The sequence below is a fragment of the Rhinolophus hipposideros genome, assembly GCF_964194185.1.
Source record: "Rhinolophus hipposideros genome assembly, chromosome: 20".
Classification (NCBI taxonomy): domain Eukaryota; kingdom Metazoa; phylum Chordata; class Mammalia; order Chiroptera; family Rhinolophidae; genus Rhinolophus; species Rhinolophus hipposideros.
Genome location: NC_138066.1, coordinates 23,417,686 through 23,561,864, shown reverse-complemented (window position 1 = coordinate 23,561,864; position 144,179 = coordinate 23,417,686). Strand labels below are relative to the sequence as shown.

The 144,179-nt window shown below is 36.9% G+C and overlaps 2 protein-coding genes and 1 pseudogene across 3 annotated transcripts in view; 2 read left to right on the top strand and 1 right to left on the bottom strand.

Annotated features, from left to right (window-relative positions):
• Positions 1 to 43,720, bottom strand: part of PPM1D (protein phosphatase, Mg2+/Mn2+ dependent 1D) — a 44,166-nt gene extending 446 nt beyond the window's left edge. Inside the window, exons 1-9 of the mRNA XM_081027098.1 lie at positions 43,595 to 43,720; positions 43,126 to 43,206; positions 42,426 to 42,546; positions 41,453 to 42,108; positions 27,194 to 27,422; positions 21,936 to 22,060; positions 10,027 to 10,217; positions 6,245 to 6,487; positions 1 to 1,818 (exon numbers count right to left, since the gene is read on the bottom strand). The exon at positions 1 to 1,818 is cut by the window's left edge and continues 446 nt beyond it. Of these exons, the coding sequence (XP_080883224.1) occupies positions 1,264 to 1,818; positions 6,245 to 6,487; positions 10,027 to 10,217; positions 21,936 to 22,060; positions 27,194 to 27,422; positions 41,453 to 42,108; positions 42,426 to 42,544 (2,118 nt within the window). The 5' untranslated portion in view covers positions 42,545 to 42,546; positions 43,126 to 43,206; positions 43,595 to 43,720 and the 3' untranslated portion in view covers positions 1 to 1,263. The remainder of the gene's footprint in view (positions 1,819 to 6,244; positions 6,488 to 10,026; positions 10,218 to 21,935; positions 22,061 to 27,193; positions 27,423 to 41,452; positions 42,109 to 42,425; positions 42,547 to 43,125; positions 43,207 to 43,594) is intronic.
• Positions 43,721 to 78,129: 34,409 nt separating this feature from the next.
• LOC308487991 (large ribosomal subunit protein eL33-like) lies at positions 78,130 to 78,488 on the top strand (annotated as a pseudogene). The gene has a single exon. The product of its transcript is annotated as a large ribosomal subunit protein eL33-like (transcript).
• A 12,991-nt stretch (positions 78,489 to 91,479) lies between these two features.
• APPBP2 (amyloid beta precursor protein binding protein 2) lies at positions 91,480 to 143,751 on the top strand. The gene is made up of 13 exons (XM_081029967.1): positions 91,480 to 91,912; positions 109,687 to 109,775; positions 111,798 to 111,949; positions 114,985 to 115,108; positions 125,729 to 125,897; positions 128,734 to 128,823; positions 130,093 to 130,160; positions 130,241 to 130,346; positions 131,030 to 131,154; positions 134,031 to 134,116; positions 135,765 to 135,955; positions 136,894 to 137,059; positions 139,169 to 143,751. The coding sequence occupies exons 1-13, from the start codon at positions 91,775 to 91,777 to the stop codon at positions 139,420 to 139,422; spliced, it is 1,758 nt and encodes a 585-aa protein (XP_080886093.1). The 5' UTR covers positions 91,480 to 91,774; the 3' UTR covers positions 139,423 to 143,751.
• The last annotated feature ends 428 nt before the right edge of the window (positions 143,752 to 144,179 follow it).

Below are 144,179 nucleotides of genomic sequence, written 5' to 3'. Positions count from 1 at the left end.
AAATTTAAAAAATTTCTCATTGTAGAACAATTCACTACACCAAAATGATATACTCTTATGTTTTACTATTAGTTCTTTTTAGTTTTTTCTATATTACCAAAGTACAATTTTATTCATTTTTAATTGCTCATACATATTTCATCAAATGCTGATAAGTCCTAACTGACTTAAACGTATGCTTACTGTTAGATATTTAGCCATTTCGATGTATTCTAAATTAAAGTCAAGAGTGCAAAAATGAAGATTACATGTTTTTTAAACTGTTACTCTAAAAACATGATCATGGCACAATAGAAAGATAATATATATCATTAAAACCAACAACAAAATTCCAGCATCATCATGAACAGTTCACTGATTTATTAGATGAACAAACATATCCATATAATCAATGAAAACTGTACGAAATATAAAATAATTTAAGAAAAGTTGGGAATTTAGCAGCACCATTTGTTATTGAATAGCAAGGAAAACTTCACATATTTTATGCAACCACTAACTACCTAATAATGCCACTGAATGTCCGGGATGGTTGAGAAAAGCATCTCCGGGATGGAGATGTGTTAGAAAAACACATCTCTTTTTACTCCAAAGATCTGGTGAACATATCTGATGATTAATGTTTTACAAAAATGCTACTGAAATAAGATACTGCATAGTATTTTAATTAGGACAAGAAGACTAATACCCAGCTACTTGAGCATGGCTCAACACTTCTGCTTCTATGAAAAATTTAGTTTTGAATTATGAAATTAGAAATAAAAAATAATTTTTAAAAGACACTAGTTGTCTCTAAGAAACATTAAGCAGAACACAAGTCACTATGAAAATACATCACTTTTCCAGTTTGCTTAATAATTTACTTTAAAAAGTTGTGTAGTTTTCATCACAAGTGACTTATACAAACTTATTAATAAGCATTTTTAAAAGTTTAAATGTATTTCTAAAATCTAATAAGAGTCTTGATTTTTGTTTAACCCTTAGCCCTATTGTTACATTTACTGCGTAACAGAGTAAGAGATTGAGTTTGTGTGAAGGATACAAATTTACACACATTTTACAGCAACTTATACTCTAACATCTACAAAATTCACATTTATAATACAAGCAAGTACAAGGTCAGGGTAAAATCGCTGAATTTCAAAAAGTCAAACTGTATGCTATTTTTATTTTGTCCCTTTACAAAATTTCAACTTCGGCATCAACTTCAAAAAGCCTTCTGGTATCTTAAATTTGGGGAAAAAATCATTTTCCAGATACAGTTCAGCAAACACAAACAGTTTTTCTGTGCTGGTGAAGTAATGGATTTCCAATTTTCTTCTGGCCCCTAAGTCTGCGTCGCATGGTAAGTTTAACAGAGTTCTTTCGCTGCGAGGTTGTGGGGAGGCTTGCAGGCTGAGCACTACTACGACTTAAGCCATTTCGTTTATGCTTCTTCACAAGAGGGCCAGAGTTGGATTCTTCTAATGTCCTTTTAAAGTTTGCTGGAGGGGTTCTTTCAACTTCTTGGGCTTTCATCTGACCTGGAGTTGACATCTTTAAATTTTTTTGGTCCATGATGGTGTTTGTTGAGTTAGTAGGCACAAGGCCAACTGACAGGCTGTTATTCAAAGAATCATGTATCCTTAAAGTCAGGGCTTTTGTGCAATTTTCTTCAAGTGGCTCTGGATCTTTTGAGGGTATGACGGCAGCCTGGACATTCCCTCGAGCTATCTCAGTGGGGACGTCTAAATAATTCTCTGAGAAGGCATTACTACGAACGAGGGCAGGTATATGGTCCTTAGAGTTCAGCCTTGGCCACGGGTCCTCCTCCAGTGACTGAAAAACAAAAAGGTAAACCAAATAAGATATAATTTGTCCCGGAATTCAGCATAACTGCTGGGGAGATGGAGTTTCATTAGGCTAAATGACAAATTTGGTGGGGATTGTTTTTGGTTTATTTCCTACTTTCTATAGTTTAATTTCTGAATATTGATAGTATGAAATATGTGAAGTGCAACATTAAAGCAACTATGTCATAAGGAAACTCTGATTGGTTCTCTACACCCATCTCCCCAACACTAGACACTGCTCTGTGATTTGAGAAAAGCAGAATATATGGGAACCTACTGAGCATGGCTGGGACAAAACTCAAAGAAGTAAATGAAAATCATATGGAAACTTTCAAGTACTGTTTTTTTAAAAGCTTCACAGGGGTTTCAGATATGTACCACTCCCTTAGCTGTAGTGCTCCAGATCTGCATATACTCAGAAGATCCTCCCATCTCTAGACAGGTAAGAACATTCTTAGCAAACGCAATGTTCCACTATAATACTACTTTATAAAATAATTGCCTTAATAGTTTCTCAAGAACAGTTTAAGCATAAATACTATCTCTTCCCAAGGTAACATTTCCCTCAATCATTTCCTCTCTTAATCAAATAAAAGCTGTCAAAATATTAATATATTCTGAAAAGGCCAAGTAAACCCTTTTGTAGAATGGTGAGGACATATTATCTGGTCTTCCTCTGATATGAAATCTCCTAGGAGTAAACACCTTTCCAAACAGTGCTATGTAAAAGCATATTTATAAGAGTGTTTCCTTTAATGTTTCTAGAATTTAAAAGGGAAATTGAAGCCATCAAAAAGCATTTCAATCTAACCATAAACATGAACTTGCTTTACTGAAAAAAATATAATGACTTTAGGTCCAATGGAGACAGGAGATAAGAAACCCTAGTTCCTAATTCAGTACTGCCCCAAATAGATTACTTCTTTTTTTAAAAAAAATAAGAATGTATTCTTTCTTTCTGGAGTCATTGGTTTATTTATTTTACACTGCATAGCTTATTGAAATCCCAATTCTTTGGATCTGTTTTAACACTGACTAGATGGTGGGCAGCAACCTTATTTCAAAGTACCAGTGTTGACAATGGTTAACATGACAGTCTCTGTTACAGAAAATTTACATATGGCTTTCAATAATATCAACACCAAGAGTTGTGAGTTTACCCCTCTGCATTAGGTTGATTAGAATGCCTACCCTGGTCACAAGCATGTTTTGGCTGATCACAGAAAACTATATCTAGTCATATGTAACTGTTGACCAAGGGTTTATCCTGCTTAAATATAGAAAAAGAATTTGCAACAAGACCAGGTAGCAGATAAGTTCTGTAGATAGAAGGCTTCCTTCTACCAAATAATCATGCCACTATTTAGTCACAAGAAAAATGTTATTAATCAAGCCATTTATAGAAATAGAATATATTGCTCTAGTTTGTATAGCAAAGTTAGATGTTAGATGGAATTCTTTTATAAAAGAAAAACAATAGGACGACTTCAGAGTTAACACAATTTATTGTAATTTCTGTTGTGCTGTGTCTTTTTAAATTCACAGATTATTATTCTGACACTACAGGTGCGCTGGCTTTTCTTCCCCCACTTTCTCCTTGAACTTTTCCTTTTCCTTCTCTTTTTATTGGCATTCTGTGGGAATACATTGCATGTGTTAGCACAGGCAATTGTTTGGACTTCTTAGACTCACCTCATTAATTACTTGTATTGCTAATCCTTCTTACATATTCATAAAGCACTTGTGATACTGGGAGATTACCTCCTATAAATACGTACTTTAAAAGTTTCACTACTTCAGAGATCAACTTTTCGCTCCACCCATCAACCCAACATCAAACAACTAATTACAAATTGTGCCTAGATAACAACTGAAAGAAGTCTGAAAGAACTCTCTTCTTCATTCCTTCTTCCTATAGCTCTTGGGTTGTAAAAATCAGTAAATTTAGTCTTGCCCTGAAGAAAGGATGGAGAAATGTGTGCCACAGTAATATATCACTTAAACAGAGGTATTTCTACTAACCCATCTCAAAACAAAGATCTGACTGCTGATTTACCTTAGGATTCACCAGAAGTTGACATGTCTATAGATAGATAAACCTAGTCTCAAATGCCGACTCTAAATGTGAGTAAGTCTTAAAAACCATTCAAAATCAACCAAAATGCCATTATATTTAGCTGATATTACCAAACATGGGATTACAGTGGTACCTCGGTTTTCAAACGTCAATAACATTGTTGACGTTGACAAACGTTGAACATTGTTGACAAATATTGACGAACATTTCAGTTTACGAATGCCGTAAATTTTATGGATCTACAGTATTAGATAGCAAAATTCATGCTGAATTTGCAGTTTTAGGAGTTGATTTTAAAAGTCTGGAACAGATTAATCCATTTTGCATTACTTTCTATGGGGAAACTGTGCCTCAGGTTTCGAACGTTTCAGAATTTAAACGGTCTTCTGGAACGGATTACGTTAAAAAACCGAGGTACCACTGTACAATAATAATAATAAAATAAATCAGAGATACTTGTGGGTACTCTTGGTTAAGTTAATTATGATTAAAAACAAAACAAAACACAATTACTTAAGGAAAACAATAGGACGACTTCAGAGTTAACACAAGTTATTGTAATTTCTGTTGTGCTGTGTCTTTTTAAATTCACAGAAATTTAAAATAGCCTTTATTTACTTAAGTCAGAGCCAACAATACTAATTATTCTGAATGGCTCTAAATGTTTTCCCGTATTTGGGTGGGGCCAATTGGTTAACAAATAATCTTATCTATGTATAAGTTGGTGCATATGTAAATCTCCTTATGTTTACTTTAATATGATTATTAGATCATTATTTCTCAGGACTTTAGAAATAAATTTAAAACATATTTTATGTGCAATCTATGTACAATTTTAGTAATGCCAATCAGCAGAATGCAATAATTTTTATTTGAGATTGATATTAAGAATATTTATTCCTATCAAAATATTCTCTGTCCCCTCTCCTTTCCACCACCCTAACGCCTCCTTCTCTATTCTGCCTAAAAGTCAGTCATTCAAATACAAATACATTAGGGAACAGGAAAGTAATGAATACATTTAAATTCATAAATAGGCAAATTCTCAAATGAATAAGAGCTCTTTCACAACTCAGAATGAAGAGACTTTAAAAGGTTTTAATCTGCATTATTATTCAAGGGTTTTCAAAGTCAAAAAAGCTTTGACAAGAAATTCTTTTAAGAAAATAAATATAAAATATTAATTTTTCAATTTCTAAATAAAAAGTTCATGTGACAGAAAAATATATATATATACACACATATACTGGGGGTGCCAAAAAAATGTATTCAAGTGGACACTTTGGTCAGTGTTGCTCAAGCAATAAGAAATTTGCCATAATCAGAAGTGTCTGGACATTGATGGTAACCACTTTGAGTACCTCTTGTAATTGCAGAAGTCAAACGTGACTTGTATTCATCTTTTGTTACCAGTATATATTGAGTATTAAAATTTTAATAGTTTTTTATTTCTTAAAATGTGTATACACATGTGTATATATGAAGTATTTTTAAAAAGCAGTAACAGTAAATTTCCAAGTACTGAAAATAGGATCACAATACCCAAAATTAATTAAATTCTCTGTACTGTGTAGCTTTGAAAACCTTAAAAGACTGCCTGAGTACATGACATAGAATACAATTTCACTGTATTTCCCATTTTAATGGTCAGTCTTATGAAAGCACATTGAGAAGGCCAGGTATATCAAAGCAGTTAAAAGTAGTATTGATTTTTAGTAGGAAAAAAATGGGATAAAATCAGAGAAATGAAAACATAGTACCATTTTATTTCACAGCATATTTTAAACTCATTCAATATTAATATGAACAAGAAATAGGAATGATGATTCTTATCCATCATTCTTATCCATCATTAAGAGACAACCAGTTCTAAGATTTGATATTCTAAGGTCCAGTTCAATTTTTATTCTGTATTATCCTATTCAAACTGTTTAATCTCTGTATCTTATTATCTATAAAATGGAATAAGATCTGTACTATTTACTTTTCTGGATTATGAAATACAAATGAAATATATATGAAAGTGCTTCACAAACTTAAATGATTACAAATGTTCATAGTGTCAGAAGAGGATCAATAAGTTCCAAATGTTATTAATATTCTTCAAGGGCCACATCTAATCACTTTTCTATTAGATGCTGTACACATAGTTGGCATTCAAATTAGTATGCACCGATGTGAAAATGGCTCGCACAATGAGTTACATGACAAGGACCCATCACTTTCTTGAACCTAGTTCAAATCCAAAATTCTATTATATAAGGAATCTGAAAACTGTTTTCAGGCAACACTAACCAAAGAAATTATATTAAAACAATACTATAGAACTCTATACCTTGACTGGTGGTGTAGAACTTGGGGAAGCAGTCATCAAGCAGGCTTCTTGACTATTATAGGAAGGGCTATCAGTCAGGTTCAGATAGAGCTCATCCTCATCGGTGAAATTTCCCTGACTGCCCACTCCTGGAGAGATGCAGATTACTATGGCACTAGTATTATCTGCACGAAGCATTCGCTGCCTCCAGCGGCCTAGTGCTCGATTCACAAGCATTTTGGCACAAGATTGTCCATGCTCACCCTATATTTGAAACAAGGAGAAGGAAGGTAACAACTCAAATTTAGCCACCACTATACCTGTATCAAATTAAAAATTAGGTGTTCCATATGGCCTAAATCAATTAATTACATTTCAAATATTATCCACAGAGCCCAAAACTATGTTAAAATAGTATTACTACTCTAAATTTTAAAATAAAAGAAGGCCTTATATCCTGTGGTTAAAATTCACCTGTATGTTTATCTTTCTGGTTGCAAGAAACTTGGTCTTCAGTGTAACAACCTTAATTAGTTATTAAGGAAAAGTTATGTAGCAGTTATATAAAAAGGGAAGTAAATATCAAGTTATTACAGATAAACTTAACAAATGAGATAATCGGGCATGGTAAAAAAAAATTCATGGGGGGCAGGAGATGAGGGTAAGGGGGATCAAATATATGGTGATGGAAGGAGAACTGACTCTGGGTGGTGAACACACAATGGGATTTATAGATGATGTAATACAGAATTGTACACCTGAAATTATGTAATTTCATTAACAATTGTCACCCCAATAAATTTTTTTAAAACATTCATTGCAAAGGGTCAATTTGCTCCTAAAATAAGAGATTCTGCACATCACAAAAATGACCCAAAATAAAAATTGTCAAAGGACATGAACAGAATTCAGAGGCAAGGAACTATAAATGACTCTTTTATACTTTTTTAAACTTTATTTTTTTTATTTCTTATTGAGCGCGCAGCTCACAGTGTACCATGCAGGGGTCGAACCGGCAACCTGGTATTATCAGCACCATGCTCTAACCAACTGAGCTAACCAGCCACCCCAAATGACTCTTATACATACATACAAAAATCGTCAATGTCACTTATATGAAGAAAAAAGCAACATAGTAAGTGTTTATGGTGTAGAGATCAAATACATACCAATAGAAAAGAGTTAAAAAAATAAACTTGAATGACCTTGTTATACAAATAAATGGGACGTCAAAGAAAACTTTCAGCACCACACATGGAGTCAATAATTGCTAAGTTTCAGAAAACAGAAATGAAAATGATGCACTCCAGAAAATAGGGCTACCTGTCTTTAAAAGTACCTTTAGAAATAAGTGAATAATGAGTGAGTGGAAATGGTTGAAAAAGAAATGTACCATGAACTACATATGGAAATAGCATATAATAATATACTCTTAAGTACAAACAATGTACTGTACTATATGTATACTATACAATAAATAATGTACTATATGGTACCATAAGCATTTTACATATATATAAAATATAATATAATATAATATAATATAATATAATATAATATAATATAATATAATATAATGTAAGTCCTTTGGCTGTTATCTATGTCCCTGAAGTGTATATATTCAAACTGGATAAAGAACTGGGGTTCTTCATCCTTTCCTTAAAGAAACAGGCAACCTTTACTTGGGCTTGTCTGATCTTGAGCATGCTACAGTATTTCAACACATCAATGATGCTGAATTGCAATAACTCCTCTCAGCTGCTTTGTTTAAAACTTTCACATTAAGTCATCCTTGCATTCCCAACACAAGCACCACTTTGTAATGATTTTTTTAAACACTGGCACTCTTCCCCCTTGCTCATACAAATAAACATGCACTTCACAATTGATGAAAGGCAGCATTAATTTCTAATTCATGAATCTATCAAATTCTCCAGGGCACATGTTTCATCGCTCTTCAAACAGTGGCTCACTGAGAACTCACTGAAGGACTCTTACCTTTCGCTTTTTAGTGTGCCTGCTTCCCTTTCCAGCAAAGCTCCATAAAAAAGAAATCTATATAAGCCATTTCCACTCTTTACTTGAACCTTTCCCTCAGCTCACTGTTTCCGCTGATGTGAACCCCCCAATATCATGTCCTTTTCTTCCACCGGTCTCACTAGGTGATCTCAAATTGTCACAGCTTCACCTAACTCCTATTAGTACTCCAATTAGTATTTCCAGGCTTCTCTCTAAAATATTTCTAACCGCCTCCTGAAAATATCTAGATGAACCACAGGTACCTCCAATTCAGCATGCCTCCATCTGAACTAATTATCTCCCCTTTCCTCCAAAATACCGTGTTTCTTCTTGATAATAACTACCAGTCACCAGTCAGAAATTTGAGTGTCATATTCTCCCTTCTTAAAAACCCATGTTCTGTCAATTCTACCATTCATGTATTTATTTTGTATATATTGTTTTGTGTGTTTTTTTTTTTAAATCATTGCTGCCTCAAATCAAGCTTGCAAAATGTCTGATTTGGAACATAACAGCAGCCTCCAAAGATGAAGTGTAAGAGATTCATTAATACAAAAATTTACACTGGCAATAAGAATCAACACGTGACGAGAGGCAGAGACAGACCTTACAACTAAGACTCCCCTCATCAAAACTCACCCTCTCTTGAGGGATTCATAATCATTGCTCCCCCCCATTCTCTTTCATAGCCAATGCTGTATCAATTTCATTTTAAGAGGCTAGATGGTTTTCCTATACCTCCAAATAAATAGAATCCTCACATCCAATATCTACCCTCTATTTTATATTTCACACTGCAAATGAGTAAGCTTTCTAACATGCAGCTTTTCAGTAACTACTACCTGACTAGAAGACCTAACTTCGTAACAGACCATTTAAAACCTTTGTGCCTCCTACAATCCAGTCACATCAAGCTATTGGTGAAACTTGAGTATGTCATACTTGTCTCTCCTCTTTGATTTTACACATCCTATTCCTTTACCTGGAAAGCTAGCTCCTCTTCTGATCTATTACCAGGTAATTTCAACCCTACCTTTAAGACTTGCTCAAGTATCACTCTCATCCATTAACCTTCCTTACAGTCTTCCCTAGGTTCCTATCTTCTCCCTCTCAGTTCTCGTAACTCTTGTTCTAAATATTGTTATATGGACGCCTCCTTCAATACTCATTCCAAAAACACTTTGGCATTTATAAATAGGTTCTCCCAATTCACTACAAATTGGCTTTTCGTCTCACCATGCCACTGAAATGTTTATGTTTTTCTCTCTCTTGTCCATATGATACATTTATAAGAAATATCCAAAACAGGCAAATAAGAGACAGAAAGATTAGAGGTTGCCAGGGGGTGGAGGTAGCAGAAGACAGTGAGCAATTGCTAATGGTTATGGGGTTTGTTGGGGGGGGGGGGCGGCGGACAGTGATGAAAATGTTCTGGGATTAGACAGTAGTGATAGTTACACAACTTTGAGAATATATTATGAACCACTGAATTATATGCTTTAAAAGGGTAAAGTTTATGGTAAGTGAATTACAAAAGGATTGGCGAGGTTTCATGGGCCAGCAGTCAAGGGATGTTCATAATGAAGCCAGTGGTGATATGTTTTGTTTATTTATTTCCTGTCTCATTCTCCTAATGAGCTGCAAGATCTATGTTTTACTTCTAGAAACAGGCAAATGCAAAAATCTACTTAAGGTGAACATCCTTAGTTCATATTCAAGACCTCTGACAAAAGTACCAGAACAACAAGCACACAATAATATCAAATTATTGAGTCACTTCTCACCATCAAGTATTTTTTCTCCTCTTGGTCCTGGCACATTGAGATGGCATCTTGAGGTGGAATCATATTCCAAAGTCCATCACTCCCCAAGATAATATACTTGTGCTTCTGGGGATCAAGAGTGTGGACACTTGTGTCTGGTTCAGGTGACACCACAAACTCTCCACTGAAGAAATCATAGCTCCACAAATCACCTAGGGGGCAGGGAGCAGAAGAAGCAAGAAGTATTATTTCCAAGCTAACAGTATCACATCAACAGACTAAAGGAGAAAATCATTATGTTCATCTCAATAGGTGCAGAGAAGTGTTTGATAACATTCAAAATCCACTGATACTAAAAGTGGGGGAAAAAAATTTCCTAGCAAACTAGAGGTAAAAGTAACTCCTTAACCTGATAAAAGTATGCCTTCTATACTACTTCCCTTCCCCTACTACACTTCCCAACACAGTAAGATAATACAAATAAATCAGTTATATGAATTGGAAAGGAGATAATAAAACCAACATTATTTGCAGATATTTTTATTTCTACATGGGTAACAAAAAATAAATAAAATATCAGATTAGGAACACCTAGCAAGGTTGTTAAACACAAACCCAACATATAAAAGTCAACTGTATTTCTACATATAGCAAGAAATAGAAAATACAAAATTTTAAACAATTCCATTTGTAGTGAATCAACTGTAAGGTACTTAGAAATAAATTGAATAAAAGGTACCTAAGTCTTTCATGAACAAGATTATACAATTAGATTCCAAAACATTAAAAAAGACTATCTGAATAAATGGGAGAAATAAACTATATTCATAGATAGTTAGACTTATTACCATAAAATGTTAATTCTTCCAAAAATAATCTATAAAGTCAATGTAATTCAAGCCAAAATCCCAAAAGGATTTTTGTAGAATTTGACTAGCAGATATGTACCAGAGCAAAGGGCCAAGATTAAACAAGATAATTATGAAGATAAGATGGGAGAACACGCTCTACGGAATCCTACTGGCTATTTGAAATCCTCCTGTTAACCCCTAGACCAAAAAAGTACCAACATCAAAACTTAACCTACCATATGTAGGTCTTTGGAGATAAGAGTTCACCCTTCAGTGAGCCAGAAAAAAAGGTTATCCTCCTTTGTTAGCTCCACATAAAACAAGGCCTAACCTCTACCCTTTAGACCTATTAGATATAAACCTCAAAATATTCAACAGAAAAGAACTTTTTGTTGACTCAAACTATCAAAAAGATCAATAAAACTTCAATTGAAAAATTTTTTATGGAAACCATCTACTCTCCTGTGATACACAAGACAAAGTAAGTAGAACAATATAAACCTTTTTTTTGCTCCCAAAAACTGGGGAAGGGGGAGACAGGAAAATATATAAATTTTTGCCCTTTTATTTGTTGTGAAGTACTTTGGGGGAAAGACCTAAATTAAAAGCAAAAAGTTTTTGCACAAAAGGGTAAATACGTAGTTTTTCACTCCTTTCAGCAGGTCTGAGTTTTTGTTAAGCAAGAGGAAGCTCTTTGTCCTTCCCCTTATTTAAACTTCTTTATTACCTCCCATCAGAAATACTGGCCAATTCAAACATGCTTAGAGTCCAAGGAAAGAATAATTCAAATCAATTACTCCAGTCTAAAATAGCAAAATTTACTGCAAAACCAGCCTCTTGAAAGGGGCAGTTCATCCTTCAGAGTAGGGAAAGAGAACACATGCTACAATTAAAAGCCAATTATAGCCCAGGTCAGCTCATACAGACACATTTACCTCTTTATACCAGTAAAACAAAGCTCCCTGGCTGATGCAATTATAAAAGGAAACATGGAAATAGTTAAGATAAATACTAAGGCAGCAATTACAGAGTTCATAAATGTTGATTCTAACTTTCAAGAGCAGTTTCTTCCTATTATTTGGAATTAATATTGCCACGCCAAGTAAGAATATAAGTTTATATAAAGCAGAATCCCTAATATGTCTAAACTTAACATCTAGGTGAAAAAAGAAATTCCAACTTTCAATCTAATGCAGATTATATGACCTTGAAGAAGGATCACAATATCTCATGCATAAACATTAATATCTTTATAAATCTGAAAATATTTTAAAATAAGTTGTTAAATCGGTAACGTATTCACATAGTACAAAACCCAAAAGATACAAAAGGGTATACAATGAAAAAAATCTCTCTTCCCACCCCGTACTTCCCAGTTCTCCACTCCGAGTACTGATCTTTCTATAGATACCTACATCTATAGATATATATACGAGCATACTCGCATCTGTACACCCCCCTTTGGAAAATCACCCTCAAGCTTACAATTATTCTTTTACTGACAACTCCAAAAATCACTAGTTCCCAGGATCTTGTCAATCTCATTCTTTCTCACTAACCTTCAATACACTTCAAGAAAGGCTCATTTCACCTAGCTTAAATTTCTGAATCTGGGTTTTGACTAGAATTGCACTGAACCTACAGATCCATTTGGAAATAAATATTAAATTACACCTAAGTGTTTTATGTTTTTGCTAGTTATAAATGACGCTTTTATTAAATTTCCATTTTGAATTGTTCATTTCTAGTACATAAAAGCATAATTGATTGTGTGTGTTGAATTTGGATCCTGTGACCTTGCTGAATTCATTTACTAATTCTAGCAGCTTTCTGGAAGATTCTTTGAGATATTCTATGTTACTATTTGTGGATAGAGGAGGTTTTATTTATTTGCTGAACCATTTGAGCAAGATTATGCTGTGGACATCAAGACACTTCATCTCCAAGTATTAAAATTTCCGCATTTATCTCCTAAGTATAAGGATGTTCCATCTATATAACCACAAAGGAAATTTCATATTGATTCAATATTGTGTAATATAAAATCCTTGTTCAAATTTCCCCAGTTGTCCCAATAATGCTTTTTCAATATCGAGGATTCCACTCAAGGATCATTCATTTATTTAGTTGTCATATTTTTTTTAAAGTTGCTTTTAACCCAGAACAATTCTCTAGGTTATTTGGTTTGTTTTTGTCATTCGACATTGACAATTGTGAAGAGTCCAGGCCAGATGTTTTGCAGAGTGATCCTTAATTTAGATTTGTTTCCTCATGGTCTCATGCTAGATATAAGGGTTTGTGTTCAGGTTAAACTTTTTTGGGGCCAGAACACTACATTGCTGAAGCTGTGTCCTCCTCGGTTTATCATATTATAAAGCACAATGTGTCGGTCTGCCCCATTATTGGCTATGCGAAGCTTGATCATTTAGTTAAAGTGCTGTTTACCAGCACGTAAAGGTGAACTTTTCTTTTTGTAATTGATAAGTAATCTGTATGGTGAGTTTGAGACTGTGTGAAATACCCCGTACTCCTCCAAAATACACCACATTATAGCATCCATTAATGATTTTTGCATGAATCAATTGTTACTGTGATGGTTAAACTGATGATAGAATTAGAACACTTGAACTATATTTATTAGTTGTCTTTTCTTAAAAAGAGCTTTCCATTCCTCTCTGTACTTCTTTATAATCTTTTTACTATCAGCATGGACTCATGAATTCTTTTTTCCCCTCAATGTTGTAACTTTTTCCTGTTATTGTTTTGATGCTCAAATTGCTTTAAATTTGCCAGTAGTAGTTCCCAGAACTTGAACTTGTAACAAACTCTCCAGATGAGTCAGAACCATAGCCAGATTTAGGAACATGATATATAGCAAGTTCCCTTATTCTACCAGCTCAGGGAATCTACATGGCATTACCTAAAATCAAATTAACAAGGATCAGAATTAGGCCTTGCACTGTTTTATTATTGACCTAGTGTTTGTACACCAAAATAGGCCCACAGAATGCCATTCCTATACATACTAAAGGAAGGGGCCCTCAGAAAGTGTGACAGGCGTTGTTGGTGGTCTGTTCAATGGCCACTTCCCTTTTGTTTTCAGTGGGGGCACTGGAAGAACACCAGAGGAGAAAGAGGCCTTTCTTCTGATTTCAGTATGTTCTCTGCTTGCTCCTGTGGCACATGGCAGCCAGCCAGTGCACAGGACCCCAGTGGTGAATTACCTGTAGTGAATTTTAGCACCCACCCCACTCTGTGGCTGGCTCTCATGGACAGCATCCCAGCAACTGTTGCCTCACTAATCCATCTCAAAACTGCAACCAAAATAATCTCTTTAAAGCACAAATTTAAGATGGATGGTGGTGACGGCTACACAACAATGCAATATACTAAATGCCACTGAACTGTACACTCAAAATGGTTAAGATGGTAAATTTTATGTTAGATGTGTTTTGCTATAACTTAAAAAACACACAAATCTAGTTAATATGTTTCCCAATCCAACTCTGCAATAGTTTACTCTTGTTCTTAAGATAAAGACACAACTCTTATCCAGATTATAAGAATGTACATTTTGTCATTTTATCCACGTCCCTTATTCCTATTATCTCTGTTCCAGCCACACTGGCCTTCATCAAAGTACCTTATATTCACCATGCTTCCTCCGATCACCAAGCGGTTCACAAATGCAGTTCCTATGCCTAGAACACAATCTTCCTCTCCTTCTAGTAATTCTTCAGCCCTCAGCTTAAACCCTATTCTTCTGGCATGCCCAGCTAGGTAAAATACCCCTATTTCAAGTTCTCTTTGGCACATACAGAAATACATAAAAGTTGTAATTTTTAAGTTCTTTTGTGCTCGTTTTATTAATGTCTCTCCCCTTCTCTAACCTATAAGCTTCTATGTGCACTCAATAAGGATCTGTTCAAAGAATGATTTGCAAGAATCACATGCAATTCCATCCAACAGCCACTAGACTGCACCTTTGCTACATTTGTATTCAAGTAATAATGATCACCAGCGCCTCGATGATATCAATTTTTATAAGCAAACTCCTTTCTTTCACCAAAAACTAGAAGAAAAATGGCTATAAACCATAATAATGGTATTAAATACTATCATTTAATTTACCATGGGCCAATTTAAGTATTATCTTTCAAAAGTTAAACTTAAAAAAGAAAACTAGAACCATTATTGCTTTAAAAAAATTTTCCCCTAAATGCCAGAATAAAGACTGAAAAAATAATGTGATAAAACATTTTTTAGGGGCCAGCCCGGTGGCTCAGGCGGTTAGAGCTCCATGCTCCTAACTCCGAAGGCTGCTGGTTCGATTCCGACATGGGCCAGTGGGCTCTCAACCACAAGGTTGCCAGTTCAATTCCTAGAGTCCCACAAGGGATGGTGGGCTGCACCCCCTGCAACTAAGATTGAACATAGCACCTTGAGCTGAGCTGCCTCCCAGATGGCTCAGTTGGTTGGAGCGTGTCCTCTCAACAACAAGGTTGACGGTTCGACTCCCGCAAGGGATGGTGGGCTGTGCCCCCTGCAACTAGCAAGGGCAACTGGACCTGAAGCTGAGCTGCGCTCTCCACAACTAAGATTGAAAGGACAAAAACGTCCTGGAAGTACACACTGTTCCCCAATAAAAGTCCTGTTCCCCTGCCCCCCCCCAAAAAAACTAAAAAGACATTTTTTAGCTTAAATGTTCAAATCTGAAAGGTATTATTATTTTTGAGGAGAAAATGTGAAAAATGAGAAAAAACAAGCTATTTTTTTCATTATTAAATTTCATCTCTCCCACATAAATCTTTTTATATCAAAATTCATTCATTTTCATATATTTGTTTACAAAATTATGTCACAATGTTGTAGGACATTACTACAGCAATTACCTCTTATCTCCTACATGGAGTTTTCACTGTTCTAGTGGCTCCTTCCCATCACCTACTATTATTTCTTCCCTTTTTAAAGTAATAGCAGCAAATCCTCTCTTGACCCTAGACTTCTGCTCCCGCTAAAGCCCCATGTCTGTCCTATGATGTGTAATAAAACACCTAGGAAGAGAGTCCAACTTACTGTATCCAATTTTCCTCCTCTTGCTCTTTCTTAAGCCATCTCCAATAATGACTGCGGTTTCACAATCCCACTAAAAGAAACTCTGTCAAAGTCACCAATGACCTCCACATTGCTAAACCCGATGGTCACTTCTCAGTCTTCCCTTACCTGAACTATCAACAGTGTTTTAAATACTCACCTTTTAAAAGAAAATTGAGTTATAATTGACATGTACTTACCTTCTTGAGATCTCACCTACAGTCAATGCCATAACCAGAAACCAACCGACATCACCACTTAGCTAACGTCTGATAAGCATCTCCAAAGTAACTTACCCAAAACTGAATTCCTGACCTCCCCTTAAAAATAATGTACCAGTCTTTGCTATATCAGTTAGTGGCAACTCCCACCTTTCAAGCTGCTCAGTTAAAACAAACAAACATAATAAAACAAAAACAAAACAAAAACCATAAGTAATAAGGTCAGTTGCATTTGTTGTTCCTTCTGCCTAAATTCTCTTGCCCCAGACTTCCACAGGTCTCAATGGCTCAGCTCCACTCAAATATCATCTTTTCAGACCTCTTCTGACCATCCCATTTAAAATTATACCCCATCCACAACATTCCCTGCTTTTTTTTCATGGTAACACTTTTCACTACATAATAAAATATATATTCTACTTATTTATTTTAATTTATCATCTGTTTCCCCCTACTAGAAAGAGAAAGTTCCATTGGTCTGGGAATTTTTTACTGTTTTGCTTATTGCAGAATCTCCAGAACCTAGAACAGTATCTGGCACATTAACAGGCATTTAATCAATATTTGCTGGATGAATGAACAATCATAAAGAAGTGGTAACTCTGTGTGTGGTTTTAAAATATGTGCACAAATTCTTATATGCTCTTTTTTTAAGAGGTAGAGCTTAATTCCCCTCTACTTAAAGAGGGCCAAGCTTAGTGACTCAGTGCTAACAAATAAAATATGTTATGTGTTAGGAAGTGATGATGTATGACTATGACACTAGATGATAAAAACACATTGGTTACCACCTCGCTCTCCCTTGGAGCAATCATTCTGGGAGGCAATCTTCATGTGTCTCATGAAGAAGACACATCAAACAGCCCAACCAAGAGGCCCACAGGGCAAGGAAGTGAGGCCTCCTGCCAAAAGCCATGTGAGTAATCCATCCTAAAAGTAAATATCCAACCCCATTCAAGCTTTCAGATGATCACAGCCATAGCTGACAGCTTTCTTGCAACCATGTGACAGACCCTGGGCCAGAAGCACCTAGGTAAGCCATTCAAGGGTTCCTGAGCCACAGAAACCATGTGAGATAACAAATGTTTTAAAATGCTAAGTTTGAGAGTATTCTGTTAGACAGCAATAGACAACTAATATAGTGGGATTTTAATCACCTGTCATGATCACTTTGGGGAGAAATTTAGCAGTATCTAATAATGGTAAAGATGTATGTATCTATGAACTCCTGAGTTTTCCAAATGGTATGTCCTCGATGGGTTGAGTGTGACCTTGGTTCAGGAGGGCGGGATCTGGGTAGCTACTTACCATCTTTAGGCCACTTACCACCAACCTCAAGTAACCTGCTCTGTTTACTGTAGAAATATTATCGTTTTATATGTGTGTCATGGTATTTTAACAGTTAGTGAGTAATGTATTATGACACAGCAATTCCACTTCTAGTTATGTACCTTAAAGACATCTCATACACGTATACAATGATATATTTATTTCAGCGTTTTTCATAATAACAAATGCATGGATATAAGCTAATGTCCACCAATCCCTAGTTCTTTTTCATATCAAATGCTATCAAAGAAGATGTCTCCGAAATAATGTTCAAAGCAGATGTTTCCCAAATAATGCTCCCTAGTACATTACTCCTATTAAATTTCACATTATTGCTGTCAGCCTATTTTAAAAAACATTTTATTTGGAGATCATTTCAAATTACAAAGTTACTAAAATAAAAATAGGACAAAGAACACCCATATACTCTTTACCCAGATTCACCTACTATTAAAAAAAAAGGACCCCATTTACTTTGTTTTCTAGCTATATATATATATATAAACATTGTATATATGTGCATGTGTGTAAAAAATATTTTAAATCATGGCCCTTTACTCCCAAATACTTCCACGTGCATCCTCTAAGACAAAGTATATTCTTTTATGTGAGCACAGCACAGTTACCAGCTTCATAAATTTACACTAATACCTACCTAAGCTACCATCTACCATCCATATTCCAAATTATCAGATGGCCTAATGTCCTTTGCAGGATCCAGACTAGTATCAAGAATAGCCATTTACTTGTAACATTTCTTCAGCCTCCTGTAATACTGATTGAGGTTATGCATTCTTGGCCAGAGTACTACATAGGGGACATTGTGTCCCCTTAGCATATCACATAACTGGAAGCACACAATGTCCAACTATCCCTCCTTAGTGCTAGTAATTCTGATCATCCAATCAAGGTGTTGCCTGATTTCTCTACTTTCTAATTACCATTTTTACTCTCTTACAACGAAAAGCAATATGTGGGGAGACACGTGAAAATAATGCTAACATCCTGCTACCTAAGCACTTTTGAATATTTGTGTTATACACAAAATTGAAGACTATAAATTATATCTCTTTCTCCAGGTAGTTAATGAATGTTGAAACAAGCTAAGGAAAAAATACAATATCACATCAATCAAGATCTCTCTTCAACTACCCACCAATCTATTAATCAATATCTTTATATTGATTAATACATTCTGCAAAAAACTCATCTAATGCTGTTATCATTCACTCTCATCTCCCTACCCTCATACCATCCCAACAGAAACTAACAGGATTTGTGACAGAGAAACTTGACCTGGTACCAGTTCATAGAAAAAAATATCTAGAGATCTGGGCTTAATAAGCTAACAAATGTGGTATGACTACTAAAAGCCAGATTCTAGGACTCCAATATTAGAAGTACAATGTTCAAGCAACAGGTACTAAATATTTCCATTGTACTTCAAATTGGTCAGACCACATGTTGCAAAATATCAATTCTGGAACCACAATTATTGAAGGACACATCCAGAGGAATCTGACAAGAATACTGAATGGTCTAAAATCAGCCTTGGCACAGAAGCAAAAGGAAAAATAAGTATACTGTGCCCAGTTTTTTTTTCAGCACACAAAACTAGAATCAATGTCTGAAATATTCATAAAGGCAGATTATAACTCACAATTAGAGTTGTATAATAATGCAAGGGTTTGTACTTTGAAACATTAAGTAAAAATTAATGACGATATTCAAGCAGGGGCTGAATTACTTCTTGTATGAATTACTCTAGAGGTTATCTTTGAACTGAGGAGGAATGTCTGAAACAGAAAAACCAGTTGGTTTTCCTGCCCTTTCTGCCAGTCCTTCACCTTTTCCTTCTCTTCCTCTATACAATAATCACTTAAGGGTTTCAAGGACTACTTGAAATGCTTGGCGCACACACTTCATGTAAACAAAATAAATTGGCATCCACTTTTTTAAATTGAAGGTTCACCTTCTTTTTGAACCTGAAGTAAGACCTTGCCCTCAGTCCAATGAGTTGAATTCCTCATTAAAAACCCCTCTACTCTTTAATAGTAATTCCTTGCCTCGAATGCCATCCTTCAAAGTTCCCTAATGTTACAAATGGCAGTAGTCAACTCAAAATTTGCATCTACTTGAAATGTAAACTGCAGCCAACTGTTACCTTCCCCCTCTTTTCCTTGCTAACAATTGGAGGATCAATTGTATTTCATGCTTATACGTACTGAGTAAATGACCTGGGTAACTCAGACAGCCTTCTGGTTCTGCAAAAACCTCTAAAATACATAAAGTGCCTAAAATACTGGTACAGGCCCCTAAATGGTATCCTTGCCTCCAATTTTATTACCCTATAATTTTAGCCATTATAGTAGCCAAAACAATCCTTTAAAAACACACTGGATAATGTCACTACCTTACTTCAATAAACAATAACAGCTAACACTTATAGCACTTATTATGTGCGAGGCACTATTTTAAGCATTTTACATGTACTAAGTCATCCAATACTCACAACAGTATGAGGCAGGTACCATTATTAGCCTCCCTTTACAGATGAAAAAAACTGTCATAATATATTAAGCAATTTGCTCAAGTTTTTACAGTAAGTTATAGCATTGGGATTGAAACCTAGAAATTTTGGCTCCAGTCTATCTCTTAACCACGATGGTATACTTCCCTTCAATCCCTCCCCAAAAGCACTTAAAATAAAATTCCTTACCATGATCTAAAAAGCCGTGTAGGATTTAGTTCTTGCCTACCACCCATAACGTCTTCACCAAACTCCTTACCTTAGCCTGTATGGCCCTTCTTCATCAGGCCTCATCTCCACCTTCATTTTATACCTCAATCTCCTCTCTCACACTGGCTCCAGGTCCTTAAAGACATCAAGCTCTTTCCTCCCTGAGTCTTTGCTTGTAAATGACAATTTCCAGCTCAGGTGAATAATAGACCAAAAAGGTGATTCAGAAGAAAATCAAGTAGCTCACAGATAGACAAGAAGCTGGAGAACCAGGAATGGAAACAGGGCATTTCCAAGCAATTAGGTGCAAATCCAACCATAGCTATGGACACTGCTGAAGGAGGTCAATACCACTAGGTTGAATTCATTCCAATCATTTTTTGGGGGGTTTTGTTTTTAAATTTTGTCCTTACTAAGTAAATTCACAATTCAAAGTCCAGAATAGAGAATCTGACCCATCTAGCTGGGGTCATATGCCTGACATTTTATGTTTTACAAAAGGACCCTGAATAGGAATGTCTAAACTAAAACTGTTTATAGTAGGAAAAGAGAATACATGCTGTACAATCCGTAATTCCTTCCCCCCAATAATTGTCTACTAACTGCTTACTGGCCTTTACAAATGCTATGGCTCTGCTTTGACTGTTATTTTCTTTGCCTCTTCTTTTTTAGGTCTTACTGAAATCACCATCCTCTCTAAAGTAGCCCTCCCCTGCTACCCACTATCCCACCTGCCAATTACTGGCACATCATATTGTTTAATTTCTTTATGACACTTTTTAGAATAACTTTCTCATTTGTTTGCTCATTACCTATTCCCCCCACTAGATTACAGGCTCCATGACGATTGGGAGTATGCGCATTTGATAACCAAAGATAAATAAGAGATAGTAAAAATAGCCATTAAATCGCGCTACAATAAAACTTCCCAAAAGAGCATTTCCATCATACTGTCTAAAACAGTTTTTCCCCTTCTAAATTATTCTTCATCACAGGACCCTGTTTCTTTCTTTCATGGTATTTCCCAATCTGTGATTATTTCCTTTACAAGCTTACTTCCTTATTGCCTGTATCCCCAACTACAGTCTTGCCCCATGAGGACAGACAGAGTATATCTGTATTATCTCACGAAAGCCTAACGCACCAAGTCAGTACTTAGGTTTCTGTTCAAGGAGAGTCGGAAAAAATTGGTGAATTCTAAGAGAAATTTTCTTTAGAAGAAAATTTAGCATATCCAAGGTAAGATATTTCAACAGATATAATCCTCCAGTCTTCCTTCCAAAACCAAGTATACCAGGAAATACTCTGATTTTGTCATGGACGATTTCCTTTGCTACCTAAAGAAAAAGAGAGCTTTGGAGACTCTTAAAAGAAATATAAAGGGCTAAAGTACGAAAGAACATTTAGAAATAGTTTTAAGGGTAACATCAAACCTAAGCATATGAATACTTCCCTAAGTATAGATGGGGATTAGCAAAACATTGACCATGACGCATGATCAAAGAGCAATTAGCATGGAAATCCATACTTCAACCTTCCCCTCAATTAGGTTTTACAGCATTTAATATAATATCACCATATTTCTATCCCCATTACGTACCAAATAAGGGTTTAGTTCTCAATTTCCTCTTTTATTTTACCACCGTATGTCGTAGAAAATCCAATATGATTTCACCAAATGTAAGTCATACTTACCAAGTGCTCTTGCAACTGCCAGAAAAGGAATCTGGTCAATAACTGTGCTCCTTCTAACAGGTCCATTATGAGTGAGCCGAGGTCGTTTCCAAACTACACGATTCACCCCCGACTTGTTCATCACGCTAAAAAATAGAGTTCACATAAATACTCTAAATGATTAAAACATGACAAGTAAGGTAGCTCAATGTGTTAAATAACTAATAAAATTAGATATATCATCACAAAATATTGACTTGTTTCAGATATAAAGATGCATAAGCCAAAATTCCTGCTCAGAAAAAAAAGACTATAAAATAGGGCAGATTAAGATGAGAATTTGGAGATTACTGAGGTAGGCTAGACAGAATGCAATGGAAGTAATGGGAAGAAAAATGAGTAGATATGTCAGAAAAGAAAACTAAAAAAATTAAGGGGAGTAAGAAGAGATTATAAATGGAGATGGATTAAACAATAATAAAAGAAATTGAAACGGAAAGTTCATATAGTTTTTGAGAGATCTGAGGGTACTCAAAACAGAACTTCAATTTTAATAGTTTTGATTTGAGGAATTAATAGGAAATACTTCAATAGAAATATCTATGATTTCGATATTTCTATTATTAGAAGTGTGAGATTATACTTTGGAAACAATTGTCGAGATGTAGATTTAAGAGTTACAGAATAAGAAAATCGTCCCAGAAATCTGGCATAGGAGCAGCAAAAATCTGTAATTAGTACACAGAGGACCCAGTACATTCTAGTTTGCCTAAAACATGGAATAATGGTGACGTTTTAGAGCAAAAAAGGTAATCATAAAAAACATTAGAGACAGTCTCTTAACTTGTGCCTGGTATGAATGAAATAGGTTGCTGACCCTTAAATCAATTTACTCATAATCTTCCTGAATGTTTAGAAAAAAAATCAGTAGAAGAAAAATCGTCTTCTGGATGGCTAGAAAAGTTGAGGTTGAAGAGTGGCAAACAACATTTCCAAGAAACAATATTAGCCTTCCTGATATTAGGCCCACCTGAGAGATGCATACATAAGACAGAAGTTAATTCCAAAGACTCTCAAAGATAGATGACATTAAGATATTTTAATTACATCTTCTCACTTAGGTCCCATGTGTACCCAGAAACCCTTTGACTGTAATCTGGAATTTTATTTCCTCTACATCAGGTGAGTGGACAATAATATTCGGCACTGTCCAATACACTAGCTGTTTATGGGTACTAAGCATTATAAATGCGACTAGCACAAATGAGAAGCCAAATTTTCAATTTTAATTAATTTATACTTAAATTGCCAGATACGGCTAGTGGCAACTATGCTGGAGAGCACAAGGGAGAATGAAGTACAGAAAGATCAGAAAACATTATCAATGTTAACATAGAAGAGAAATTCAAGAGAGTTGCTCATTTACTATCCCTTTTGAGAGCCACTTTAATTCACAATTCTGAAATCAACATTGTTCTAGGTCTTAAGAATAGAAGTAAGAATATCAAAGGTGATCATTTTGTTATTTTATGTTTTCTTCAAAGTTGAAAGCAAACCAGAGAGTAAAGACTAACTCTACCACTGACAAGAATCTATGAAACATGAGTCAGGAAGACTCCAACATTCTGCCTTCCTAACACCTTAAGCCCTAGTGTCCTTTCATAAACCTGCTTCCTAAATAAGACTTAATACTGAAGTAATTATAGTAGCTACCCAAATTTTTTCCAATATATTTTTCCAATATTTTTTCTACTAGAAGCCTCTCTTGATATTTAATAATCAAAAATATTATGGTCTCTGTGTCTTTGAGAAACAAAAGACAAAATAATGATACTAGTTAAAACAAAGTATTAAATCCAGAATCCAAACAGCATAGCAATGGTATAAAAAAATGCTGCTTTTATTGGACTCCTCACTGTTATCCCTTATGATTAAAAGGAATACACAAAAGGAACAGCCTGATACGCAGAGCGCTGACTGAGCAGCAACAGAAGGCTGGAAAAACAGTACTGGCCAATTGCCTAGGGTGAGACAGAGGGAAAGGAGGAAGTAACTTATAATAAAACAGCTCAATTTGTGCAAAAAGACACCTGCTCCCAAATGGTAAAGAGCATTTGTCCAACTATCCAGATGGTATTTTAAGAGATAAGACAAAAAATATAAACTAAAAAAGTTATTAAAATAAAAGAAAATATAATTTAAAATTTTATACAGAAAAATAAAGAATAGCCAAGAAAAATGAATTTTAAAAAATTAATGAGAAGGGATCAGGCCTACTAATATTAAAAATTATAATAGAGCCTCGATTAAAAAGTATGGTACTCGATTAACTCGATTAAAAAGTATGAACATACAGTATAAAAAAATAGAAAGTCCAGATAAAGATCTAGATACTACTAAATACAGGGATTCAGTTTATAATTACAAAGTCCCCTTTGCATGACTGCCAGCAGTGGGCTCAGATACAGACTGACATTCACACTTAATAGAATCAAACACACTATAGCATGAAAACCAGGCTCAGTTAACATTGTGGAGTACAGGACCAGGAATCACAGCATGCCAGCAGGCAGCTTTCAGTCATGTGGTCTTCAGCAGTGCCTCTTACAGAAACCCAGGAGCTATTTTGTAGTTCCTCACACCATCCCCACCCAACTAGTGAGCATCATATGCCTCAGGAATCAGTGTCTTGTAATAACCCAGGATTTCCTGGTCCCTGCACAAATCCAACTGCATGTACACAGGGCAGCTAAGGTCTGTGCTTCCCAACAGAAATTTATAGTGCACTCAAAATCTTCCCTATCCAAATACAGTTCCATTCAAGGGTCATTCTACAATAAGCAATGATGCCTCATAATAGAGCTGACATCCCGTATTTATCTTAACCAGAGAAACAGTATTAGAAGAGGGTAAACTCGAGGTCATCTTCCCACTGAAGGATTTTATGCCTGGTAAAGGAAAAGATGTGTAACTGTTCAAGTGGCTGCCAGTGGCCATCGAGAAAAAAAAACATAAAATCTGTATCTCTACTACACAGCTTAGATTTTAAAATCCAGGAGAGATTAATTAAAATGTAGCAGATGAAACCATACAAGTACTAGAAAAGTGGTTCTCAAAATATGGTTCAGGAGCCGCGGGGAGTCCCCCAGACCTTTTCAGGGGTTCTGCAAGGTCAAAATTATTTTCATAATAGTACGAAGACCATGTTTATACACGGTACAGTTTTGGAGAGGTTGCATGACTTGATATGCTAGTGTATTATAAAATGTGTCAGTATTTGGATGATCTACGTAACTCAGCAAACCAATATTTTAAAAATAACCAATGCCTATGTTACAAAATCATGCATGGGCTATACATTATATGATGCCAACTCTGGAATCGTATGACATTCTGGAAAGGGCAAAACTAAGGACAGTAACAAGAACGGTAGTTGCCAGAAGTAAGGGGTGGCAAGAAGGGATAAATAGGCAGAGCACAAAGGATGTTTAGGACAGTGAAACTATTATATATGATGCTATAATGGTACATACATGTCATTATACATTTGACAAAACCCTAGAATGTACAAAACCAAGAGCAATCCTAAAAAAAACTATGGACTTTGGGTGATAATGATGTGTCAATGTACACACAGTCACCAACTGTAACAAATGTACCATCAGGTGCAGGATGTTGACAATGGGAGAGGCTGTGCACTGCACGTGGTACTAGGACCAGGCAGGGCGTACACCGGAACTCCATGTTGTATACCTTGAAAAGGATTTGTACATAACCTCTTCATTGGTTTCTGCATCTGTTAATTGCAAATGACTTGTAGAGACTGAACACAAAAAAACCTTCCACAGAGCGGTCACTCCGCGGCCTGCGTATGCGCGGTTCGAGGACTCTACAAATATAATTTTATATCCTACTTATTCTTTGACCAATAGGCCTTCTCCTGTTATTAAAAATTTCCCATAATATGGGAGTTCGTTACAATACTTACCTTTACATATGTTTGAAGATTTTTGTAACACCATGATTTTTTTAAAAATTTATGTATAAACATTATTCTAATGGTTATTTTATATTCAACGTTATGAATATGTATTATAATATATATAACCATTCTCCAGCTATTGGGTCTTCTAGTTATTTCCAGCCTTTAATAGTCATTAAACATTGCTACATTCAACAACTCTGTTCAGATATTTTGGTCCACATTTCAGATTTCTTCTTTAGAGTCCAGAAATTACTAAGTCTATAACATTTAAAGCTACTGGTATGTATTAATATATTACATATAGTCGTACCAATTTATAATCCTACCAATAGACTACCTCTTTCAACAAAAATAGTTAAGAAGTACCTCTTTGGTTTTTTAATCTTTGCTAATCAAATAGAAAGAGTTTCATTTCAACGTTAAAATTTTTTCAAGTGTTTATTACTCTTCTGTATTTTTGTTGTTTAAATTTCCTCTCCTCGATCCATCTGGGGATGACAATGTTTTACTTACTGATTTTTTGAATTCCTTATAGTTTAAGGATATCCATTCTTTTCCCCAGTATATTATTTTTCTGAAAACGACCATTTTGATTTAATAAAAAAAAGAAAGAGAGGCAAGTAATATTACGGTAAGGCTTTAGTTAGAATGATTATTTAGAAAATAGTAGATTCTATTTAACTTGCCTCAGACTCAATTTTTACAAATTAATATTGGGAGAATGTAAAATTTTCTCATGTTATTCATTTCTCTGGTTTTTTGGAATAAGCTTACATTTTAGTTTGTATAATAAAAATATGCTGAAGTCGATTTCAGTTCATAGTTTATAAACTATCTATACATCGAAACAATAAGGTGAAACAGAGAAAAGAAGAAAGGTTTGTAGCACATATGACTAGAAATCAAAGAAAAAGAGCTGAAGGTTAATTCTAACAAAATTTATTCCCAAACCCAGATTCACACCATTCTACTCTGAAACTCAAAGGACTGCTCTGCTCAGATTCTGAAGATCTTGCTGATCAGTATGTAAAAGGTTTTCATAAATCTTTGTATGTGTTGTTCCTTGAGTCCCACTAAAATATTATTTCCCTTTGGAGTCATTACCAGAAACAAAACTCAATTCAAAATAAAGAGAGAAATATGAATACAGACGGTACTTCATCAGGCAAACTAAAACTCTGCAATACCAAGCAAGTCACTTCATTAAAAGAGAGAAGTAGATCAATCTGGTTAATAAAGCACAAAAGGACTAAATAGAAAAAAGAGAGGAAAGACAAAACAGCACAATGATTACCTCCCACCAAGTCCTTCGATTCGTTCTCTTTCCTTGGGAAGTTCTGGCTTATGATCTTGTGTTACTTCCACAGCTCTAATGAAATCATCCTTCGGATCATCCTGAATTCCAAGAACCACCCCTGAGTCACCAACGTGAGCTACATACATCTTCATGCCCCGTATGATGACCACACTGGCAGTTGTCCCTGAGGTGCTGGGAAGACCTGTCATAGTCTTTGGCCATTCTGCTGTAATAAGAAATAAAATATTTTACTCTTCCAGGTATAAACATCAACACTGTATCAGAATATAAAAGGCAATAACATATGCTGAATTAGCATGTTAAAATTTGAACTAACATTGGAAAAAATTTCAGAAAAATATTTTGAAAGCTTTTAAAGGACTTGTGTTAATCCCTTCATCAATACATTAATAAATTAATTTTATAAATAATGTAATAACATTACAACCATCACACTAATCCTAGGAGAAAAACATTACAGGATAGATTTACTAGTTCAACCTGAGTCTTAGTCCTAACTACATTTAGTGCCAAGAATGTTTAGTTTTGATACTTTTATTTAGTAAAGGAGTGAGAGCCAGTAGCTTAGCACCTGTTTATTAATCTCTCTTTGAAAAGATTTTCAGGAAAAGCTACGTGATTTGTTTTTGAATAAACTATTTTGAATACTCAACCTAATAAACAGCATTTATTGAGTACTTACTGTGCATCAAGTTCTGTGCTAAGAGCTTTACGTGTATTATCTAAAATAATACTTGGAACAAACCTATGAGATAGGTAAGATCATTCCCATTATTTTCATTTTACTTCCTTCACTTTAATGAGGAAATCAATACTTTGAATCGTTAAGGAACTTGTTCAAGATAATTCAAATATTAAGTGGAAAAGACTCCCATATTTAATTCTAAAACATACAGTAATTAAATTCTGTCATTTAAAAATTCTGAAATACTCTGTAATACTAAACTATAACTTATAGCTCAAGATAGCAGACTGCATCCAAACACTAACATATTCTCCCCTCAAAATCCCATTGAAAGGGCAAAATACAAATATTAGAAAAGGTCCATAACAATCACGAAACACAGAGAAGGGTCATAAGCAAATCTGAGGAATTTCTGGATTTTAAACAAATGGAATTATATTGAGGGGAAAATCAGAACGCAAAACTTATAATCTAACATAAGTTAAAAGCACAGTCAGTAAAGAAGGCAGTATATCAGTTTTCCCTGTTAACAGAGCCCCAGAAAAGCTCAAACTCAGAGGCAGTGGCAAAGCCTGAAGGCAGGAAAGGATGGTAGAAGCTTGGCAGAGTCATTAAAAACTACAGGAACTAGGTCACGGGCCTACATTCTCTGCATGTAAAGATGAGACATTTTAGTTCCTAAGCTGCCAGTAACTATAATACCTCATTTTGAAGGAAAGTAATGCATCTGCTAGGGTCATCAGGGTCTCAAAGGGAATGAGGGAACGAGAAGAAATGTGGCCTAAAAAGCTGGACATGCCATACAACTTTCATAGCCACAAGTCTTCACTAATATATTCAGATTAACTAGTTCCTTTCTTTTTCAATATTATATACGCTGAAAAGACATCTCTTGAACCCTACAGTGCCATCTCTCCATCCCATGCTACAGATGGAATCCACCCAACAGAGGGCCCTGTTACTCATAACAGAGGGTTGCTCGCAGTATATTAAATAATGGCCTTCACAATTGCTGAGGGAACCGAGAACAGCTACCGATATTGATGAAAGTAGAAATGTATACACATACACATATGTATATATGTAAAACCACCTGAAATAAACATGACATATAGTAAATGTTCAATAAATGTTAGTTTTTGTTGTTAAAACCATTTTTTAAGAAAAGCAAATAGCCTGAGAGGCACCAAGAGGAGTATGTGAAAATGCCCCCCCCCCAAAAAAAAATATTTGTGGGAAAATCAAAAGAATCTATAGGAAGATTATTGGCATTGATAAAATTCAGTAAGTTACTGGATATAAATATTTTTATATAAAGTATCAATTCTATTTCTGTAAATCAGCAATTAAAAATTACAAAATGTAACTTTTAAAAAATCAAGTCCAGGTACATTAAAAACCTAACATGAAAAACAAAGCTAAAATATTAGAAGATATATAGGAAGGTACATTCATGATCTTCAGGGTAGGGAAGAACTCCCTAAAGACAAAAAATGGGCTAGCCATACAAAGAAAGTAATTGCGGAGTTGTACTACCATCAAAATTAAGAGTTCCTGTTCATCAGAAGATAGCATTACTAGAGTGAAAAGACAAGGCACAGGATAGAAGAGGATATATTTGTAATATATATACAGCCAAAGGAATGGTATCCAGAATACATAAAACACTCCTCCAAATAAAATCAATCAGAGTACCCAATAGAAAAATGGATGAAAAGCTTGAACACTGAACAGGTCTTTCACAAAAGAGAAAACCCAAACAGCCAAAAAATATGCAAAGGTGTTCAGCTTCTTCCATTAACAAGAAAATACAAATGAAAAACCACAATGAGACATCACTGCATAATTATCAGATTGCATAAATTAAAGTCTGACAATAATAGTATGTGTGGTTAAGAATGTGGAGCAACATGTTCTATCATCAACCACTGGTGGGAATATAAACTGGTACAACAACTTTAGAAAACATCTAGGTATTATCTATTAAAGGTGAAGACTGTATGCTCTTTGACTAACTCTAGACATATACCATAAAGTAATGTACATGTGTATACAATATATATGAATGTTCATAGCAGCACTGTTCACGTGGGCTAAAAATGAGCTACAACCCAAATGCCCTTCAACATGACAACAGACTACACTACATGTAGCACTCTCACTAGAAGTGAGATGAGATAAAAGACTACATACAGCATAATTTTCTTCAAAAAAAAACTATCGTGCTTATAGACAAGTGGTAAAACTATTAAGAAAAATAAATAAAGCACTGCAGAACTATCATCACAATAGTGAAGATGGTGGTTACCACTTGGGCGAAGATAGAAACGTGAGGTCAGGAAGGACATACAGGGACTTGCGGAGTGCAGGAGACGTTCTCTTTCTTATCCAGATAGTGTTCATTTTATAATTATTCGTTAAATTGCACATGTATGCTTTATGGCCTTTTCAGTGTGTTATATTTCACAATTTTTTAAAGTTAAAAGAAAGAAAACAAGAAGAGGAAGAAGACATCAAATCTGCAGGCATAGAATACAGCAGGCAGCTCCGTACCCCATCCGATTTTGCAGTTTGGCTATAGACATTATTTCCCAGAAGCTTAGCCTAAAGTATATTATATGTTTCTTTAGCCCTTTCCATTATTTTGTGAGTTAACTAAAGCTTTTGCTAAAACCTTTGCTTTTTAAACAAGTAAAAATAGATTCTATTTTCTGCAGCTAAGAATCTAAACAACAAAATCTATTATCACTATCAAGGTTAATGCGGTGAACTTCCAGAAAGAAGGGAGCACATTTAGAAAATAAAATTTACCTACAACTATGCAAGTAATTACAGCTGTTTGCAAAAAGCACCTAAGACAAAATGGAAAGGAAGAAAAAGAGCTAAAAATAAAGGATATTCAAAAATACAATATTAACATTATTTAAATCACATTTTGGGTCAAAAGCACTAATATGTAACAGAGATATTCTGCAATGATCTAAAAATACTGAATGCTTTCTCTATTCATTTGAAATGTCACCTTTTATCATATGCTACATTTTGCCTCACATCTATTTCTGGACTCGTGCTACTAGTCTATTTATGGTACTTTTTAATAATTGGGAGTTTAAGTATCCCCCAATTATTCTTCTTTTTCAATATTCTCTTAAGTATTTTTCCAGATGAAATTTAAAAGCAACTTGCAAAATTAAAAAAACAAACCCTGCTGAGGTTCTGATTGAAACTTCAGTCAATTTATATATTACAGAATTGTCTTCCTTAATTACTCTTCCTCGTTTTCTACTTTACACCTCAATCTTTTAATTTAAAAAAAATGACAAAACTAGGAGCATATTAAAAAGACAGTATCAGATAGTATATAAACTCGGACTTAAGTATTCTAAGCAAGAAAATATGCATGAGTCATTAAAAGACTAATACATTTTATAACAAAAATATAAAATTTCTGTATCAAGTAAAGCTATTATAAATAAGAATAGAATATATACATTCTCTGTGATAAATTTAAAACTTGGGGTACTGATGTACTTACCATGTACCAATTAATATTAATATATACTGAGTCATCTACGTCTCAGAAGGTAGGTCAGAAGGTTCTCAGAAGGTTCTACTAGCATTATCTCTATTTCAGAGTTGAGGATACTCTGGCACAAAGTTTTACCCAAGGTCACACAGGTAGTAAGTGGAAAAGCCGGGATTCAAACCCAGGTAACCCAACATACTCCTACTAAACACTATGCTAAGAGTTCTTAGAGAATTCTAATGCCCAAGTAGTACAGACAGGTAAAGCCTTCAAGAAAGCAATCTAAAAATGCGTGTCAACAACCATCAAAAGATATACATCCTTGAACTAAATAAACAGTTCAGTTTTGAGAATTTTTTCCCCTTAGGAAATAATCCAAATGAAGGAAAAAGCTATGTGGCTTTCATTTTAGTCCTTATTTATAGTATTAAGTATAGTGCACACTTGTCCAGCACATTTCCCCTTCTACTACTAGCATCCTGATTCTGTTCTGGATTAACACAGCCTCTACTGCCTACGGTCCTTAGTGGAACTGAAAAACTTGCTATCTCCTGCCCTGGGTGTAGGAAAACAACCTAAACTAAACCAGACTCTCAGATATTTGTGTCTTAGATGGGAAGGCATAAGGCCAGAAAACTATTGGAAACAATTCATCCCAGAGGCTAAAATTTTTTAATGAGTGTTCACTAGTTCCTAAAGCCCCAGAAGTACCCTTGTTCTGTCCATTTTGAGACCTATAAGCTACCTAATGTCCTTCCAATAAATTCCCGAGTTCTTTTCCCTCCTTAATGTACAATGAGTCTGTTTGTATTATTTTCAAAGAATTGTAATAAAACACTAGTACCACAGAGTAGGTTGCAGGCAACTGAGCCTCAGAAAAATGTCAATTAGTTATGGAATCCATAAGGGGTACAAGGCATCAGGATTCTCGTTCATATTCCAGATGATAACTAAACAGACTGTGGCTAAATTTATCAATAAAGAAAACAGTAAGCAGGGGCCAGCCCGATGGCTCAGGTGGTTGGGGTGCCATGCTCCTAACGCCGAGGTTGCCAGTTTGATTCCCACATGGGCCAGTGAGCTGAGCCCTCCACAGCTAAGACTGTGAACGACAGCTCTCCCTGGAGCTGGGGTGCCGTGAGCAGTTGGAGGTTGACATGAGCTGCCGTTGGTTACTGTGTGCTGCCATGAGCGGGCGGTGGCCAGCATGAGTGGCCCGCAGAGCTGCCGTGAGCTGTTGTGAGCAGCCGACTGACCTCAGCGGCGCCCCCTCCCCAAGGCTCATAACATCAGCATGGGCCAGGGAGCTGTGTCCTATACAACAAGACTGAGAAACAACGGCTTGAACCAGAGTTGGGGTGGGGGAGGCAGAAACAGGGGGTGGGGGAATTAAAAAACAGTTAGCAGATAGTCTGCAGTCAGCATACTAGCTTAGAAATGTAGTTAAAACTTTTCTGGGTCAGCTAATACAAACACAGGCCCAACACTGGCCAAAAATGCCATATGACTCTGAGAAACAACAAATAATTTGATATGACTGTTATGGGTTGAACTGTGTCCCTCCAAAATATGTATGTTGAAATTCTAACACCCAGTTTGTGACCTTACACACTCAGAATGTGACCTTATTTGAAAATAGGGTCTTTACTGAGGTAATCAAGTTAAAATAAGGCCATTAGGGTGGGCCCTAATCCAGTAGGATTAGTATTATAAAAAGAGGAAATTTGGACACAGGGACAAACACACAGTGGGAAGATGTTGTGAGACACAGAGAGAAAATGGCCATGTGACTGAAGTAATACATCTACAAGCCAGGGAATGACAGGAATTGCTGGTAAACACCAGAAGCGAAAAGTGAGGAAAGATTCCCCTTAGAGCTTTTAAGAGTATAGAGAATGGCCCTGCCACCACCTTGATTTTGGACTCCTGACTTTCTAGAACTGTGAAACAATAAATTTCTGTTGTTTTGAGCCAACTAATTTTTGGTACTTTGTTACTGTTAACTACCTTGGTACTTTCTAGAGCTGTTCGATTTCTAGCAGCTCTAGAAAACTAACAGAATAATATAAAGAAAACAATTCAAAGACCTGGGGAGATAAGGCTCTTAGATTAAATCTATTATATGTATATGCATCCCACGTATCCAACCCAAGAAAGGTTCAGAAGACTCTCCAACTTTAATGCTTAAGGAAGAAATTAGGTAAACATCACAATCTTTTAAACACATTTTATTGCCTCTTCCCTCTAGGTAAGGAATATTAATAAAACAGGCTGCAACTAAAATGGGTTCCCTGATCTCTGTGGGGATGGGAGAACCCTGAGGTAACAGATATCAGACAGGAGTTAACTACCCAAAGCAAAGTTGGCAGGGTTACCTAATTGACAATAGGGCAGAAGAAAAACTGGATCTCCAAAATGGTCGGTCACTGTCAAGACCTTATTTGATTTAAAGAACCAAAAATAAAACAAATAACAAAGAAAACGAAAAGACAAAAGAAAAATCTTACAAGTTTAGTAAAGGAGAACTGTTTACTTTCTTCTAAGTGATGTGTGGCCATTTTCACATGTAGCTGTGCACCAATGAATGAGAAATACCCATGTTAAGTAACTACTGAATGAATGGCTCAAAGATAATAATTCTGGGGCTACAGAACACAACCACAGTTCACTGGTCAAGAGCTAAGGAGGTCAACTACTAAATAGGACTTTGAACTCAGCACATCTCAAACCCAATGAAATCCCAAACCTATCCCACAGCTAGTTTAGTCCCCAAATAACCTCAGCAACTAATAGCGTCCCCTCACAGCTCTTGATTGACAAGTCAGGAAGCCTATTATGGCAGAAAAGGCCAAGTGCAAGACTTTGGAGCACCGCACCAAAGGCACTCTCCTATGAAATAGTAAATTAAACACATTACCACATCTCTCAAAGAATCACAAAGACTGATGTCATCATTTAAACATAAAAGTAGGGTGGTACCCTATATATTCCATTCTATAGTTTGACCATTGCAAAAGTCGTGAAAAATGACAGTGGATTATAATCAAACAGTGATTCCAAATGCAGCTGCTATTTCTGATTTATTCTCTTTACTGAAAGAAATAAATATAGCCTTGGCATTCTGGTATGCATCCAGCAGCAGGGGCCCTGATGAAACCGCTACCTAAGTTCCTGGAAGTATCCAGGTTTCTGATCTTTCTGAGACTTGTTCTTCAGTTTTACTTTTTCTTTTTTGTATGAATAACTGAAAGAATTTCTTTTTCTTGAACCAAAGAGAGTACACTGCCACCAAGACATCCCATCACTCCCAAATATTATAGTATCTAATGGCTACAACAAAGGTATTCTCCTACATAACCAGAATCAACCATCAAAATCATGAAATTAACAGTGATACTATTGCCATCTAATCCTTACATCTCATTCAAATTTCAACTATTATTCTAATAATATGCTTTATAATAAAAGGATAAAATTCAGGATCCTTTGTTATAATTAGTTATGTCTCTTTAGTCTCTTTCAATCTGGAATTATTCCTCAAAGTATCCTTGATGGTTTTTAGGAATACGAGGCCAATCATTTCAAGAATGTCTCTCAATTTGGGTTTGTTTCAAGTTTTCTCATTTTTGTATTCAGATTATGCATTTTTGGCAGGAATATCACAGAAGATTTAAATATGATCTTCTCAGTGCAAGCTGTATACACGTTCAATTTGTCCCATTAAAAATTCTGCTACCTTTGATCTCTTGATTAAAGTAGTATCTACCAGGTTTCTCCACTATAAATCTTTTTCCTTACGCACTTAATAAGTATTTCATAGGAAGATAATCTGAGACAATAAAAATATCCTTGTAGTGGGTTGAATGGTGCCCCCCTTCCCCAAATATATGCCCACCTGGAACCTGTGAATGTGACCTTATTTGGGAAAAGGGTTTTTGTAAATGTAATCAGGTTAAAAATATCAAGAAGAGATCATCCTGGATTAGAGTGGGACCTAAATGCAAAGACAAGTAAGTATCCTTAAAAGAGAATAGAAAGGGAGAAGACACAAAAGAGGTGATACCATATAAAGACAGCGGAAACTGTGTTACGCATTTACAAGCCAAGAAATGCCAAGGATGGCTGGCAACCATCAGAAGCTAAAAGAGAACATGGAACAGATTCTCTCTCAAAACCTCCAAAAAAAAACCAACCTTGCCGACAACCTGGATTTCAGACTTCTAACCCCGAGAACCATGAGAATAAATTTGTTTTAAGCCAACCAATCTGTGCTAATTTGTTACAGTACCTCTAGGAAACTAATGTAATTCTGTTCCTCAAATTTTCACCCACTAGTTTTATCATTTATGATAACTAGTTTCTTGCCTGAGTCAATTATTGTGATGGTTAACAAATACAATTTTCTAGTTCTATAATTCCTTCTACATTTATTAGTGGACTTTTACTGTAAATAAAAGTTTTACATCAGCTTTATTAATAGCCAAAAACTTCAGACAACCCAAATGTCCATCAATAGGTAAACAAACTGTGGTATATCTATACAATGGAATATTACCTGCTAATAAAAAGGAACGAACTATTGATATATGCAACAAAGCGGTAGCAGAGATTATCTAATACTTATCAAAAGTAATGAATGATTAACAAACATGAAAAAAACAGTACCTGATAAATATGGCAAACTCTTTCAGATCATGTAACATGTACGAGGGTGAAGGTCCTTGACAATAAAAACTGAGATATACCAAACTAAATATACAGGTTTAAATTTCATGATTTAAGAGTTTTCTTCAAATTTAGTTCTATCTCACTTTCCCTCCACCTCTCCCACCCTCTTCTGCATCTGTCTTTGTCTTTAAATTTAAGGTAATGAAAACTACGTCAAACCTTGAACCAACAATTTAGGTTAAGACCAGTTTCTTCATAATTCCTTTGGTCATGTTCTTTAAAGTAAATGCTCTGATCTTCAGTCAAACTAAGTTACCAAACAAACTTCATATTTTGTCTTCCTTTATAAATACTGTGATAAATTTTCCTTACATAAGAGATCACATTTCATTTCTTTCAGTAGTTTGGTGTTATCTTTCTATTGGCTCTCTTGATAACATAAGTCAATAAACTATGATACACACAGGGAAAAAATTGGACTTTGTACACTCTCTTATTTGAATTATCAATAGAAAAGGATAATAAGAACATAATTTCAAATGAATAAACCTACAAAAGCATATACAAACGTTACGACATTATTTCTTAGAAAGCAAGCATACCACAAAAACAGTAAATCCATACATTTGAACATACATAAATTAGGCATGTACAATAACTTAAGATCAAGAAGTAATGAAAAAGTTTAAATATAAAAAATGACTTTTTAAAAAAGGATATATTCATACACTCTCTCATTCCATGCTGTATTTATCAAATCCTCAAGACAAAAATATAAATGATGTAAAAATTTTTAGATAATTTTTCCTTTGTAAATTTGGGAAGAGTACACAAGATACTAGAGAAGTCAAGTTTAATATTAATTAAATAAATCAAGAAGGGCTTAGCAAGACAGAAGAGGTGCTCTTTAAAAATATAAGAAAGGCCTTCACACCCATTAATATGGCTAGTATTTTTTTAAAAAGGAAAATAACAAGCATTGGCAAGGATGTGGAGAAATTAGAACACTTGTGGCATTGCTAGCAGTAATATAAAATGATGCAGCTGCTGTGAAAAGTTTGGTGATTCCTCAGAAAGTCAAGTCAAACAGAATTACTATATGATCCAGCAATTCCATTTCTAGGTTTTATACCCAAAAGAACTAAAAACAGAGACTCAAACAAATACTTGTTCACAAAAGGTGAAAACAACCCAAATGTCCATGAACAGATGAATGGATAAACAAAAAATGGTGTGTTTTATGTGTATGTGTACACACATACACACATATATATATGTATACAAACACACACACGCAATGGAATATTATTAGCCTTGAAAAGGAAAAAAATCCTGACACGTGATACAATTTGGTCAAACCTTAAAGACATTATGCTAAGAGAAATAAGACACAAAAGGACAAATATTGTATGATTCCATCTATACAAGGTACCTAGAAGAGGCAAATTCATAGCAACAGAAATTAAGATAGAGGTTACCAAGAACTGGGGAAAAGGGTAACAAAAAATTATTGCTTAGTGGATAGAGTTTCCATTTGGGATGAGGAACAAGTTCTGAAAACAGACAGTGGTGATGGCTGCACAATATTGTGAACATACTTAACACCAGTGAATAGTAAATCTAAAATTGGCTAAAATGCTAAATCTTACATGTATTTTACAATTTTTAAAAGGGGAACATTTTTTTATTTTAAAAAAATTTAAGAAAGCTAATTTAATCATTACACCCATAGAAACTGAACTAAACTAGCAGCTGCTTTGGAATGGTATGGTCAGTCCTAGGAGATTAATAATAAGATGTGTAGTAAAGCAATCTTTGCCCCCAGAGACCTCCAAATTTATCAATGGCAGATAAAACACACAGGTTATCTCATAATGGTCTGTGTGATCGTTACAGAGATTTCACAAGGTCAAAACTATTTTCATAATAATTCTAAGAGTTTATTTGTGCTTTTCACCGTGTTGACAGTTGCAGTGATGGTTCAAAGGAGTGGTTAGTAAAACTGCTGGTGCCATAGCAGGAGTAAAGGCACTGGCACCAAACGGAACTAGTAGTATCGGTCATTGTATTCGCCGTAGCCACCCATATATATATATATATATATATATATATATATATATATATAAGATATATATATTTTAAAGTATACTAGTTTCACTTAAGAATGTCCTTGGTGATGCAATAAAAATTAATTTTATTAAACCTCCACCCATGAATACACTTTTTAATATTCTGTATGACAAAATGGGAAGTATGCACAACAGGTTTCTGTTGCATATGATGGCTGCCTAAAGTACTTATGATTGGGTAAGATATGAAATGAACTAGCCAGATTTTTCACACACCATCATTTTTACCTGAAAAATTAATAAGTGTCACCCCAATAAATTTAAAAAAAAAGATTAATAAGCTGTTTTAATAAGACTTGGGCATTTGGCATACATTTTCTTCAAAATCAACAAAGTGAGCTTTTCACTTCAAGAAAAATAACTGACAGTATCTGTTGCCAGTGATAAATTTCTAATTGCTGCTTAAAAACTTACATTTTGGGAAATGCCGTGTTTCCCCAAAAATAAGACCTAGCTGGACAATCAGCTCTAATGCGTCTTTTGGAGCAAAAATTAATGTAGTAAAGTCCAGATAGCTTAATTTTAAGACTTTCCAGATGAGATCAGTGATATTAACAAATGTGTCATTTTGCTATTGTATAATTAGAAGATCTGCATAACTCAGTGAACCATTATTTTCCAAATGACTAATGCATCATGTCACAAAATCACAGTAGTAAAAGATTCATTCCAAGTGCAAGAGAGATCAATGGATTTTAGTGTAAAATGACAAAAAGTTCATTCATAAGGTTTCAGATTCCATTTTGACTAACCTTAAGAAACTATCATTTTGATATAGAATATTCGCAATTATCTGAAAAGACAAACTATTCCTCCTTTTCCTATTACATACGTGTGTGAAGCCTCCTTTGCTTCATATAACTTCAAGACAAGACAGCTCAACAGACTCAATGCAGAAGCAGATATAAGAATACTTATTTCAATATTTTGGGGAAAAAAGTGGTTTTTCATTTAAAAATGTTAACATGTTTATTTTTGATAGAAATATTTTTTAATTTGTTTTAATTTCTCATATATTAGTAGTAAATATGATAGATGTAGCCCACATAAATGCTCTTTGGAGTCCTCAATCATTTAAGAGTACAAAGGGTTCAGTGAACAAAAAGTTTGGAACTACTGCTGTAACCCAATGAGTACTTCAAAAGTAGAAACAAAGGATGTTTAATTCCAAAAGAAAGAACTCTTCACAGAAGAAAACATAGACTTAGAGACTGAGGAGTATATTTTTCAGTTTTGTTTTCCGTGTGTGTGTGTGTGTGTGGTGGGGGGGAATTTAAGAATCTGGAATATTTCCATGTGCCCTAGGAAAAAGATGAGTAAATTAATGCGATAGAAACGTGGGTAACAAAATTGAACAGGGAGTCAGAAGGTGGACTGGGAAAGGACTGACCTCTAGATTATAAACTATACGTTATTCTACAGAAAATGAGGAACCATCCATAAATTTGGAACTGATGTACAATTGTTTTAAAAACCTGCATCTCCTGTGTCCAGACTTTCCATACACTCAGCATACTCTTTTTTAATTCAAGTTTTGAGGATGGGCTACAAGGTTTAGCTGCGGAACACAGCAAACTTTAATAATTGTCTGGTACATAAGACAATTGCCATGCCTCACAGGAGTGAAAGCTTGATTGAAAAAGTATGCGTACATCAAAAAATATACACATTCACATTTAACAGTATGGTCCCTGCTTTACCAAAAAATGCTCAAGAACAGGGCTCAGACTTTGTCCTTTTTCAAACATATGGCAGAGTCATGTTATGTTGCTCCAAGTGCACTGCAAAATAAATGGGACTAAAGAGTTCTTTGTGTCTAATCTTCCTCTATCTTGTCCTGGTTGCACTGCAGGCAATGAAATGACATATTTCTGGAATATACTGCAGTGCTTTCGGCTCTGCTCTGCCTACACAAAAACAAAACAAATCCATAATAGGGGCCTCTGGGATTGGATGGAGTACGCCTCCAAAAGGCGTACTGGTTATTCTATGAGTCAATCAAGTAATTCTTGGCAGAAAGCCAGGCAAATAGAAAACAGACTTTGAAAGAAGCTAGTCTACAATTTTATGACAATACCTTTTAAAAAATGTTCTGTATTTGACCAATGTTTACACTCTTCTCTATGTCTCTGTGCTTCTGCTGAAAATAAAGCAACATTATGCTATCATAAACAAGATTGTTTTAATGACAGAATTTAATCTTCTCTCTAAAAAAGATTTATGCCATTCATTACAGCAATGGATAAGCAACTGTAAGTCTGTAGGGTAACATGCGTTGGGTACAGAAACATTGCTTTAGAAAACATTTAAAGTTTAGGGGAAACTACAACTACACCGAATTTTTAGACACTAAGGTCTCTATTTCCTTTTAGCATATCAGTAAATCCCCCTTACCTCTGGCTACTTTGCCAGGGAGTTACAACTTACAGGTACTTTTAACTAGGAACTGTTGAGAACTATCTGACAGCAAATAACTAAAGCCAACTACCCCCCAAAACGTGTACTGCACTTTTAAAAAGCCCTGGCAGAACTTAACACACAGTCCTAACGTGGGGCCAGTTTAAGAAGTAACGCATTCCGCGCTTTTTTTCATAATCAGCACAAACATAAAGAGCCTAAAAACATTTTATGATCACCACAACCGAGAGTTCCTTCCAAGGCTTTTTAAGTCGCTGATGATTACATTTTAGCCTCCCGAAATTAGCCTCCAGTGTACTCCAACCACCAGCCATCTGGGATCAATTTGGAGAAGTGACACCACTGGTAGGAGGCAACCGCCGGGGACACGTCTTTCAAGAGGAACATTGTGACAGATTCTAAGGGAACACTCTAAGATTTGCTCTCTCGCGCTTCCTTCGCGTGGCCCTGATAGCAACGTGTTTTCAATTCACCTTTGGCCAAAATCTGGCGCCAGGTTTCAAACAGGTTTCCCCCCAACTGCCACCAAACTGAAACAGCGGAGGGGACGGCTTCCCATTGATCCTTGCAGGGTGGAAATCAAGCAAGGATGGGGTGTCGAGAGACAGCAACCCTACCTTTCCCAAGGCCACTTGCTTTGCCCGGACCTCCCCCCTGGAAAGTGCTCTTTAGACCGAGAGGAGGCTTCCTTGCCATCAACCTACACTTAGAGCGAGCTTCTCGGTGCCGCGGCCCACGCGGTGCTGGTACTATTAAAGCCCTCAACTGCCTGGAAAAGAGGCGGGAGCCAACCAAGCCAGGGAACTTACCCAGTTTCTTCCACATGGCGAGGTGACAGGCGAGGAAGCCCTTGCGGATGGCAGCGCAAACCTTCGCCGGCTCGGACGAGGTGAAGCCCTTCTGCTTCTTGATGAAACCCCATAAGTGCTCCCGGGCAAACTGTGCCGCCTCCCGCCCGCCGTGCCCATCGCACACGGCGAAAAATGCCACAGAGGAACGGCGGCGGCAGCAGCAGCCGGGAGCCGGCGAGGCCCCGGCGTCCGCGGGAGGGTCGCGAGCTTCTCGGGCTGCCACCGCTGGGCCTTTCCCGGAGACTTCGCAAGCAGGAAGAGCCGGCGGTGACCGCGGCAGAGGCGACCGCTGAGACAGAGACCGCCGCGGCGAGGGCTTTTCTTCAGCCGTCGGCTCGGGTTCCACCACGATTTGAGTAACGTCCTCCATGTACTTCCTCCCGCCCTGGTCGGAGAAGACGCTCACTCCCAGCGAGTACAGCCCCGCCATAGCCGGCTGGCCGGGATCCCGCCGGTCCCACGCAGCCCGCCGAATCCAGCGGCGGGAGAGACACCCGACCCTCGCTGGCCAACTATTGTTTATCTTCGACGACGCCGAGAAGGGGGAGGGGGCGGTCCCGGAGGTTGGGGTGCGCGCGTTGTCGGGACTTGTCCGCGAGAGCTGGGCCAGAGCGCTAGGGCAAGAGAAGCCGAGCAGATGCGCCTGCGCAATGCTCTTCCCCCGCCCGCCCGCGCCCATCACACTAATCAGACGTTCTCCCCAGCTGTCGTCACTCTGTTCTCTGGGCCCGACCAATCGGGAGTCGAGTTGGGGAGAACCCGCCCTCCGCCCCCAACCCTCGCTCCTCCCTGCAACTGCCTGTGTTCCCTCCGCCCAGCGCGGGCGCCCGGCGCGCGCCCTGCTCGGGTCGCTTCCCTTTGGCGGTGGGTGTTTCCGCCCTCCGGGTTATCGGCGCGTACTGAGCACTTATCGGGCAACTTGGTCTGTCACCTTTTTACTGAGTCCCGAGGACCGTAATGCTGCTCACTGGCCTTGGCGTTCCTGCTCGTCGTTCGGGGAAAGCCGTGTAGATTCGGGCCTCCACGAATCGAGGGGGAAAGACCTTCCATTCCTTGAAGTGAAATGGCGGGAAACGTTACTTCGGAAGGTCGTTTGTGAACAGGCTGGAAACGGTGGCACTCTAGAACTGGGTTTGGCTTAGATGCCTCCGACTGGGAATTGAGGAGGGAGACAATCCAATGTGTGTGGTTAAGAAAACTTGGGAAATTGCCACCAACAGGTAAACAGTTTCGTTTCACATGACTAGGTATGTCGGAGATTTAAAAGGGTTGTATGTTAACTAATTGTTAACATATCTTTTCAGCTTTTGTTAAACGTAGTACTTTTTCCAGTGAGCCCTGCGTACAGGATTTTTTTTTTTTTTACACCTTTGGTAGTATCACTCCAAGTTACCACTGGAAAATAACAAAAATGTGCCAAGCGCTCCAGTGTTCTAACAGTTTGGTTATAGTCTCCCACTCTGCGCCCAGTAGGTTACAATATAAGCGCTAAAAACTATGCACGGATTTCCACGGAATTAAAATCAGCCTCAGAGTGGGCAGGTTAGTATGTTCTTAGCAGCAGACGTTCCTGTAGTTAATCAATTTAAAGTTCCCTGTTTCAGATTTTGACCATTTCACCAGCAACTCACCTGGGTGCCCTTGAATGCACAGCCTTCGGGATTTTCCAATAGAATGATAGTAATCCAGAAATGGGAATGGGGAAGGTGTTCCTACAATTGACATAAGAAATACAAACAGAAAAAAATCCTTATACTAATAAAAACATAAATAAGCAAAATCAGCTCAAAATGTGGAAAATCTGAATAGATTGATTAAATAAAAAACGTTGTCAAATATATCCCCACTAGACCAGATGGTTCCAGAGTGTAAAAATACTTGGGAAAAAAAAATCCCAGCTTGTTTTGAAACATGTTCATAACCCTGTCATCAAAACCTAACAATTATAACACTAGAAGGAAATCTATAGATCATGTTTTATAACTATAAATGCAAAAATACTAAATGAAATATTAGCAATTTTAATCCAGTAACCTCCATACCACAAAGTCCTGCAAGAAAGAACAGTTTGTGTAGCTCTGTGTTAAACAATTTACCCACCTTTCCTCCTCTAGAGGTTGTAATTCCATCATTATAATCCTTAATCACAACCAGTAGCCTCCAGGTCATCTGTCATTACCTTGATTAGCATCTCCATGCCACCCTCAACTTCTATTTATCTGATTCATTATCCCAACCATCCAACCACTTCATTCTGCACTTTAGATTTCAACATCTGTTATCAGCCATTTCCTTTATTCTTCACCTCTTCAATGTTCCCATCAACTTCCTGTTCCAACTAAAAACTGGCTTATCAACTCGCAAAACTACCTCCCGTGCAACTTTTCAAGTACAGGAGATCATTTTTCCTCTCACAGGTAGTCTTATCCTCCAACCTGCTCCCCCTGTTTCCTCCAAATCATTTCTCTTCCTCCTTCAAAAACCCAAGCTCTTTTAAAATTAATGCCAACTGCCACTACACCAAGAGGTTGTCACCTACTGATGATCCCGGGTAACTTAACGCCCCCTTCATTTGTTATGGCTCACCATCTTCATTTCTTCCACTATTCTTGTCACTTTTCAGCAACTTTTTTTTTATTAATGTTTATTGGGGTGACAATTGTTAGTAAAGTTACATAGGTTTCAGGTGCGCAGTTCTGCAATCCATCATCTATACGTCATATTGTGTGTTCACCACCGAGTCAGTTCTCCTTCCATCGCCATGTATCTACCACTCTCCTGACCTCCTACCCTCTGGTAACCACTAAACTATTGTCTGTATCTATGAGTTTTTATGCATTGTTTGTCTTGTTCCTTTGTTGTTTTCAGTTTTATATACCACATATCAGTGAAATCATATGGTTCTTAGCCACTTTATTTTTTAAAATGTTATCCACATTTTCCAATCAAGACCCTGACTTCTCCGTTTTTCATCCTCATCTTCATGGTGAAGTGGCCTTGCACTATTCAAGGCACTCCCTCCATTTCTGTTCTAGATTCTTTCTCCTCTCTCCTTCTCAGGAGATTTGCTCCACCAATTATGTTTTCTTGTTCCTATCTCATCAATTTCTCTCCTTTTCTACTGGGTCATTTCCATCTGTGTACGGACATATTGTGGTGTCTATTTTAACAACAACAAAAACCTACCTTAACCCCCCATATACTGCCCTACTTCTCTGCCCTTCCTTCACAGGAAAAACTTTGGAAAGAGTTGTATTTATCTAGATTCTACTCCCAATTCCTACCTCATAATTTCTCCATAACTCAACCAATAGAGCAGGGGTGTCCAAACTGCGGCCCGCGAGCCAACTGTGGCCTGCAATCCATTTTTTATTGGCCCGCAGCAAATTCCAAAAATAGTTTACTTAAATAAACCAGGTGAGGCAATACGTTCTTCACCTCAAGTGAGTGGCCCGGCTGATTGTGTATTTTACCCCATGTGGCCCTTGGTAAAAAATGTTGAAAAGTTTGGACACCCCTGCAATACAGCGACCCTCCCTATCATGCCACTAAAACTGTTTTTATGACATAACCAGACCTCTCTGTTTCCAAAGCGAATGATGACTTCTCTGTTCTTAATAACTTTGGTCCCAACTGAAGCAGAAAGTGGAACCATTGTTTCCCTATTGAAACACTTCTCTTGGTTTATAAGAGGCCACACTATAATGTTTTTATTCCTACCTTGTTGACTGACCACCTCTTCTCATTTTCCTTTGCTGATTTCTCCCCTGCTAGACTGTAGTTTGTTGGGAGTACGCAGGGCTTTGTTATGGGCTCTTTCCTTTACCTACACACTCTTTCTAGGTAACACCATTCAGGACCATAGCTCTAAAAACTATCTGGGGATGGCTCCCAAATTTATATCTCCAGTCTTAAACTTTACCCTGAATTTCAGACTCTATATGCAACTGCATGCTTGACAGTTCCACATAAATGTCTAATGGGCATTTCATCTTAACATGGCCAAAACAAACTCTAAATTTCTTCTCCATATCTCCTTCTCCCTCAGTCTTATCCGTATCAGTAAGCATCACCATTTTTGTTCAAGCCAAAAAACATGAAAGTTTTTTTATTCCTCTTTCCTCCACTCGCCTTCCTATTTCCAATCCTTCTGATTCATCAGTAAATCCTTTTAACTAATTCTTCAAAATCACTTGCACCCATCACTTCTCACTACCTCCGCCACTACCATCCCAGTCCAAGCCACTATTACCTCTCACGTGGACCACTACCATAGTCCCCTCATAAATCTTTTTTTCACATTTGATCCTCTGCAATCCTTTTTCTTTTCTTTTTTTTTAATTTATTTATTGGGGTGACAGTTGTTAATGAAATTACATAATTTCAGGTGTACAATTCTGTATTACATCATCTATAAATCCCATTGTGTGTTCACCACCCAGAGTCAGTTCTCCTTCCATCACCATATATTTGATCCCCCTTACCCTCATCTCCCTTCCCCCACCCCCCTTACCCTCTTGTAACCACTAAACTATTGTCTGTGTCTATGAGTTTTTGTTTCTCATTTGTTTGTCTTGTTTTGGGTTTATATACCACATATCAGTGAAATCATAGGGTTCTCTGCTTTTTCTGTCTGACTTATTTCGCTTAGCTGCAATCCTTTTCTACTAACTACTGTCATGCTCTTTCAAAACAATGAATCAGGGGGCTCGGTAAGAAAGGTGAAAGAATTAAGAAGTACAAATTGGTAGTTACAAAAGCATCATGGGGATGTACAGTACAGTATGGGAAATATAGTCAATAATATTGTAAAAACTATGTATAGTGTCAGATGGGTATTAGACGTATCGGGGAGATCACTTCATAAATTATATAAATATCTAACCACTACACTGTACACCTGAAACTAATATAATATTGAATGTCAACTATAATTTTTTAAAAAGTCACAGGGATATATAATGCAACATAGCGAATATAGTCAATAATATTCTAACTATGTACAGTTTCAGATGGCTAATAGATTTATTGGGGTTATTACTTTGTGAGGTATATAAATGTCTAATGACTACATTGTTTTATACATCTGAAACTAGTTTTAAAAAAAAACATAAATCAGATCAAGTCATTCCCCTACTCAATACACTATATGAGTTCCCATCCCATTTAAAATAGTATGCAAACTCTTTTTGAAGCCCTACAAGACCTATTTGGTCCCTAAATGTTTGTCTAACATCATTTCATAACAGCTTTCCCATTCCCTACTCCCTCCAGGCCTACGGGCCTTTCTGTTCCTTGAACAGGCCAAGCTCTTAGAAGGTTTAAGGCTTTTTGTCTTAGCTATTACCTCTCCTTAGACTGCTCCCCCCCACTGCTAGCAGCTTTACAAGGGTGTATTCTTCTTACTATTCAGATCTCAGTTTAAATATTAAGGGATTTACTTCCTAATCATCCAAACCATCCAGACTAAAGTAGCCACTCAATATCTATCACACAACTCTATTTTAATTCTGCAGAGGACTTCTCACCATCTGACCTTTTTATTTGTCTTTTGACTGTCTCTCTCAATTAGAATATAGATTTCATGAGAACAGGGAACTTATCTTATTCATAGCTATATCCCCTAAGCCTAGGACAAAAGTTAAATGAATTGGTTAATTAATAAATTAACTCATTAACAAGAAATGTGTAAAATTGATAATGAAGAAAATTATGAAAATTTACTATAGGAAAAAATAAGTCCCTGAATAAGTGCAAAATAATGCCATTTTCCTAGAAGCATAATTTGTCTCAAATTAATCTACAAATTTATTATAATTTTAATCAAAATCTCAACTGGATTTTCTTTTTATTTGACAAGTTGATTCTAAAATTTATCTGGAAGAGAAAATGGATAAGAATAGCCAAAATGTTACTGAAAAATAAGAATATTAACTTGGTTAGTTGCGCAGATATAATATTTTATAAAGTTGGCAGTGGCAGAGAAATGGCCAAATGGATCAATAGAATAGAGAACAGAGGGATCAGTGTATGATGGACGTGGCATTTCAAACAATTGAGGAAAGAACTGCTTATTCACTAACTTTGTTAGGACACCTGTCCCACCTTCTGTTGGGACAAGTTGCTCTCCTTGAGGGGGGCCAAATATAAAGTCCTTCATTCAGATCAGCTTTAAAATAAAATGGCAGGTGGATTAAAGACCTAAATTAAGTAAAAATATATAGATGTAGCCACTGTGGAAAACAGTATGAAGGTTCTTCAAAAAAATAAAAATAGAACTAATTTATGACCCAGCAATTCCACTTCTGGGTATTTATCCAAAGAAAACAAAAACACTAACTCAAAAAAATATGTGCACCACTGTGTTCATTACAGCATTATTTACAATAGCCAGGATATGGTAACAATCTAAGTGTCTATCAATGGATGAATGACTAAAGAAAATGTGATATGTGTGTATATGCACACACAACAGATTATTCAGCTATAAAAAATGAAATCTTGCCATTTGTGACAACATGGATACATTTTAGGAGCATTATGCTGTGTGAAATAAGTCAGAGAAAGACAAATACCGTATGATGATCTCACTTGTATGGGGAATCTTAAAAAAAATTTAAAAAAGGAACCAAGCTCATAGATACAAAGAACAGATTAGATCTGTGGTTTCCAGAGGTTTGTGTGTGTGTGGGGGGGGGGGGGGAGTGTGGGCACGTGGGTGAAGGGAGTCAAAAGATAAAAATTTCCATTTATAAGATTGTAATGTACATCATGGCGACTATAGTTAATAATACTATATTGCATATTTGAAGGTTGTTAAGAGAGATCTTAAAAGTTCTCATCACAACAAAATATGTTCTGTAACTATATATGGTGACAGATGTTAACTATTGTGGTAATCATTTTGCAATATATATAAATATTAAATCATTACCCAGTATACCTGGAACTAATATAATGTTGTATGTCAATTATACCTCAATAAAAAATAATAAATAAATCCAAAAAGGAAAAATGTGAAAAAGTACAAGAAGAAACAATGAGATATTTTTCACCTATTAGATTGGCAAAAACCTTTTAAGTTGGATAAAATGTAGGGCTTGGAAAGCTGTGGAGACCAGTAGTCTCATTAACTATCAGTGGAACGTAATTTGATATTTCTATTTCAGTCCATATCAACTGAAATTTAAACTACATATAACCTTTGTCCTAGAAGTTCCACTGCTAGGAATTTATCATATACAAGGTACATATGCAAGGACTTTCGCAGCAGCATTGATTATAATAGTAAATAAAATTTTTTTAAAACTAGAAGAACATATATGACAGAATATGCTAAAAAAAACTTCTTGATTTTTCCTTTCTTATATTTCCAGTGGTTTTATGACTAAAATGTCCTTTTCATTTCTGAGATCAGTTAAATAGGATTAAAATGTCATGTTTTCTGATAGCATTTTTATGATTAAAATGTATTTTTACATTCAAGTTTATCTGGAATTATTTTGGCATGAAGTGAATTTGAACTTCTTTCAAATAGGTATGTTTCCCAATGTCTTTTGTGAAATGACCCAGTAGGTTTTTTTTCTTCCAGGGGAAATTTAATACAATTCAACTAAATTATTGGTATAGAGATACACCCATTATTAGATAAGTTTTTATGTGCTTTTGGATCTATTTCAAGGTCAACTATTTTTATCCACTTATTTGTTGATTTAGGTGTCATATTTTGCTTTTAATTATCACGTTCAAAATCTTCAAATATATAAGAATTAGTTTTAGAAGCAAAATACGAACCTAATTAATTTGCCATTGTTTCTTCCCATACCTAGAAAATATCAGTAACATCTTAGTAGTAAGTAGTCCATTGTTCATCTATTTAGTGCCATCCTGTGTATTTAGAATTTGCAATAATGTGTCTCAAGAGATTCAGTTCTGCAATGCTGCGTTTATTCTGATCCTGCTGTTTTTGCAACTCAGTATTTAACAAAATAATCAGTCTAATCCAGCTACCACTGTCACATTCATTGTATGCAAATATGAATTGGTAGGAGACACAACATTAGAATCACTGCTGACAAAGTCCCAAACGTGTCAAACCTGTGTGTACTTAATTAGTCATGGAAATTCAATCTGCCATGTTTTCTGTAGATATCTGGTTTCAGAGTCATTAATGTGGGAAGAATATTTATACCTTTTCTCTTCAGATACTTATACAGCTTAGCCTTTTTTCCTAAAGAGATCTGGCCTCCTCTTGAATTTACTGCTTTTCCTAGATGAAAATTTCTATTTTTCTCATATTAATGAAAAGTTAAACAACACTTATTTAAATAATTGGGGGGAAAAGCATTTTCTTTTCTTGAAGTAATTACTGTGTGCTTTAGTAGTTTTCCTCAGCACTACTGTTTACTATGCTTATGTTGGGGAATGGTTTAAGCCCCAAATAGTGTACCCTTCAGAATTAGAGACAAAATCAAAGAAGACCATCTTTAAGATAGAAACTAGTAAAATTTAAACATTGTTTTTAGGTGCTAACAAGATAATTTTGGTTTCTCAGCTAAGGTAGAAACAGATTAATTTAGAACACTCACTTGGCCTCCTCTCTGCTGAGGTGTAAGGCATAACTTCTTATTTTCACATTTTCTTCCTCCCTCCAGCCTGTGAACTTAGAAAGGACTTCAAAACTGACTTTTAAAGGTGATTTATTAAACCACCTATTTAAAGAGGGGAGGTTTGTTTTTGTTTTTTTAAGGAGGGTGCAGCTCACAGTGGCCCACGGGGGAAGGGGGGTATCGAGCACCAAGTTATTAGCACCAAGCTCTAACCAACTGAGCTAACCCGCCACCAGAGGCTTGTATTTTTAAATGAATACTGGTCACATAGCAAGAACACAATAACTATAAGTTTGTTTTTGATTTAATGCTTTTATTTTCTTAGGATATTCTCTTCATCAGAAAAATCTGAGTTTTTCCCCCAACATGTGCTTTAACAGAAAAATCTATTTCACTTTCTAGCTGTCTAATTTAGCACAAGGTACTTGGTATCTATTTCCTTAGTTGTTGTAAAAAAAAAATAGTGCATGGAAAATGTCTAGAGTAGTGTCTGCATCTAATAAGCACTCAATGAATGTTAGCTATTATCATTGTTATTGATTTATTTTTATTAAACTTTTTGATTAAATTTTCTCAGTAGTTTTATTTTTCACCTTACTCTCCTATAATCTGGACTCCATCTTCTTAACTTTCCTGAACCTTTCGCTTCTTACCTCCTAATTACCAATTCAACTCTAATTCTCTTCGTCATTGACTTCTCTGCTAAATTTATAGCTTTCACCACACATATACATATGTACCTTAACTGTTTTATTTTAACTTACATGAACATGTATTCATTTACCCACCTTTTGATGCAGGGTCAAGACCTTTGCTTTGAATACAAGTTCACTGTTTGGACTCGGGCATCCCTCCTTGTTCCATAAACCACATCCACAGTGCATCACCTATGACCTTCAGTTTTAACTTCTTGAAAGAAGAACAAGAACTTAAAAACATATTCAAAGTGCTCTCAATGCACAGCAGAATTCTTCATTTTAGAATTTACCCAACCCACCATCAATCTTTTACAGTAGTCTCACCCATACCTAATTCACAGTAGGTCTTTCTTTCTTTCTTTCTTTCTTTCTTTCTTTCTTTCTTTCTTTCTTTCTTTCTTTCTTTCTTTCTTTCTCAATTTGCCTTTATTAAATCTTTCTAAAGCATTTAACTTAATTTTCAGAGAGAACTTATTTTTCCTCCACTCATATTTTATTATGTTATGCAACATTTAGTTAAATATATAATTAAACAAGAACTCGGACGAACAGGTTTGTGAACCAGCACTGACTCAACATGTGAGAGCAGTAGTGGGTGGATGTATCAGAGAATTGGAGTCTAGCCCCAAAGGTTCCACATGCATTGGGCATTAGTGTCTTTTTTAGAGGCAATGGGGAACACTGATTAATCAGGTAAACCATTTAATTGGTGATAGGTGGAAAGAGCTTCTGTTGTGTAATCATTCTTGGAAGGGCTTTAATGAAAAATGAGGTGAAGTCAAAGAACTCAAATAAAATGACTATCTTTGTAATGAGAATAATATAGCTTAATCTGCCTACTCACACACAATAAACTAAAATGAAATAATCTATGTTCTGATACTCTAGTGGACATTTTGTTTTTTCTGGTCCAGCATCCATTCATCCTTCTTTTGGTAAAATTACACAATGATTTTTCTGGGGAATCACTCCCTCACCCATTCTCAAGCAATGTTGTTGTGTAGCATTGGTCCCAAACCCAGCTCTAGAACAGAGCCCCAACTGGGTTAAGCCAGTGAGTATGTCCCATCTCTATGGCCTTAGTGATGGTGGGTTCATTAATGAACTCATAACCTGATCAAAAGCCAGTGAGATATGAAGAGACATTTGCTGAGGCTTCTGGGAGAGAAAATCTTCTCCCTAATGACAGAGCTACTGGAAGAGACACTCACCTCAGGACTTGGTGTCTACAGAGGTGAAGCTGGGCCTGCAGCAGCCACTCTGCTACCAGGAAGGGAACCAGCCTGAAGATGAAGCTAACACTCAGAGGAAGAAGATCTGGGAAATAGGTCCTGGTGACATTGTTTGACTTTGAATAAAGTCACAACCACCCCTGGAAACTACCAACAGTCTTTTCAGTTTCCATTTCCAATGAAACCAGTTTGCCTTGGATTTTTCTTCACTTGCAACATAAAGAATCTTCATTGATAAAAATAGAAATCTCCTGTTCCTCCTCAACAGGGAACTAGGAATGGCCTGTCTTGAAGATAGTTTTTCTTGGGTGGTCTGTAGTTTACGCAGGTTCTGATGGGGCTTCTAGAGAAAATTTAAGTGATCCTGAGGGTGCAGAGAAGTAGCAGAAGTGAAAACCATAATTACTACAAAACAAGATATTCTGCCAAGAGGAGTATAATAATTTGCTAAACATGAATTCTATAGTGGCAATATAGGTGGATCTGTCCTAATGTCAGCAAGAGGTATAGAAACATGGGCATTCTTTGAATATCTATTTCAAATTATAGATGTGGTCATCCATCTCTGTGACTGGTGGGCAGTGGACTTAGAGATTCTTGAAGAATCTCTAAGATTCTGTCAGGCGTAGGATTGTGAGAAACATAACTAGGCACACATGATGCAGACATAAGCCTACTGTGGGGAAAGCCCTAAGCTCTCATTATTCCATGGAGTCTTCCCAGCTCTCGGTATCCCAAGCAGAGGCAAGCTTGAGTCAGGCACAGCCGGACATTCTACAAACACCGCTCCTGAAAAACCCCTGCCCCCAAGCTGCTCTATGTATTTTCGGGGAAATGGGAAGGAGTGGGGAACACTAATCAACCAGAGTTTTTGAGTTTGACGAATGGCCATGAATAAAAGAGGGATATTCTATGGGACAGTTGTCTAAAGGAGTTCAAACACCAGTACTGGTACCTATGTACTAGTAATCTTGTGGCCCTTCCCACTCAGCCAGCTCAGGCCTGCTGACCCAGCTCTCTGCTAAGCTACCCAAGAACAGAGAGAATTGACTTTGCAATCCATCAGATAAAGGGGTTGTTTCCTCTCACTTCTAAATCTCAGATTTAAAATGAAGGCAACGATTAGAAGGGAAACAGCCATTCATGGAGGCGGATACCATTGCAAATTGATGGGCATAATGAGGATTGAGTCGGAAAATAAAATGTGCCACTATGAGGACCATGTCAGATCTATAAAAGGGGTCATCTCTGAGAGAAAATCCCTGGAATTCTAGAAATGTTTGGTTACCAATCTCTGCATTCTTTGGGAACCAGAGCTTCCCAGGTCAGTCCTGGAGCTAGGCACATGCATCCTAAGTGTGGTCCAAAGCTCGTGTGTCTTATGGAACTGCCCCAGAACAATTCTGCTTCTATTTTATTGGCCAGGTCTTATTCACAAGGCCATACCAAAATTACAGAAGGTTGGGAAATGAATACTTTTCTCTGAATGGGCCACATGCCCAGATAAAAATGCTACGGCAACCTCTCACGACAGCGTAAGTAAAAACGAATCTGTTATACAAATACTGTACAGGGTTATCTCATGGAACCAGAGGACAGGCCTGTTAGGGACCTTGGATAGGAATCGATCAGGAATCAAGGCAATGAATGGTTCTCTATCTTTGTAGGAGCATAAAGGTCCTCAATTCTATCTTTCTCCACAGACCAGCTCTTTGGTTACTCATCAGCACACATTCACTCCGCAAATATTGACTGAGCATTTACCACAGATTAGGGCTGTTCCAGTCACTGGGCTTAGAGAAGGGAATGAAACCAGTAAAAATACACATCCCCAACACATTCGTCTGAGCCCCTGAAGTCTCTATGTCCTTTAAATTCCAAGGACCCATAATTTTTCAGATTTCCTGTTTCTATTTCTCAATTCCAATTCGTTGCTACAGGATTAAGTGAAGGTCTTAAAAACACTCGGAAGAAAATTGATTTCAGGCTGGAGCTGTTGAGTCTCCTGACTTAGCATCAGCAGAGGGCACCATTGAGCCTCAGGCACCCTGAAAGAGGGTTTGGGAGCTCAGCCAGACCTCTTCTCTGACTTCTGTGATCGGGGTGCCTCTCAGATGTGCTGACAGAGTTGTTTCTGAGGATTCAAGTTGAAGCCTCGGAGCTGGGAGTCGTCAACAGCTGGCAGTGCTGAGATGGCAAGCTTCCATTTGACACAAAGAGAAAGAGTACAAGTTAGTATCCACCGGGAAACTGAAGCAGAAAACCAAACAGACAGCACACACACACACAAAGCCAGTCCGAAGGGAAGAGGCTGAGAGACAAAAAAACAGGTACAAGGAAATGAGACAGGAGGCAACAAGATGAGCAAGCAACTTTGGACGGTGTATTATTCAAGATTAAATTCAGAGGAAGGACAAGCTCATCGTTAGGACTGGTTCATCCAGTGATTCAGTGACGTCATGAGACCCATCTCTTTCTTCATCCAGAGTTATATAGGTTGGCTGCCTGTAGCAATCAACATTGCATGCTTCCCCCATGTGGTGGGAGAGAAAGAATGGCTTTCCATAGCTCTTCCTCAAATGAAGAACTTTCCTAGAAACCTTCAGCAAACCTCTTTTAGTATTTATTAGAACTAGGTCCCATACACATCCCCAACACATTCATCTGAGCCCCTGAAGTCTCTATGTCCTATGTCTCTATGTCTAGGATTACTTTCAGACCAGTGGTTCTCAACCTTAGGTATGTCTCCCCCCCCACCACCAGACATTTGGCAATATCCGGAGACATTTTTGGTGGTCACAATGAGGGGAGGGGGGTGCTACTGACATCTAGTAGGTAGAAGTCAGGGACGCTACTAAACGTCCTACAATGCACAGGACAGCTCCCTGCAACGAAGAATTATCCAGCCCAACATGTCAAGAGTGTGGAGACTGGGAAACTCTGTTTTCGAACAAGAAGCAGGCCTACTCCTCTGAAGCACCCAGGCGAGGTGTGGGAGGGGTAAATACCAGAGAAAGACTGATAATGAGTGGTCAGAGAGGTAGGGGAAGATGGAAAAAAATGTCCTGTTCAAAAGCCAAAGGAGAATTTTAAGAAGGCAAAGATGGTCAGTAGTGTCAAGTTTACGACTGAAAATCATCCACTGGATTTATTCATAAAGGGGTTACTTGTTACCTAAGCCCAAAAGGTTCCAGTAGGGTGGTAAGGACCAAAGTCAGGCTAATACGGATTGAGGAGTGAGTGAGATGATGACCAAGAGAGGCTGATTATAGTACAGGCAAGTCATTCAAGTTTATCTGTAAATGGAAGGAGAGAGAAAGCCGAAGAGGCGAGGGAATAATTTGTTTTTAAATAATGAAGAGACAGGATCATTTTTAAAATGCTGGTAGTAAAAATCTAAAAGAGAGTAAAAGGTAAAAGAGAGAAGGGAAAATGAGGATGGTCCCTGAGAAGAGACTGCTATCTAGAGCAGTGTTTCTCAAACTTCAATATGCAATCACCTGGGAGATGTTGGGATCACTTGTGGGATTCTATTAAACACATTCTGACTCAGTAAATCTGGGGTGGGGCCTAAGATTCTACATTTCCAGTGGCCCATGGACCCCACTTTGAATAGTCAGAATTTAGAGCAGTGGTTCTCGAACTTACTAGTACATCAGAATCACCTTGTGGGCTTGCTAAAACAGAGGTTGCTGGGCCACCCCCAGAGTTTCTGATTCAGTACGTCTGGGATGCGGCATGAAAATTTGCCTATCTAACATGCCGCTAGTACTGCTAGTTAAGAGATCATACTCTGAGAAACACTGATTTAGCGTATGTATGTGGAGAAAATCAACTTAGAAGAGAGAGAGCTTCACCACTGACTAGATAAGGAAAAGGCAAAGATTGACAGGGTTGTCAACAAGTTTGTAGGTTTGGGGGAAGGCAGAATGTTGAAGAATTCATGGCCCATTGGTCTGTATCTTCTCTGTGAAGTAGGAGTGAAATCATCAGCTGAGAGCAAGAGAGAGGATGGATAGAATAAGGAACTATAAATATTAAGTGAAGTCTTACTGCCTTCCAATTAGCTCTTCTTCTAACACCATCCAAAAAGTCAACTTGTTGTGTTACTTATTGAAGACACAGTTTGCAATTAATTCATCCAGACAAGTTAACCAGGAAGTTATGTGGTTCAGTGGAAGAATTAAGATTTTCCTTTGGCAGGTAACTAGAGACACTTGCCTTGGAAATTTCCAAGCCCAAATCTTATTGACTATGTGGATTGTTGTAGAAATTAGGAATTCAATTGGTTTTAAAAGGCACAATGGCGGGGCTGGCCCCATGGCTCAGGCAGTTGGAGCTCCGTGCTTGCACCTTGAGCTGAGCTGCTGCTAAGCTCCCACAAGGTTGCCGGTTCGACTCCCGCAAGAGATGGTGGGCTATGCTGTGCCCCCTACACCTAGCAATGGCAACTGGACCTGGAGCTGAGCTGCGCCCTCCACAACTAAGACTAAAAGGACAATAACTTGAAGCTGAACAACTAAGATTGAAAGAACAACAACTTGACTTGGAAAAAAGTCCTGGAAGTACACACTGTTCCCCAATAAAGTCCTGTTCCCCTTCTCCAATAAAATCTTTTTTTAAAAAGGCACAAATGAGAGGCTATGGTTTCTAATCCTGCCTCACCAAAACCACTGTGAAAATTTGGGCAAGTGAGTTAACTTCTCTTAGCTTTAGTTTCTCACCTGTAAAATGGGGACAATAGAGTTGTTGGGAGAATTAAATTGAAATAATGCAGTAAACACTTAGCATAGTGATTGTTATGGTAAGTGCTTCACTTCTGAGAGAATTGGATTAAATTGATTCTAAGCCATGTTCATCCATAATTCATATGAATTGCAAAAAATATACACATGTACACATTTGAATCCAGCTGATCTTCGCAATAGCTCCATAGGATGGCTTCTACTATTAGCTCCATTTTGTAGATGAGGAAACTAGCACTTGAAGAATTTGCGCAAGGTCACACAGAAAATTAGCGGTAGAGTCTAACTCCAGGGCTATATTCTCAACCACCTTACAGTATGCAGGGCTCTGCAATGTGAATTCACTTCAAATTATGTGTCAAATATGTGGATCAGATGAGGTAATTATCATTTGGTATTAATGAATTTTAGGATCCAGAATCTAGGATATGGTTTCAGGAACAAATTCTTTCTGTTTTTGCTCAGATCCCAAGAAGATGGCCTTGTGGTGACCACTAGAGTGTGGTACCAATTAACCAGAGACTAGCTTTAAGCATAGTACTTCACACAAACTCTCAATAGTCTCCCCTTTAGGTGACCAAATAACTATTTTTATTTAACTGGACTGTTACGATGCTTAAATGATATAGTTTATGTGGATGGAAAATTATAATGTTTGTTTGTTGAATGCCGTTTTCATACTAGATCCCTTATATATATTAGCCTTCATACAACAGCTCTGGAAAGGTAAACACTAATACCTCCATTTAACAGATGAGAATCTGAAGTTACAAATTTGCTTGCCTTTGGGTAGGGTCTCTAGTTCTCTCAGCCTCTCAACCCCACCCCATTCCACAGACCTATGACTGCTGAAATGGGAAAGGAAGAAAGAGTAGCTGAGATCTTCTAGTCTTTTCAGTCCTTTGAAGACTTCACCCCTATTTTCTTTGGTTACACTCAGTCCCTTTTTTATTGGATAAATAACAAACATTCATTGAACACCCACTATATACAATGCTTGGAAGTTATTGACTGATAGAGCCATATTAGACCTGTTTCAACATGACCACTCCAGCTCCCTGGAGATCACTGAACAGGACACCAGAGTATTGTCTAGCGGCCAGCCAAACTACCTATCATCCTTGGATTTTCCCCCAAATATGGGGATCTCAGCACTTAACCTCTATATCCCCCGCTCTTCTTTTTCTCCTATATTTCCAGATCAATGCCACATTATTCTCTTTCCTGACTCATCTTCCCACTTCTCCGTTCTTGAAAATACTTTTCTAATGTGCTTTCTGGATACTTATTTCCATTATAAACAAACTCCCCTATATTCTCTTTTCTTCTATAATCTTCCCTCTCTCCCTCCCTCCCATCTTGTCTTATCCTGAAAATCCTGCTCATTTGTGCCATCCTCTTGAAAGTAGGGGGCTCATGGTCTCCCATAATCCACACATCACAGGGGCCAGAGGGAATTTTGAATTTTTCTCATTTCCATTATTACCAAACCAGTAGTCCTCTCAGATGGGTAAAAATCCGTCTACCACTTTTCTTTCTTATCCATCAGTTTATGGTTACTGTTCTACGTTAACAGGTTAGAGTGGAAAGAGTGTTAAAAGAGCCTGTAGCATGTGACTCCTCTCTACCACTAAACCTCATATTGGGCCAGAAACTTGATAACTTTTCTTTCTTTTGGAAGGAAACCATTGGTTTGGAAGAACCATAAAACCCCATAACCTCACACTTCTATGATTTACTCAACTCAAATGATGTTTATTTTCACACATCAGACCTACTCTGTAGCTCACTCTCGACTAGTTTTAAATCACTTACATTTTATGCATTTGTATGGATTTTTCTTGGTTAGTTTTGGTCATTTTTCTTTTTCCAAAATCTTTCACTTAATCCTTCCAATTTAATACATATTTCTTTTAATTTACATTTGCAGAAAGTGTCTGAACCATAGAAAAGAATTTAGAAAAGAGATAAAAGGACCATACTGGTCCCTTTTTTTGTCCACCTGTCTATCCTCAGTTATTTCAGCTAATAATCCTTTTTTAATTAAGCTAGTTTGACTTGGGTTTCTGTCACGACCAAAAAGTATCTTAACTAATATATCTCTTGTGTATGCTGTGTTTACCTTTCCCTTTCTCTTCTACGTTTCATAAGAGTCACAGACCCAACGTTTTTCCTCATTCATATTTGAGTAAGGATAACTCTAGATCAGCAAACTGCAGCCCATGGGTCATATCAGGCTAGCCACCCATTTTGTTTTTACAGCCCACAAGCTAAAAATGGGTTTTACATGTTTTAATGATTTCATTTAAAATGGTTATATAAGTGCCTGCATAATAGCCTTGACTGTGTCTCTAGGCCCACAAAGCCTAAACGGTTTCCCTTCTGGTCCTTTAAGAAAAACCTTGCCAACCCCCGATTTAGACAGATGTGATACCTGACTAAAAATATTGTGCATTTATTTTCCTTGAGTGCCCCACTATTTACCTGGCTGCTATTGGAGTCCTTCACTATGTGGGTTTAAATCATCAGTTCAGCATTTCAGCATCCAGCATGGAGTTGAGAGGACATCAAGAAATTTGTCTTGGTGGATGTCTTCCCATCGTTTGTTCATACTGCTGCCCCAGGTAACAGTTTTTGTCATCTGATTTTCTGTTTTACCTGGCTTCTGCTTTGGGTACAGATGTATGGCTTCCTTCCTGGTTATTTTATAGGTTGAGTTGAAGGTAGCTGCCTCGTGGGGTCAGCTGCTCCTAAAAATAAGCAAACTTCCCGCCAGTATGAGATGTAGGGTCAGGGAAATAGGTTTTTCTGTTGTTGTGGCTTTATTTTTTTCCCTAAACTCTGTGCAGCTGCCTTCAGGTGCTATCGATCCATAGCATCAAAAGAGATTCCAAGTCGTAATGGCTCCATCCCTCCAAAAAACAGCTTTTTCTAGGAGATTTTATTTCTCTGATGAGTAGGTATCAGTGGAGATCTGCCAGGATTTCCTCTATTTAGTTTTCATGATACAGCATTATTCTCTTAGATATGATATGTGTGAGTTTTAGCTTTCCATTGAGTCCCAGATAAATATTGAGTCCCAATTGACCTTTATTTAGCAGAAATTCTTCTATAATTGTGGTATGTATCTATGTCTCCCATCGTCTCATCATCGATGTCTATTTTCATCGTTTATGTTCATTTCATTTGATTATTTAAATCAGTTGCATGGAGATAGAAGAATGCGTTTATATTTCTTTCACCCACACTCAATTATTGCAGGATAACAAAAACTCATTCAAGACAGAAAGTTTGTCAGATTACCATCTGAGACCCCCAAAAAAGGCACAGCAGGAAAGTCATGACTGATACAAAGACAATGTGAACTGTTAGGGGAGGGACAGAGAAGTCTGGAGAAAAGGCTGTTACTGATTGGCTCCACTAATGCAGGTGAAAGACACAGGGCTGAGTAGAAAGAATTAGCACATCATCCTAAATAGCTCATGATGCTTTTCCCATTTCCACAGGTAGCAATGCTGGATTTAAGAACACATCTTGGATGTCAGGATGGATAAATAACAGAACCGGAAGACTCTGTTAGGATTTGTTCCAGCCAGAGCACTTGTACAGAGAACCTGACAGCGCTCAAGTTATCGCCTCCTGTTCAGGGTGCTGCTATCAGTAAGCAGTTTTCTACCGCACAGCGGGCTAGTGCGATGCTCTCGAAGAAATGTGTTCCAATGACCTCTGGAAGTTTCATTGAAGATAACCATACACCTTAGGGATAACTGGCATCTGCCACATCCAAATAAATTTAAATCACACTGTGATGAAGACTCGCAGTCTGACCTTGAGTTTATGGAAGCAGGCCAAACTGTAAATAAAGACTGCTGCATAGATGTAGAATATGTAAGAACCATGTTACCTAGAGATCAGCTTCCAGGATGTCAGAGTGAGTGAGGACCATAGTGAACTCACTTTCCCACAAAAACAATGAAAATCCTGGCAAAACGATGAAGATCAACCATTTTAGAACTTTGGAAATTAACCAAAGCCACAGAACAAACTGAAAATCATTTATCCAGGAGAAACTACTGAACTTTGGTTAGAAAGTAGGATCTGTGATATTTAACTTACGGATGACATGCTATTCCCATCCCCCCCATCCCAAGTTCAGTTTTGAGGTAGCCACATAAAGGAGTCTTCTCAAGGCCAATCAAGGAGACTGACCTATGGTGGAGCTCCCCAGAGCACAGTCAATATTTTGTCTGAACTCGCAGTTCATTGGAAAAATCTCTATTTTTAAGGAGATGTGGCTATTTGATTTGACTCAGAATTCAACTCAGCAGGAAAAAATAAAAAACAAACCTTATTCCCAAGGCACTGTCAAGACAATAGCAGTCTACTGGCAATATTGCAGCTGCCTAAGAGTGTGCTTTCAGTTGGGGTTAGCAAGAGACAAGCTGGGAATTTAAGATTAGCTTCTGGAGAACTAGATAACCGTAGGGAACTGAAAAGTTCTGGCTTATTCCAGGGGATTTGAAAGTCTGTGTGAATATATGAGGCAGTGTACACATGTCCAGGAGAAGCATGGGAATGGAGAAGGTCCTAGTCACTAATTTCCAGCTGACTTGAAGGCTTTCTGCAAGCAGAAAGTGAAAGTTAACTGTCTTGTAAACTGCCAGAAGCTTGAAGGCATGCCTTCTCGCACAGATTCCCTTCACATAGGGTAGAAGGCAATTAAGACATCAATAGTAAAGGAGACCTCCTGTTCCTAATGGACTTTTCATTTTTCTTCATAAATTTAGGGAATCAAGAATCCCAGGATCAAGAATCCCATTTCCAAGAAGTGTGAGAAGAGGGGGAATTACTACTCTGGACAAATTAGAGGGGGAAAAGGGGAAAGTGACATAATAGTCTGATCCTCTGAAGGTATTAAAAGTGACCTTGGCACTGAGGCTGGGCCACAACTCCTAAACTTGCGAATCAAATATTTGGGGTAAAAGTGAAGAGCTCAGTGGCCTTTGCTTTCCTTTAATCTATCATGATAATCTGGTATCATAATCTATCGTAAGTCTGTCTTATGGACAGCTGGAAATATCAAGAAAAGCAGGAAGGGGCTAAGGAAGGGTAGGAATGAATGAGGGATCCTTGGGGATAGGGCCTGAACCATGCACTCCCTTCTCTCCTTACTGTTTTCATATTTGTCATATATCACCCCTGGAATAAAGACAATAGCCACTACTGCATGCTCCTGCATGTGTCTGGGCTCACAGAATCATTAGAGCTATCAGAATAAGAATTAGGGGAAGAACTGGCAGGGCAGGCAGTATGTCAAGGTGACTCCAGTACAGCCTTGAGCTAATCTCCTCCCTAAAATGACAGTGGCTGCTCCCTTTTGGATGGTCCAGGATCCCTCTTCACCCTCACCCCTATTCTCTCAAACCCCTTCCTCTTAGGCCTTGTCCAAGCCTGCATTCTTTTCTCTCCTCCCTTATCTGTCTCTGTTCTCTGCGGTGTTCTCTCACACTCACAAGCATCAGTTTGTTCCCACACGGCCCCGGCCATAGTTTCCTGGAGGGACCAGGTGCCAAGATATCCAAGTCCCTCTACAGGGAACTCAAATGCCAGTGATACTGCTGGGCTCACCTGAAAGCTGAGCCTGAGAGAGGAATTGCGTGGAGGTTGTTTACCAGGAAGATGGTCACCGGAGGGACAATGAAAGAAAGAAGGAAAAGATCACATAGGGGTCATTATCGAGGTTGTTGCTGGGGGCAACAGAGGCCTCAGTTAGCCAGGGCCTTTTGAGAAACTACAGAATGGCTCCCAGAATGGTCCTGAAGTACGCGAGGCTGGATGAGCATCCTCTCCCACTCCCCCTTGGACAAGTTGGCCGCGGACTGCAATTGTCTAGGGGTCTAGCAGACTGCTGTGGCACTGGAGGCTGTCCTGGGCAGAATATGCAGTGTGCACTACACACAGTCTTGGGAGTGGTCAAGACGAGGCGCTTCTCAGTTCATACAGAGTTGTCCACCACAGCTGCGTCTGAAAGCACAGATGGACGGAGGGGATCTCATGCGGGAGCCCAGAGGGTCTGCCAGAGGCCCCGCCCTGATTTTTAAATCTTTCTCATCAGATACCATTATTGATGACATAACTTGTAATGAGTGTTTATTTGTGTCTCTTCCTCTAGCTGAGATTCAAATGTGAAATTGCTGATTGGCTGAGAGGGAGAAATGTACTTTCGCTAACCCTCGGGTGGAGCAACAGGAGGGAAGAAAGAAAAAGTCTGTCATAGGCTGCCGTGTGACTCAGGAAAGGTGGAGCCACAGATAATTTGAAGTTTCAAGTACTTGCATAAGTTTCAGGTCATTTTTCGTTCTAAATCCAGAAACTGGATTTCAGTTTTACTCTGACATTTCTCAAGAGAAGATTTCAAGGATCTTCTCTGTAAGTGTTCTATGTCTGAGGTCAAGGAATGCTTCTTCCCTATGTTTAAAAGGTTTTCAGAGCTTTCAGTTGCTGCTCTGATGGATGGGGAGAAACAGTTATAATTTATTTATACTTTTTGCAAATAACAAGGCACCTACTGAATTCTCATATGCTATATATGGGATTTTTTTTTGTTTGTTTAGTGACTTTCCTGTTGGAGAGGGAGCATACAAATTACTAACTTCCCATCGTTGCCTAACACCTGAACCTTTACTCCATATACTTTCTCAAAATATCCTGCTCCCACAATAGCTAACAACTTGGACAGCACGGTAGTATGAATTGGAACACATAGTTTCTTCTCGATGATTGTATCGTGATTAACTTGGAGAGAAGCAGAAAACACAAGAGAAAGGGTGGTGAGGTCATCAAAGGCCATTTGTGCTGGTTTGCGTGGTGAGTGCACCCCAGCGGAGGGTTTGTTCACTCGGGCCCCGACTCTTGTTAACCCCGGTGATTTGGTTGTTATAATGGAAACCATACTAGTTCTGTCCACCAGGGGGCATTTTCAAAACAGAACGTATAAAATTATGTTGCAAGATTCGCTCTTGCCTAATTAGGGAATGTTCCAAAGTTATAAAGTTGAGATCCAGTTTCAGGGAAGGTGTGCCCCTTCGGAAGAAACCAGGCGCTGTGAGGAGTCTTATTGGTAGAAAACAAAGATATGACGTATTGTCAGGATGTAACAGATTTCTGCTGCCAGTCCACAGTGAGCTATAGAAATTCGGGTGTCCTATGGGTTCCAGGTCTTAGCACATGATGGACTGACTGGATGATCCTGATTCTTCTGAGGATGGTCAGCAGGTTCGGTTTGGTTAGGAGTACCTGAGCGCCCAGCTTCTCTCTTGGACATTAGGTCTAATGCTTTGATCCAAAAGAAAGAATCTGCTTATTACTTCACAGAAATCCTCGCCCACCCTGAATGGACCGGAAAGCACCAACTTTGAATTTTTTACTTATCTCTAGCAAATCAACAGAAAATAGACACCAGATCAACCCTATACAGGCTAGTTGGGTGGTTTGTTTTGTGGGATCCTCCCGCACTGAAGTACTTGCTGCTTTTATCTGCTTGGCATCTGTGCCATCACTTTCTTCAGGTAGCAGACTCACCCTCCAGGCAGACAGAAGGCTTATGATCACACTAAGCTACTCCTAATACCTCAGCAACAGGGGTTAGGCCACCAGTGGTCATGGGCATGTGCAGATTCTATTGCTCAGGAATTGCAGTCTTGAAAGGAGACGCATAGAAAGTTTCGAATGAAGGTACCTCATGAAAACATCCTAAAGAGAAGTTCAGTGAGGTGCCTGGGCTGTTCTAGTGTCTGGTCTTTCCAATCAAGGGAGAGCAATTAGGCAAGACAAAGAAATAAAAGGTACCGAAATTGGAAAGGAAGAAGTAAAACTTTCTCTATTTGCAGGATTTGTATGTGGAACACCCTAAACAATCCATAAGAAAACCGTTAGAGTTAACAAATGATTTTAGTAAAATTGCAGGATACAAAACAAACACACAAAAATCAGTTGTATTTCTACACGCTAGCTACAAACAATATAAAAGACAAATTTAAAAAAGCAATTCCAAACAAGTCATGGGGATGTAATGTACAGCGTGGTGACTATATTAATAATACTGTATAGCATACTTGAAAGTTGCTGAGAGTAAATCTTAAAAGTCTTCATCATGAGAAAAAAATTTTAGTAACTATGTATGGTGACAGATGGTAACTAGACTTATTGTGGGGATCACTTCACAATGTATACAAATATTCAATCATTATGTTGTACACCTGAAACAAATATAATGTTATGTCAATTATACCTCAATATAAAATGATTTCTAGTAAATAGGAAGCTCCTTGAGAAAAAAAGAAAACAATTCCATTTACAATAGTATCAAAAAAAAAATTCGGGAATAAATTTAACCAAGAAGGTGCAAGATTTGTATACTAAAACTATAAAACATGGCTGGATGAAATTACAGACTGAAATAAATGAAAAGACATCCCATGTAAGATGTCAATACTACTCAAAGTGATCTATAGATTCAATACAAAACCTATCAAAATCCCAATGGTTTTTTTTGTTGTTTTGTTTTGTTTTTCAGCAATCAAAAAAAGCAAAATTATTGTATCCATTCTAAGTTTTCCAATATGATCACATTTAAGAAATATTTTCTTTTTTTTTTTAATTAATTTTATTGGGGTGACAATTGTTAGTAAATTTACATAGATTTCAGGTGTACAATTCTGTATTACATCGTCTATAAATCCCATTGTGTGTTCACCACTCAGAGTCAGTTCTCCTTCCATCACCATATATTTGATCAGAAATATTTTCTAACTCACATTAAAAGTCAGTAAAACATAACTGTTACTTTAAAATGAATTTATAGAAAACAATATGGTGCTTCCTCAAAAACTTAAACACAGAATATCCATATGATCCAGCCAGTCTAGTTCTAGTTATATACCCACAAGAGCTGAAAACAGGTACTACAACAAATATTTGTACATAGCAGCATTATTCATAATAGCTAAAAATCAAAGCATCCCAAGTGTTGATCCACAGATGAATAAACAAATGTGGTAAGTGTACACACACACGCACACACACACACAATGGAATATTATTCAGCTATAAAAGGAATGAAGTTCTGATACGTGCCATAATATAGATGAACCTTGAAAACAATATATTAAGTGAAATAAGCCAGACACAAAAGGAAAAATATTGTTATGATTCCACTTATGTGAGGTACCTAGAGTAGTCAAATTTATAGAAACAAAAGTAGAATAGAGGTTACCAGGGGCTGGGTGGATGGGAGAATGGGGCGCTGTTTTATTGCTTGATGAGTGTAGTTTCTGTTTGGGGTGATGTAAAGTTTTGGAAATAAATAGTGGTGATAGTTTCACAATATTGTGTTTATAATTAGTGCCACTGAATTGTATGCATAAAAATGGTCCAAGTGGGGGAAAAAGACTTCTAGTTTTCCAAGATTTGTGAGCTACTTCAAAAAAATTAGCTACTTCTAATTTTTCCTCTTTATGTAGCAGTCATTTTCTATGTTTACATCCAAAGGAATTTAACACACCATCACCACTTCCCATCCTTTGCTGATTAGAAATCCCAAATGGTTATTAGATAAGCAGTTACATTTGTGGATTTCAGAGATCCACACTGTTGATTCAACAACAATGAATGGAGGAACCCATGGGAACTGTGTGTGGCTTCTGGAAAAAAGGTGATGATAGAAAAACGAGTGACACTTTTGGCCTTTAGGTTTACACAATTTCATTTAAAGAGAATCTGTATTTGGAATCCTCTGCTTCATGAGTTAGGTTGGGAGAGATGGAGGAGGGGCCTCTGGCAGAAAGAAGAGTGGTTGTAGGAAATTTTAAGCAGAGAAACAAACAGTTTTTATACATAATGACAGAAGGCAGACTAGGGGTTAGCAGGATGTGAAGGAGGACACGGGCCTATCAGAAAGAACGGTTGTGCTCTTACAAGAGAAGGGGACATATGAAAAAACTTTACTCAGGTATAACATTCTTGGAAACACAGGCAGTTCGTCAATTGTTAATATTTCAGGGAGGATGTTTGGGACCCCAAAAGATTTAACAAAGGAGGAGTCAAGTAGTAATCTCAGAAGTAACTGGATCTCCTGTAGGAAAAGCCAAAGTTCAGGATATTGGTGAAAGGTACCCTCTGAAAAGCAGCAAATAAAGGGCAGGGCTGGTTCTAGTGCAAGGTGAGTCTGCAGGTGGCGCTCACTCTTAACTGAGTCTCTTGCAAGTGCAGGGTTTGTAAAAAACAGAGAACTGTTTTTCTGCAATTCAATGATCCTTTCTGACCTTGAATCCCCATCCTGCCTGAGGTGAAAACAATCTTGCCAATTTAAGGCAAACAATCAAATTCAATAATATTAATATCTAAATTCATGTTCAAAATGCAGCACGTTCAGGTTTGTTTTTACTTGATGCTTTCTTCCTTTGGAATTTAAACTGGGGATGGAATTTAAACAGGGTGGGGATGGGAGTGAGGAGAGGTTGTCAAATCCTCAGTCTCCACCTGTCTGTTCATCTCTGCTGGCTGTTTTTAATCTACTTTCTTAATATTTTTTGCTTTACAATACAAAACAGCTTTGGAACTTACAAATCAAAATTTAACTGACTTTTGTTCCTGACATTCTACAGTGATGTCCCCACCCTCCACCCCCATTTTCCAAAAGCAATGAGAGATTCAGGACTAACTCTAGGTTGGAGAAAAATCTCTTCTGGAAAAAGCAAAAGAAAAGAAAAAAGAAAACTCATTGATGATCTGGAGAGTAGGGAAATACACATTAACATTTGAAAAACTATAGCCCATCCCACACAGAGACAGATGCTACAAGTGGCATGCTTAGAATGTATGTGACGCAGGGCTTAGAAAGTCTATGAAGTTGAGGGAAACCACAAGCATTGAGCTCCACGAAACAGCAGCCAGACAGCACCACACCTGACAGCTCCACAAAAGGCCATGTGTGAGACTGGGCTGAGGACAGAAGGCTAGTTCCCTAAGAATTCCACCAAAGAGGTGCTGGGGTAAGAGGAAGTTTTCAGACCTCAAGCTCATTGACATCATATTTCACTCTAGAAGCTTACCACAAGGCAGGAGTTGGAAGAGTGCACTACAAAAATAATTTTGAGTGCCCATATTAGTTTCCCAGGACTACTGTAGCAAATTGCCACAAACTGGCTGTCTTTAAACAACAGAAATTGATTCTCTCAAAGTTCTGGAGGCTAGAAATGCAAACTCAAGGTGTCAACCGGACCATGATCTCTTTGAAAGCCGTAAGGAAGGATGTTTCCCTGCCTCTTTCTATCTTCTGGTGGTTGCTGGCAATCGTTGGCATTCCTTGGTTTGCAGACCACAACTCCATGGTTTTCTCCCTGTGTCTCTGTCCAAATTTACTCTTCTTATCGTGACAACAGTCACAGATTAGGGCCCACTCTAATTTAGTATGACCTCATCTTGACTTGATTACATCTGCAAAGATCCTATTTCCAAATAAGGTCACATTCTAAGGTACTGGGTGTCGGACTTCAATATATCTTTTTGGGGGACACAATTCAACCTTAACAGTGCCTGAAAGTAGAGGAAAGTGTAGGTGCTTCAGTGCTAGCACTTTTTAAAAATCAGCTTTATTAATGTATAATGTATATACTATAAAATGCACCCATATTAAGTATACAGTTTTCTATACATCCATGTAACCACTACTACGACCTCCCTACAAAAATTCCCACCCTCACCCCAGGCATCCATTGATCCGTTTCCTGTCACATATCCTATATTTGCCTTTTCTATCATTCTATATAAGTGCAAGCACACGCTATGTAGCTTATTGTGTCTGCCTTAACTTTTATAATAATTTTGAGATTCATTCATATTGCTACATGTATCAGTAGTTTGTTGCATTTCATTTCCGAGTAGTATTCCGTTGTATGAATATATCACAGCTTGTGTATTCATTTGGACATCTGGGTTATTTCCAGGTTTGGCTCTTTTGGTTAGAGCTGTTGTGAATATTTCAGTACATGTTTTAGTAGGGACACATGACTTCATTAGTCTCGAGTAAATATTTAGGAGTGGGATGGCTAGGTTGTATGATAAGTGCAGGTTTAACTTTAGAAGACACAGCCAAACTGTTTTCTAAAGTGGCTGTACCATTTTTGCATTCTCTCCAGCAATATGTGTGAATTCCTGTTGCTCCATATTCTTGCCAACACTTGGTATTATCAATCTTTTTAACTTTAGTCATTCTAATGGGTGTGCCCTGGTATCTCATTGTAGTTCAATTTGCATCTCCTGGATGACTCATGACGTTGTGCGTCTTTTTATGTGCATATTGTATACATACATAACTAGTATAACTTTTTTGCGAAGTGTCTCTGCAAGTCTCTATCCATTTGAAAAATTGGGTTGTTTTCTTATTGAGTAGCAAGAGGTCTTTATATATTCTAGATACAAATTTTTTTCAAATATATGCCTTATGAATATTCTCTCCCAGTCTGTCATGCCTTTTCATTCTCTCTCTCTCTCTCTCTCTCTCTCTCTCTCTCTCTCTCTCTCTCTCTCTTTTTACACTGTCCACAGTATTTGTTAATTGTTTATTTATCAAGGGAAACTATTTCTTAGCCCAAATATTCATGTTTCATAGTTCAGGAGCATAGGTCAGTGACAAACTTCCATGGAAGTCAACTCAAAGAAATTCTTTACATTCCAAAATCACTTTGCACTCTGAAGCATACCAGCCTTCCCCATCTCAAAATCTTTCCTGGAATCCTAGTTTCGGTAGAAATCTGGACATTCTTCCACAGGTCAGCCACAGCAAACTTACAGAAATCTGCAAGCCCCGGGAATACAAGATTACTCCAACGATGTGAAACCCCAGACACCTGGACAGAAGGACACACATCTGAGGTGTCATCAAAGCACTGGGAGGCTTGGGAGTTACGGTCTCCCTTAACGCCAACGTCTTTCCTGGTGGAGAAATGGACGATACTGCCTGTTCATTTTCTTGATGGTGTCTTTCAAAGACCTTAAGTTTGAAATTTTGATAGTCTTATTTATCGTTTATTCTTTCACAGTTAATCTAAGAACTCTGTTTAATGCAAGGTCATGAAGATTTTATCTATGTTTCCTTCTAAAAGTGGTGCTAGCTTTTTGAACAATGAACAGGTGGGGAAAACATTTTTCAGCTGGCCCAGGAATGCACACAATGGTAATAGCTCACCTGGAACCAGGAAAGACAACTCTAAGGAATGGCGGAGTCGCTGGCAGTAGCAACAGTCACTGGGGCACACAAGGCAGCGAGGGGCTGCAGAAGCAGTGGAGATGAAACAGTGGGGAATACAGAACTGTAAACTTCACTTGGAGACCTGTCTCTTTCAAATATGTGGAATCATCTCTCTAAAATAGAGGGTGGAGGCCACATCCTAAGACTCTCTTTGGCGTTGGGGTGCTAGGAATACAAGAACCAAAGAGGAAATGGAAATGCATAGGTTTTAAATATTGTACCTGGGATGAACAATAAGGAAAGCAGAAAGAAGGTATAGTAACCCATTTGTCACTGTTTTGGGGCTCCTTCTTTGGGGGTATCCCTCACTGTGCCTAGTCTTGTGGTTGGCTCATAAAATCAATGCAATTCTGGAAAATCAAACTCAGAAAAAAGAACAGAGGCCAAGACAACTCAGGCCCTAGAAACAGGAATCACATTTGTCTTTTATCAAGATGTGTTTACTGTCCCTGTCCTGGCAAGACAGTGCTGCTGCAGCCCCTCTAGTGAATGAATTGGCCATCATTTCATCTTTTCATCAGTCACTCAGACTCAAATTCCTGGATAGGCACATTTATTTGGCCTTGTGTTATGCCTGCTGGGAAGGGGAAAGAGAAAGGGAGGATTTGCCTCTTTGGTTTCTATAGAGCGAAGTGAGCTGCTACTTCTCACCATAAAAGAGTTTGGATGATGTACAGAAATAAAAAAGCCCACTAGTCTAGGTCTTAGTAATAACCATTACAAGTTTCTTTTTTTTTTTTTTCCTTTTCTTTTTGCAAAGAGACAAAAGTAATTCGGACACTATTGCCTGGGAAGTGGAAGTTTACATGCAAGGTAAGTTTTTTTTCTCAGGCCATGGGAAGCTGAGTGTCACAGCTTCTTAGTATGGACCTTGTCTTAATTGAGTTTTAGTTTCACAGATTGTGTGCTCTGAATATCTGGAATGGACTGATAAGACTCATTGCAAATCCAAAACAAGTAAGTTCTTCCTTGTTGTCTCTGCTCTCTGGCTCCAGCAATGCAAATTCGGCTAGGTTGGCACTTAGCCTGCGGATTTAGATTGCTTTAGATTATGGAAAATCACTATTGTTTAGGAAATAAAGTTTTGTGGACAAGGGGATTATGCTGGAATTTTTTTGTGTGTCCTTCTAGAATTCAGGAAAAGTACCGAATTAGGTTGGAATGTTCTAGGAGGAGCTGGAAGAACCACAGTGTGTCTAGTGGAAGATGGATTGAGCTACAGTTGTCAAGGAAAGAACCCTAACAATAAGCTAGTACCTGAATGAGACCTCTCCAGCTGCAGCCTTGAAGAAGAATTGGGAAAGGAAAAATTGGGGGATTTTTAAATTTTTTTTTTTTAGATTTTATTGGGGCAGGGGAACAGGACTTTATTGGGGAACAGTGTGTACTTCCAGGACTTTTTTCCAAGTCAAGTTGTTGTCCTTTCAATCTTAGTTGTGGAGGGCGCAGCTCAGCTCCAGGTCCAGTTGTCCTTTCTAGTTGCCATTTCTAGTTGCAGGGGGCGCAGCCCACCATCCCCTGCGGGACTCAAGGAATTGAACTGGCAACCTTGTGGTTGAGAGCCCACTGGCCCACGTGGGAATCGAACCGCCAGCCTTTGGAATTAGGAGCATGGAGCTCCAACTGCCTGAGCCACCAGGCTGGCAAATTGGGGGATTTTAATTCTTTGGGAGTAAGAAAGGGGAGATTCATTTTTGGGAATATCAATTTCTCTTAAAATATAAGGGAAAGGGATCATTATGTTACGTTCCAAATGTTATGATTTCTACAAATAGCTGACACAGTATTATTTGGGTGGTGTTATCCAATCAATTAGATTTGAATATATAATTCAGCTGGAAATAAGGTGTGACTTCTGTAGTATGTAATGTGGCTGTTGGATAAAAAGTGAATGTTCTGCCTTGACCCGTATCAAAGCTTCAGAGGCCAGGATCAAAGAGGTATTCATAAAAGCCCTGAGGAGTTAGACTCCTTGTCTTAGTTGCTCCAGACCAGTGTCTGGGAGGCCCACCCAGGATGTGTGGGCAGGACTTGTCTGATAGTACCTTGTTCTCCCCCCACCCCCAACACCCAAAGGGTACACTGTGTTCCAGGAAAAAGTGATACAAAATGGTTCAGCACAAGACAAATTTTGAAAAACTTGCCTCAGGACTTCAAGTTGGACAAGATACTAGGAAACATTAAAAACACAAAACAGAACACATAAAAATTTAAACTCCTTATTCTAAGGCCAAAAATCACCATCAGTAAAGACAAACTCCAAATGACGAGCCAGGAAAAATATTTTGCACCACTTGATTTTTAACACATATTATTAGAAGTAAACCACTCCCTAGGAGGGGTGGGGGAAAAGGAGAAAAACATAAATAGGCAGCTCATAAAAACTAATAAACAAATGACTACTAACATGAGAAGTATTTCAACTTCACCAATAATGTAAAAGTACAAATGAATGCAACAGTAAGAAAAAGTTTTCACCTACTACAGAGTCACTCACGTAAAAGACCAATACCACCCAGTGAATTTGGTTATGGAAATTAAGCAATCACATTCTGTTAGTGAAAATGCAAATTGGTACTGATTTCTGCAGGATTATATGACAATGCCCATCCATCAACCTTTACAATGTGGAGTCCTATTAAAGCATCAGTTCTTCCACTACAAATGTATCTTACAGATACATTCATGCAAATGGAAAAAGATATATGCACAAGGTTGTTCATTGCAGCATTATAATAGGAATAAAAACATAAGTTCAATGTAAATATCCAAACAGCAGGGAAACAGTCAAACAAAATAGTAAACATCCATCTAATGGAAGACTCTGGAGCCACTGAAAATAATGAGATTAATGTATTTTTACTGCCTCAATGCTCAGCTCAATAAATTATCACAAAGCAATTATACCCATTAACAGCTCAGCTATCCCGTCATTCGCCCTCCCAGTCACAGTACCCTTTCCAGAGGTAAACACTTCCTGATTTCTATCACTATAGACTAGTTTTGCCTGTTTTGAACTTCATACAAATGTAATCATACCATATATTTTCTTTTGTGTCTGGATTATTTGGTGATCATTGTTTGTGACACATATTTACATTGAATGTTGCTATAGTTTGTTAATTTCTGTTGCTATATGGTATTTTTATTGAATATACAAACATTTATTTATCCATTCTACAACTGAGTTGTGTCTCGCTTTGTGTCATTACGAATAATGTTCTGTGAATGTTTCTTTTATATATTTTTTAGTTCACATGTCTACATTTTTGTTAGGTATATACCTATGAGTAAAACTATTGTGTTTATGTGTATACTGTTTTAGTAGATGCTGCTGAACAGTTTCCCAAAATGATGGTGCCAATTTATGTTCCCACCAACAATGTATGAGAGTTTCAGTTGCTTATATAAAATGTCTAGAAGTATATTTATTAAGCTTAATAATAGCTACTTGTGGGCAGTGAGATGAGGTAAGAATGGAGGGCTGTATTTTTTTTTATACATTTAAATACTTAAAAAAAATAACTGCACGTTTCTTTTTACAAAATAGCATTTTTCTTCTTTCTATATCCCACTGATTTTTTTCTAACTTGGTTCAGATATATATTCCATTAATTTTATAGTTTTACAAAGTAAAGTCTTAAATATAAGGACAGAGATCTGGTCCAAAGAAATGGAAAAGATGATTAGATTAATAAAAGTCAGTAGTAAGAGTTCAGTGAGTAGACATCAAATTTAACTTTGAGCCACCTGACAGCTCAGGCAGGATATATTCTGAATAAATCAGAGTGAAATATGTGATCTCAATACTGATAAGATGTGCCAAGAGCACAGGGAGCCTGATTCATCATGGGTTGCCTGATGAGGCAATGACCTGTTTTTTGGCTTAGTTGAAGACCAGATTCAAGAAATAGGGGAGTGGGTAGAGTAAGAGATATGGTAGGAATAATGAAAGAGGTGGAAATGTAGGTTTGGATTAGAGTGTGAAAAACTTTAAAAGCCCAATTAGGAAATGTAGACTTTATGATTTGGGAAATGATAATCACTAGACGTCTTTAATCAGAGAAGTAGAATGATATATTTATACTTTCAAAATTTACCCATAGTCAGTAACTATGTAACAGTAAGCCAACACCCCACCTTTCCAGCTACTTCCCCAAGAAATGCAGCTTAGTATAACCACTGACACCAGGGATTAGGTCTGTACTTCTGCATTCAGCCAGTGGACCAATAGACCAATGGTAAAGCAGAGACTAGCCCTGCCAGTCTCCAGTCAATTATGTTTCAAACCAAGTCTGAGAAACAGACCCCAGTTCTCTTCTCTTCCTAACAAAAAGAATCCTTCAGGACTGCCTCTCCTAACACCTTTTTTTTCTTTTTTTCTTTTTTTTTGTCATGAATCAAATAGACTATCTCCGTCATCTGCGTCAGGGAAGATTAATTTCACTTTGGAGGTACTTCAAAGGGGCTTCACCATTTGGTGGCAGATGGATTTAAGATTTAGCTACTGCTGTTGAAAACCAGACTCATCAGACCCAGTAGAAATTGGAGAACACAGAATTTGGGACTTTAATTTCTAAGAGGAAGGGAATTTCACTTTTTTGACTTTGAGTTCTCTGCAAGAATGCCTGAGTGTGTGGTGACGATGAGGGATTCAGGCCGCCAATAAGAGCACCTAGTTTGGCCTCAGACCTGAGCTAAACTACAGCTGAGCACTGGAGTGCTAGGATCTTGTCCATATTAAGGGACTTGTATCTCAATTCCCATTGGACCAATTTTTTTAGGTGCATATTGTTCATTAATCAGAATTGGTGTGAAGGTGTGGAAAGGAGCATCGAAAATCTCCAGCACTACTGTTCATGAAGTGTATATCAGTATGACATTTTTAAAAGGAAATTTGGCAATATTTATCAAATGTTTCAATGCACATACTCTTTCACTTAACAGTTTGATTTCTAGGATAGCCCACAGGTATGTAAAGATGTAAGGAGTGTTTGTTGTAATGTTACTGATAACATTAAAGACTTGAAATAATTTAAATGTTCAAGGACAAGAAAGGTTCAAGGACAAGACAGGACATTTTACATTGTTACAGTTCCTCTGACTGCAAGTCAAAGAAACAGATTCTGGATGGTTTTGGGGGCAAATGCGAATATACTAAAAATATGCTGCATTTCATGAAAAGAAAGGACAAGTTGAAGAATTAATACTCAGGAATGGATGGAATCAGGGTAGTTTCAAGAAATGAGGGAGTTGTCCTATTTACTTCATATAATTCTGTTCTTTGTGTGTAAAAAGAAGGACATATTATGTTTATAATTTCTAAAACTTTAAGAAAGAATTGTTTTGTTTTTGTTTTTATAAAAGCTAGCATGAATGACACATTCTTAGTGCAGCAGTTTAGATCCATTAGGCCCCGTTTTATTCTTTGTACAGACCTCAGGTAACTTTCAAAATCGACATAGTATATTATTATCTATTACTGTATAGAATATTACCCCAAAATTCGGTGGCTTAAAATAACAAGCATTTAAAATAACAAAACAACAACAACAAAAACGATTTTATTGGGGACGGGGAACAGGACTTTATTGGGGAACAGTGTGCACTTCCAGGACTTTTTTCCAAGTCAAGTTGTTGTCCTTTCAATGTCTTAGTTGTGGAGGGTGCAGCTCAGCTCCAGGTCCAGTTGCTGTTGCTAGTTGCAGGGGGCGCAGCCCATCATCCCTTGGGGGAGTCGAACCGGCAACCTTGTAGTTGAGAGGACTCGCTCCAACCAACTGAGCCATCCGGGAGCTCAGCGGCAGCTCAGCTTAAGGTGCCGTGTTCAATCTTTAGTTGCAGGGGATGCTGCCCACCATCCCTTGTGGGACTCGAAGAATTGAACTGGCAACCTTGTGGTTGAGAGCCCACTGGCCCTCGTGGGGATAGAACTGGCAGCCTTCGGAGTTAGGAGCATGGAACTCCCACCATCTGAGCCATGGGCCGGCCCAATAAGCACTTCTTATTTCACACTTTCAGTGGGTCAAGAATTCAGAAGGAGCTTAGCTGGGTGGTTCTGACTTAGAGTCTATCATGAGATTGCGAGTCAGATGTCAACTGGGGCTGCAGTCATTTTAAGCCTTACTGAGGCTGGAGAATCTACTGCCAAGGTGGTTCACTCACGTGGCCATTAGCGGGAGGCATCAGTTTCTTGCTGGCTATTAGCTGAGGACCTCAGTTCCGCACCACATGGACCTTTCCACAGGGCTGTTTGAGTGTCTCCCCAACATAGCAGCTGCCCTCCCAGCCACTCCCAGGGAGTGATCCAAGGGAGAGGAGAGCAAGGCAAAATCTGTGTCTTTTTGTACCTTAGCCTCAGAATGGACGTCCCATCACTACTGTAGTATTCTACTAGTCACAGAGACCAACCCTGGTATCGTGTGAGAGGGGAGTATAAAAAGGGATTGCTTAGAAAGACAGATTTCCCTTGCTTTCACACTCTACTTCTGGTCACCAAACATGTGTGATTTTCCCCCAAACTCACCAATACTCTAATACTAGCTGGATGTCTTACAATTTAATTCACTTCTGACACTATCTACCTGGAGTTAGCGTCAGATCCCATAAATTAGGGACTCAGTCCCACAAGACCGCCCCCATTTCAGATGCCAATCGCAAGTCCCAGGTTGTCACTTGTACTTCTGATTACTGACCAGCTATAAATTGGGGTTCGCAGGACTCCATCTTCAAGTTCAATAATTTGCTGACACAGCTCACAGAACTTATGTTTACCATTTTATTATGTAACAAAGATTATGATCAAGGATATAGATGAACAGCCAGATGAAGAGATACATAGGGCAAGGGCTGTAAGGGTCTCAAGTGCAGAAGCGTCTGTCTCCTTGGAGTTGGGGTGCACCACTCTCCCATCATGTGCACATGTTCACCAAATCGGAAGCTCCCTGAATCCTATAGTTCAGGGGTTTTTATGGAGGTTTCATAATGTAGACACGATTATTAATTCAATCTCCAGCCCATCTGCCCTTCTTGGGTCAGAGGCAGGGCTGAAAGTTTCAAGCTTCTAATCATCTGGTGACCAGCCCCCATTCGGAAGCACACCAAAAATCATCTCATTAGAACCAAAGATTTTTCCATTATCCACGAAATACCGAGGAATTTAGGAGCTGTGTGTCAAGAATCAAGGCCAAAGAGTAAACATTTAAACAAAAGATGCTCCTAGCACCTTTATCACTTAGAAAATTACCCAAACTTTTTTTTTTTAAGGAGGGCACAACTCACAGTGGCCCATGCAGGGATCGAACCGCGCATCACACGCTAAACAGCCACCCCATACAAAGGTTTTAACAGCTCTGGCCACAGCTCTGGCTGGGGACAAAGCTAAAACATACATCACAATATCAGAGGAGTAAATACAGGGAGGCATTTACTGGAGACCATCTTAGAGACTGGCTGCCAACATACCATTTTGATTGCTTCTGGAGAGGGGCAATGGATGGCTTGAACCATGTTGAACATATTACCTATTTAACAAAGGAAAAAAGATTCTCCCACCAGTCCCATGATTTAGACTGGCAGTTCTCAACTTTAGCATGTATCAGAATGACCTGAAAGGCTTGTTAAAATACAGATTGCTGGGCACCCCCATCATAGTTTCTGATTCAGTAGGTCTGGGGTGGGAATTGAGAATTTCTGTTTCCAACAAGTTTCAGGGTGACGCTGATAATGCTGGACAGGGAACCACACTTTGAGAACCACTGATTTAGACCCACTCTGTCCAATAGGATAACCACCAGCCACATGTGATTATTAAGTACTTCAACTATATCTAGTCCAAATTGGGATATGCTGTAAGTGCAAAATACACACTAGATTTTAGAGACTTACTGCAAATAAAAGAATGTAAAATATCTCCTTAGTAATTTTGATTGATTCCATGTTGAAATGATAATTTAGATACATTGGATTAAAGAAAATATATTAAAAATAATTTTACCTAGCTTTTTTTCCCTGCCATCTTGGGGCCTGTGGAGGTCTGCTGGGAACAGGACAGCTAAAACGACAAATATGCCTGGAAAGCTGTGATCCAAAGCCATTTTTGCTGGCTATAAGTGGGGTCTCCCGAACCAGAGAGGGCACACAGCTTTTCTTAAAATTGAAGGTGTTTATGGTCGAGAGGAAACTGAATTCTATCTAGGCAAAAGATGTGCTTACGTGTGCAAGGCAAAGAACCAACACAGTGACTCCTCATGGCAAACCAAACAAAACCAGAGTAATCTGGGGAAAGGGAACTCGTGCTCATGGAAACGGTGGCATGGTTTGTGCCAAGTTCTGAAGCAACCTTCCTGCAAACGCCATCAGACACAGAATCCGTGTAATGCTGTACCCCTCAAGGATTTAAACTTACTGAAAAGTAAATAAAGTGGATTTGTTCTCTTGTAAAAAAAAAAATAATTTTACCTTTTCTTTTACTTGTTGGTTACTGGAAATTTTCAAATTAAAATATGTGGCTCGTATTGTATTTCTATTGGACAGCACTGATTCAGACAATTCTTTCTTCTGTCCTCTTCAGTGCTTACTATTTCTGTGTCCTTTAACACCAGGATTTTGATCCTTCCATCACCATACATTTGATAGGTATTATTTGAGCAAATGAGATAAACTGATAAACTGATTGTCTACATTTTTAATAGGTGATGACAACTTGGTAAATTCACTCCCAGTTAACCTGTTTTCATTTTAACTGGAGTCCCTAATGTCCACATATAAAAGAGTAGCGAATAGGAGGAATATTCTAACATCTTGACAGCCTGGTGGAAAAGATACCTATTGTTAAGCAGACCTTTACAATCCTCCTCAGCTCCCACTAAACTCCAACTACTTACGTGGCTTCAGCACATAGTAGAACAGGGCCTGAAGGCAAAAGAATTTGTTCCCTTTTCTCAGGCTCGAAAGAAGTTTTTTCTCATTATGCAGGCATGTTAAAAAAAGAAAAAGAAAGGCTAAATTAATGTGGAACTACAGAACAGTTGTAAAGGCTTTGAAGTTATCACTTCCTAAATGTCACGTTCTTTTCTTTATGTGGGTCAAAGTAATTCATTGAATTCATACAGTAGTAAAAATTTTCTCAGCATTTTAACTTAATCATGACTTTTTTCCCCCAGCTGTTTTGGGTTGGTCAGACGCCCTAGAGAAGCCTCTTTTCCAGGATGGAGTATAGGTACAGACCTGGCTGTCAGCATTCTGGGAGTTGAGGCAGGAAGAAAACTAGGGGGTAGGAGAAGTATCTTAACATTTATTATGAGAAATTTCACTTAGTATACCTCTTCTCAGTATGGAATCCTTATCTTCAACTGAACCTGTTATTCCCCAGACCAGAGACCTTATGTTTTACCCTCTCTACAGAATAAGCTTCTTTTTTTTGGACAGGATGGAAGCAGAGTTTTGCGTCAGCATATGTGTCAGCCTAACATTTTCTAATCAGATTTTCAGTCAGTCTTCCTGTTTTTAGCCTCTCGCTTCTCCTCCAATTTCAGAGGTACCTGGTGCCACCAATTCCTGAGTCTTTTATGAGTTCGCTGATGTAAATCAGAGAGATTCTCTATTAGCTCCAATGCTGGCTTAAGATTGTGCTTTCTTAGTCTCTTGGTTCAGTTAATACCCATCCATCTACATTCCAGTTGCCAAAGTATTATTGTTGCTATTGTTTCCATTCTTGATTTCTTTATTCTTGCTGGTTTATGCCCCTTCCCCTTTTAATACCTTCACTGTTGCTATAATGGAGTTCTGGCAAGAGGGAACTTTTTTTCAAAAAAACCCCAGAGTTATTCAAACTACCTTTTTAACCAGAAGTCAGAAATCTTTTAAATACTATTCAGTAAAAAAATAATACAAAACAGATGTTAAAACAATACAGGGAATATAGTCAATAATATTGTAGTAACTATGTATGATGCCAGGTGGGTACTAGACTAAACAGCGGGATCACTTTCTAAGTTATATAAATGTGTAACCATTATGCTTGTATACCTGAAACTAATAGAATATTGAATGTCAACTGTAATTGAAAAATTAAAATTAAAAAAAAACCCAGATACTGTGTTGGCCAAGGTAGTGAACAAATCACACACATTCTCCAACTTCCTGATGAAATGATTCAAGAATTGTAAAAAGAAAAATTTTGTCCTGCTTCTGGAAACTAAAAAGGAACACCTTTCACAGCTTACTGTTCAAGTAATTTCTATGGTGCTGAGTCAGATGAAAGGTTTGGAGGAAAGAAGCAACAATATGTGACAATTTTTTTTAAGTGTGGGATTATTTCATTTGGGGATGAAAAAGAGGGCTTGTGCACTGAGACTTTCCAACAGATTACCTCTATCTGGAAAAAAAATAAGCTGATATTGTCTTTATTTATAGTTACTGAAAGGTGAGCCACACCTGAAAGTATTTTATTCATTCAATTCAACAAATATCTATTGAGCACCCTCTATATGTTGGGTATTGTTCTACTTACTGGATTAGAACAGTGAACAAAACAGTTCTACTTACTGGATTAGAACAGTGAACAAAACAGACAAATATCCCTACTCTTGTAGAACTTACATTTCAGCAACAGGCAATAAACAATAAACACCATAATTATTAGTCTATGTGGTATGTTAGAAGATGGTTAAGTGCTATGGGGAAAAATAAATCAGAGAAAGGAGAACTAGTACAAAAATAAATCAGAGAAAGGAGAACTAGAAAGGAAAAATAAATCAGAGAAAGGAGAACTAGTACAGGGTGATCAGAGAAGGCATCATTTGATAGGTATTATTTGAGCAAAGACTGGAAGAAGGTGAAAAAGTTAATAGTGAATTTATCTGTGAGAAGAGTGTTCCAAACAAAGAGAGCAGAAGAGCAAGGTGACCCCTGGAAAGTATTTATTCTTTGTCTTTGGTGTGCTGAAATTTCACAATGATGAACCTTGGTGGGAGTCCATTTTCTCCATTTTCCTAGGCATTTGATCGGCCCCTTCCATCTGGAAACTCACGTCCTATGGTTTGGGATAGGACATGAATAGAGTGAGGAAGGAAGCACTATGAGATCAGGTCAGAAACATGAAGTGGGGTTGGGGAAACTTCAAGTCATGTGGTCTTGTTGGCAACTGTACAGATTTTTGCTTTTACTTGAATGAGATGGGAGCCATTGCAGCGTTCTGAGCAGAGGAGTGACAGGGGTGAACGCAGTGAGACCATTTTAAGATGCTATCTCAGTCATTTAGATGAGAAATGATAACGGCTTAGACCAGGATGGTAGCAATAGACATGGTGAGAAATGATCAGATTCTACATATTTTGTGAAAATAGAACCAACAAAACTTCCTGCGGAGTAGGATGTGGGGTGTGAAACAGAACAGAATCAAAGATGATTCCAAGGGAATCCTGGTGACTTTTCTATATTCCAAAGATAAAATGAAACTTTCCATGTTTTTTCATATGCAACAGTAGATGCAAAGTGACAATGGAGGAGAGGTTACCCTTTTAAGGGAAAAGGGTCATGATTCTAGACTGCTATACCTGGCTTTCTCTGAAATGGTGTTTTACTATGACAGTCAGAGAGATTAGCTGGCTTGAGACGCCACTAATTTTAGGCAACCACAACAAACAGAGAAAGAGAGAAGAATTAAGAATTTTTTGAAAAAATTTATTGGGGTGACAATTGTTAGTAAAATTACATAATTTCAGGTGTACAATTCTGTATTACATTATCTGTAAATCCCATTATGTGTTCACCACCCAGAGTCAGTTCTCCTTCCATCACCATACATTTGATCCTAAGAATTTTTTTAAAAGGCTCTGCAAAACAGCCAAAGGACATCAGTGAAATTCCTTAAGCTTCTACCACCCTAGCTTTCTTGCTCTGGGAGGGACTTAGCTTGCAGGACTGCTCCCTGTGCACTCATCAAGCCTGCCAGCTGAATGTTGCAGTCTTGCAGTGGGAGGCCTAGCTCAGGGGAAACTGAACAGCTCAGTGACTGACACAAGTTCCAGGAAATGCAAACCAACTATCAACAGAGATTTGTTTTTTTCTCAAGGAAGTAGTGTAACAAAATAAAAAATAAATCACAATAAAAAGCTCCCAAAAAAGGGAAACATGATGTATAAGAAACAGTGATGATCAAAGAAACCAGCAAAGCGTACAATTAAGAAAAAAATAATTGTTGATAACGTGATTCTGAAGTTTTATGCAATTCTTCAGAAGAGATTCTTAAAATAGAAGAGTCAAAAATAAGAAAAATTAATAACAGTGTTGAAATGAATCACAATAAAAGTCCAAGTGGAATATAAGGCAGGGGAGAATAAAATCTTGCTAAAAGTATTCTCTGTAGGGGAGCAAAATTATAGATAATGTATGTTGATGGTCATAAAAAATGTTGATTCATATTCTAATTATTAACAACGTATGGGTAATGACAGGTAAAAGAAAAAGGATTTAAATAGAAATCGCAAACCCAAATGTCCACAGGGGCCAGAGAGAGGTAATGTAGAAGTGGGCATTTACTTTTTTTTTTCTTGAAACATGGCTGTGTTAGTCAGCTCAGGCTACACCAACACAATAACACGGGCCTTGGCTTAAACAACAGACATTTATTTTCTCATAGTTCTGGAAACTGGAAGTCTGAGATCAGGGTGCCAGCATAATTGGGTTCTGGTGAGGGCTCTCTCCCTGGTTTGAAGACGGCTGCCTTCTTGCTGTGCCCTCACATAGCAAAGAGATAGGAAGCCCTTTGGTGTCTCTTCTTACAAGGCACTAATCCCATCATGAGAGCCCTGCCATTATGAATTCTTCTAACTCAATTATCTCCCAAAATGCCCCATCTCTTAATACCATCCCACTGGGGGTTAGGACTTTAACATATGAATTTGGGGGAGGAAACACAATTCAGTCTGTAACAATAACCCATTTAGGTCTTTAATCAAAGTGAGAATGCCATGAGAACAGAGGTATATTCTACCATAAGAAAACAATAGTACAATCAAAGATTATAAACATAAATTGAAATTCACTCTCCACTTTAGAGAAAGAACAGAAAATGGTGAGGACTGCGGTGAACCACAGGGAACATACTTCCTCGAGGGGGTTCAGCTACCATTTGGTTCCAGGTAATTGTTTCCATGTGAGATGGGTCGGGGGCCCTACATTATAGACGTTCTGATTTTTGTTTTTGTTTTTTAGCAATTGACTTTTTTTTTCTTATTGTGGAAGGGGAACAGGACTTTATTGGGGAACAGTGTGTACTTCCAGGACTTTTTCCAAGTCAAGTTGTTGTCCTTTCAATCTTAGTTGTGGATGGTGCTGTTCAGCTTCAAGTTATTGTCCTTTCAGTCTTAGTTGTGGAGGGCGCAGCTCAGCTCCAGGTCCAGTTGCCATTGCTAGTTGCAGGGGGCGCAGCCCACCATCCCTTGTGGGACTTGAGGAGTTGAACCGGCAACCTCGTGGTTGAGAGTCCACGGGCCAATGTGGCAATTGAACCAGCAGCCTTCGGAGTTAGGAGCACGGAGCTCCAACCACCTGAGCCACTGGGCCAGCCCAACATTCTGATTTTTCAAGTGTGGCTAGATAGATATCTGAATCTCTATGCGAAATATCCAGATTTTAAAACGTCAGCTGAAAAAAAATTTAAATACCCTATGATGCAAAAAAACAAAACAAAAAAACCCCATCCACATCTGTGGGCTGAATATAAGCTACTAATTTGCAACCTCTGATGTAAGACTTCAAAATTACTAAAAAATAAGAAAGCAAAATACATAGAATGCAAGGGTCAAAATAGCAAGAATAAGAACAAAATAAGTAATATGATTAAACACAATAAAATACAGTATTATTAATTTTGTGTTTTATAATTTCATGTAAATGGAATAATCATCTAATATTTTTAGTATTTCATTTCCTATTAGCTTCTTATTATACCTCTTTTTATTTTTTTCAGTGTTTTCTCTAAGGCTAATAATATGTATTGTTAAACTCTCAGTCTATTTAGAATCAATACTGTATTTCTTCACAGTTCCCTCTTTCCACTTAACCCTTATCCTTACTTATCTGACACTTCCTGCTTCACAGTGAAATAAGTTTAGAGCAAATAAAAATTTACAAATACGTTTACCTGTTCTCATGTACTTTATATGATTGTTGTTATATCTTTTTCTTCTACATTTATTATAAGCCCTCTATCAAGGTGTACATTTCCATCTCCCTAAAAGTCCCCTCGTCCATCTATGACCCATGTAGGGGTGTTGGGGTGAGAGGTAATAGTAGTGATTGGGGTGAGGGGACAGGGTGTAAGGCTCTTCCTCTATAATCACATTACTGTACTTTTTACTTTGGGTTTTCCCCCTTCTTCCTTTCTCCTTTCCAGGGAAACTAGCTGGTGTAAGGGATGGGGAAGCTCTATTCATTAAATCTGCTGTATTGTCTACGCATAAGAGTTCTTTCTGTTTCCCTCAGGGAAAGTTTTTGAAATGCAAAAGCAAAGAAAAGGCTCCTTGTTTTCTCGTCTGTGTTCTCTCACTTAAAACAAATGGGCATAGAACCATTTTATCTGCTGCCTTTATGGGGGGTGGGGGAAGAGCTGTTGTTCATATTTTAAAACTGATGACTTACTCCATAAACAAGAAGTATAAACATCCTTATACATATGTCTATTTGAATGTGTGAGGAAACGTCTATAAATTAAGTTGGAATTAGCATATTTTTAAGGCTATTGGTATATATTCCCAGAAATTTTTTCCAACATAGCTTTAGTGTCTTCCATTATGTATTTTAATATATTTTCTCTTCTATTGGACTACCTCCTCACTCTAATGTGAATTTTTGTGAAACACAAAAACATTTTAATACCACTTCACACTCATCAGGATATTATAAAAAACGGGGGGGGGGGTGTGGAATAAGTGTTGGTGAAGATGTGGAGGAATTGAAACTCTTGTGCATTGTTGGTAGGAATATAAAATGGTACAGCTTCTATGGAAAACGGTTTTGCAGCTCCTCAGAAAGTTAAATGTATAAATTACCTTATGATCCAGCAATTCTACTCCTAGGTATATACCTGAATTGGAAACAGGTATTCAAACAGATGTTTGTATACCAAGGTTCATATCAGCATTATTCACAATAGCCAAAATGTAGAAACAACCCAAATGGCCATTGACAGATGAATGAATAAACAAATGTGGTCTATACATACGTACAATAGACTATTATTCAGGCTTAACAAGGAATGAAATTCTGATGCATGATACAACATGGATGAACCTTGAAAACGTATGCTAAATGGAACAAGTTGCCTTTCCCAACTAGCCCTGCTGCTTGCTGATGGTTCAGACTGCATGCCCAGGACCTGGTCCTTTTTCTGGCTAGCATATGACTCAATAAACCCTTTCTTTCAGAAATAAAATAAAATTTAAAAAGAAAGAAAACATACTAAATGAAAAAAGCCAGACCCAAAAGGACAAATGTATAATTCCACTTATATGAGGTACCTAGTAGAATAAAGCAAACTGATTAGAGGTTACCAGGGTCTGGGAAGAAGGGGGCAATGGGGAATTATTGTTTAATGGGTACAGAGTTTCTGTTTGGGATGATGAAAAAGTTCTGGAAATGGATAGTGGTGATGGCTGCACAACATTGTTAATGTACTTAATGCCAGTTAATTAGACATTAAAAATAGTGAAAATAGTAAATTTTATGTTATGTATATTTTACCGCAATTTTTTAAAAAGGAAAAAATATTTCAAAGTGTATGTTTTTGAAAATTTGTTTAAAGGAAGTAAATATTTTGCGATGTACCAAACTGTGTGTTTTTCCTCCAAAAGAGAGGTAGGAAGGCCTGTTCATTTATTAATCCAATTGCTGAATGCTCGCTCTATGTCTGCACTAGGCTTGGTATCTGAAACGCACAATATTTATTTATCCAGTCCGCAAGATGCTTATGGGCTCATTGGGGAGATAAGGCACCCACATATAATGTAATTAAATTATAAATAACACATCATAAGAGATGTTACAAGGCATATTATAATGTGATCTTTTAACTTTTTCTTTTCTCTTAAATTACACATTCTTTCTCTCTTGTGATATACTCTCGTCTTCAACTATCATCAACAATTATCAAGTTTTTCCCCATTTTTGAAACCTTTCTCAAGTCTCCCTGGGTATCTGATAGATACATTATCCTTAAAAAATCCAAAACTGGACCCAAACTCCTCAGTATGTTAAGCTCAGTAAGTGGCCTTGCCATAAGTTTTGTCTTCTAAATTAAAAATCTGCGTCATTTGCATGTTTTAACTAAAATGTTTGGTGGGGAGTTGGAGGTGGACATGATCCACTTAGGATAATTGCATCTCTATCTAATGGCTCAAGAATTATTATATGACTGTATCACTTTGTGTATAGTTCACCTTGTCCCTATTTTTTTTTTAAATAAATTTACTGGGGAACGGTATGTTTCTCCAGGGACCATCAGCTCCAAGTAGTTGTCCTTCAATCTAGTTATAGAGGGTGCAACTCAGCTCCAAGTCCAGTTGCCAATCTTTAGTTGCAGGAGGCTCAGCCCACCATCCCATGTGGGAATTGAACCGGTAACCTTCTTGTTAGGAGCTTGCGCTCTAACCAACTAAGCCCTCCCGGCCGCCCCTCTGGAAGCTCAGCAGCAGCTCGTTGTCTTCAATCAAGTTGTGGAGGGCAGAGGGCACAGCTCATTGGCCCATGTGGGAATTGAACCGGCAACCCCTCTGTTCAGAGCTCACGCTCTAACCAACTGAGTCATCCGACCGTCCCCCTACTTTCTATATCATTGAAAAAGTCATAACTTTTCACTGTCACAAATAAAGAACCATAACTTTGTCTCACAATTTTTCATGTGTTTTTTACATGCTAATCATCAGGAAATTTCCCAGAAGTGGAGGTGTCATGTCAAGGTGAAATGAACCAACCCACTTATAATTGTTCAAGTAAATCTATTCGTGTTATTTTCCTATGAACTTCATTGCAACTAAAAATACTTTGAGAATTGACCTATATTGGAACTGTTGTAGCATTGTTATCTGCAAAATCAACTCATTATCTCCTCCTCAGCACTCCCATAATATCTTGTGCAAACTTTATCACGGTAGTTTTCACATGTATTGTTATAAATGATTGCTTTCTATCTTTCCGAGAATAACCCTTACACTTTTACTCCATACATTGGGCAAGCAAGCAGCACATACACAAAACCATTCAAGACTTTCTTTGCTGATTCTCTACTTTGATTGCCAGGGTAAGTAGGCAGACTGTGCAGGGCAGGTTCCAAGTGCATTTGCTCAAAACAAGGACTGGTAAATGATAGGGTATATTGTCCAGTGCTTCTTACAGTCAAATGGGGTGTTATGTATGGTAATGAAAACAGGAGAGATCAAGAATAGGGGGAGCAGCCTAATAGGTAGCAGTCTGGATTAATTTTGGAGACAGAATGCCACGTGTAGGAAGCAGAGTGAATTTAAAGGGGGCCAAGACACGATGGACAGCAACAATGAACATGTTCAAGAAACTTTTTAGTTTTCTGCAGATACGTGTAATGATACCGAGGGATGAAATTGGGCCAGATTTTCTATCTGCATTGCTTCCCCAAGTGACAAGGCTTGTTGGCATAGCCTTGGTCTGTTCTTTGCTGGCTGCGACCTATAGGACCCAGTCATTTTGCCTAAATGATATGTGGTGCCATACATGTGCCTTGATGACTCTGTTTATGATGTCCATGTAATTGTTAGTCTGTGGTTGATGGGTATTGAATATGTGGACTTAGACTTGGCTCTGAAAAAGACTTCCAATTTAGGACAGTAATCATTGCCTCCATTCTGACACTCTAAGGTTAGAAGTTCATTTTTATAGCAGAGCCATTGTCAGAAAGTTAAGAAAAATGTCCAGTACAGATTATGAATTCTATCATTTTCTTAAATGAATCCATATGCTTAGTAATATGTAGTCCAGAGAGGGAATAGGTTCAAAATGGAGTCTAAAGTGATGGATTCATGGAAACTTTAGGGGATTGGAATGGGGTATTTCAGTGATCTATTGGGGCCTAACAAAGCACTGCAACCTTAATGACATAAATGAACAACCATTTTATTATGCTATTTATTATTTATTATGTGGGTCAGGAATTCAGATAGAGCAGACTAGGAATGCATGTCTCAGCATCATGATGCTTGGGAGCTCATCTGGGAACACCGGAGTGAACGTGACTCAAATGTCTTGGAGTTGGAATCACTGGAGGTTTCTTCACTGAAACAACTGGTACCCGGGCTGGAATGACTCAAAGGCTATGCGCAGCTGGAATTGTTGACCAGAGTGCTTACACATAGCCTCTCTACGTGACTTGGGCTTTCTGAGTGTATGGTGGCCTTAGGGTAATTCATCTTTTTATATGGTGGCCCGGGAATCCAAGAGTGAGTATTCCAAAGAACATGGTAGACTCTACATGGCCTTTTCAGACCTAGCATCACTTCTCCCATACTCTAATTGTTGAAGCAGACACAATCCAACCAGATTCAAGAGGAAGTCTAAATCCACATATTCAACACCCATCAACCACAGATTAACAATTACATGGACCTCATAAATAGAGTCATCAAGGCACATCTATGGCACCACATATCATTTAGGCAAAATGACTGGGTCCTGACACTCACAGCCAGCAAAGAACAGAACAAGGCTTTACTAACAAGCCTTGTCACTTTTTTTTTGACCCTAAGAAGCACTGGACAATATAACCTCAATGAAGAGAGAAATCGCAATTTTAAAATGGTCACAATGTGTATCACCTCTTAGGATTCTCACAGTTCTTTTTGGACCAGGTTCATGCCTCATATACCTCTGTATGGTGCAATGCCTCCTGCTAAATTTGAGGCCACGAGTAGTCAAGGCTTAAAGGAGATTTGGTGAACTGTAGGGGAATTTTGTGATACAAAGGACCTAGTCCACTAAAATGCATAGGAAGGCATGACAGTTTAGCAGGCCTCTTCCTTATTCTACCCTTCTGTAGAGGACAGTGCATGCTTCTAGACCTTCTTCTGGCTCTGCTGGTACTAGATTACTGCTGTTTTCCTCGACACACAAATCTGATTCTTTTACTACCCTGCTTACCATCCTTGAAGGATTCCCTATCGCCTCCAAGATAAAGTCCAAGGCCGTTAGCATCACATTTAAGCCTCTTTATGATCTGGCCCTGACCACTAAAAGCTCATGCTATGCTGTCATCCGAAATATGAAAGCCAGTGTTTATGTAATTACGGCGTGCAAATCCCATCTCTGTTGGTATTTGTTCATTTCCTAGGGTACAAGGGAGAACCTTCCTTCTCTCAGTTGAGGATGGTCCACAACCAAAGTAACCTAGTTTCCACTGGTTTCTCTGTTCAGCCAGTTCTTGAGAGTCCAAGCCCACAGACAGGTTCTAGTTCTGGAGTCAATGTTCCCATTTGGTCCTTTGTACAGATGCCAACCCATTAATTCTGACTCCTCCCCCCATCATGATGAATTATTTCTCAGGGGCTCTGTCCTTTCTGGCAGTCTGTTTGCCTTTGATCAGGGCCTCCCAGTCCAATACACACATTCTAATAACTTTCAATCTCAAAACAATGAACAAGGGGTCAAGAGGCTCTTCCATCCACAGAGACCCCACTGTCTATATATATTTTTGGATGTCTAACTCTGCCCAGCAGCATCTAAGGTCCTTCCAGCAATCATATGTGTCTGACACAACATGTTTATAGAACCTGAGTCCAGGTCCTTATTCAGCCAAAATGTCCTAGAACAAGTACATTCAATTTCAGGGGATTCATAGATCCTTTGGGGTAGGGTTGCTGGATAAAATACAGATAAATTTAAATTTCAGTTAAATGATGAATATTTGCATGGATAATCATGCATTTGTGTGTGTGTCTGTATGTGTGTGTGTGTGTGTGTGTGTGTGTATGTGAGAGAGAGAGAGAGAGAGAGAGAGAAGCAGTCCAAAAAGCCTCAAAAAGTCTATGTCTAAGAACTCCTGATGCAGGATTTGCTGAAGAAACAGTGACTCAAAATGGGAAAAACTATTGCATGTAACATATTTATATTTAAAAAACTATCATTGTTTATCTGAAATTAAAATGTAACTGAGCTTTTTTTTTTTCACTTGTTAAGTCTGGCAACAACTTACCTTGAGGCCAACCACAGCTTCCTTAGGTTCGTGAATTAGAGTAAGAACTAGCATAGACCAGAAAAGGACTAACTGTGTTTCTTTTTTTACCAAATTAAAGAGGACTAAGTGTGCTTCTTTCTTTTTTACCAAATTATTTAACCATCTACCATTGAAATACCAGGGTGAACTGGAAGAATGACTTCCAATTCTAATTGTCAGAACTTTGTCATCATTATTGTCTTCAGGTTTTACATTGTTACAGAGTGACTATGCGATTGAGTGTCACCAATTGTGGCCAATAACTTCCTTGTTAAATTCCTAGAGCTGAAAAATGTTGCATAAAGTTCTTGAAATCACAGACTTGGGAAATTAAGTTACATAAATAGCAGATGTTCGGGCTGAAGAAAAGAAAGGAGCTGAAACAAGTACTCTTAGTTTTTCAACCATCCCCTGAGGCCTAGAATTATGGGAGAAAATTAAAATCTTCATTTCTCTCCTTCCACTAAGTCCTATGACACCTACCATTTAGTCCTTTTTCTCTCACCACTACTTGTAATTCCATAATCAGGCTAACCTTCCTACCAAATTCTTCTAAAGCAAGTTTTTGTTTGTTTTTCTTTTTTCCGTAAACTTTGTTTGGAAAAAGAAACAAGTTCTTTCTTGTTGTCTCTACTCTCTGGCCCCAGCAATGCAAATTCTGCTAGGTTTAAAAAAATTTTTTTTTAAGTTCAAACAGTGCGAATGGTCATACAATGAGACTTCTCCTTTCCATCCTGACCCCCAGTGCCTGGAGCGCAGGTTCTTAACTTGGCTGAAGGACCGGAGTCTCAGGAAGGGTTTCTAGAGTAACGTGAATTCCCTGAATGCATAATTTTTAATGTACTCATAATTGTGCATTTTTATGAGAAGAGGATCCAAACTTTTACCTGAGCCTCGAAAGGGTCCGTGCCTAAGAACTCCCGAGGCAGGAGTTGCTGAAGGGACTGTGGCGCCCCAAGGACTCGGAACGGGCGGGTAAAAATCCTGGAATAAATCGTCCAGTGTAAAAAGTCTACCCCTATGCACTCAGCCGCGGCCCCTACGAAAGCACGTTATCTGTGGAAGGGATCACCGCTCTTCCCAAGTTTTCCGCCTGCCGCATTCCTTCCCTCCCGCGCGTCGGCGTGCCCTGACGTCATGACGCCGCACACGCAGTCCCGCCCCTGCAGAGATCGGCGCTGGGACGGACCCTGGGTTTCTCTCAAACCCGGAATGTGAGGCTCCGGCCCGCTGTCTCCTGCTCCCTCCTCCGCCCTTTCCCCGGGCCTGCTGCGGTGGCCCCACAGCTCGCCCCGGAGGAGCCAGGACGGCCGTGCCCTTCTGCCGTGTGCCCGCGTGGCTGCCGCCGCCCCTCCGATTCCTCCGGGGCCGCAGAGGAGTTCGCTACGGAGGGAGGCGGGGGCCTTCGGGAGGAGGAGGCGGAGGAGGCGGAGGAGGAGGGAAGGAAGATGGCGGCCGTGGAACTAGAGTGGATCCCAGAGACTCTCTACAACACCGCCATCTCCGCTGTCGTGGACAACTACATCCGCTCCCGCCGAGACATCCGCTCCTTGCCCGAGAACATCCAGTTCGATGTTTATTACAAGGTATGGACTGGGGGCCTGCTCTCCGCTCTCCTGCAGCAACCCATGGGGCCGCACCCCCTTCCACGTCTGCGAACCCCCCGCGCTTAACCCCTTACCCCTCGTGGCAGGATTGCCTCCCGAGATAATCTGGCACGGTCTCGGGGTTGCCAGTATAGAAATACCCTATGTCCATATCCTCGCTCTCAAGCTCTTGGGCCTTGATTGGTGTTTCTTCCTAATGAGTCTTTCCCGGTGTTCCCTCCTGTGCGGTGCCCCCTCGGGTAGGCCTTGCGTGGACTTCCTCTATTGCGCCCTTGTCCCGCTCAGTCCTTCCCGTCCAGCCTGTGTCTTCGGGATATTTTCTGTCCTCTCTTTCCTTAAAATTAAGTGTCAGCATCAGCTGGACTTTTTGCTCTGCTCCCCCCGCCCTCCCGCCCCCTTCCTACTTGCTCCCCTCGCCGCCCTCCTTCCCAAGTATTTTTTTCCTGCTTCATGTTCCTTGGTTTCTCTTTTCTCATCCTAATCGGGAGGGAGTTGAGGAATTGTTGGAAACAATCGTGTGCCTTACTCGCATGTTCTTTAAAGCTTTGGTTTTCGCTTATAATTGGAGTCGACTTGGGGATTTTTATTAATATTGGAGTGGTGATAATCTAGTTGAAAGGAAGGGGAAAAAATCTTTCCTGAAAGAAGAAAATACTTTAGAATTCAAAATTATGTTCATGTATTTGAAAGTTGCAATCTTGCAGCATTCCTAAATTACTCCCCCTCAAAAATCTGAACAAAAAAAAATCTCCAAGTCACTCTCCAAGGAGTTTCAAGGGTAAGAGTCTTTAGATGTGGACAATTTTTGCAGTGTTTAGAGAGGGAGGAGAACTTTATGGACACGGAGCCTCCCTTTTCCTCTCCCCCCACGTTTGAATGTGAACAGTGGATTTATTATTCAGTTCTCCTTGCCTTGAATTGGTGTGGATAACGCCTGTTCTGCAAGTAGCCACCCATACAAAAATTGACCAGAAATAGAGTATGATTTGTTTTTTAGATCTTAAATATTTCCTCTTGATTTGTAAATTGGCTGGAACAGTGTAAACTGATTTTTAACAGATGTGTATGTTCTTAGATCTGTATGGTGTTTTATGGCAGTTGTTTTATTGGGAAGATTGCCCACTTTCTCCACCCCAGAATATTTTTTTTTTTTTTTGCTGCATTCTACTAAATCCAGCTGCTTTACACCAATTCTAAAAATTAAAATGTTTCCCCCCCTAAATATTTGGAGAAGATTCATTTTGCTCATTCATATTATTATGGGGTGGGGGAGTGTTAGAGAAAAACTTCCCTTCTTTCCAAATCCCTTTGATACATTGACTTTTGTATCTAAGGAAATATTAGTTAGAGTTGTCTTTCTCAATCTGGGAAACTGCAACTTTGTGTGTATGCTAACTCTGTTCATTTTATTAAATCCTATGTAGTGTATTCCTCTTTTTAGAGAAAGTTATTGGAAATTTAATCAGTATATTAGTAGTTGAATTCCCTCAAAATGCTTGGATCTCTTCTAATAACTTACTTCTAATTGAAACATTTCATTTGAAGATTATTAGTATGAACAAATGGTGCTTTTGCCACATTTTCTGTTTCACAATGTTCACAAAGTTTTAATATTGCTTCTTTTTGATACAGTTTTACTCCTTAATAGTTGCATGTCTGTTGGGAGTATGGCACTGTGCTAAGGTGAAAGAAGGTATATTTAACATGTGCCTGGAACTGCGTTAAGTGTTTTTACACGTTAGCTTGTTTAATCCTCACAGTTAAACTAGGGTTAGTAGGGTATAACCCTATGTGAGGTGAGAAAATTAAGTAATTTAGTCAGGGTCCCATACCTGGTATTTATTTCCTATGGACCTTGCTTTCTTGCTTGGAACGATTTTGCATCTTGAAGTAGTAGATTATTTTGATGAAAGATGTTATAGAACTAATTTTTGATTAACTTTTATAGAAGTAGAGTGAAAGTCAATAATACATATAACTATAAGATACTCATCCCATGCCCAATTTGAAAAATTTAAGGGGCTTACTGTTTACAGTTTTCTCCAATTTAGAGCCAAGGAGAAACTCATCCCTCCGTCAGTCCCTAGTTCTATCAATAGGCGTAGTCGTATACAAAATTATACTATTTGTGGAATCAAAAATTCCCCCATCCCTCTTGATTGGTGTAGCCCAGTGTCACTATGTTAATTTTTGTCAGTAGCTTCAGGTGAAGGTACCTTCATGGTCATGACGCTTTAGGAGATGAGATTATGGAATGAATGGGAGGTGAAGAAGTAGGTATGCTGACTGCTCCCTAAGAAGGGGAGGGAGAGGTGTTGATGTGTACAAAGGATAAAAAATGAACAGACTTTTTTTTTTTTAAAAAAAGAATGGACTATATTAGAATACATTTGTTGGCTGAATGGCAGAAACTAAAACAGAGAGGTTGAATATACAGGTGAGGTGGGAAATAAATTATGGAGCAAAGTCCCTGAGCAGGAGCATTAATTAATGAGTCTTGCCTCTTCCTTCACCATGGATAAAGTAAGGTATCAGTCTTAAATTGGAGTTGGAGAAAGAATACTTCTTCCTCTAAGATCAGATGGAAAGAGTTAAGGACTTAAATATAAACATAGGTAAATTTGCAAAGACTGGTTGTCATTAATAAAGAGATCATGTGCTCTTTATTAATAAAGAGATCATGCACTAAGGGGTGGTAGTAGTGGCTTTTATGTATGAAGGCTAAACTGAAGTTGGAAATGGCCACAGATGAATATGGGAAGGGAAGTTCACTAAAAATAGATGAAAAAAAAATAGTTGATAGGTGGGTGGTATAGATGGTTCAATAAAAATCAATACCCTACAGAATAATATCTTTGAATCTGAATGGTTTTTATCCAAGTCACTCAACCATTTAGGTATAGAGGTGAATAAGATGAACAGAAGGAATTGTAAAATTGTATACCAAGTGAAAGAAAATAGAGGGAAGGGCTGAGTTTTTTAAAGAATGAAGTGTGTGATCTTTTCTTTTTATTTTAACTGCTGAATGATCTATTTTGTGTCCTGTTACAATTACAAAATTTGCCATAAAGTTTTGCCTGGATGAATTTTCAGTAATGTTGTATTGTTTTCAGACTTCATGATTATTGTTGTTATTATTATTACTATTATTGTAAGTCTCATGCTGTAAACCATAGAAATTCATGCCTGATTTAGCATTAGAATTTAATTTTTTTTCTGTGTATATTTCTGTTGTGTAGCTACATACAGCCTCAATTGATATTCTGATAATCGTTTAAAATTGGCTGGTGACAAATTGAAAAAAATTATTGCAACATATTTGACAGCTAAAGAGTTAATATTTTCATATAAAGAGCCCTTAGGATTAATAAATTGAGAATAAAAACGTTGTGGAGGAGGAACATAAAAGAACATAAATAGCCAGCCAATGTATCTTCATGGGAAGGTAATGTTATAAATATGTCAACTCATCACAGTTTAAACTGTGAATTTATCACAATTTGAATTAGACTCTCAGAATTTTATTGGATATAGAAAACTGATTAAATATGAAGTTCATCTGGAGGAATTAATTACGTGAGAGTTAATGAGCCAAGGAAATTTTAAAGATGCACAATACTTAGGAGAGATGAGCATTAAAGACAGTCAATTTTATTAGAAACCAACATATTTTAAAACAGTGTAGCACTGGCACAAGAACAGCAGAGAGAGGAATTGATTTATAGAACAAAGTAGACATCCTAGATAGAAACCAAAGCATAATTAAGAATTTAGCATATGATAAAGTTGAGACAGCGCTGTATTTTAAATAAATTGGAGAAACATCCAAAAATACCCTGGGCAGCTGACTATTTGGGGGAAAAGTTAGACCTCTACTTCATACCATATACCAAAATGAATTCCAGGTGATTATTAAATATGGCAAATGAAATCGTAAAAGTATCAGAGTAAATTATTGAATCAGCATCTTACAGTGGGAAATGACTAAAATTTCTTTAAAGAAATTATTTTAAAGATAATTTACGAATTTTAAAAATGCCAAACATAAAAATAAATAAGGTAGTAAAATGTAAAGTCCTGTTACTGATCTTGCCAACATTGGAATGCCATTTTGGCATAGAGGAGACTTTTCTAAGCATGAAACCAAAACTCAGGAGGAAAAAAAGAAATCGATACTTTGAGTACATAAAAAATAGGGGGAAATTGTAAGCACATTTTTTAAAAAGTCTCTGCAAATGACAACATTCGACAGATAAGGGGTGGATTTCCTAACACAGAAAGACCTAATACTGATGAGTATGTAAAGGATAACCAACCAACTTATTTCCAGAATACCTGAACAGTTAGCACATAGGAGAGGAAAATATAAATGGCTAATAAATATCAAAAGATGCTCAACAGAAAAGCAAATTAAAATGCAATATCAAGCCAAGGCAATCATGGAGAAAATCTGGATGACTCACACCACCAAATATCAAGCTGTAAGAATTAAGATAATATGATATTGGCAAGGCACATGGATAGACAAAATAGACCAACGGAACACAACAGTCCAGAACCATACTGACACATATACTGTCACCTGATTTATGATAAAAGTGACAACAGCCGTACAATCGGGAAAGGAAAATCAAATAAATGGTGTTGGTCAATTAGGTATCCATATAGGGGGATTACATATAGTATACCTTACACTGTACACAATAATCGTTTTGGATGAATTGCTGATCTAACTGAAAACCAGTTTTTTAGGGAAAAAAGTTCTTACTATGCCAGCAAAGATATATTAAATAGGGTATAAAATGGGCTAAATATAAAATAATTTGATGAATTTGACTATACTAATTTTAAGAACGTCTGTTCATCAACAGGTTCGATTAAGAGAGTGAAAAGCCAAGCCATAGAATTGGGGAAGACATTTACAGGGCATACCTGACAAAGGACTCATCCTGCATCTAAAGACCGAGAAATTAAGAAAATAAACCCCTTTCACCTTTTTTAAAACAGGGAAAGAACTTATAGGCATTCAAAAAGAGGATATTCAAAGGACCAATCGAATATTTGGACAGGGGCTTAGCCTCATTTTGTTCAGGGAAATTGTTGTCCTACCGTACATTCCTAAGAATGACTAAATGAAAAAGAAAAAAGTCTTGGTAAGGATCTGAAACAATCAAAACTCATACACTTTTAGTAGGAATGTAAATTGATATACCATTTTGGAAAAGTAGCATTATCTACTAAAACTGAACATATACATACCCTATAACCCAGTAATTCCATTCCAAGATATATACACTTAAGAATGTTCATAGCAACATTATTCATCATAACCAGAAAGCAGGAAGTGTCCAATGCCTATCAATAGGAGAAATAAATAAATTGTGGAATAGTTATATAGTGGAATATCATACAGTGAAGATGGATGAACTGCACCAGTTTGGAACAATATGGATAAATTTCAAGAAATGATATTGAGTGAAAGAAACCAATCACTGGAGTATATACCAGCCAGGCTCCCAAACTTTATCCCTTCACAGCACTTGGTTCATGGCACATCTGGGCCAAAAGAAATACCTAGCAGTTCTGTTTATTAAGTAGTTAGATACAAACAACTTAATAATATTTGTGTCCTAACAACATAAGAGCCATTAAAAAATAATGCAAAAAAGAAAAAAAAAGAAAAAATAGCGTTTTTTCTTCATTCTTAAATAACCACAATTCCTAATGGGATGTGTATGTTTATTGGGTACAGTACAGCTTTTTCAAGTCTTGGAATCAGAGTGGACACTACTACCTTCATCTTCTGTTCCATATTGATTTTTCACATTGCTTTTTATCATAGCAACTACTGAAAATGCAGTTTCACAAAGATAAGACGTCATTGAAAGGAATATAGCAGTCTGGTAGTTGGTATGGTGTAACAGGTGTTGAATATTGTTTCTCTCAAATTTAAAATATCTTGCTGTGCCCCAGAGCACCTTGGCACAGTTTGGAAACCGTGGATGTATAATGTATGGTTCCCTTTATATAAAGTTCAAAAACAGGCAAAATTACTCAAAAGTGTTGGAAGTCAGGAGAGGTTACTCTGGGAGGATAGTGACTGTGCAGGGACATGAAGGGAGAAGTCTGAGATTCTGATAATATTTGGATGTTGGTTACCTGTGTGTGTTCACTTTGTGAAAATTTGTTGAGCTTGGCATTTTAAATATGAATTGTACGCTCTGTATATGTTATACTTCAATAAAACGTTTAAAGCATAACATCCGTCTTCACATAACCAGATTGCCAGTGTTTAAAGATTCAAATCACTCGTACCCCTTAGCCCACAAAACCATTTGAAGATTTTTTTCTTTACAGGAATGCTTCTTGAGTGTGCAGAATATTCTATTCAGGGATGTTCAGTACACTGTTGTTTATGATGGCAAAAATTGGAAACAACTATATGCTAATCAGGAATGGAATATCATACTGTAGTTATAAATGAATATGCTATATACACTGGGATAGAGATGCCAGAGCACATCAGGTAGGGAGAATAAAAAGCTTGTTTACAAAGTAATATGAATAGCATAATCCTGTTTGTTCTTTTTCTTTAACTTTTAAGTGGGGGCGGTGTGCGCGTACATTTGTGTATGCATTAAGAAAAAATCTAGAGGAACAAAATTTTGATGGTGTTTAGTCAAGGGGTAGGATTGATTGCAGTCACTTTTTGCTTTGTATAGCCTCAATTTTTTTAATACTTGGATTTTTTATGACCATGTATTTTGATATATAAAAGAAGTAAAATTAAAATTTTAAGAGTATTTGAGACACAAAGTTGTACTAAGATATTCTAGAATATTTGTCAGTATGAATGAGAAGTCCAAGTGGTTGTTTAAAAAGAAAAATAATTCAGCTAATTAAATAGTTAATCCGCTAACTAACCAAATTGAGAAACATGACAGAAAATGTACATTCTCAAAATTAGGAATGAGAAAGAAAAAATAACCATAGATAAAATGGAAAGGGAAAAATAGCTTTTTAAATTGTAGGATAGTTTCTTTAGATGTGGAATAGCTTGCATGATTCTGTGCTAATCAGTCTGAAAATATTACTTAAGTTATGTTTCTAGGAAAATACAAATGATCAAGGGAGAAGTTAGTAGTCTAAAAAACATGAGAGGAATTGAGAAATTATGCTTCTCTCTTTGTCCATCTGCCTCCTTTCTCAGCGGACTAAAACTCCCACCAACTTCAGATATTTCCTTGGGTATAAAGAACAGTTTATACTACTGATGTTGAACTTGTTCCAGACCAACCTAATTCTTTTCAATTAAAATAAGTCAACATAACACTAATACCTAAGAGAGCAACAAAAAGGAAGTCTCTAGAAAACCTCCTTTGTGTGTCATAAGACAAAAATTCTAGATAAGGGCCTGCCCGGTGGCTCTGGCGGCTCTGGCGGTTGGAGCTCCGTGCCCCTAACACCAGAGGCTGCCGGTTCTATTCCCACATGGGCCGGTAGGCTCTCAACCACAAGGTTGCCTGTTCAACTCCTCGAGTCCCGCAAGGGATGGTGGGCTATGCCCCCTGCAACTAGAAAAAACGGCAACTGGACCTGGAGCTGGGCTGCGCCCTCCACGGCTGGGATTGAAAGGACAACAACTTGACTTGGAAAGGTGTCCTGGAAGTACACACTGTTCCCCAATAAAGTCCTGTTCCCCTTCCCCCATAAAATCTTAAAAAAAAAAAAAAATTCTAGATAAAATAATAGCAAATGTACACCTGAAATCTATGTAATTTTACTAACAAACCTCACCCCAATAAATTAAAAAAATGAATGTGATTGCACTATGCATGATAATCAATATTTAAAAAATAAAAAAAATAATAGCAAATGCAAATCTGTTCATACCATTCATCATATTAACAGGACAGAGGAAAACTATCATCACAATATAAAAATCTAACATCTCTTCCACTAAACTTTTAATAAGAATACACATTGACATTATAAACATATACCTAATCAAATGGTAATACACATACCTAAACAAAAATACTTAGTGGTAAAACACTTAAAGCATTCTGATTAAAATCAGAACTATAATAAGATATCTTCTGTTACCAGTATCATTACATTTTTTTAATTTATTTTTTTATTAGTTTCAGGTGGACAAAGCAATGTAATAGTTAGACATTTAAACCCCTCATAAAGTGATAACCCACCCCAAGCTACTACCCCTCTGACATCTTATACAGCTGTTACAATATCATTGACTGTCTTCCCTATGTTGTACTCCACATCCCATGATTATATATACCTACATATTTAGTTATAGTTGACATTCAATATTATTCTACTTCAGCTTTGGGTGTAAAGCGCATTGGTCAGGCATCCACACAGTCTATGAAGTGATCCCCCTGATAAGTCCAGTGCCCGTCTGGCACCTTATGTGATCCTTACAACATTGTTGATTACATTCCCCATACTGTATTAACTCTCAATTTGTATTTCTTAATGGCTTCACCTTTTTCACCCTGCCCCCAGCCCCATTCCCGTCTATCACGCTGATAGATCTAGTACCTATCTGGCTAGATAGGTATAGTGACTAGGCACTATACCTAGTCATTACTACTGTATAACAACTAATTTGTACTTCTTAATCCCTTCACCTTTCGCCCATCCTTAACCCACCTCCCATCTTAAAGAAGTTCCTCTAAGATTCCTTGTAGTACTGGTTTGGTAGTGATGAACTCCTTCAGCTTTTCTTGTCTGGGAAGCTCCTTATCTGTCCTTCAATTCTAAATGACAACATTGCTGGGTAGAGCAATCTTGGTTGTATATCGTTTTCATCACTTGGAATATTTCCTGACACTCCCTTCTTGCCTGCAAAGTTTCTGTTGAGAAATCAGCTGACAGTTTTATAGGGGCTCCCTTGTAGATAACTAACTACTTTTCTCTTGCTGCTTCACTTAAATTTTTTAAAAGACTCTTCAGACTTATTTCTGGAACTGTTTACTACATATTCAACATTCTTGAAGTGCTAACCAATGCAGTCTGAATAAAGAAAAAGCCAGCAAAATCAACTGAAATACTATAGCAATAAGATAATCCAGGAAGGGGGATGATTACACATTTGTGAATAACAATGTAATAATTTTTTAAATACATTTATTGCGGTGATAATTGTTAGTGAAATTACATAGATTTCAGGTGTACAATTCTGTATTACATCATCTATAAATCCCATTGTGTGTTCACCACCCAGAGTCAGTTGTCCTTCCATCACCATATATTGGATCCCCCAATAACTTTTCTATGTGCAATATAGGAAAGAATATATCTTACTCAAAATAACAGAAAACACGCCACAGTGTAAATCCAGAAAGAGGTGTACAGAACTCCAGAAGTCTTCAATACATGTAGAAGAGACGTATTTCGTTCTTAAATTGGAAGATTTGGGGTTTTGAAGATACAATTTCTCTCTAAATCTATACATTCAGTGTAGACTTAATCAGAATCCCAAAAATTATTTTGGAACCAAGTTTATTTTTGTTGTTGTTGTTTTTACTTCTTTTTTTTTTTGCTTGTTTTTTGCTTTGTCTTTTTTTATGCTGTCCTTATTAATTTTTAATTTTAATTTTAATTTTTTGGAACCAAGTTATAATAACTTAAAGATGTGTAATGGAAAAAAAGTTTTAAACCTATATATGGAGAATTCAAGTTTATGAAATATACTCAAAACTGCAAATCAATAAGAAAAAAAGGACTGAAAAGAAATGTGCCATTATGTTGACAGTCATTTTCTTTAGACGGTAAAATTGAGTGTTTTTTCTTTTTTTTATGAAATGTTTGCTATAGTTTCTGATTTTTCTGAAAACGTGTATGTAATTCTTATGAATTCAGAAGAAACAAATCTTTTAAAGTTGCTTAACTAGAATACTGAATGAGTTTTCCTATAGAGACAGAATATGTTTTCTTATAACAATACTACCCTCTCTCTATTGCCTCTTGAATGCACTCCTAATTTTCACCATAGATTGGTAGTGAAGCTTTAAGAAGAGAAGCTGAGAAACTTAACACAAACATATAGATGATTTACATGTATTGAATTATATATGGCTGATTGTCATTGTTGGTTAGATCTTACATCTAACTAGATTTTTGTTTTGACTAACCATTTGTATCATGGTAGCATCTTTTATCATTAACACAATTAGGCTGTCTTGAAAATTATGCCATTAACCCATCAAGTGAAGATTAGAGATAGAATACCTGGCTCCTAGACATAAATTCATCCTTGTCAAGATTGGGGAAAAAAGCCTTCAATTTCTTGTTTAATGGATGGCAGATCTAGTAACATCTTCATATGTGGACAGCATATTTAAACTTTAGTAAAGTTTGTCCTCCTGTTTTAGTGTTAACTACCAATGTCTTGTGTTTTGCAATAAAATACACATGTCCACTTAACCCTTTGGCTTACCAATAAGCAAAGCACTTTGCCTTGCAAGATACAAATAATCATGTTGGTCAGTTGTATTTAAAAAAACAAGTATGGCATAGAATGAGTGAGTGTAGAGCAGCTGAAAAATTAAAATGTTAATAAGAAATTTAAATATTGACTTTCAGAAGAAAGTATTTGCCTCCTAATTATATGTGCATTATGTTAAGATACTCCTGTGGTATTTGCTTTGATCCAAGAATTTATAATCTGAGGTCACAATGCAATTAAACAACAGATAACGGGCATTACATGTGATATACAATATAAGAACAAAATAAAGGAATATCAAGTTATAGTCTAATGTGAATTTTTCAGCTATACTTCAGATGACTTTTGAGGTTGCAGAATAAGAATAAATGCATCTTATTAAGTGAGGATAGCACATGTATTAAGCAAAAGAAAAATATGATTTTATTTATTTTAGAGGTAAAGGATATATTTGTTTAGAGATAAAGGATACATTCTTTTTAAAAAATACCTTTTATTGTAGAAAAAAATAAACACAAAAGTAGATAGAAAAGAATAATGGACCTCCATGTGTCCATTGCCCAGCTTTAACAGTTATAAATTCTTGGCCATTTTTGTTGCTGAATCTACTCTTCTACCAACATTCCCCTTATCTATAGTTTGTGTTTTTTTTCCACACATCTGCCTCGGGTGGATACTTCCAGCTGAGTAGCAGGTGGGATACTTCCAGCAATAGTGAAAAAAAATGTAATTTACAAAAGCAGGGAAGCAGTGAAGCTGCGCGGTTGGAACTTTTGGGAGTTCATATGTAGATGCTGACCCAGAGCAACAGGAAGAGATCCCCAAAGCCCAGGAAGAGTGAGGCCACCAAGAAGACGAGGAGCTCTTCGTAGATGTTGTGAGTGTCCTTGGTGTAGGTGACCTCATAAACGAAGAAGCTGGCCGTGGAGAACATGCCCATGGCCAACAACGTCACGGTCAGATGGCAGAGGACAGCGGTTCACTGGGCTGGTTGGTGGACCTGCTCGTGGCCTTGAGCTGTTTGCCAGGCGCTGGGTAGTCCGCCACTCTCACCAGAACACGTCATCTGTAGTGTTTGGAAGCAAATCTAGACAACATACAATTTCATCTGTAAATATTTTAGTAGCCAACATACTGTTATAATATCTAAAAAACATTAACAGTAATTCCTTAATGTTATTAAATATCCAACCATTGTTCTAATTTTCAGATGTTTCAAATATTAGATATGTACATATTTTTACAGTTTGCCCGTTCTGATCAGGATCCAGATAAGTTCTACACCTTTGCTGTTGCTTGATACACCTCTTAAGTCTCTTGATCTATGCGTTCCCATTCCCATCTGTTTTCTTACCTTTGCAATTTATTTGTTGAAGAAACAGGATCCTTTCTCCTGTAGATACTCCAGATGTTTCTGCAGTCTAGATTTCAGTGGTCAAGATAAACATTTTCATCATCACTTTTAGGTGTCTTAGCCTTCGTATCTGTGGGGACTTCATCGGTTTCATTAGTTTCAGACCAGTTTTTTTTTTTTTAAAGATTTTATTGGGGAAGGGGAACAGGACTTTATTGGGGAACAGTGTGTACTTCCAGGACTTTTTTCCAAGTCAAGTTGTTGTCCTTTCAATCTTAGTTGTGGATGGTGCCGTTCAGCTTCAAGTTGTTGTCCTTTCAGTCTTAGTTGTGGAGGGCGCAGCTCAGCTCCAGGTCCAGTTGCTGTTGCTAGTTGCAGGGGGCACAGCCCACCATCCCTTGCGGGAGTCGAACCGGCAACCTGTGGTTGAGAGCCCACTGGTCCATGTGGGAATCGAACCAGCAGCCTTCGGAGTTAGGAGCATGGAGCTCTAACCGCCTGAGCCACTGGGCCGGCCCTCAGACCAGTTTTTAATGCCAGGTTCTGGGTTTGGGGTCTGTAAATCATTTAGGTAGTGTGAATTTGGACTGCATACTCACATGTGTTTTAGGCTGGAGGTTTCTGTTTCTTTATGCTAAAGCTATGGAAGATGTTCTAGACTTTTTTTACTCCTGGGTTGAGACAGGTAGTAGGTCAGCTCCAGTCCCTTTTCTTACAAGGATCTGCTGCCTGGACTGCTCACTATCTGATCTTTGCTCTAGCCTCAAACCATTCAGAGGCATAAACTATTTTGCCTCCTCCATCATTTTTGAGTTTGTCTCTTCTTAATTTTTGGCCGCTGTGGAGTTTCTGCTCTTGGTTTTAAACTCAGCTATTTATCCAAAGGTTATTTTGTGATATTTTATCTAGCATTTCCCTGCCTTTGGAAAGGGGCTGGAAGGTTTTCACGTGTCAGTGTCATCTGCCATATTGCCAAAAGCTTCACTCCTGTTTCCTCTTCAAAATTCAGCTGAAATTTATCCTTGGAGTGGGTATTTTATTTGTGTTCCTGAAACACTCTGTTTACCCCCATTGTGTAACCCGCGAACCTTATTTATTTTTGTGCTCTGACAGATTCTAAATTTGTTGGATCAGGGAAGAATTGTTACTGACTTTGTATTACTATTGTGACCAGTCACCTCCATATCCCCATGGCCTAGCACAGTGCCTTACACAAATGTTCCTGAGATTTATTAAGTTAATAGAAACAAATAATGAGTAAATTGTTCCTAGTTATAATATTCTTGTCTTTGATGTGAAAATCACAAAGATAAAACACATTCAGTAAGCTAAGAGTTTCATGTAATGAATATGCCAGGGTTACTGGGTAAAAGATTAGATGTTAAATAGGAAACACCTATTTTTGTCCATAAATTTAAGCAGCTATTATTTAGAACTTGTTCTTGACTTTTCCATTTAGGTACTGGAACTTTGTGTTCTTCATGACTCTAGCTTATTAAGTTTGCATTCAAATTTGTTCTCAGAGTGTATTGCCTGAGTACTGTTCTGTACAGAGTGCTGTGGAGACAGGACGTAGGACTGCCTGGTAAATGTTTCTCTTTAAGATGCTTATAATCTGCTTGGGGAGACAGTAACTAACTATGTATTAAATTCGGATTTCCCCTTAGTGTCAAATTCGTCAGATGAATTTCAGCAGTTTCAATAAGTAATGCTAGAATAAGAATATTAAATACTTGATTCTCATGATAGAGACTGTGTCTTGAAATTTTTTGTCTTTTAAGGTATTGAGTTCTGTCCGAAGTAGATCACTACCAATTTGGATTATGCATTCAGAAAATATTGAATGTTTATCTGGTGGTAGGCATTGTGCTAGGTATTGGGAATACAGTGTTGACGATGGTCACGTCATAGAGTGCAGTGGGATGGAGTGACCTGTTTAACCAGTTATCATTTAAGCGAATGCATACACGACTTGATGCTGCCTACTATGGAGGAAAAATACAATGTATAACAGGGAACAGAACTTAGATTGAAGGGTCAGGTGATCTCGATATTAGTTGAGACCATTAGGATATGTTACAAATTAACCAGGCAAAGAATCATGGTACCAGTGCTTCAAGTAGAGGCAGCAGCACATGTGTGCAAAAGTCATGAGGTGAGAGAGCTGAAAGAAAGCTAATGTGGCAGGAATGTAGGGAATAGGGAGAAAGAATGTTAAAAGATGAGGTTTGAAGACTTGCAGGCCACATTAAAGATTTTGGATTATGTTTACATTGAGGGTGCTATTGAAAGGTTCAAATAAGGAATGACATGAAATAACTTTTTTTAAAAAGATCATTTTTAAGGCTGCCGTGTGGACAGTTGATTACAGGGGGGCAAGAGTGGTAATGGAGAGTCCAGTTCTACCAAATCTTTGTAGTAATCCAGGTGATAGATGGTGATAAGAATGGAGATGAAAGATTTGAGGTATAAATCCCACCCAAAAAAGAGATATAAATCCTATACCATAGATGTACATTTTATTGAATATCATTCTAGATTTAAAAAAACATGCATATGCAATGGTAGACTCTAAAATGATTGCTTTATCATATGTTAATTTTTTACATGTACTGTTACATGTACTGAGGTCTGCTTTTGAACTTTGCATTTTGTTCCATTGATTGGCCTACCTTTATATTTGTACAGTATTGGGTTTTTTTTATTTTTATTTTTTTATTGGGGAAAGGAAACAGGACTTTATTGGGGAATAGTGTGTACTTCAGGACTTTTTTCCAGGTCAAGCTTTGCTTTCAATCTTAGTTGTGGAGGGCGCAGCTCAGCTCCAGGTCCAGTTGCCATTGCTAGTTGCAGGGGCTGCAGCCCACGATCCCTTGCAGGAGTCAAACCGCCAACCTTGTGGTTGAGAGGACGCACTCCAACCAACGGAGCCATTCAGGAGCTCAGTGACAGCTCAGCTCAAGGTGCAGTGTTCAATCTTAGTTTCAGGGGGCGGAGCCCACCATCCCTTACGGGACTGGAAGAATCGAACTGGCGACCTTGTGGTTGAGAGCCCACTGGCCCGTGTGGGAATCGAACCAGCAGCCTTCGGAGTTAGGAGCATGGAGCTGTAACCGCCTGAGCCGCTGGGCCGGCCTCTAATTGTATTTTTATTTTCTGTTTTCTATCTATTGGGAGGTAATTTACCTACTTCTAAAAATAAACTTGTTTTTCCTTATTTTCCTTAAGGAACCAAATAGCTAAAATAGTTGATAGAGTCCTTTAATGGCCTCATTAGTCAATGGATGCAGAATATAGTATTAAACACTGTAATAATGAACTAAAATATGTCAGATTTTAAAAAATATGATATGAGAATCATTACAAGGAACCTGAAGACGAAGTTTCCTTTCGTCTATGCTCTACTCCATAAGATGTGTGAATACATGAAGGGATTAATCTTTAAATCTGTTATTTCTGTAAAAATGTTAAATTTCCCATTATGTGTTATTTTCAAGAAGCAGTATAGTATGTTATTAAGAACATGAATGTAAGGACAGACTGCCTGGGGCCAGATTCTTGCTTTGCCACTTCTTAACTGTGTGATTTTGAGTAAGTTATTTAACTTCATATGCCTCTGTTTCCTCATTGGTAGAAGGACAGATTGAGTTAATTACGAAAAGCGCTTAGTGCCTAGCCCACATAAGATCTCTGTAAGAATTAAGATGCTATTTTTATTCTGGAACGGTATCCAACAATCCCATTCATCAAATGTATAAAGTTGCATTTTTTGATAAACCTGATAAAAGATTATTTGAAGCAATTAAATTATTATCCTCTCCCCAGAATTTAAATGTGAACCCATTTTTTAGCTAGAAAAATTGACCAAGTGGGTAAAAAAGAAATGCCTGTGTTTGATAATAGGGTATATTTACAGTTGTACCTAGGGTAGCAGTTTTCCTAAAACTTTAGTTTCAAATCCCATTTAGTAGGATATACCAGTTTTCAGTCATTAGGAGATGAGTGTAGAACACACTAAGTTTAATTTGTCTTTATTTGACTAGTGAGTACAGACAAAAAAGTTATACAACTTGTTTTCATTTCTTCTACTTACAAAAGAAATTCTAAGCCTTAAGTTTGCTAACGAGTTACTTTGGTAAGAAGCTAAGATTTTTTTTTTTGTCCTATACTGTTTTGGGAGTATGTGTATATGTTTATTTTGATAACTGCAGTTGTTTTTCTGCCCCAAATCAGAAATTTTGTGAAACCCCCAAATAGGAATTTGGTCATAAATTCTCAGCTTTATTTTCTCTGAGTTATTCTCTATTGGTTAATAGTCAAAGTAAATATCACAGTGATTAATAATAGTGAATTTTACTGTGTACGTTCCCAGAAGATTTTTTACAGCAGAAAACATCATCTCCAAAACCAGCCAATCTTTCCCTATGAAGGTTTATTGTTAATAAGAATAGCCAAACCATTATATGAAGAAAACGTTTCTGCCTCCCTTTCCTGAGCATGTCATGTCGCCTACCCTGCAGCAGTTGTTAGGGATTGTTCACAGCAGTCATTATTGATTTGCATTAATAGATCTAATAGCTTGCCTTTCCTTCATAGTGACTAGTGACTTAATGCCCAAGAGTTTGCTGGCTGAGTTTGTAGTATGTTTTCCCTGAGCAAAGTTAATTGGCCCATTTGGCAAATGAACTCTAGATCGTACCCTCTTTATGAAACCCTTCTCATCAACTGAGCTAAGTGTTAAGTGCTTATAATATAAAGTGAATTAATATAAGAAAATCCCTGCCTTCTAAAGCACTATATTTATATAGCACATATAAATTCAAAAGCTGGAGTAGGGGAAAGAGGGGCAGTAGTATTTGTCTCCTATTAACCATATGCATGTATTATTTTTTATAAACATTTCACACATTTTTAAAGATATTTTACTTTTTAGAATGGAACAAGATTTTTTTTTTTTAATTGGGGAATATAGGAGAACAGCGTGTTTTTCCAGGACCCATCAGCTCCATGTCAAGTCGTTGTTTTCAATCTAGTTGTGGGGGGCACAGCCCAGCCCAACTCAAGTCGTTGTCCTCAATTCAGTTGTGGAGGGCGCAGCTCACCAGCCCATGTGGGGCTCCAACCTGTGACCTTGGTGCCACAGGCACCGCGCTCCAACCACGGAGCCAAACGGCCGCCCACCAGCGGCTCAGCTCCAAGCTCAAGATGTTGTTTTCAGTTTAGTTGTGGAAGGTGCAGTTCACTGGCCCATGTGGGAACTGAACCGGTGACATTGATGTTAAGAGCTCGTGCTCTAACTGAGCCATCCGACTGCCCCTTATTAAGATATTTTAAATAGAAGTTCTAAAAAGTCAGAACATGGCTAAATGTGACAATGATTAAAAATCCTGCCTTCCTGGATTTTTTAGACTGTTCTGCTGTTTGTCAGCTTGTGAAGTATCATGCCCAGAACCGAACTGAGATTCTTGTCCTGCTCTGAAGAGCCCTCAGGGGGACATATTGATCGGTTCTGGCTTCTGGATATTATCTTTGCTATCATTTTGATAATTTTACATTAACTATTCAGTTTTGTTTAAGGAAAAAAAAGAATTAATTTTGAAAGTTTCTTGAGTATGACTTTTTTATGTTTACTTAATAAATACATAATTATATAGCACTTTGTAGTACTTGCCACGTACCAGATATTGTTTTACAAATTCTAATTTCTATCATATACAACTATTAAAATGCTTCTATATGAATTGTAGAAATTTGTTAGTGTGACATTTCTCTTAGCACAAGCATCTTTCCTGATACTATATGTACAGACTTTGAGTAATATTCATTAAATTCATCAAATTATATTCATAAGTATAATTAAAGTAGAAATTAAAAATAAATTACAGTTTTTAAAAATTATCTTTTTATGTTTGTTTGTTATTTCAGCTTTACCAACAGGGACGCTTATGTCAACTGGGCAGCGAATTTTGTGAATTGGAAGTTTTTGCTAAAGTATTGAGAGCTTTGGATAAAAGGTAAATTGATTTCTTGAAAATTGTGGTAAACTATACATAACCCAAATTTTACCATTTTAACCATTTTTAAGTGTATAATTCAGTGGCATTAAGTACATTCACATTGTTGTGAAGCCATCAATACCATCATTACTTTTTATGTTCAGGAAAAGGAGACCGAATTCATCTTCCTCATTGTGGCTATTTATTATGTAGTCAGAGCCAATTGTAGGTGACATCGCCCTTGTGCTTGTTATTCTCTTTATCGTTCTTCCCTAAATTTGCTTTAAATGGCATTTCTTTTTCCTAATCCACATGTCTATAAAAATAAGAATATAGTTTTACAAAATGCTGCTAACCTCTAATATAAATACTGCCAAGTTGTTTCATTTGTTCAAATTAAGTAAAAACTTGTTGAGTGCCTGGTATGTGTCGGGTACTGTTCTAGATTCTGGGGTTACAGCAGTGAAAAAAAGATCTGTGACATCTCTCCCTCATGGATTTTGTATTTTAGAGAGGGATGATATAATAAAACAAATAAATACATGATTTCACTTTTCAGGGATAACTTTGAAATGTGGTCTCTGTACTAAGCCTATAGAGAAACTTCTTGGTTGGTTGATTAAATTTAATCTGTAAAAAAATAATAGATGAGAACTTCATTTTGGTAAAAGAAGGCTGTAGAAAAATTTCTTTTTTTTTTTTTTTTTTTGAAAAATTTCAAAAAGCATTCTTTGCTCTAAGAAAATTTAGCTTTCTGGGATTTGAATTTTTTATGCAGTTATAACCATGGCGATTGTAAAGATTTAGTGTCATACCTCTCTTTCATCTCTCATTTCACCAAATCCCAATCCTTTTTTAAGTGTTTAATATATTTGGAATTAAAAGCATGTAATTTGACATTTTTCCCCTTTCTTTAGAGCAGTGACTGTTATTTATAGTTTTGTTTCTTAAAAAATTTTTTATTGGAATATAATTCACATGCCATAAAATTCACTATTTTAAATTATATAATTCATTCGCTTTTAGTATACACAGAAGGTTTTGTGGTTATTACCACTATCTAATTCTAGAACATTTTCATCACCCTAAAAAAAAAGCCCTGTTCATTTCTGTTTTTGTTTTTGTATCAGTACTTTTTTCCTTTTTGGCTGAATAATTTTCATTGTATGGATAGACTATGTTTTGTTTATCTAATCATCTGTTGAGCATTTCCATTGTTTCCAGCTTGTGGCTATTATAAATAATGCTGCTGTGAATATTCATGGACAAGGTTTCGTATGCAAATAGTTTTCATTTCTCTTGCACATGTAACTAGGATATATATGTATGATAATCCTCTAACATTTTTAGTAACTTCTAAACTGTTCTCCACAGTGGTGTAACCATTTTATGTTCCCAGCACTGATGTACGAGGGTTCCAATTTTACATATCCTTGCCATCACTTTTTAAAAAAATTATTACAGCTATCCTAGCAGATGTGATGTGGTATCTCATTGTGGTTTTGATTTGCATTTCCTTAATGACTAATGATGCTGAGCATCTTTTTTGCTTATTGGCCATTTGTATGGTTTTGGAGAAATCTCTATTCAGATCCATTACCCATTTTTAATTGGATTATTGTTGAATTGTAAGACAATTTGTTTTTTTTTTGTTTTTTTGTTTGTTTTGTTTTTTGTTGAGAGCCCACTGGCCCATGTGGGAATCGAACCGGCAGCCTTCGGAGTTAGGAGCATGGAGCTCTAACCGCCTGAGCCACCGGGCCGGCCCGACAATTTGGTTTTTAAAACAGATGTTAAAAGTTAGTTTTATCCTTCATTTCCATACATTTACACATATAAGATCACGCAGTGATCAACTGAGTAAAGGTACTATGCTAAACTGAATTATTATGACCTCACAATTCATAAGGCAAGACGCTTTTTATCTTATTCCGTCTTAGAAAGTAATGGTACTGTTATTTTTAAAAAACAAGCTAACACTGTCTAACTATGGGACAAAGTACGTTACATTTATAAAATAACTTTTTCCTTCTGTTTCAGACATTTGCTTCACCATTGTTTTCAGGCTTTGATGGATCATGGTGTGAAAGTTGCTTCAGTCTTGGCCTACTCATTCAGTAGACGGTGCTCTTATATAGCAGAATCAGATGCTGCAGTAAAGGAAAAGGCTATCCAGGTTGGCTTTGTTTTAGGTAAGTAATAGTAAAATAGAGGAGTGTTGTGTCCTGTGTGACATGACTCAGAATTAGACCTGCCAGCAATAAAGGATTCTCCCAAGACATCCCCAAAGTCTACATAAGGAAGTCGTGAGAAAAACATCAGCAAAACTAGGTGTGATTTATTGAACATTAAGTTGTGCCAAGCACTGTAGTAGGCATTGAAATGCTCTGTTTCTGAATCCTCATGACATTCCAGTCATGTGTTGGTGTTAAGATCATTTTACAAATGAGGAAACAGACTCAAAAAATGTTAAGTAACTTGCTCAAGTCACATAGCTAGTGGTGGAGCTAAGATTAGCATCTTGTATCTATATGATTTCAAGCCACAAGTCTTTCTACCTTGTGCTGCCACCAACCTCTTTTATCAGCTTACTATCTGCTGTGATATGGGACTTCATTCTTTTCGGGCCTGAGTTTTTTCATCTCGAAAATGATGGTAATTTTGTGTTTCCTCACGCGGGGTGTTAGGTGAGAATACAGACAACATAAATGGAAAAGGATTCTGAGAAGGTTTTGTATGCTATATATATAAGTATTGTTTAATGTATGTATAATATTTTATATGGTTTCACCAAGTCTGCATAGGCAAGAATGTTTCAGGCAATTACTTATTAAGGTTGTTGCTACCTTTCTTTTTACTTTCTTTAAAATTTTTAAATTTTATTTTGAAATGATTGTAGATTCACAGACAGTACCAAAACCAGGAAGTTGACACTGGTTTAATACTTTTAACTAGACTACAAGCCTTATTTAATTTTTATCAGTTTTTAACATTTACCTGTGTGTGCATGCGCACAATTGATTCCATGTAAAGATTCATATAACTGTCATTGCCACTAGGATACAGGACTGTTCCATCACCACAGACTACTTTCTATTTTTAGCTTCTCAAATTAGTGTGTGCATGCACATGTTTTCTCTCTCACATAAGTGCACATACACTTTCTTTGCTAACGAGTTTTCATGATCATTTCCTTTAGTCTTAGACTAATTCTTTGTAGTGGTCATAGACAGTTTGCTGGAGGAACTTCAGAGCATTCTTTTCTGAAAAGAACCCTCAGCATTTACACTTTGATCGTCCGATGGAATTTAAATTGCAACAGATTGTGACCAAAGAAGGTCTGTAACAGTAGTGTGTTTGTGACTTTGACGTATGTTAAGGTTGACATCCCATTCATCACACATGATCATGTAAAACTCTGGGAGAAATTTATTATCAAGTTAAGATAAAAGGCAGGAAGGCTAGTGTTCATTGAGATCCTCTGTCATCTCCACAAACAGTACCAATCTGGTCACTGAAATGAGCCAGATTGAAGAAATATCTTGGAGATAGAACCAAGTCCTAAACTCAGTTATATTATCAGTCTTCATCCTGAAAGTTACCAAAGCAGTGAAAAAACTTCACACTAGAAGTATACAGTGACAGATACAATTTTTTAAATAACAGCTTTATTGAGATATTCACAGTTCACCCATTCAAGTTATTCAGTTCAAAGGTTTGTAATGTATTCACCAAGTTGTGAAAACCACCATGGTAAGTTTTAGAACACTGTCACCACCCTAAAAAGAAACCCATACCCATTAGCAGTCATTTTTCATTTCCTTCTGACACATCTAGCCAAGGCAAACATCAGTCTACTCTCTCTATATATATGGACATTTTATGTAAATGACCCATAAAATACATGATCTTTGTGACTGGTTTGTTTCATTTAGCATAATGTTTTCAAGGTCCATCCATGTTGTAGAGATAGAATTTAATATAAAGAATTTTTAAACAGGTGTTAGCTGGAAAACATAAAAAAGGATCACTTGGGTATTATGAACATAGCAACTGCAAGAATCAACTACCACACCTAGGGCTTGGGGAACCAAGGGATGGGTTTGGAATTATTAAGCTTGAGGAGGTGCCTCACAGAGCTGGGATACTTTTTGGCTATAGGTGCCTCAGCTCTGAGAAGGGGCCCATGAGTCTAGAACCTAGACTTTTAAGAGCAGCACCTGGCTGGTTGGTGCTAGTTTCTCTGACCTGGGTGCAGTGAATCTGGTTCTGCAAGTATTGGAAAACTGAAACTGGAATTGGCTTACAGGAATGAATTGCCACTGCCAGAGTACAGAGCATTACTCCAGGGGCATCCCTGTCAGCGGGAGCCCTGAGGACAGAAACTGGAAGCAAACAGGAAGGAATGTCTCTTGTTTCTCCCCCTCTCTCTCATCCTCTCCCTCACCCTCCCCTCCCTCTCTCTGGTATAATAACCATATTATTCAGTCACTTGATGAGGTCCCTATAATATTCTAAAGCATACTTGTGTCCAATTAAAATATTTGTTTGATTACATATAGTTTTAATTAAATATAAAACATGGGTCTGAGCAAAGTACAGTATTTTCTTGACTCTCACACTGTTAAGACTATTGACACTATTAAAAACGTTAAATTATCATGAGGGGTTAAGAGCCTCTGAAGAGATGAACACTATTCTAAGAAAAAGATGCCCAGTACATTAGGGCTTGGAGGACAGCAATTTAATTTCTAGCTGAAACAATGAGATGAGCAAGCATCACCATCTCTTAGCTGTGTATTCTCAATGATGTGCCACGGTACTAAGAAGGTTAAGTTTATTCAGATTTCTTTATTGTCTTTGGGATTGGATGTGGAGAGTTTGGAAAGTTATGTTTATCCTGCAAGATGAAAATATTAGAATTATTAGACTATAGTGGCTAATGTCAACTCTCAGTTCACAGAGTATTCTTAGAGTATTAATATTCTTCACTCCTTATTTAAGGTCTCAATTTTGATCTATTTCCCCTGGTTTAAAAGTGGTTTTTTTTTTTTTTAAAGTTTCACAATTAGTATCATTGTTTGGAGCTAAAATAGGACGTTAATATTGTTGTATTTTTTGTTTTCGTTTTTTTCCATTTTAGATGGCATTCATTATAATCATGTCATTTTGGCTTTTAAGTGATTTATTAAATTATCTAAAGTGATTGGTTTTTCTTGTCCTTTAGGTGGCTTTCTTTCCGATGCGGGCTGGTATAGTGATGCTGAGAAAGTTTTTCTGTCCTGCCTTCAGTTGTGTACTCTACATGATGAGATGCTTCATTGGTTTCGTGCAGTAGAATGTTGCGTGAGGTAAGTTGGAATAGATCCTACAATTACATGCTATAATGGTTCTTAGTGGTTTTTATAGTTTTAGCTCTTCTAAACGTACTTCAATATTTGAATTAATCTCTGAAGTGATATTTATATGTCACAGTTTCACTGACTGGCCTCCACAGTCTCTTATCCCCAAAATACAGTTGACTGGTTATAGTTATCTTAGTTTAGATTTCAGTATTATGAACCAGACTATGTATATATATTTTAGCTTCGTCATAGAACTTGTTTGTTCATTCATTCAATAAATATTTGTTGAATGCCTAGTATGTACCAGAACTGTGGAGGGCATCAGATGCTAGGAAAATAAATACACTTTTTTCTTGGGTGTGATTTTTTTTTTTTAACCCTTGCTCTGTTTGCATTTCTAGAATTGTGCATAACAAGATTAGTATGTTACTTATAAATAACTGTTTGCTTTAAAAATAATTTTTAACAAATGTATGTAAAGGAAAAGCAAGCAAATTTAAAAGTAACTCTTGCTTTTACTGCCCTTATTTTGTCTGCATGTGTAACATTTAGTTTTAACTATTTTCATATAGGTTTACTCTTTGTCCCCAATTTGATTTGACTTTTCTTAAAAAGAATTTTTAAATAAAACTAAAGGGAAATCAAAATAAAGTTAAAACATAACAGAAATCCTTGTCCTAAGTTAACTAAAGTCTGTCTGGTCAATTTACTGAATTTAATTTTTGAATATTGAATAAAGGGTTGAGTAAATATCCTTGGTATCTTAGAGGTGAGTTAATTAAGTCTGAATCCCCTGTAGAGCTGGAATATAGATTTTATATAAAACCATTGTTGATTTAAGCTAAAATTGAATAAGCTCAATTTTGGTTTTTTTGGGTTTTTTTAACCAGTTGGAGTTCAGTCTTTTGAGGTTGTCATTATCCATGTTTTATACAGGGCTTACCTGTGTTACACGAGTATTCAAGTCCTGAAGTTAATATTGTAATGTGCAAACTTAATTATAAATAATATTTTAGAAGCTTATGGTTATTTCCACTGATATTTTAGAAGTACATGATAAATTATAGAAATACTTGTGTGCAGAAGCTATAAAGGGATTATTTGGGCCTATAATTTGTATGTAGTACTGATAAAAATAATCTTTGTCATCTTTCTCCCTCTCTCCTGCCTATTGTATCTTTGTAGGAATGGGAGACTAGACTATCCTATATGGGATTTGAGGGACTATTTAAATGTTTCTGTGCATGTGAACTAGTTAATTTGGAACAGAAAAACCATTTTGTGTGATTTCATTGTAGATCCCTCTTTAAAGCAGTCTTTTGACCCACAGGTAAAATATTTTCTTGTATGTGCTTGCTTTTTATTCATAGAAACAGATTTATTTCACCCAAATAACTAACGTTTCTTCTGTCTGTCTAATTTTGAGGCTATATAAATTTTACTTTAGTGTAACCAAAAGATTGAGTTTTCTCACAGGGCCAGAGTTCCTTATCGCCTTCCTATTTTGTCATCTTCAGCATATAGCTCACATCCTTATGTTTGCAAGTGTTATAAGCAGGGAGAAGGGCAAAAGGCTCATGGCAGCTGAGCCTGCTTTGTCTGCCTTTTTTTAGTCAGAAAAATATAGCTTTTCCTGAAGCCTAGCTTTATCTCTTTGCTTACCTGTCTTTGAAGCTGGTAAACTGGGACATATTCTACGCATCTTTCAACCCACGTAAAGTGATCAGGGGAGCAAACTTTTTAAAAAAATTTTTTTAATTGGGAAATATTGGGGAACAGTGTTTTTCCAGGACCCATCATCTCCAAGTCAAGTCGTTGTTTTCACTCTAGTTGTGGAGGGCGCAGCTCACTGGCCCATGTAGGAATCAAACCAGCGAAGTTGGTTGTTATGAGCACTGCGTTCTGACCGTAAGCCACCCGGCCGCCCCAGGGGGGCAAAACATTTTAAATTGTGCATATTGCTGCCCTAAATCGACTCAAGGGTATACATTAAGGAAGGAGAGGAGAGGAATCTTGGATAAGTAGCTGTCAACCCAGTGACTGTCCTGGCTGTCTTCAGAACAGCCATCTATGGAATTAGAAAAATATCTGAAACAAAGCTATTTATAATACTAGCTTATGGCCTGTATACCTAGATATTTTGTTTTGGTGAATTTCAGATATCAAAATAAAATTTGTTTGTACACAACTATTATACTTGGCTAAATTCTTGATCATTAAGGCATATTTAATATAATTTACATATATAGTATATGGTTTTGTCTTCCTCTTAGTAGTATTTGGAAAAAAGGGATTCAACTTTTCTTACTTAGCTTTTTTTTTAAGGCAGAAAAATTTGGGGTATTAATTGACCATGTGTTCAACTGAATTGGAAAAAAAACATTTTGCAGAACTGACACTAACGAAATTTTTTGGCCGATCCCAGGGGCTTTGAGCCTGTCGCAAGAGTAGGAATATGTTTTTTTAATTTAATGATGCAAAGCCAGATTCTAATCTGTGGTTGGCATGGAAGCAGTATAGGGCAAATGTCAGAGAATCTTCTTGTCAAATATGGTACCACTGTAGTTAAACCTAGTACCATTTCTCAGTCCTTGTTGTACTCTTTGAAGACTCTGCCTTGAAGACTCTGTTTATGCATGTGTTTATTGCCAAACAACTTCAAAACATATAGGAAAGTTTGAAGAAGAAAAGTATTATTTATAACTGTACTGCCCAGAAATAAGCACAATTATATTGGGTTATTTTTGGAATTTTAAGTGAAAAAAGGAACTCCTGAACCAAACCAGTGGTGAGGGAGGGAAGACTTGAATCTAGGTTGAAAAAGAACCCTGAGCTCTAGGCAGTTAATTTCCTGAAATCCAAAAATAAATGAGCGCTGGCTTTGGCAGCACATGTGCAAAAATAAATAGAAATCGGGGCCGGCCCAGTTGCTCAGGTGGTTGGAGCTCCGTGCTCCTGACTCCGAAGGCTGCCAGTTCGATTCCCGCAGGGGCCAGTGGGCTCTCTACCACAAGGTTGCCAGTTCAACTCCTCCAGTCCCGCAAGGGATGGTGGGCTCCGCAACTAAGATTGAGCACGGGCACCTTGAGCTGAGCTGCCGCTGAGCTCCTGGATGGCTCAGTTGGTTGGAATGCGTCCTCTCAACCACAAGGTTGCCGGTTCGACTCCCGTAGGGGATGGTGGGCTGCACCCCCTGCAACTAGAAAACAGCAACTGGACCTGGAGCTGAGCTGCGCCCTCCACAGCTAAGATTGAAGGGACAACAACTTGACTTGGAAAAAAAGGCCTGGAGGTACACGCTGTTCCCCAATAAAGTCCTGTTCCCCTTCCCCAATAAAATCTTTTAAAAACAAATAAAATAAATAAAAATAAATAAATAGAAATCAGAAGCTAGAAGACAATAGCAGTAACGCAACTATTGAGAGAAAATTCTATACTACATCACCAACTGTTAAAGTAAAATAATTAATTTTCAAATAAACAGAGACCTAATATACCTCCATGTACTTTATTGAAGGAAAATACTCAAGGAATTTCTCTAATCAAATACAAGTTCAATAAAAAGTCTTAAGGTAGGGGAAGATAGTATAGGAACAGTGGTAAGCCATGAATATTGTAATACATAGTTACATGTAAATGGAGTAAAAGGAGAATGAAGAACAAATTGGGAGCTTGTAATAGACCTTAAGGAGTTTTTCTAAACTGGAAATAAAAGGGAAAGTTTAGAAACAACATAAAATAGAAATTCTGTTACCACATACTATTAAATGTAAGGTAAGGGTTTTTTCCCTGAACATTATCCCTTAATAAATAGAGTTGCCTTATAGAATTCCTCAGGTTGTATGATATTTTCTTCAAGTGTGTTATTTTGAACAACAAAGTAGTAGTGGAGAAAGAAATGTTAGCCTGAGAAAACTCGGCCATAGCCAATGTAGGAAGCTCATAAAGAACACTGGGTAGAATATTCTTCTGAAATTTAACATATTTAGAATTATTAAGGAGATCATAACCTTATAGTTGCGTTAGGTATCTTTTTTAACTGGCTTTTTACGTATTAGTTTGAAATGTGATGCTATAAGTGGTTTGATTGTGGAGATTATGGATATCTGCTTGCCTTAGGTGGAATGGAAAAGCCCAGCAGTCCTATGTTTGCAAGTGGCTGCTGGTACCTTTCAATAAAATATCTGGTGATACCGTACCAGATTCAAAAGAGCTGAATATCCAAACAAGTGAAAATGTTTTACTATGAAAAACTGTTAGATGTCTCAAAAAGTAGTTATGGTGATGATGAAGATAAACGTTTTTAAGATGCATGTGAGTAATTTGGATAAAATTGTTTTATAAATTGCAAGGAGGAAATCTAGATTTTTTTTAAAAAAGAAAGTAAATTCTTTTCCTTTTTTTTTTTTTAATTTTATTGGGGAACAGTATATTTTTCCAGGACCCATCAGCTCCAAGTCAAGTCGTTGTTTTCAATCTAGTTGTGGAGGGCACAGCTCACTGGCTCATGTGGGAATCAAACTGTCAACCCTGTTGCTCAGAGCTCATGGTCTAACCAAATGAGCCATCCGGCCGCCCCCAGATTTTAAATATTTGTATGTAACATGACATAAAGATGATTTAAATATTATAAGTTAAAAAATTTTGTATATGTCCCTAAAACTTCATACATTCAAATTGGCCAAAAAACTTTTTGGATGGAAAATGGAGGCTCATGTTACTATATTCAAGTTGCTTTCTTTTGTGTATATATTATAGCCTATTTTAAAAATACACATTTGGGAAAGTGTAGTAATACAAGTCTTAGAAAAGTGGAGAAAAAAAAAAAGAAAAGTGGAGTAATGATAGGGGTGGATATATAATGACTTGCGTAATAGAAAAATATGATAGACATTCCAAATTAGGGTAGTGGGAGTAGGGGTAAGAATGATTGAAAATCTGTCCAGGCTAGTCACAAGCAAAGACAATAAGAAAATAATTATGCCGAGTGAAAAATAATATGAAAAGATTAAAACCAAATATAACTAATCACTAACATCACAGTACATGTAAGTGGGCTCAGTTCCTCTATCTAAAGATAGCAACTGCCAAGAGGGTTTTAGAAAATGAAATCCAGCTATGTATTGTTAAAAGAAAACAAATATTGGGGTGGCCGGATGGCTCAGTTGGTTAGAGCGCAAGCTCTTAACAACAAGGTTACCGGTTCAATTCCGGCATGGGATGGGGGGCTCTGCCCCCTCAGCTAAGATTGAAAATGGCGACTGGACTTGGAGCTGAGCTGCGCCCTCCACAACTAGATTGAAGGACAATGACTTGGAGCCGATGGGCCCTGGAGAAACACACTGTTCCCACGATTTCCCAATTAAAACAAAGAAAACAAATATTAAAAACAAAGCAGAATTCAAGATAAAAACCATTAGTTGATACAAAGGAATATTGTTAATAAAATGTACAATCCACAGAAAGGTCACAAACACTTGTATAGCAAATATGATAGCAGCCATCTACATAAGCAGTGCACCCTAAAAATACAAAGAATTTGAAAAAAAGGTTATCAATACAATGTCAGTTGCCTCCAGGGTCAGTTAATTTAGAATCATAGAGCTATTAAGGAACTAGGTTTTTTCTATCTATCTGCTCCTCTGTCCTCTGTGCTGGGTTTTTTTTTGTCTTTGGCTAACTCCCCAGTGGTTGTATGAATGCTGCTGTGGTTTGAGATACCCCATGCAGATTCCACATTGTCTAGCACAAGATAGAATCCCTTCCCACGCACCATATTTTATCTTTAATGACAGGGAGCCTTTCTTAGAAACCACCCAGCTGATCTACCCTTGAGTCTCATTAGGCAGAACTAGCTCATTTGGTGTTCTCTGAATCAATCACTGGCAAGTGGAATGGGATCACTACCCTATGGTTGGCTTAAACTACTTATAAATACTCCTGAGTCCTGTGAGAAAAGGGGGTCAATGCCCGAACAAAATCAGGGTTCTGCCAACAAGCGTTAACTGGGGAAAGTGGCTGTTGGTTAGGGAGCCAACAGTGCCTGCTACGTGTCACATGCTTTGCTTCCCCACTTAAAATTAAAACTACACCAGATTGACGCAGAAAACGCAAACAGCTAAAATCAGGTATATGAGTTAGGACATTACTGCCAACCTTTCAGTAAATAGAATCATAAAATCCCATGAATAGTTGTATGCCAACAAATTAGATAACGTAGATGGATAAATTCCTACAAACACAAATTATTTAAACTGAACCAAGAAGAAATAGAAAATCTCAACAAACCTATAACAAATGAGGAGAGTGAATTAGTAATCAAAAACCTTCAGCAAAAAAAAAGCCCAGAATGAGAAGACTTCACTAGTGAATTCTGCCAAACATTTAAAGAAGAATTGACACCGGTCCTCAGTCTTCCAAACAATTGAAGAGGAAGGAACTTCCTAACTCATTCTGTGAGGCCAGCATTAAACTGATACCAAAATCAGAAGTAAAGACATTACAAGAAAAGAAAACCCCAGAGTAATATCCTCTCTGAATACAATGCAGAAATTTTCAACAGATATAAAAGTATTATATACCATGACTAAGTGGGATTTATCCCAGGAATGCAAAGGTGATTTCAACATAAGAAAATCCATGAATATAATACACCATATTAATAGAATAAAGGGGGAAAAAACGTGATCATCTCAATTGACACAAAAGACATTTGACAAAATTCAACACCTTTTCATGATGGAAATATTCAGAAAACTAGGAATAGGAAGGAACTTCCTCAATATGGTAAAGTGCGTTTATGACAAATCACAGCTAATGTACTCAATGGTGAAAGACTGAAAGCTTTTCCCTGAGAACAAGACAAGGATACCCTCTTTCACTACTACTATTTAACATTGTCCTAAGAGTTCTAGCCAAACCAATTAAACAAAAAGAAGTAAAAATCATCCTTATTAGGAATAAGAAGTAAAACTCTCTGTTCACAGGTGAATTGAACTTCATCAAAATTAAAACTTTTGTGCATCAAGGACATTAACAAGTGAAAAGACAACCTATGAGAAAATGTTTGTAAATCATGTATCAGATAAGGGTCTAGTATCCAGAATATATTGAGAACTACAACTCAAGAACAACAAACAACCCAATTAAAAAGTGGGTAAAAGACTTTGAACAGACATTTCTTAAAGCGATATGTAAATGGCCAATAAGCATATGAAAAGATGCTCATCATTATTTGTCATTAGGGAAATGTAAATCCAACACAGTGAGTGAGATACCACTTCACACCTACCACATGGCTGTAATTAAAACAAACAAACAAAAAAACCCAGAAAAAGTGTTAGCAAGAATGTAGAGAAATTAGAATCCTTGTGCTTGAATCCTTGTAAAATGGTACAGCTGCTGTGGATTGCAGTTTGGTATAATTTCCATTTCAAACAATGAGTAGTTTAACCAGTTAAGTAGTAATTGCTTTGGACAATAGCTATTGATCAAGTAGATGTGATCTTATGTTGTCATAAAAATGAAATGCTATGAGGCAAAGGGTATATGGGATTTTACTGTGAACCTAAAACTGCTCTAAAAAATAAAATCAGTTTTTAAAATATAATAAGAAAATACCATGCTTACATGGTAGAGCCACATTTTGGAGAGCCTTGAGAACGAACCTGCCTTTTCATTAGGTTGAATGATAAGGCAAAATTAGATCCTCAGTTGGACCAAAAGTTCCTTGGGTCCTGTATCCTGCCCAGTGCCAGCCCAGATGGACACACAGACCCTGAAGAGTTTTCCTTCCATATATTTAATTTGCCCTTTTGTTTTGATAGGCAGCCAGCAGGTACTGTAGGAAATACTGAGCTGTGCTTTTCTGGCATGAAATATTTAGTTTGCTACTCCCATCACATACCAGTTAATTTCTAGAAACTTCGTTTTGAGGGGAATGCCTACAGCAAAAGTTACTGGAAATGCAATTCTTAGTATTGTAGCAGTGAGAGGTGAACACTGCTCTTTTGATGCTCTAAATTTATAGCCTATACCTGGTTTTAATCTTCTCATTCAGCCATTTGGATAACTGAAATCTGTATTTCTAATACTAATCCTTTTTTCTTACGTGTTTTTTGAACTTCTGTAATATCTTATGTCCTGGTTGCCTTGCTTCCACTCTTAATTATAATCCATTCTCCACACTGCAGCCATAACATTCTTTCTAGAGTTGCACTGTCCAATATGGTAGCCATTAAGCATATGTGATTATTTAAATTTAAATTAATTAGAGTTAAAAATTAAAAATCAGCCCTTAGTTACACTAAGCACATTTCAGCTTTCAAAAGCCACTTGTGGCTAGTGGCTACCAAATGGAGCAGGACATGTATAGAACATTTCCGGAAGTTCTATTAGATAGTGTTCTAGAACATAAATCAAATAATCTCTCACTATTGCAACCAGAACTTCTTACCGAGGCCAGCAAAGCCCTATAAAATCGTCCTTATCTCTGCTTTCTCATCTCTTTTTACATAATCCTTCAATCATACAGACACATTGGCCTTCTTTCTGTTCTTTGAAATAAGGCCAGAATTATTTTCCCTTTCTCAGGGCCTTTGCATTTGTCCTGTTGGGAACTTGTTTCCCCCAGATCTTCACTTGATTGCCTCTTCTTCATTTAGGTGCCAACTCAAATGTTACCTCCTCAAGAGAATTCTTCCCTGTCTACCCCAAACACCTCTTCTATGAAGCTCTTAAGTGTATTACCCTATTTTTATCATCTTCATAGCATTTATCTTTCAATGAAAGTCTTGTTTGTTGGTGTGTTCGTCTGTCTACCCTAACACACTTTTCCCCACTAGAATGAATCTTCTGTGTGCATGCATTCTTTCTTTTTACCACTACCTCCTTGCCCCTAGAAAAATGACTGGCACATAATATGCTCAGTCAAGTAAGAGTCTCAAAACTTTATCTCGGAACTACCGTATTTCTTTATTTTTTTAGTTGAAAAATATTGGGGAACAGTGTGTTTTTCCAGGACCAATCAGCTCAAAGTCAAGTCATTGTTTGCATTCTAGTTGTGGAAGGCGCAGCTGGGGGATTACTGGCCCATGTGGGAATCAAACTGGCAACCTTGGTGTTATGAGCACTGCGCTCTAACCAACTGAGTCAACCAGCCGCCCCTCCATATTTCTTTTTACTGTAATGTTTTACTAGATTTCAGTTCTATTTTCCTATGTATGGTTTTCATTGTGACAGGTCGTTGCAAACTACTTGGTCATGAGATCAACAATTTGACAAAGTAACATCGTCTCTCTATTCTGTATGAGTACAGTTAGTGTAGCATGAAAAGTTGTATACCAAGACACATATGTTTTCTACTTTTCTACTTCTGCGTAAGAATATAAGTCCACTTTGCTCACCATTCAAAAGTAGCCTGATAAATTATTACATTTATTTCTGCTTTAAGTTGGAATTTGGTATTATGAAAGATAATCCATTCAGAATATTTGATTAACTTTGGTATATTATTTTGATTTAGGGTTTTAGTCTTTTCTAAAAGCAGATAATTATATGGTGAGTGTTGGGAGAATGCACATTGCCATTGTGTAGTATTTGCCACCTTATCAAGTAGCCCTGTTTCATTTGACTGTACAAATGATTGAGATTAGAAGATTGTTAGAGTATTTGTCATCCCGGATGATTGATCTGTTAATATTTTTGGTGTAGATAGGAAAAGTAAATTGTAAGTACCTGTTTTTTATAATACGTTTGAAGAATACTTCCTAACCTCTCCATATTTGGCTTTTTAAAAAATGATCTTTATACCTTGTTCGCTCTCAGGGCTGAGCATTTTCCGAAAATTGTATTGGCATGATACCTGGGCATATGTTCTAGCCAGCGTTACAATAGAAACAGAAGTACATGTCCAGTCCGCACATTAGTCTCCTGTCTTGTATGTCTCCTGTTGCTATCTACACCTCAGTCTGGACCTAAAGCATTTCATTACTCTTGCTTATTATTAGTCAGCGCAGTTTTACAGTTACTTTGTGTAAAGAACTCTGTATTTTTTCACCAGAGAGGACAAAGGTTATAAAGGAAACAGCTTACAATACTGCTATTTTCAGTGAACTTACCTTATCGGAAAGATAAGGAAAAGTGAATATTTATAAAGCAACATAAAGTGAGTGATAACTGATCAAGTGTTACACAAATATACTAGAAAAAGGAATGGAAAGTAATGGTAGGTAGTAGTATTTCATGTTGATTTTCATTTTCTTATTTTCCAAATTTTTTATAATGAGATTCTGTTACTTTTGGATTTGGAGCACAAAGAGTTAAATGTTAGATGAAGCTAGACATAGCACATGCTGAGTGCACTAAGCATACAACATCTTTAGAGAAGATAAGGAATCAAAGTTGGATGAGATTAATCATATGTAATTTTCTGGGCAGAGTATTTACTTCCTTTTTGTGCATTAGTTGATCCTAATTTGAGCCAGGCAGATATTTCCCAGTCCTGCCTCATTTCTTGCATCTAGTTTCCTAACTCACTGGGGCACCACATAATGGTCTGTAAGAGGTTATCAGGCCAACCATGCTGGAAGTATCAAAAATAGAGGAATATTGTGTGTGCTTTTGCAGGTTGCTTCACGTGCGAAATGGAAATTGCAAATATCATTTGGGTGAAGAAACATTTAAGTTAGCTCAGACATATATGGGTAAACTCGCCAAACATGGCCAGCAAGCAAACAAAGCTGCACTCTATGGAGAGCTGTGTGCACTCCTATTTGCAAAAAGTCACTATGATGAGGTAAGTCTTTTGAAGTACATTTCATTTTGACAGTAAGTATCTATAAAACAGATATACTCTTGTATTTGTCTTAACAGATCTCATTTTCACAAATTAGGTATTTAAAGCAGTACACATTTGTAATGGAATATTTTAAATCAGGCAAAAGAAGTATTCCATGAGATGGATTTTAAACGTGTACGATTTAGGGCTTGTTTTGTTTTTGTTTTTAACTCGACCAAATATATCTCTGCCTAAATTATTTTGATGGGAATGCTCTGTTAAATAAAGCTTTAATAGATGCTTGTTACTGATTATGTGACTCTGGGTAAACTCTCATAACTTGAAGGCATTCATTGCATTAGGAAGCTAGATTTTATTTATATTGCATTGTTTTGCTTCTTCTGCCTTATGAGAAAGATATATATACTGGCTTTATACTATTAAATTAATGTTTTGGTGGTAATGAATACTTAGTTGAGAACTGATCTATGTATGCTTAACTATTTTACTTGGTTGCTTTATTTATGGAATATTATAATTATTTCATGCTGTCGGCTTACAATTATGCTGTCAAGTAGCTGTCATTTACCTTTCATGTTTTAAAATTATCCTTATCTTGATTTTTTGTTATACATATATTCCATATTTAAAGGAAAAGTACAATTAGAAATGAAACTACAATATTCTAGAATAATTATAAAGTGATGTTATGCAACTCCAGTGTTCATCCTGCTTTTAATATCTATATAAGAAGGCATCAAACGCATGTGTAAAAATCTAAAATCCTTATCAGTATGCCTGCAATTTCTCAGGTGCTTTATGTATGTTCTTCTGGTTGTTTTTAATGCTGAATTCCTGTATCTGCTGAATTAGTTCTGTTGATGGATTGTTTTGCTGCCCCTTGTTTCATAGTTTATCGCCACAAATGTAGGACTTGACCCCTTTCTATGATTTTCATACACCAAAATCAAAGAATTCCATTCACAGAAGGCTTTTGTGTGGATAGCCGACTTTACTGGAAATGTGAGTGAGGCAAATAACAGCAGATTGAGTATTAAAAATGCCAATCTTAGAAGTTCTCCAGGTGCCCCACCGTCTTTTTATATCTGTACATAGGAGCTCACCTTAGCCACCTCGCCTTCCTCTTTCATTGTTTCTTTTCATCCCTCTTTTTCATACTTCCCTCTAGAACGCTACACTCTTCTTTCTGTCACATAGAGTGATTCATAACTTGCTATTCTTTACTCCCATGCTCAGCTCCAGGCCCATCTAATATGTCTAGATGCATCAATGTCTTTAGTGGAACAAAGTGCCTTTTATTTACTAGTTTCTACTTTCTTTATTAGGCAGTTATTTTCTTTCCACATTTGGATTGGGAGTTTATACAGTGCCTTATTCATGGTGTTTATAGCTCTCAGCATGTTCATGATGAATGTTTAAGTTTATGAATATTTCTTGGATAATTTTCATAGTTTATCCTTTTAAGTATAAATAAATTTGTCATTCATATCTAGAGAAAAACTACACAAATCTTGAGGATATCGTTTGATGAATTATCACCATATTCTGATAGTAGGGGAGGCTAAGCTCTGCTGAGTTAATATTAACCTCAAAATAGTGGCTTGGAACAATGAAAGTTTATTTCTTGCTTATGTTACATCCTGTCTTGGACATCTCTGTGGCTATGCTTAACATTATGTCTATACTTTAATCAGAACCCCATGTGGTGGAGCATTTTCTCTCTAGAACATTACCAGCCTGGGAACAGAGGCATAAACATCATGGGGAAGTACTACTGGCTTGTAGAGCTTTCTCCCAGAAATGGCACATTTCATTTCAGCTCCTATTTTAATTGGCCAAAGGGAATCACATGACAACTCTAGTCTTTAATGTGGATGGGAAGTATATCCTTCCCCAGTGATGGGGCAGCAAGTACTTTGAAGCAGTGTTGCAGTCTACCACAGTTCTAAAGATTTTACCTTATTATTTCTGGAGCAAAATCAGCCTATTTACTATCTTATAAACAAACCAGTTTTTTTGGCCTAAATCATGTGTAGTTTATTTTTGCATCAAAATTGCTTCTGAGTAGCTACATCTTTTAGGTGGAATGTAAGAGAAGAAAGCTTGCAGAGGAAATCAAATGTTCATTTTCTAATTCTCCCCCCATTCCTTATGATCCCTTCATAATATTGTTTTGTTTCTTTGAAGCAGTTCTTATTATCCAAAGTAATTTATTTTGGGGGTTTTTCTTTCCCCCACTAAGAGAGGAAGATCATTTTATGTTTTGTTCCCCACGAGATAAATACCTGTGTGCTAACACACTGCCTGGCACATAACCTTTCTGCACTTCAGTTTTCCATAATAATAGTAGTATCTCAGGTTTGTTGTGTCAGTGAAATGCCTTAATGAACATAAAGTGCTTAGAACAATAGCTGGCACAAAGGAAGCACTCAACTAAACTGGCAATTAAGATACAAAATGATAAGCTTTATAGTAGGGGAAACCCAGTCTGAGGCTGAAACCTGAGAGACAAGTTAGGTGGGTCAAGGAGTTGGAAGAAGGAGGAAACAGTATGTGCAGAGACTTCCGGGCAAGAGAGGACATGCCTCTGATTTCCTGAATATGTGTCACACGTCCAAAGAAAAATGAAACTTATATTCTCAAGAAAACTTTACCTTGGAAAGGAAATTTTAAGTGTAAATATTTTGTGTGTGTTCTTGCTCAACTACTTGAAAACTTGCAGGGAAAAATTCACAATTATTTTATTAAATACTGTCAATTTGATTTATCACAGTTATTGCTCTTTGTGTGTGTGTGTGTGTGTGTGTGTGTGTGTGTGTCTGTGTGTGTTTAGGCATATAAATGGTGCATTGAGGCAATGAAAGAAATCACAGCAGGCTTACCAGTCAAAGTCGTGGTGGATGTTTTAAGACAAGCTTCAAAGGTGAGTATAATATTAAAATCATTAAGTGAATTCTTGGATTTAGCAAGCTTTAAATTTGTTTTAATTAACCTATTATTTAACAAAGCTGTCTCACATACAGACTTTGGTTAATTTTCCTATTCTTAGAAAACCTGTGAAAAAATCATTTTGAAAATTCAACTCACTAAAGTACAGATCAAAGTAGTATTTTGGTGCTTATTCTGCCTTGAATTTGTTTTTCTTTAACCTTTACAACTACTTGAATTTCTGTGCCACAGTTGTATGGGCTTTGGTTACTTTTCTCCTAAAGGATAGCCTAGTTTTAAATCTTTTGGTCATAGTATTGCAGTCTCACAATATGATAGATTTCTGTACTTGACCTGGTGGGTAATACTTATGTGATTTTTTTCCTTTAGTTTTTTTCTTACTCTGTAAATAAATGCATTAACTTTTTGAGGCATTAAGTAATGTTTAAAAATTGCTGCTTTGGTACATTGTAGCTTCAAAAGCATTGATGTACATTTCAAATGTACTCTTTCCATCCAGAGATTTTTCAGTTTTGAATATTCCATTTTGGTTGATTTTACTTAATGGAAATTTCAATCAGAAGAAAGATGCTAAAATTATAGAAGAGTCTAAGATTTCTATAAAATTCATTTAAATAAGTCACTTTAGAGCAAATAGCATAAATATTCAGTTATCAGAGCTAGAAGAGAGATATTAATATGTTTTTAGTTAATTTAAAACACTGGATATACATTTAATATAAAGAACTGAATATATGCAAGATTTGTATTTCTATGTGCAGATGATATTTAGAGTTTAAAAACTACTGGTTATTGTAATGAATCAAAATATAGGAAGTAAGAACACTGAAATTTGTGTGCATTTAAAAATTATTAGATGACTGGGAGGGAGTTTGCGAGGGCTGGGCGTAAAAGGTGAAGAGATTAAGAAGTGCAAATTGGCAGGTACAAAATCGTCACAGGGATGTAAAGAGCAGCATAGAGAACATAGTCAATAATATTGTAATAACTGTATGGTGTTATAACAGGTTTGTATTGGGCTTGGCTGTTAAAATTTTAAGCTTTATAATTTCCCAGAATATGTATAGATCTATTTATAATAGAATTTTCAAGTACTTGGAAGGAAAGAAATTATAAATATAACTTATGTTTGAAGGTGGTTTTTTTTCTTTTTGAGCATTATAGTTTGAATATGTAAGCTATACCTATTTTAGGACACTAACTGTTTAAAGAGTTATTTAACAATTTTTCATTTTATCTTTAGGCTTGTGTTGTAAAACGTGAATTTAAGAAGGCAGAACAGTTAATTAAACATGCAGTGTATTTGGCACGGTAGGTGATTGTTATTAAAAACACCATTTCAAATTATCTGTCTCTACTTTATATCCTAATATTTTTGTATCTTTTTATAGGGATCATTTTGGATCCAAACACCCAAAATATTCTGATACCCTTCTAGATTATGGGTTCTACTTACTCAATGTAGATAATATCTGTCAGTCTGTTGCAATTTATCAGGTATGTTAATAGTTACACTTGTTTTTCTTTCATCCTAAATCGACTTGCTGACCTGTATTTGTTTGCAGTGTATAAACCACTCTAAAAATAACTTTCTGAGCCCTCCTTGTATATGGCACACCATTATTTTACTAAATAATATGTGGAAAACCTAAAAGTTAATGTTTTAGGAATTAAAGAGAGTCATTTAAGGAAAGAGTTGTTGGGTTGTGGGCTCATAATTGAGAGTACTTTTCCATTTCTTATTTGCCCAGATGATGGCTTGTCTTTGTTGATTGAGCGTAAGTCATTATAGCTGCCTTTATAATAGCAAGGAGGGTCACTAACAATTATTTTAGGCCTTATCTTAATCATTCTCAGGTAAATGATGTGTTATGCCATCGCTCTAGACAAGGTAGCCTTGATTTTATAGTTCACTTCTGAAGAAGGGCATTGAGGGAAACACTGATGTGATACCCAAGAATTATAAATGATTTTTATTATTAAACCTTTTAAGTCAGAACCAATCCTCAGAAAATCAAGCCTTATAGAGGTGACTTTTATGTTCTGTGATTTAAATACAGCAGAAGTTTTTTTCAAAACTGAGGGATTGAATATATATTTAAACTACTAGGATGCTTAATTTAACTGGGTAATGGTTACTAAGGATTTACAGTATTATCAGTTATTTTCATGACTTTCAGGCAGCCCTTGACATTCGGCAATCAGTATTTGGTGGCAAAAATATCCATGTAGCAACAGCTCATGAAGACTTGGCTTATTCTTCTTATGTTCACCAATATAGCTCTGGGAAATTTGACAATGCACTGTAAGTTCCACATTCCTTTTCATTGAGGGATTAAATGCTATTGCTATTGTTTTGTTTTCCTAATAGTAGTATTTAATGTACTTTATGTATTAAATTTGTCGTCTGGGAGCTTTAACATGATGCCTAAAATGTTTTGTTTTTTAAACTTTTTCGTTTTATTTTATTTTTATTAAATTTATTGGGGTGACACTGGTTAATAAAACTATAGGTTTCAAATGTACAATTTTATAATATATCATCTGTATATTATCGCATTGTGTGCTCACCATTGAAAGTCAAACCTTCCGTCACCATAAAATGTTCTTGAAGTCGTTTAAAATCATACCAAGTTATAAGCCATTTATTTAGATTGTATATGGTTTAATATTGAGACTTTAATATCTTCATATGGAATATGTCTTTTCTTTTGAATATTTCCTTCAATACTTTGTGTAATTCAGTAGCATCTGGCTAAATGGTAGACTTAACCTAAATTTCTTGCTCAAAATGCACAGAAATGTACTGAATAAAACAGTCACCTTTTTAAATGCATAACTGAGCTTGCAAAAGAGAGGAAATCCCCAAGGGACCACAATGGACTAAAATCCAAAAGAATAAATAATGGATTAAAATCCAACCTTTGGTATAACTGCCCTGAGGCGGTGGGAAAGCTCAGAAGTTTTAACACATTCCTGTGTTTAAGAGACAAGGCATTTAGCCCACAGGAAGTTGTGAGTTAGAACTGAAATCCTCACGTGAAACCAAGATGAAGACTAACTACACCCTCAGGGAAAAGATAGACTAGGAAAAACAATTTGCCCACTGGCAAGCGCCATGACAAGGAAACGTATCATAAATTCCTCATAGGGGAATTTGTAACTGCAGACACGTACCACTGTGTTTGGGCATCATGTATGCAGGAACCCCAAAATGTAGAAAAACATTGAAAAGCACTTTGAGACTGCTCGTTCTCTTGGGATGCCTTTTGGGAGAAAATGTAAAACTCTTGGAAATAATTAACCCTCAACCCAAGCCATACAGACTTTTCATAAATCTGGCACTACTGAAGATTAGCTCATCATTTAAAAAAATTAAAAATAAATAAGGAAACGTTTCCTCTGTGAGTGAAAGTCAGCAGATATAATGAACATAGTACTCTAAGAATATCGCTTAACAGAACTATTTGGGTGATGCTATATAGTAAGTATTCTTAAATGATTAAAGATATAAAATGGGTTGGCAAACAGTGGCTTACAAGCCAGGTAAAGCTTTATTGGAACATAGCAATACTCATTCACTCATGTATTGTCTGGCTGCTTTCACGCTACAACAGCAGAGTTAAGTAATTGGGACAGAGTGTGTGACCCACACAATCTAAAATATTTACCATTTGGCCCTTTACAGAAAAAAATTGCTGACCCTGATATAAAAGAAGGAATCAGTAATATTTTGGAGGGAAAATAAAGCACAAAAGGCAGATTTAAAAATAAAATGTCTGATACATGCTACAACATGGATGGACCTTGAAAACATTGTACTAAGTGAAAGAAGCCAGTCACAAAGGACCACATATTGTATGATTCCATTTATATGAAATGTGCACAATAGGCAAATCCATAGAGAGAGAAAATAAAGGTGGTTGCCTAGGGCTGGGGGGTTGGAGGAAAATGTAGATTGACTGCTAACTGGGCACAGGGTTTCCTTTTGGGGTGATAAAAATATTTTGAAATTGTGATTGGTAACACAACTCTGAATATACTAAAAACCATTGAATTATACACTGTAAATAGGTGAATTGTGTGGTATGATTTATATCTTAATGGGAGCAGTTATAAAAATAAAATATGGCTAGATTTGGAAAAATAGTAATTGATATTAGAACTCAGTAGACTAGTTGAACAGCAGATTAGATACAACTAGAGACAATTAGTGAATTAGAAGGCAGATCTGAGAAAAATTAATGACTACTTGGAAGATGGGGATGGAGGGCTCACAGTTGTTTGAGAGGAATTGGCAGATAAAATAGACAAATAGCTTATCTTCTGTTTGGTGAGCTAGACCGTAAACAAATAACCAAACATGTCAGGTGATGAGGATGCAAGCTGTGAACAAGAATAAAGTAAGCTAAGAGTTTAAAGAGTGATGGTAGATTATTTTAGGGACTTTTGTACCATGTTTCCCCGAAAATAAGACCTAGCCAGACAATCAGCTCTAATGCATCTTTTGGAGCAAAACTTAATATAAGACCTGGTATTATATTATATATTATATTATACCCAGTCTTACATTAATTTTTGCTCCAAAAGATTCATTAGAGCTGATTGTCTGGTGAGGTCTTATTTTCAGGGAAATACGGTATTGGCTGGTCTGAAAAGGCTTTTCAGCAGTGAGCCATGTGGAAGTTCCAGGGAAGAGCATTCCAGAGAGACAGTAAAGCAAGTGCAAGAGTCCTAGGTAAGAACATGATTTGTGTGTTGAGAAAACTGCTGGGTCTGTGTGACTGGAGGGAAAAGACTGGATTGTTTCTGAGAATGCCAGGAGATGAGATCAGAGAGGTAGCCCAGTAAAAGATCATGTAGAGCCTTGAGGAAGATGGGAATCCATTGGATATTAAAAGTTGATCCACAACAGACGGAAGTTTAAACAAACAAAATAGTTCCAGAAATTCCATCACTATTATATGACACATTGTGATTTTTTTAAATGCTTAAATCATTTGTAACTAAATAGAAATACCAGAATATATCTATCTGCATTTCACATTTTTGTCCAAATGGTGGGCTGAAGGTTTAATTTTCATGACTCAGTGTTGGAGGGAGAAGGGAGGTAAGGAAGCCTCGGAGGGAAAGGTGGCGGGGGAGGGGAGAAATGCCAGACTATATCTATATGTATTACAGATTTCATGCCGAAAGAGCTATTGGTATCATTACCCACATCCTACCTGAAGATCATCTTCTTTTGGCTTCTTCAAAGAGGGTGAAAGGTACTCTTTGTAATCTGGTCTCGTGTGTGTGTGTGTGTGTGTGTGTGTGTGTGTGTGTGTGTGTGTGTGTGTGTTTTAGATTTTTCTGCGCTGTCAATTGTAATGTCCAGTCTCTGGTATTTTTAAATTGATAATATATGGTATAAAATAGGGGTATTTGTTTGTTTCCTCAAGGGCAGTGCTTAGGATTACACTATATGTATTGTTAAGCTAGCCGGTTCACTGATTTAAAATATTTGTATGCAACTCTACTTAAGAATTTCCAGTGTTTCAAAATGAAAGGTTGTTTGCTTCTCTCATATAACATTGTTAATAAGCCAGAATGTCTATCTTCCCTCCTTCCCTCCCTTTACATGCATTCATTCATTTCTTTTGAGGGGAGGATAACACAAATGATTATTGCACAGTAACATGGATAACAAACTGAAGATGGGTTTCTCACATACTTTCAGCTTTATAGTGCAGGATCCTGAAACTCAGCTTCACATCATGTTACCCTTACTGTTGTAAGGCTCTTACCAAATATCACTTTCTTTTTTTCTTATTTCAACTTTTCTTCTAATCACTACCAAGATTCTCATTTAAGGCATTTATTTTACCAATATAATTGGATCATGAGCCATAGGGTAACATTATCCATACATGTTGGAAAAATTTTACCTTAATTCTAGAACTGGGTTTATTCCCCCCCTCTCAGTTTGCATTTATAAAGTACACAATTAATACATGATTAATTGAAGAAATTAAAAGTTAGATAGAAAAAGAGAAAAACATTAAGTCATCTGAAATTCCACCAATCTAAAACCAACATTTTGGTGAATTTTTTAAGACTCTTTCTTAAAATAATGGAATGAATGAATTTTTTTTTAATTTTATAATCTGCTTTTTTCACTTAATATATTGTGAACATTTTTTCCATTTCAGTACGTGTAGGTATATATCCTTTTCTCTAATATTTTTAAGAGAAAATATTACCTCTATTATTGGATCTTTATAGTGTTGTTAACCTTTTGTTCTTTAAAATTGCTACAGTAAACTAAATCTCTTACTTTTCTGCATATGGACAATTTTCCTAGAAATAAAATTACCTGATAAAAGACTATGTATTTTTAAAACTGTAAATGGAATTGGAAAGTCTTACATGTGACTTTGAAATTGAACTGTCCTCTTGCCTGATTTGGTCAGTCAAATGAATGGGAGGAAACCAGTTCTTTTAGTTGTATTTGGTTAAATATATTTTATAAAAGTGCAGTTTCAAAATTTTCAACAGTGTTTAGGTACTCCTTGACACAGTTTCATAATTTAAAAATTTTTGCCTTTTCCTTTTTCCATTGGTTTTATAAAACAAATTCACATCAGCAAAGTATAACAGTTTAGTAAAATATAAATTAATTCTGCAACATAATTTGATGCATACCATTGTTTTTCTTAAATTTGAAATTCGTTACACTATGTAAAACTGAACAACCCCCAAACTGTATTTTTTCATTAAAGTGGAATACATTTCATCTTTACCAGTTTTAAACCATAACCACACATAAATATATATGTAAAAAAACATTTGCAGAATTTAATTGTAAATGATATGGTCTGATTAGCTTTGATAGATGGTTTGGAAGTGCACTAATTTTATCCCTTTCTTATTTAGCACTTATTTTAGAGGAAATTGCTATTGACTGTCATAATAAAGAAACTGAACAGAGGCTGCTTCAAGAAGCTCATGATTTGCACCTGTCTTCACTCCAACTAGCTAAAAAAGCTTTTGGAGAATTTAATGTACAGACTGCAAAACACTATGGAAACCTTGGAAGACTGTATCAGTCAATGAGAAAATTTAAGGTAGAAGCATGTTTTACTGTTATTTTTCTCTAAGTAATCTTAAGATAATAAAGTACTATCTTAAATAATTTCAGTAATCTTAACAAAGTATACATTTATTATACTCCTACCTTATTCCACCAAAAAAAATGAGAAAACAGCTAGTATAAAACAACATACTCAAAATATAAATAAAATGTTAAAATCCAGACCGTGGACAAATAAGAAACATATCAAACCATAAAGGCTCAAGTGCTTGTTATAGTTAGACTTAAAAACATAGATCTTAGCTAGTTAAGTACAGCACTTAGAATGCCTGGCACATAGTAAGTATGCAAGAAATACTGCAAGTATAGTTAATTGTAGCAATAAAAATTTACTGAACTTAGTTTTCTTTTAGAACTTTGGGTTATAAATTCTTAATGTCCCTTTTAGGGTCGCAATAAGGAAAAGGATGAGAGTGGCTGCCTAAGACGTTAATTTTTACCTGAAAATTAATCTACACATATCCCTTAAATAACCTGAGTTTAGTTTGTTGGAATAAAAATTGCCCAAACTCCAATAAATAAAGTGTACTCCTATGTACATTAACATACTGTAGTATAGAGTTTCTTCACACGGTTCAGTTAAATTTTAGAGCATACTAACTGAAAGAAATAATTTTCATTTGGAATGTTTTGGAGTTAATTTCTTTGAACAATTTTTTATTACCAGGGCAAGTTTTCTCTTAACATTTTTGGCACAGAACACTATTACTATCATCAGGTTATGTGCATAGCTTCTCAAAACCAATAATGCTTTTCATAGGCAACTTTTGGAATAACAGCATAGTATGTTCCCTGATCTGATTAACTTATGCCATCCATACAATGTCTTTGGCAATTAGAAAAACCTTGCTCATTGGGTAAGAATTGTTGATACAATCTAATGGTTCATACAGCTTAATTTTTATTTTTCAGGAAGCTGAAGAAATGCACATCAAAGCAATTCAGATTAAAGAGCAACTTCTCGGTCAAGAAGATTATGAAGTGGCCCTTTCAGTGGGACATCTGGCTTCTTTATATAATTATGACATGAATCAATATGAAAATGCTGAGAAACTTTATTTGCGATCAATAGCAATTGGTATGTTATTTTTAAATTTTCTTGGCCAATTCATTAGAGATCAACAAGTCAACATCTATATGTTGTTTAAGGGAAGTGTTATTACTAAGACTTAAATGAGTGTACAACTGCCAGGAATTCCTAGGAACCACCCAAAAATCATCTGGAACATTTTCCTAAACATGATTTATTGATGTTGTAACCAGTATGAACAGTTATGACAGTGTTAAGTATAAGCAAAAGTAGTTCAACAATTTATGTAATTACTACCTCCTCCCTTCTCACTTTAACATCAGGTTTACTTGTTTTTAAACTTGATGAAAATGGAATCATACAGTGTATATTTTTATATGTCTGGTTTCTTTAGGTGAACATGAATTATGAAATACATCTGTGTTGTTCCAGATCACTGTTGCTTGTTAATTTCCAGTGCTTTATAATATATTATCGGATTGGTATATCATTATTTATCCATTCTACTGTTAATAGATATTCAGAACATTTGGATGGTTTACATTTCAGGCTTATATATTCAAAGTAAGATTCTGTGGGCATCATCTAATGTGCCTGTTTAAGCTCTTCCCCATTTTCATACTGAATTGTCTTATTGTTTTCTTACTGGTTTATAGGACTTTTTTATACAACATGGATATAATAAGCCCGTTGGTTATATGTTGCAGATAGCTCTCATTTTACTGCTTGTTTCTTAATGGTGCCTTTCAAAGAACAGAAGTTTGCAATTTTAATGTAATCGAATGTCTTGATCTTTTCTTTTATGAGTAGCACTTTTTCTTTATAAGAAATATCTTCCTACCCCAAACGTGAAGATATTCTTTTAGAAGATTATCTTCTGGAAACTGATTTACCATTCACATTTAGATCTGTAATCCTGAAATTGATTTTTGTTTATGGTGTGAGGTAGGAATCAGATTCCGTTTTTTTTTCCCCATATGGATACACACACCCAGGCCATTTTTTCAAAACACTATCCTTTCCCCTCTGCGGTGCTACCTCTGTCATACTTGTAAGTTATGTATTCATGTATATGTGGATTTCCCATTATCCATAATATATTGACTTGCCTGATCCTAAAATACGCATAAAGTAGTTTAGAATTGTTAACCCATAGTACTATGAAGAACAGACCTACTACTTAGAGTACAGTCTTTGTTTGCAATTTTCTTTGTCTAGCCTGAAGGTGTATACTTAGAATAAATACTGTGTTCAAAATTTACTTGGGTTACTCCTCTCTTCCCCACTCCACCTTGTCAGTGTAGTTATTCAGTTGAAAGATAATTAGGTTCATTTGTTTATGTCTGTATAACATTTTCCCCATCTTTACTTTGTTAATTTTTTTTTGAGTTATGTGAAATACTAATGTTCTAAAAGTCAGAACTATAGAAAGGTATGCTCTCAGATGTATGATTTCTCCTAGTTTCTTCTACCCACATCTCATCTACCCACTGTGGATAACCAATCTCATTAGTTTTTTATTTGTCCTTTTCGTGTGTCTTTTTGCACAAATGTTCATAAATATTTTATTTTACCTTTCTTGAACAAAAGGTAGCATACTCTAGGTAATTTTTTGTACTTTGCTTTTTCTAACTTAACAATATACCCTATAAGTCATTCCATATCAATTCATAGAGAACTGAGAGCTTCTTCCTCTGTGTACAGATGCATACTGTGCCATGGAATAGATGTACCATGGTTGATCGGACCATTCTATTTTCATTTGTTTCTAACATTTTGCAATTATAAAGAATGCTACAATGATTAGCCTTGTGCATTTGTATTTTTCTGTTGTTAGAGGTGCTGCTGTTTTTCTTTACTTTTAGATCTCCCAAATCAGTCCTTCAAACTATGAAAGGTTGTAATTTTATTCTAGTGAAGCCAACTGCTTTAGACGAGAAAATTTTTTTTTAAGTCTTAGAGATAGCTTATGGGTAGGACCGGTTTGGGGACCACTGATAGAAGAATTGAATCTGTTCCTTTCAAGGGAACGAAACCATGCCAGCCACCCTGTTTAAAGAATTAAACATGTGTTATCTTTGTCTTGTAGAAACTGCTTCTTATTTCATTGTTGAGCTTACTTTCTTCGTTTTGTTTTTTTGTTGTTTTTTCTTTCAGGGAAGAAACTTTTTGGTGAAGGCTACAGTGGACTAGAGTATGATTACCGAGGTCTCATTAAACTTTACAACTCCGTTGGCAATTATGAGAAAGTGTTTGAATATCACAATGTTCTATCTAACTGGAACCGGTTGCGAGATCGACAGTATTCAGTGACCGATGCTCTGGAAGACGTCAACACCAGCCCCCAGTCCACTGAAGAAGTGGTACAGTCCTTCCTGATTTCTCAGAATGTTGAGGGACCGAGCTGCTGAGAGATGACCTCAGCTAACTAATTTACCTTTTCCCAGATTCCAGGGAATTCATACTGTGAAATCAAAACCATGTTGTTTTTTGGGGCTGGAATTTGCATTGAAACACTGGTCCAGTCCATTGACCCTATTTGGGTGATCCCTATCTTGCAGAGTGTCCATAGGAATAAGCCTATATTCAGTTATATTCAGCATGTACCGCATGTATAAGTAGTCTGGCCCATATTTTCAACTTAGTAGAACAAACAACAAGAAATCTTTTTTTTTTTCTTTTTTAAAAATAATTCATTTTGCAGAAAGCCTGAAAGAAAAAAAGAACCCCAAAATAAAACTATTTAAGAGTTTAAAAGAGTTGCATTCTTATTATGTAAGGATGATTTTAACAACTTTTTAACATATAATTCTTCCTTGTGGAGGTATTCAATACTGTACTGTAAAGAAATTTTATGGGGAAAATCTTTATATGCAGTATAGAAAAGTTAACACAAGTACTAATAGAAGATGGACATCCTGACTTAGGTTTGGCTACCTGACCCAGAGAAGTGGGTACAACCACTCCAGAGCTCTATTACAAGGGAAGGACTGTCAGATTCATCTGTATTGGACCAGTGTTGATCTGTAAGTAATAGAAAGCTGATAGACCAGCAGTTTTAACTCTTTGGTTTTTGGTTTTGTTTTTTCTTTTGGTACAACAATGTAAGATGCTCTGATAGCATTTGCTAACAGGACAGGAGGATCTAAAAAGGACCAGCCTAATATAGAAAGGGTTGAAGGGTTATTTGGACCAGAGGCTTTAGATTATTTTAGCCCCTGCATATACCTTTATCAGTAGAATGATTTCATTTAGATGTATAATGAAAGGTGATAATGCAAAAATTGTATTCATGTAATAATAGACACCAAACTAGGGAAATTTGGCAATTTTAGTGGCATATCTTTAGTCAAGGTACACACGACGGCAATGCCATAAGCAAGTCTATAAATAATGCGTATCTGCTACAGCCACCCCCCTCATTTTAAAAGTTACTCTGATAATCAGTGCAATTAACAAATGTATTGCTGAGAGTCATGAAATAGCTCTTGTGCAGATGGGAATTTTAAGTTACTATGTGATTTGTGGGGATTAGTGGAAAAAGGAATGTCCCAAAATAAGCAAGTCTTAGAAAGCTTTCACTTTTATGGTAAATAATAGTACAACTAAGTTATTGTACTTGAAATTCACAAGTCAGATGGAAAGATTCCCTAATGATACATCTATTTCACTAATTTGTCTTCTCTTTATTGGGTTTTGATTTTTTTTTTTTAAGCTAGTCAGGTTATTTAATGTTGAGGTAATATTCAAATTTGAGAAGTGTGACACGTAGCAGTCCAAGAAACAAAAAGGTCTTTTGCTGTTACCTCAATTCTTATTATAGTGGCCTGTTTGGTGCCTCTATAGTTAAGAATCAGGGTTTTCCCCCCTATTTTCAGGGGTTTCATGACTTGGCTGTTAGAGATGGTTACTCCTGGCTAATGCTTGGAGTACTCTGTGGGCGAGTGGATGTGTGTTGAATTTTGGTTTTCTTTTAACATGCACGTTAGGGTGTGAGGGGGAAAAAAATCTAAACTCTGCCACATTGAATACAGAAAATTTAATTGGAGATTTCAGATAAATTTGATTGTAAACACTTTTTTGAACTGCCTAAAAATATCATCTTGTTTAAAACTGTTGCTTGCAGTTCTTGTTGGTTATGAGCCAGTGTTTTTAAGTCCCCAGGAGGGAATTGACTGGGGGAGGTACCTAAAGAGACGAAGCAAGCTCAGATCCTAAGATTATAACTACGTGATTTCAAAACTTAAGTTTATTCCTTAAATTCAATTATTTTCTTTTTGATTTTGAAAAGAGTACATTGGCATGCCTGCCCTTACCCCCACGCCAGTTAATTGCAATTTAATGCCAAGAGGCACCTCTCTGTCAATTACCAAATAGTCTGTGTGACCAAGAACTAACATTTTTAAGTTACTCAGCTCTATCCTCATGGGCCTATATATTTAATACCTCCAAAGATATTTTCAGGATAGGCTTTGTATACTTTTGTTGGTTATTTAGAGTCCTGTGGTATGTTTGTGGTACAGGAATGTCATGGTAAATTGTTTTTCAATAAATATTTTGAAACTTATGTTTCCATATGAAGTTTTTTTTTTTAATTAATCTATTTTTTTGGTTTTATGCACATAGCATTTCCTAGGATAAAATCAAGCAAATGACTTAAGGCCTCATCCACTATAAATTCCATTTGAACTTAGCTTAGCTCACACTCAGTGATAAAGCAACATGATATTCAGAAGCCGAGGATCACAGGGTGAGAATGTTAAGTGGCAGCCAGTTTTTTCTTTTAAAAAAAATACTATTGGTAGTTTCCCTTTATTACCACTGCTTTAGTGTGGTTTCTATAAATCCATACACTTTGATTTAATGCAAATACTCTAGGTGGAGAAAAGAGATTTCCAGTTTCTGTTAGTAGTGTTACCTAATATACTATTATTTCTGATTCTAATGAAAAATAATACCCTAATAATTTAAAATGTGGGATTTATCCTTTTATTGGGGATGATTAGGTTAAGTTAGAGCAGTAAATGTCACCATGGTTTCTGGGGTTTTAAAAAAAAATCTCAAAGGAAGAAGTAAAATTTGCCTCACAATAGCCAATAGCTTGCACAAACTTCTCATGTGGTGGGGTTGTGTATAAGGAAGCCTAGAGCAACTTAAGGATTTTTCTGGAAGTTCAGCAAAGTAATGTTAAATAAGGGGTCTTTAGTCTCATCCTCCCTGACTTTTCATTTCTTTTCTCTTACCCAGTCTTTTTCCTAAAGTTTGGTGCTACTCAAGTTGGGTGCATCAGGGAGCTCTGTAACACTCCTGAGTGCCACACAGGTGGTCAGTCATGCATGTATTCAGTTTAATGAAGCCAATTGGTTTTTTAGACCATAATTTTATGGGTGCTCAAAGCTGACTTTGCTCAAAGCAGTGGGGCCCTTATTACCATCAAAGCTCTGCCTCTGCTTAAGAATGAAATCACTATTGCTTTGTAGTACCTCCTGTATAGTTATCCCAATATGCTTTCATTTGTGAAAAGAAAAGATTCGACAAAAACCTTTGTTCCTAGGCTGTTTGGGAAGAGTTCATAATGTGAAAATTCAGAGCATAGGCTACAATCTTATGAATAACGAGTTGCCACTTGGCTGCTCCTTATGTTGCAAATGGAATGCTGAACAGTCAACCCATGCCTAAAACATGATTGAAGCTTTTGGCCATACTTTCGAAAGAATGGTTTGCTAACTAACAGGTATAGTTAACTGCCAGTTGGTTTTTATTTTTTCCCCAAAATTTGTAGCCTTGAAGTTTCCAAACTGTTTTTTTTGGAAGCAAAGTTACAACTTATTTGTAAGTGCAAACCTTAGTTTTGTTTTTGCTTTAAAAATTAACATATTTCACTTACTAGCATTGGAGGACCTCAGATCTTGCTAGGAAATTCTTTTTTTTTTTAATCTCACATTTGGATTAATCTCCAGCTTGAACACTAGTAGTTGTATTGTCCACAAATCTCAGGAATGTTTTAGGCAGAAAACTGGTTTTACCCTGTTGGTGATCTGAAGGAGTGTGCGTTAGGATTTATTAAATAAGATTCTTTAATTGCAACCCTAGGTATCGGTAGCATGAGTGGCCTTAGTGAGTTTGTTGAAGTGTACATTTTTTTCAAAAGTAAAATTTAAGATTAAAAATATATGCTATATATAGATATCTAGAAAACTTGGTTTGTGGTGCACAAGTTAAGTGTTGGATCACTAAATAACTGTTGCAGGTACAATTTGTGTAACATTACTCGTTTCTGTATATTCCTTTTATAGGAAGCTATGTTGCCATGGTAACTAAAACTTTTCAGTTTAGTTCTACTTTTCTGATGTGAATGAATGCTACATTTTATTAAATATTACCAGGTCAGTACTATTTTTATACTTTATTAAGCAACTGGGGATTTTAGTTTAATAGACTCAAAAAGGTCTTAATGAAACAATTAAAAGCAAATCACTGACAATTCTTTACATGAAAATCCCTACTAATAGTGCCACAGTAATTTCTATAGAAATATCTAAGGTCATTGGTAGATTTTTTTAAGACAGTTCTTCATTGTGTCAGAATGACCTTTCCTATCCTTATCACAGACTTGTAGTGCCCACCATTATTTGTAACCATTAAACCATACTAAGTATGTTTGTAACCAGCATTGTGATATATTCTGTACTTGTATTGCTAAAAATGAATTATTGACCTAATAAATACAGTGTTCCTGCATTCGTAGTGTATCTGTTTCCAATTTAGTTTGATCAGTTTAGTTGGGGACTTGGGATTATTTAAACATTGCATGCTGTTCATTAGAGAACAGTGCGAGAAGCTGTTGGAACTAGAACAGAAGTGCTCTTGTTCAAGAAAAGTAAGATATGTGGCAGAGGAGGTACATGGTAACAGCATTGGGAAATGGTGACCTTGAAAGTGCTTTGGAAAAGACCAAACGCTACATTAATGCAGGGGATTTTACAAAAATAAATACACCATTCTTTTCCCTAGTCTTCTAACTCTAAAAGGCTGAAAATGGGTGATGAGACGTGGTGAAAATCTGCTGGCTTTCATCATGGAGAAAACCCTGGATTTGAGTTTCAGTTCCAGTTCTGCCTCTGAACAGTAGGAATTTGATAAGCCTTTTTGTGTTTCATTTCCTCTT

Bases quoted from the DNA above. Each gene is read 5' to 3' on its own strand.
- APPBP2 (XM_081029967.1), top strand. From the start codon at position 91,775: ATGGCGGCCGTGGAACTAGAGTGGATCCCAGAGACTCTCTACAACACC. The intron at 91,913-109,686 runs GTATGGACTGGG...TTGTTATTTCAG, and splicing joins AGTTCGATGTTTATTACAAG to CTTTACCAACAGGGACGCTT. The intron at 111,950-114,984 runs GTAAGTAATAGT...CTTGTCCTTTAG, and splicing joins CCAGGTTGGCTTTGTTTTAG to GTGGCTTTCTTTCCGATGCG.